Consider the following 144,179-nt stretch of genomic DNA (forward strand, 5'->3'; position numbering starts at 1 on the left):
CTTCTTTGTCTTCCTGAGTGTCTTGCCGTCTTCTTCTGGAATACCACTAATGAGAGTATGTAGCACATCTTACCTGGATACGTGGTAACTATTAAAGCCACATTAAAATTTCATGAAAAGGTCGCTACTCCGGCTGCCCTCAGAGTAAGAAGCGCCCAAAAGGAAACAAATGTTCTCAGAAAAAGCTACTAGATCCGAAATTGTGTGTGTGTGTGTGTGTGTGTGTGTGTGTGTGTGTGTGTGTGTGTGTGTGCGCGCGCGCGCGCGCGCGCGCGTAGATTAATCCCTTGAATTTATGGCACCTACCGCTGAGAGGTTTGCTGGTAATCAAAGGCAGGAGAGTTCCAACAGAACTCATGGCCACTTATTTTAAATGTACCTTTTTACGGATATTTAAGGTCTTAAGTTGAACCCAGCTACCTTTGCCCACTGTAATTCAAAAACCTCCCGTACTGTTTTCTCTATGTCCTTCAAACTACCCAGCCCTGTTTCTGCCTGTATACCTCGAGTGCAGGGCTCAGCCTTTTAAGTACGACTGCTTTCTGGGTATTTACGGTGGCGGAACATGAATGAAGTAGAAAATGACGATGATAAACCGTAACGTGATAGCTGCCTAGCAGATGCTGTGTGCCTTTCTCCTTAGCAATCACGGGATAAAATAAAACTGCTGTTTTAGGACAGCTTCTCTAACTGCTACAGCGGGAAACCAGCAGTCTGGACTTGAAGCCTGGGCTAGCTCTGCAGGAGGCCAAGAACCAGAGGAGATGCAGCCTGGAAAAAACTCAGAAGTAGCTTTTGTTTGCTGAAAATCGATTTTTCAATCTCTCTCTGTCTCTCTGTCTCTCTTTCTGTCTGCCTCTGTGTCTCTGCCTCTGTCTCTCTCTCTCTGTCTCTCTCTCTCTGTCTCTCTCTCTCTCTCTCTCTCTCTCTCTCTCTCTCTCTCTCTCTCTCTCTCTCTCTCTCTCTCTCTCTCTCTCTCATGCTATGAAAGTACATAGTTCAAGTTCCCAGCACAGGCCTTAAGAAAAGAAAATCAGCCAGCAAAAGGGAATAAAATCATACCTAGTCCTCATAGCTGCCACAGTCAAGCAGGCATCGTTCATAGAAACATATACACACACACTCACACACACACACACACACACACACACACACCTCAAAATGTGAATTAACTATCTGACAGAAGTTCTTTTCCAATTTTTATATTCCCATGTGGTGTGTATGTGGAGTGTGCGTGTCCATGTGGATGTAATGCACACACGTGTGCACATGCACATGAAAGCCCAGGGTTGACGGTTTCAGGTATCTTTGCCTACCACTTTCTACTTTAATGTTTGAGACAGGGTCTCTCAGTGACTACAGAGTCTCACTAGTTCAGCTAGAAAGGCTGGCAGTGGGCTCAGGGGATCATCCTGTCTCCACATTCCCAGTGCAGGGATTACAGGCACACACCACCTACAATACCCAGCTTGTATGTGGGTACTGGGGTCAAATTTCATGTCATCGTGTTTGCAGAGCAGGTACTTTACCTGCCGAGCCCTCCCTGCCCCCTGCCTGAGAATCATTCGATGTTATTGTTTGAGATCTGAGACTTTGCTCCCCTTGCCTTTGCTGACGGATAATTAGAAAACAAAAACCAAACCAAACCAACCAAACAGCGCCATCAATGTCAGCATGTACAATATGTACACTATGACTTGGTACAAATATACCTGGTGAAATCGTTACTGTAAACAAATAAATAAATGTGTCCCTCACTGTGCATAGCTATGGGTCTCCTCTTTCCTCAGGAGGAGCAGAAGTGGGAGGGGGCGGCGGGAGGCATGCTTAGAGGGCTGTGATCACGACAGAATGACAGACTTCCAGGACCAGCTGCAGGGAGGCAGATCAACTTTATTCCAGGCATAAGGGAAATGCATAGGAAAAAGCAAGCAGCCAGGAGGTGCTCTGATGGATGCTCACAGTGCACTTCATTTGCATTAAACAGCATGGTCCTATATAAACTATGCAAGAGCACATTCTACAAGAAGCTGTGTCAGAGGCAGGCATCTAGCTGAGGGACATCCTCCAAATAAGGACAGGCAGAGAGTAGGCAGCCCTGCGGGGGAAGGGAGCCCTCCATCTTGCACTGAGCTCAGAGAGTTGTCTGTTCATGGAGGCTGCCACCTTCAGCAGCAAGGGTCCTTCAACACATAGCTACCATTTTAATTGTAAATAGAATCTATATGCATCAGCTGTGCTGTTTCTTAGTAAGTGCCATATAAACAATGAGGAACTATCAGCTCTCTAGAACTGCATATCCTTCAACTAAAAACCTGAACCCAAAATACCAGGCCCTGGTACTCACCACTTTGATCTCTATCACTATGAGATCAGTGGTGTGTGTGTGTGTGTGTGTGTGTGTGTGTGACATATATATGTTTAGACACATTCATATCTCAGCTAGCAGGAGGCCTTCCCTGGTCAAATCTATTTTTTATAAGTTTTGATTTTTTTCATTCTTTCCCTTTAGAAATATAAACAAAGCCACATCCTCACTGCAAAACTATTGCAGGGTTATATTCTGATGTCAACACATCCTTTATACTATGCAGGTTGAGCTAATTCCACAGGTTTTTTCTATTGCCTGATGTCTTTCAGCTGTTGTTGTTGTTTTTGGTTTGTTTGGTTGTTTCACTAACATTAAGAAAATTTAAAGTTAACGAAGACTATTTAGTCTGCCCCTGGGAGTATATACTCTTCCTTTTTGCTCAGTAAGCATCTCTTAAAGCACAATTAGATCTTTCTACAACTGGTTGTCTTGTAGGGAAGTGTGGTATACCCACAATGTGCTTTATATTATAATATGCAAATAATTTCTTTACCTTATTGGATATATATGCAGGGGCATTGTCAGTCTTAATTTGTGCAGGTATCCCTATACATGAATTACATGTGTAATCACACAATCATCTTTTTTCAGAACTCAGAGCAGTTGCCCACTGAAACCCCAAATATGTATCAATGGCATGGGGTACATATTTACTTCTCCAAATTTTGCAAAATGAAACACACCTGTTGCCATACTTTTTTTTTTTTTTTTTTTTTTTTTTTTTTTTTTGGTACCCTTTGGGTTGCTTCAGGCAGGAAGTGGAGTTTGGTTATATAGAAAACAAGTAGGAGAGTTCCTTATCATATCCTTGTCTTGTTGTTAAGTCATAGAAAATGTTTTTTCTTTAAACCAGTAAAGGTTTAAAGATGATGGTGTTTTTCATGAAAATCTGAGGCTTATTTCCTATTAATAATTATTCAAGTTCCTCATTTCTTTGTATTAATGGACCTGGTAAAACTGGATCAGACTGAATATGAGTAATATAAAATGGATAGTTTCTACTTCTGATTGCCTGTTGCAATCGCATAAATAACAAATTCTGAATTGTCAGGAACAAAGTCAGCAGTTTTTCTACGCATAGCAACTCTTTCTGCATACTGAGAGTCAGGAAAATTGTACACAACTCTGAGTTTTGAACTGAGGTATATGGGCTTTGGATCACTTTGCTTATATTGTCTGATTTCTAGCCTGCAGTTCCCAACTTATTTTCATCAGCATAGAATATAGATGCTACAGGAATGTACAATACGTGAGAGAATCCAACTAGTTCTTTTTATTAACTGTAATTATTTGATTTTAAGGTATTTCTTATTAATTTCTCCTAATTAGTTACTGAAAGCTCTTTGCCAATCTTCATTGATTACCCATAATGACATATAATCTCAGCATTAGTAAAATGCACTAGAATTTCAGCTGCATCTATTCCTAACAATTGACATAGTTGTACTCTATCTTTTATGATTAATTCAGAAAACTTTTCTATGTAAATCTTTAAATTTTTATTTTGTTTATGTGCTAAGAAAATCCACCCCAAAATACTATCTTTACTTTGCATAATGAGCCCAGTTGGAGAATGAATTAAAGGCAAATAACCAAAATAAATAAAGTTTAGAATCAATTTGATCCACATATGCACTTTGCAGTCTCTGTTCAACCAGAGTTAACTCTCTTTCTGTTTCAGCTGTTAAATATTTTGGTCTAATGGTTACAAGTCTGAATCTCCTTGTAAGGTTTGAAACAAATAAGTTAACTTATGAGTAGTTAATACAATTGTAGGCTACAGTCAATTGATATCTCCCATTAAGTTTTGAAAATCATTAAGAATTTTCTACTCATCTATGGATCCATACCTTTTGCGATCAAAGTTTTTGTTTACTTACTTTACAACCCAAATAGTTTATAGAATCTCACGTCTGTGGTTTTCTTTTTATTTTTTCTGGAGTAATCTGTAACCCCCAGTGTGGTAGAATTCTTTGTGTTTCCTTAAACATCTTCTCTAAAGTATCTGAGTCAGAATCAGCCAACAAAATATCATCCATGTAGATAAATAATTGATTGAGGAAAATACTTACAAATTATTTCCAGTGGTTGTTGCACAAAATATTGGCATACTGTTGGACTATTTAACATTCCCTGTGGAAGCACTTTTCAATGCTATCTCTTTACTGGACTACTGATGTTACAAGTAGGTGATAAAGGGAAACAAAGCTTTCCTTACTGTGATTATGCAAAGGGATTTTGAAAAGGCAATATTTTAAATCAATTACTATTACAGTCCATGATTTTTGGTAACAAAGTAAAGGAATTCCAGGCTGTAAAGGACCCATTGGTTGAATTATTCTATTCACTGCCCTTAAATCTGTTGCCATTCTCCCCCACCTCCTGTGAACCTGGAGTTGGCAGACCCCTCAGTTCTTTTCCCTTTGGGCAGAGCTTACTTCCTGTGTTCCTCCTGGATCTGCACTCATTAGTCCAATGCCACCATTTACCACATTGCCTACAAACCCCAGGAAGCCTAGGCATCGGTTGCTACTAGAAATTGCTTGTATGTGTCTACAACTCTGTATTCCTCAGAGTTAACATAGTAGCCATTTTTATCTCTGAGGGCTTTAGCCTTACAATTTTTTTTTTTTTTTTTTTTTTTTTTTTTTTTTTGCAAATGGCCAAATTCACCACAATTAAAGCATCAGGTATTTGGATATCTGAGACCTCTAGCTATAGCTTATCCTGTGATATCGATATGATGCTCGTGAGGGCCAACATCAACTGTGTCTCTTATCCATTCATCAATTGGTGCTGCTTGTGCCTTTGTTGGTCTAATTGCTTTCTTACATTTCATATTTGTCTTCTCAAACATCAAGTTCTCTATCAACACCTGTCTGGCATCAGGGTCTGATATAGCTTTGTTTACAGGTAAAACCAATCTCTGCAAGAAGTTTGTGAAGGTTTCGCTTTCTCTTGTAACAGGATGGTTCTCTTCAACCCTGTCTCCCTGTATGGCCTTTTGCTCCTCCTGTCTGCCCTCCCCGCAAAGAGGCTGTGGGGACTTGAAACTGAAAGTAAGTGGCAAAGGGTAGAGCACCAATCTGCCTTCCAGACCATTTTGTTTCCCTCTTTCATCCTACAGGAAGCTCCTCTCAGTCACCAGGTTTGAACACTTTTGTACTTCTCTCTGGAGCTTTTTGATTTCCAAGTAGTTCAACCTCTACCTGTAAACTCTGAGGTTGCATGGTCAGTTCTGCAATACTTTCAAAAAGGAGAGAATAGAGTGAACCTTCTGGTATTCCTATTTCATCCAATTTTTACAATTTATTTCTAGACCCCCTCCATATCCACTTGCAACTTTTGCAATTGTTCAGCCATTCTCCCAACCTTTTTTGAAATAGAATATAGTAAGAAGATGATGAAGAGGAAGAAGTAATAGAAAATTCCCCTTTGGGAGCAAAGCAAGAGAGAACCTAGCAGCAGTAGTCACAATAAATCTTTTGCTGACATCCTTTCATACCCTGCTGTGTCCTCTATGGCATCAGAAGCCAAATTTCCAATTTTTCCTTGCCCTATGTCTGGGAGCCACCTGTAGGCATATTTCTAAATCCATTTTACTATTTTCTTATCCCTCTACCTCCATTCCAACCCTTACCCACCCTAAGTCATTCAAATCGCCCAACACTAGGTAGGAGAGAAAGAATGTTAGAGGGGGAAGGAGGTATAGACCATTATGGCTACTTCCTGCTGAATAGGGATGTAGTGCCTCAGGGGCAAACCCAATCTCCTTCACCAGGATACCGAGAAGTCCAACAAACCCAACAAGAGCAAGCACAACAGTAGGACAAACTAAAAGCTGTAGGGGCTGCAACAGGAGAAACAGCTGCCATAGGCCCTCTTGAGGCTCTCCCATTTATACCCTCTTCAGGGTCCCCAGCAGTAAGCTATCTGCAGCTGCCAAAGATCATGCCCCTGCTGGTACACCAGGAAAATCATAATCTGCTGTGAGACAGCCTCTTATTGTATACCTTGGTTTAAAACAAAAACATATTAACATAACATAACTGTGTTTTTTAAGGGAACACAAGCTCTCACTAAAGTGATGTATAAATGAACAGGTGAGCGTCTAAAGGGAAGATGACTCATTTCCAAAGAAAAATTCACATAACTGTAATCTATTAACAGAGCAAATGCTAGGATCAGAGCCCAAGTCTGTTGTTCTCACACATTAGAGCTATGTGGGCAGAAGGCTGCATTGCAGCTGTATTGCAACCTGTGGGTGGTGACCCCTTTGGAGGAGGGTTACATATCAAACACACACATCACGATTCATAACAGTATCCAAATTACAGTTATGAAGTAGGCAGCAAAATAATTTTATAGTTGGGGGGGGGGGGTCACCACAACATGGGGAACTGTATTAAAGGGTCACAGTATTAGGAAGGTTGAGAACCATGGGATCTATTGAATCATCAGATACCCTGTTCTCCAGAGAACCCGATCAAATCTTTAGAAAATGAATCATGCATGTAAAGGCATTATTTTGAGTTGTTCATCATGCAAACTATTTGTGATTTTATTAATAAAATCTAGCATTGGGACACAGTTAGCCTTAATTTATTTTTCATTTCCTTCATTGTTTTCTTCTCAAGATGTTTAAACCAGATTCCAGTTATGAGCAATCTCCATTTTACAGAAAGCATCTCCCTGCAAGGAAAGGACTTTTAATAGTGTAAAAGATGAAATAACACACCAAGACGTCAAGCAATTGGATGTGATGATGTGGTCCTTCAGTCTCAGTGCATGGAGGTAGAGGCAAGAGGACCGGGAACTTAGTGTTATCCTTGGCTACATGGCAAGTTCAAGGCCAGCCTAGACACATGAGACCCCATTCTGTGAGACCCTTATCCCACAGAAAAGTCAAATGGTAGTAGTGTGTCAATCAGATGCCAAAAAGTTTTGATTTACAGTCACTGGCAGGTGAGCTTTTCTAGTGTGTATACCTGGAGGGCAAACATATCCAAAACAAGAACAGACCTATGGAGGAAATGCTGGGGGATTTGTCATTACTCAAACCTAGAGCTCGGCCTGAGGCTGAGTTTCATATCAATCTTGATAGTGGCACGTTTGCAGTTGGACAGAGAATAAGAGAAATGCACCAAGGATTTATTGAACATGCGGTAAAAACCCCATCTTTCTAGAGCTATTTTTCTTCCCCAATAAATGATTAGGAAAGAGAGGAAGAAAAACTTCAAATTGGTGTCAGGCTCTTTATTCCAACCATTTGGGATTATCTGGAAGATAAATATGTCTGTTTATAACATATCATTTCTGATGAAGCTGAGAAGATGGAGTGGAGAAATGCAGTGAGCAGGCAGGATTGAGCCATAGTCTTTACAGTGGGGTTTGTCAAGCAATAACAAGCTGCCAATGCATTGTTACTGACTGAATTTGATACCCTAGCTGAGCACAGCCCTTAACCAATTATATGAGAAAATAAATGCACTAAAATGATAATCTATCTCTGCTTACTGCCTATGGGTTACAGATAAACACAATTTTCTCATCTGTTCACAGAATGCATGATGCTGTGAAATATGGATCATTGTCACATTTGGGGGCCTGAATTAAATTACCATTGTGCCAATTAGATTAACATGTTACACGCTCTTGTTACTACATTAGTTGGTGGAAGCTGTATGTGTTCACGGACCGGCAGACTTCACAGACTAGAGCTTCTGATGGTTTTTCAAAACTCATGCATTTTGTGTACTGAGTTGAATCGCCAAGCTTAAGACGTAACATATTCCTGGTCAACCTCACAGCTAATTCTTTCCAGCATAGTCGCAGACCCCAGTTTTGTTGTTTGAGCTGTTAAATCTCATTACTTTGCACACGTCACATGATGGCACACTTTAGACAAATCCATACGTTCAGTCTCAGTGAACATTTAAGAAGAATTAAAAATAAAAATAGTGGGAAGTATACGTGTATAAACCTGGGATGTCCTCTAGATTATATTTTGTTACTATTTAGCATCCATCTGAAGTATACCAGTCCTCGCTGCTCTGATAAGGCATTTGGCAGGTGACAGGTGCATATAGGTCAGCTTCATTTTGCAGCTTCCAATGCAGGCAAGGAGTGAAGTCTGTTATTTTCCATGATGATATTTTTTTTTTTCGCCACAGTTTTCCAAAAGAGTCTGCCTTTTGTCTCCTTTAGTATTTGCAGTGGATTTCTATCTTTATATGTCTGCCATATGCAATACTTATAGCAAAATCCTTCACATCTTTTTAAAAAATCTACCACTTAACATTCTATATATTTTCCTGATGCCTATCAATGTTCTCTTTATTCCATTTAGTTCTTTGTCATCTTTTCCAGACTCATCACAGGAATTTGATTAAGGGGAAAGATACTGTTTGTTCATTTTCATTCTCCATACCAAGTTCTTTGGAAGTTAAAAGGATTTTTGAAAAGTGTTTGCTGAAGTCTGCATTAGGTAAGCTCATGTCGATGACCAAATCTGTTAGACATGTATTTACCCTTATCCTCCATGCTTTGTCAGTGCTTATCGTAAACATCACTGACTTGAAACAGGCTTCACTACACAGCAGAGAGTCTCTCTCTCATATCTATCTAGGAGATTAACATGTTTAAGAACCACGGCTTATGGCATGTAGCATATGGCATTGTTTAGTGAACACCTCTATGGATATTAAACTATGTCACACGTGAAATGTAGTACATGCACATAAGGATCAAAAATATTGCCACACCCAGCTTTTTAGATTGAGGGAAACTTTTTAAAATTAATTTATTCAGATTACATCTCTATTGTTATCCCCTCACTTGCATCCTCCCTTTCCTCCGTCCCTCCCTGTTTCACCCTATTCCACTTCCCTAGGTCTGTGACAGAAGGGGACCTCCTCCCCTACCATATGATCACAGCCTATAAAGTCTCATCTTGGTAGTCTGCTTGTCCTTTTCTGAGTGGTCAAATATGGGGCACCAGAGTTCACGTCAGAGTCAGTCCCTGCTCTCCACACAACTTGGATAACTTCCTGTCCCTAGGCTAGATCTGAGTAGTGGTTCAATATTTATGGTATGGATTGTCTTTGGTTGGTGCGGTAGCTTGAGCAGACCCTCCTGGGTCCAGATCCACTCATCATGACGTTCTTCTTGTAGGTTTCTAGGACCCTCTGGATACTTCTATTTCCTTATTCTCTCATACCTCTCTCACCTAGAGTCCCAGTAAGAAGTCCTCACATCTATCCCAATCTCCTGTTAAGTGAAGAATTTCAGGAGACATTCCTGTTGGGGTAGTGTCCAATTATAAGTGAGTATACACCATGTTAGTCTTTCTGAGTCTAGGTTAACTCACTCAGTAGGATCATTTCTAGTTCCATTCATTTCTGCATAAATTTCAGGATTTCCTAATTTTTAATAGCTGAGTAGTATTCCACAGTGTAAATGTACCAGAGTTTCTTTATCCATTCTTCCACTGAGAAACATTTAGGATGTTTCCAGGTTCTGACTATTATGAATAAGGCTGCTATGAACATGATTGAGCATATGTCCTTGTTGTGTGGTGGAGCATCTTCTTGCTATATTCCAAGGAGTGGAATAGCTGGGTCTTGAGATAGCCCTATTCCCAGTTTTCTGAGAAAGTGCCAGATTGATTTCCAAAGTGGTTGTACAAGTTTGCACTCCCACCACATCCTTGCCAGCATGTGCTGTCACTTGAGTTTTTGATCTTGGCCATTCTGATGGATGTAAGATGGAATCCCAGAGTCATTTTAATTTGTATTTCTCTGATGACTAAGAACGTTGAACATTTCTTTAAATGTTTCTCAGCCATTTAATATTCATCTGTTGAGAATTCTCTGTTTAATTCTGAACCCCATTTCTTTTTTTCTAAATTAATTTTATTAATTTATTCATATTACATCTCGATTGTTAGCCCTTCCCGTTTCCTCCCATTCTTCCCTCCCTCCCACTTCTCCCTTTCACCCCTCCCCTATGTCTGTGATTGAGGGAGACCTCCTCCCCCTATATATGCTTTTAGAATATCAAGTCTCTTCTTGGTAACTTGCTATCCTTCCTCTGATTGCCACCAGGTCTCCCCATCCAGGGGACGTGGTCAGAAAAGGAGCACCAGAGTTCGTGTGAGAGTCAGATCTCACTCTCCACTCAACGGTGGAAAATATCCTGTTCGTCGGCTAGGTCTTGGTAGGGGTTCGAAGCTTACTGCCTATATTCTCCTTGGCTGGTGCCTTAGTTTGAGGAGGACCCCAGGATCCAGATCTGCCTGTCCTAAAGTTTTTCTTGTAGGTTTCCAGGACCCTGTGGGTCCTACTATTTCCCCATTCTTCCATGCTACTCTCGCCTAAAGTCTCAATAGGCTGTCCTCTCCTCTGACTCACTTTCTTGGTAAGTAAAGATTTTCATGGTACATATCCCTGGGACACATGGGCACAGGAGACAACTTCCTGAAAGGTACACCAACAGCCCAGGCCTTAATGTCAACAATTAATGAATGGGACCTCATGAGACTGAGAAGCTTCTGTAAGGCAGGAGACACTGTCAAGAGAACAAAGCGACAGCCTACAGAATGGGAAAAGATCTTCACCAACCCTTCATCTGACAAAGGTTTAATATCCAAAATATATAAAGAACTCAAGAAATTAAACACCACAAAACCAAACAACCCAATTGCAACATGGGGCTTGGAACTTAACAGAAAATTCTCAACAGAGAAATATCAAATGGCCAAGAAACACTTGAAGAAATGCTCAACCTCCTTAGTCATCAGGGAAATGCAAATCAAAATGACACTGAGATTACATCTTACACCCATCAGAATGGCTAAGATCAAAAACTCAAATGACACCACATGTTGGGGAGGATGTGGGGAGAGAGGAACACTCTCTCAAGACCCAGCTATCCCACTCCTTAGAATATACCCAGAAAACGCCCTACCACACAACAAGGACATATGCTCAACCATGTTCATAGCTGCTTTATACATAATAGCCAGAACATGGAAACAGCCTAAGTGTCCCTCAGTAGAAGAATGGACTAAGAAACTGTGGTACATTTACACTATGGAATACTACTCAACTATTAAAAATGAGGAATTCCCGAAATTTGTGGATAAATGGATTGATCTAGAAACTATCATAATGAGTGAGTTCACCCAGAAGCAAAAAGAGACAAATGGTATATACTCACTTATATCAAAACACTGAGCCCCATTTCTTAATTGGGTTATTTGGTTTGGTGGTGTTTAATTTCTTGAGATCTTTATATATTTTGGATATTAGATCTTTGTCAGATGTAGGGTTGGTGAAGATCTTTTCCCAGTCTGTAGGCTGTAGTTTTGTTCTGTTGACAGTGTCTTCTGTCTGACAGAAGCTTCTTAGCCTCATGAGGTACCATTTAGGACACAAGAAGTTGTGTCCTGTGTCAATGGATCCCAGGCTCTTGAGGGAAACTTTTTAGTGTCAAGTATTTAACATAATTAAAGGTGTTTTTTACTAAGAAGATACTCGTTAGTTTCCATGATAATATGCTTTTTCCTGGCTTTGAGATTAAAAATATTTTCAATAGGTTTTATCTGACAGGGAAGTTTCAGAAGCAATAGACTATGCAGGTGTGCAGCCACACACACACATATTTTTCCCCTAGATCCCAAGAATACAAGTCCAGGAAGGAAATTTAATGAGCTTCTTCCAATTTCTGTAAAAGACAGAACTAAGATTATGATAAATTGAGTTATAAGAAGATAGGAGTTTTACTTACAGTACATAAATTAGGGAGCAAGATGTACCACTGTTAGTGAAAGGAATATTCCTCATTTATAGATACTATGGTAACCTAAATTACTTCTTTTGTCATACTCCACATTTTCTGAACTATAGGTAGAGATCTGAAATCAATTTAGTATTATTAAGTTTATCATAAGCTAGGTAAAAATTCCATGCAAAGCTTCCCGTGTCTTCCACTAGTGTCTCAAAGACAAGGATCACAAAAATAAGACGGGAAAGACAAGAAGCACTTAGCTCACCTCTACAACCAGGCTTGCTCGCTGTCCCCACCTCTTCTGTTTCCTATGGTCGATATCCCTAGACGGCTAATCCAAGAGGTCTACACAAGCTCTATGGGTTGTCTGGGTACACTGAGTGTCCTTCCTCTCACATACATATTATCTCCGCAGATGCCACTTTAATTGTCCCCATGTTCCCCAGGCTGACAGGACAGACCTTTAGGCTGCCTTAGCAAATTTAGGACACAAACATTATTTTGTCACAGCTGATCTTCTATTTATAACTGTCAGACAACCTGGAAACTGCAAGATTTCAGTGATAGGTTTGTCCTTTTATGGAGGGATACATTATTATCCCAGATGACTATCTGAAACACAGAATATTACAGAGGTGAGGTGACGAAAAATGGGCAAAAAAAGGATTCCATGGGTGTGCAGTTTAGTAAGTAAGCTAAATCTATGCCTATGCACCCATATCAAGTATTTACTTTCTGCAAAGCCTTCACCATCCACTCATTTGGATTCAAGGAGCACATGGCAGAAAGGGGGCATACTGTAAAGACCCAGTGTCCCGATTGTCTACCTTCCTCTAAGCCAAATTCATATGCTGGAAATTAGAGCCAAATACCAACGTGTGTTGTTAGTCATGCACCTAAGCACAGGCAGTGAGACTTGCTTTGTAGCAGATTATCAGTTCTTGCAAAGTGCCAGTGTTTGGGTTGAAGACCTATTTGCTCATCCCTAAATCCTTTTCTAACCAATGTTTTATTAATAATTTTATATAAATTGTACTAAGTATGTAGTATAAGCCTAAGGAGTCAACACTAGAAAGATCCACTTATCTAGGTAATCAATATAAAGGAAAAATAAGAAAAACACAGAACAGTGATCACTGTAAACAGACATTGTTGACACTTGTTTTTAAACTCTATTTTATTGGAGTACTGAAGCCTCTACCTCCCTTGTGCCAACCCCGTAATTATGGGCATGAAAAAGAAGGTTAGTGGGGAGAGGAGGTGCAGAGCCATTTACTTTTCCCAGCTGTTTAGGGTTAATGGGCTATTTTTGGAACAATACAAAGCAAGCAGGCTATCTGCACTGAAATGTTTCTCTCTGTCTATCTCCAAGCTGCCACACTGTCCATCTCTGGTGGTCTCTCCAAAATGCCATAGGCCAACCTTCTCTCTCACGGTTTTTTTATTTATCTTCCTCATAGTCCTCTTTGTACTGCATAAGGCAGACCATTACCAGCTGGCAAAGACCACAGGGGGCAATTATCAGCTCTGGACACACAAAAGGTGAAACTAAAATCTCACACTTGTGATTAAAACAAAAACATATTTACATAACATAACTGAATTATTAAAGAACCCCAAACTTCTGCAACATTTTCCCCTTTTTGTTTAAAAAAAATGGCTTTTTTATGTGAATGAGATTTGCTGTTGCTTCCTCATAAGAAGATTATCAATGAACCAAACACTTTTTAGATCAAAAGGTTTTTTTTCTAACCTAGTAACTCTCAGCTGCTGTCGTCTGGAATGGCTTGTACTTTTTGCTGCTGAGCCTTGAGCTAGGACTACAAAGCTGCTTCCTAATGGCAAGAGGTTACCTTGTGCACCCCTTTTGGACCTGCATTCACTAGTCAAATCACCCCTTTTATCAGAGTGTGTACAAACTCTTAGAAACTTAGGAATTCTTGCCGAGAACTCAATATTAATCCAAGTTAACATGCCGGCCATTTTGAGTCCTGAGACTTTTAGTGGTTTGATAACAATTTCTTTTCAAACATCCGAATTTACTGCAATGGACACACCCAGCATTTTGATATCTAAGCCGTTAGTGGCTACTGGGAAAGCTAATGGTGATGATGATGATGATGGTCTCTTTACCTGAGGCTGCTCCTCTGTCAGCTCAGTTTGCTGAAGATTAACTGATTTTTTCTTGACATGGGTGGTTTCTCTTCAACCCTTTCACCCTGTATGGCCTTCTGCTCCTTCCGGCTCCCCAACCTACCCAGGGGCTCTGGGAACTTCACACTAAACTCCAGCTCTCAGTTACAAGGTGTTCTCCCTTTCCCAGTGGTGCTTTTTGCTTTCCAACCCCTTCAAACTCTACCTGTAAACTCTCTAGTTGCACAGCCAACTCTGCAATCCTTTCCAAAATGAGAGAATTGGGTGAACCTTCTGATTATCCTGTTTCACCCATTTTTTTGTTTCTCAAACCCTTGCATAGCCATTCACAACTTTTCCAATTGTTCAACCATTTTCCCAAGTTTTAAAATTTACTTTTATTGAATGTCTGTGGTTTGCACATCATGTACCAAAATCTCCCTCCTCCTCCTCCTCACAGTAAAATGAAACAGACAAACCAAAAATCTTGTCATAGAAGCTGTAGTGTATCACGCAGTTTAGCCTTTTGTCCACAGATGTTTACTTTCAAATGTTCGTTGTTAGGAGTCATGGGGTCTGGTTTGTGGCCTACGCTACTGTTACTGGATCTGCACTGGCACTGCTGTCCGATATCCCATTGTTGCTGTGTGTCAAGGAGATTCTAAGTCTTTGAATCTGCAGGTCTGGCCCCTTCATGTGTTCCAACAGGTCACACATGGGGTAGATGTTAGGGTGAGGTCCACTCAGAGCCCTGGATCAGGGTCCCCTTCCTTGTCCTTAGGACAAGGCCAGCTCACCCACTTCCATGTCCTTGGGGAAGCACCTCTTCTCCTGCTCCTATGTCATCGTGGCTGGGCCAGCTTTTATCATGGCAGGGCTGGCTCTCCTGCTCCCATGTCCTCAGGGCAGAGCCAGCTCACTAGCATCCATGTCCTCAGGGCAAGGCCCACTCTACAGCTCCCGTGTCCTCAAGACAGGGCCAGCTCCCAGTCTCCCATGTCCCCAGGGTTGACTCACCTGCTCCAGCATCCTCAGGGCCCGCTCTCCTGTTCTTGTGTCCTCAGAGTCAGCTCTCTTGCTTCTGTGTCCTCAGGGCCAGCTCTCCTGCTCCTGTTCAGTTCGCCAGATTGTCGCGGCCATCAAGGCCTGGATGACCACCTACTCCTGTGGGTACTGAATCTTGTGGGCCATCAAGTAGGTGGCAAGTAGAGGCCCCTCAAAGTCTTCCTTGAGTAGCTCACAGGAACCATTGATGTTGGCCCAGCTCAGCTTCTTGTCCTGGCCACCTTGTGGCTCTGTTGATTTGGAGTTTCTGGTTCCATCTCATGCTCCGTCCACCATGAGCCCTCGCCTCTGTGCTGCCCCTACTATGCACTTCTGCACAATACAGCTCTTGGCACTGAGCATGGCCCCAGCCCATGAGAGGAGGTCCATGAGACCTGTGGTGTGGGTGGTGCAGTCCTCTCTCTCAGGCTCAACCCAAACAGCATCCCCTCCTCTAACGCTATGTCCTTGGCCCGCACTGCATAGGGCCACAACCCGAAAAGCAGTGGCTGCTGCATCAGCGGCAGCCCAGGGTCCCTGGGAGCTCACTGGCACATGGTTCCATGGTCCTGCAGTGGGAGGGCATGGACAATCCATATGACAGGATTTCCTCCTTTCTGAGAAACACCAGCCCTGTGTTTAGGAGCTCTCAGTATGATGATAATTTGGACATGGTTCCACTGATATAAGAAAAGCTAGATTTCAGAGATTGCAGACTGTTAATTTTTATGACAATAAAGCTGTCTATTCATTATGGAAACACAATGGTCATAAATGTTTCTGTACCTAATAGAGCATAAAATATTGGAACTAAAATTGACAGAATTGAGAGGAAAAAAACCATCAAAAAAAGCTCCAACTATTCAAATCCTCTCCCCTCTCTCCTCCTCCCCCTCCCCTCCCCTGACCTTCACTCTACTGCTTTTTCCTCTTTCCCCCTCCCTCTACTCCTTTCCCCTCCTCTCTTCTGCTCTCTCCTCCTTTCACTCCCTCTCCCCCTTTCTGCTATACTCTCCTTGCCTTTCCCCTGGTCCCTTTCCCTCTCCTTTCCTTTCACACTCCATCAATCACTCTTCTTCACCTCTCAGTGGTGGGACAAGTGGACAGGAAATAAGTAAGCATTGTTCACATAGAAGATGAACAATTTTCTAAACCAGCATCATCTGACCCAATTTATAAAGTGTTCTATCAAAAAATGGCTGGCTCCTTATTTTATATTTTTACCAAGTGTATGTGGAACTTTCACAAAGACCTACTATATTCTGAGCCAGGAAACAAATCTCAATTTATATCAAAAGATCTCAGATCTACAAAGTCTATTATTTTGGCACAATGGAATTTAATCAGTAATCGACAGCAGAGCATATTTGAAAGGCTCCACATATTTGGAAATGAAGCTACACACTTGTATATAAGCTATAGCATAAAAGAAGAAAAATGAAAAGAAGTTTAGACAGCATTTTGAACTGAGTGAAAACAGAAATGCCATTTCTTTTCCAGCACTGAATACAAACAGCTCTGAACAGGACAAATGCACAACCAGTGGTTTCTCTTAGACTCTTAAGGGAACTCAAGAGTGTGATAAGTGATTTCCATTCTGAGGATACAGCAAATCTCACAGTTGAGGAACAGTCTTCCCACTTGTTTCTGGAGCACTGATTCTGAGACATGCACCCCTATGCCAAAATACAAGCCTATTCAATCCCCTTATAAAAGTCATGATGTACTTGTTTGTAACATACGTCGCCCCCCCATGTACTTTAAGTCATGTCTAGATTAGCACTAACAGCTCATAAAATGTCAATACTATGTAAATAGTTGTTACACATTGTATTTAGTAGAGACTAATGGCATGAAAAACATCTGTACATGTAGGCATGTAATTTTGTGTGTTAACATCTCCCACCCTTGATTAGTTGAATCTGCAGATGTGGATTCCGTAGATATGCCTGGAGTAAAAGACCCTGTATTAATAATAAATGGAAGGACACTTCTGAGGAATCGCTGCCAGCTAAGTATGGAAATAGCATTGTGGGAATGTTTCCTGGAGGACTCATTCTTACAGGCATACTGAAAGATTTAACGTTGGGAATCCAATGAGGGTCACACAGGGAAAAGCCAGTAAAGATTCCCATTACTCTTAATGGGAAGAAAAATCGAGAACAGCATAGTAGGCAAGAAGGCATGGATTGGAGATGGCCAACCCCTCACTGGCTATCCCCTCTGTGTTTTGCACTGAATAAGGACATCACAAATCTGATCAGAAATACTGAGTCTTTGTCCCCTAGGATACCCGCCCAAATTCTCAAAACCACTGCCACAAAACTGCCAGGGAGCATAGACAGTCTACTAAGGTTTTCTCGCAACTGGCTTCTATATGACCTTCCACTTGTGATACTTGACTGGTACAGGACATTGTAAGAGAAAATGTCCCAAAGAGCAAATCCAATTGCTCAGGAGTCCACACTTCATCCATCAGCTGTGCATGACCTGGGATGGTTTAACCTTAATGAAATTTCTAGACCTAATTTACACAAAAGCAGCTCCCCACAAGTCACAGCCCTCAGCTAATAGTCTCTAATCTTTCGGCGGGACAGTCCTTACTTGCAAAATCATGCACCCTGCCACTCAGAGTATGCATTCATTTTCTCAATAAATACTTGCCTTTTCTGGCCCATTGTGCATGTCCTGAAATTCTTTTATTAATGAGATTAGAGGAAGGACTCCTACTGGCCCTGTCAACATCTCCTACAATCTATGGCTATGAATACACTTTCAGAGTACCCCTTAGCAAAACCCTATATTCTGGGACTTATTCAGAGCTTTGCTTTATCTAAGCTTGAGAAAAGAAGTTTTCCCACCCTTCTCATTACTTTTTTCCTGTCTTGCCAATCTGTGCAAAACAGGAAGGAAGACCCAAACTTGTGACTTGGAGAAACACCTATGAATAGCACAACTTGGACATTTGATTCACTGAACGTTTGCGAAGTTGATAAACGTGTCCCTATCACCGGTGCTTAGCTAGAACCTACCAAGATCCTATGCAGCAATGGTGGGCGACAGTGGAAAGTCTGCAAAGCACTGACTCCCCTGGGGAGAAGGCTAAGGGATGCCCAAAGATAGGGCAGCTAGAAAGGAGGAGAGCAGAGGACTGTGCAGGTTAACTCTGTACCATAGCGCATAGAGTAGCTGCGCTCTTAGTTATGCAAAAGTTAAGTTTTTACACTAAAAACGACTGTTCTCAAACTCTATCACCTGGTTCAATGTGCTTATCTTTCAACAACAATAAGACTTGCCAAAAAGCTTGGGGAAGCAAAGTCTCTACAGGCAAAGCAATGGACTCAGACACTGAATTTCCAATGAGTGTTATATACCTTAAGAATTTCAGAGGAAAAATCAGGCAACATATGAGAACAGATGAATGTTCTCAGCAGAGATACAACATTCTAAGAATTAAAGGGAAATGTTACAAATAAAATTTTACAACTTTATTACATAAATGATGAAAGCTGTTTGGTGTCTCATTGGGAGACAGACTAAAGCTGAAGAGAGATTTAATAAGTAGGAATGTGGGTTAAAAAAAATAAGGTCTTCCAAAACTGAAATATGAGAAGAAGGAGGGAAGGATGGAGGGAGGAAGGGAGGGAGGGAGGGAGAAAAGGACGGAGAAGGGAGGGAGAACAAGGACTATGTGGCAATTTACAAATATTGGAGTGATAAAGGGCAAAAGAATGAACACAGAAGAATAAATATTTGAGAGGTGATCACCAAGAACTTTCCAAAATTAAGGACATATGAAATCAGAGATTCAGAAAACTTAAGGAATATCAACCAGGCTAAAGACTCAAATCACAGAGCTAGATACAGCAAATTCCTTTGAGAAAATATGGACACAAAGACATTTTTAAAGAAGTCAGTGAAATTTTTACTTTATCAATAGAGAATCATAGACATGTAATAGATAGATAGATAGATAGATAGATAGATAGACAGACAGACAGATAGATATCAGCCCTGAGGCAACTAGAAAAAGAATGGAGTAAGATATTTTTAAATGTTTAAAGAAAATTATAGTAACCCAGAAGTTTATAGCCTGAGACACTGACACTGCCTCTCAAAATTCAAGGAATAATACCAAGGGTAATATACCTGAATTTAATGGAGATACATTTGTTCTGCAAAAGACACTCAAATGAAAATATTTCAGACACAAATGTAGGTAAGCAGAGAAGTGTTCTTCAGTGACAAGAAAAATGAAATAGGCCAGAAGTTAAGATTTACTTAAAGAGAGAATATCAGAGAAATAAATACACATAAGATCATTTTTCCTTTTTTACACCTTTAAGATAGCAGTTAAAATAATGATTTCTAACATGTGAATAAATGAAATAAATGACACAAAAGTCGCATGGGATAGGAGAGAGGAATCAGATATTCTTTCATAAGGTACTGTATTCCAAACAAAATGATACAGTGCAGTTTGGAAGAGGCCTTAGGACGATGTAAATAAATAGTTCAAACCTAAGGTGACCATTATGTTTTTTTTCAAGTGCAGTATATTTAATAGACTGATGGAGAATAGAAAATCATATAAAAGACTCATAAAATCAGAGAAGTCAGAACAAGAGGAAAACAAAGCAAGAGTGCAGTGAAGAGAAAAACAGAAGCACAATAGTTAGCTGCTGTGCGTCGACTGTGAACTGTCTCCCCGAATGTCTGTATTAATTGTTGGCTACCAACTATGGGACTCTGGGGAAGTGCCTGTTCACACGGGTTTTTACTGTGTAATACAGTAGTCCACTGAGCTTGTAAGTTGATAGTTTTATTGGGAGGAGTTGAGAACTGGAGCTTAGAGCCTGCTTGGGGTTGTGGATTTAAGGGTGTATCTTATCTGGCCCTTCCTAGTCTTCTCTGCTTCCAGTATGCAGTGAGGTGAGGGTATTTCTTCTGCCTTGCCCTTTCGTCATGTTGCCTAAAAGCGATAGAGCTAGACAACTGTGACCTGAAATTTCTGAAATCATAAGACAAAATAAACCTTTCCTCTATTTAAATTACTCCTCGAAAACTCTGTCCCAGCAACGGAAATGTGAATGACACATTAGCAGAGCACCGTGTTATAATGATACCATACTACAATCACACAAATGATTATAGTAAACTTTGGGAGTTCTACATGAGAACATGTAAAGGACAGAAATTGTTAAAGCGAGTGAAAAGTAAAACCTGACTATGCTTTGCCTATAATAAACTATTAAGTATGATGACACATAGAGATTAAAGTAAGGGGATACATATATGGGAAACGTCAATCAGAAGAAAGCCAGAAGGGTTATATTAAGTACATATAAGTACATTTATAAGATCACAGTTCAATCAGCTGTCTTACAAGCTCTCTGGATAAACCCTAATATGTAAATTTCAGCAACATACTTGTATATAAAATGCACCAAAGAAAAAGGATTGAGTGAACACAGAAGGATGACAAGATACAAGGGAAATACACAAAAGTGGACTGCTTTCCAAATGGCAGCAATAAGCAACTGGAATGCGAAGCATAACAGAAAACAGACACTGACAAGAGGAGCCAAATGCAATGCTTATGTGTGAATCTAGACAGTATAAATGGTTTCCCCACACCCCCCCTAAAAAACTGAGTAAAAGTTACAGACAAAAGGAGCAGTTCTGTGCGCTCATGTGCTAGAAGACACGGGCTTGTTCGGTTATTTGAAGATAAATTGTGCGTGTTTGCAATTATGACATGTTCCTGACAGATGAACCCGTTGTTGGTGCGTGATATGTCTTGTCTTTTTTTTTTTTTGGTCCTGTTTTGAGAAAGCTGTCATGTCTAATACACATGGGTGTAGGCTTAGATTTTTTTTTCAAAAACCTACTTTATTTAGGGTTCTTAAACATTTTTACCTCTCTTCCAACCCACCAACCAGAGATAGGAGAGAGCACAGGTTACTAGGGCAGGAAAGGTGAACCTTTTTAGATGTAGTTCCTCAGGGCAATTCCACTTTGCATCCTGTTGTCAGGATAACAGCAGTCCAGTCAAATAGCAAACACGAACCAGTAGCAGCGGCACAATTCAGCAGAAACAGCAAAACTCCACAGAATCGAGTCGGTGGACTCAGCTGGAGTGCTGTAAGTTCTCTGGAGCGTTTCTCTCTGTAAAGTGAAATGCTGAAAAATGAAGACCAGGAAGCAATGTAAACCGTTGCAAGGTACAGCAATGCAAAAGCATCGCCTCACTGTCTGTGGGCTTCTGTGTGTCTCCTCTCAGAGTCCACATGAGGTGGTTCTTGCAGCTGGCAAAAACCACACCCCTTGAATGAGCAAATATCACAAGCCTTTCACAAGACAGCTTCCAAGCAAAACATCGCATGCCCTCTAATGGGTCTGTTTTCTGCTAACAAAGGTCATGAGGCTGTCTTCAGTGGTGGAAAAACACTCCCACATCCTATACTTGGGAGCCAAAACAAAAAACACATCTACATGACACAACTGAGTCTTCAAAGACACCAGAAACTTCCACCTCACATGGGATGTTCCTATTTGGTTTCACTATCCTTTTTCTTTTCATTTCCCTTCTGTGTGCATTTTCAATGTAACTGTATGTCATGATTAGTATTTATTTTAAGAAAAAAAAAATGTGTCCTTTACTTCTACTTTCCCTGATTTTGAGTTTTTGTTGAATATTATAAATTACGTTCTTCTCCCCCCCCTTTTTTATACATTTATTTTATTACACATGTGTAAAACAAACTACATACAGCTGGGAGAACCATGTGACAATAATGAGAGTAATGAGTTCTACACATGTTACATTTATAGTGAATTGGCCATCTGCATTTGCCCCATTTGCATTAAATGTCTTTCCTGTCTTGATGGGTCTAAATTTCCAAATGAAATTCAATGTCTATCCTATCTCAGCTCTAATAGCTTAACTTCTTCAGCTTGATCTAAAACGATCTTATTCCCTAACCAACGAAACTTGGTTGTAAAACTACATGGGCATGTCAAATACTTGATTAGTATTTTTAATTGATTACAATCTCACTTTAATTAATACCAAATTAACCTCATTTGACACATAAGAACTTTACCCACTACACCTTTCCTGCACCTATATATTGCAATATCCACAGACGACATCATTCCACATTGTGCAATAACTACTATGTGGTGGTTGTTTCACTCTTGTGACTTTTAAGTCACCTAAAAGTATGCAACTTTGACACCCAAAATAAAATTATACCTAGTTTTTTTCTATCCGTGTTAGCTTTGCTGATGTAGTATGCTTGCTTTTTTCTGCTCTCATTTTTTTGCCATTGGTTTTTCGTGAGAGCTTAACTTCCTACCTACAGTCCTTTCACCGTGCTGCAAACACTAGCAATTCTTGTAAGACAGATTCATAATCATGGTGGATTCCACTAGGTTTGATTTAGTGGGGGTATTTATTAATGTCTTCTTTTTAAAGTGTTTTTTAATAAAAGCTTTTTCATTACTTCTGAGTGGTGTTGAGTTTGGGGACCAAAAATATTCTCTAGAAACTGAACTTTCTTACTATGTCTTTTTTTTTTTTTTTAAACCTCTATAGCTTAATGTCATTGTCGAAAACTTTCAAAACAGTGATCTTGAAGGCTTTTCTAGATTTTTATCAGATTAGAAATCCCACTGACTAGACACCTTATGTATGCCCTTTCTGTAAGGCTCAACAGCACAATCATTTTTAGTAGAACATTCACATATGGAATTTTCATTCAGAGAGAGATGTATTAGGAGTCAGGTTTTCAATAAAGTGATTGACAGGTGCCGCTGGTGCTGAGCCTTCCAGAGCTGAGTGCTTCAAGAGCAGCTGTTTGGTCATTTCCTTCTTTTGATTTCTAGGTGCTTCGTTAACACTTGTTCCTCCTCCTCTTCATCCTGTCCCTCTTCATCTTCTTCCTTGGCCATGCTCTTGGACCTCACAACAATGACTTTTGCAGAAGCATTCTTTCCAGTGGCTGGTGTGGTCTCCGTGGTCTCTTCTTTGACATCTTCTTCCTCTTATCCCTCATCACCATCATCACTTCCTCACTCTTGTCTCCTGACACAGGAGCTACAGCCTCTTCTTTCACCTCTGCAGATTTAAACCCATCCTTGTCTCTGTTCTCCCGCTGTCCATCTTCGCTGTCAAATGCATACTCCTCTTCTTCCTCATCACTGTTTTCTTCTTGGCAGTCTTGCCATACTTGCCCTATTGACCAAAGTTTTCTCTGTCCCCTGGGCCTTCTCTCAATGTTTTTACCACTGTTCTTGCCAGTTTCACATTACAACTGTCTTCTTCGTTAGCATGGCTTCTACCCTTCTGCCTGTTGTAACAGATTCCTTCTTAACAAGTGGAGCAACTGCATTTTTGTTTGTTTGCTGGCGTTGTATTGATTTTCTTGTCTTGTTCTGAAGACACTCTCCTCTCCACTACCACCTCCTGATAGCTCTTCATCCTCACTGTACTTTTCTACCTCCTTTGTAAGAGACCCTACTACCTGGGAGTCCTTTGACATTTTCCTGGCCTTTGAGAACTTCACAATGATGGCAGGTTATGCTCATGGAGTATGTGGCAAGTGAGTGCTGTAGATGAAGCTAAAGAAACACAGACAACATTGACAGCAGCTGCTGGGCCGTCTTTGAACATTCTTTCTCTTTATCCTATTCAGGGATTCCAATTGTGTATATGCTGGTACTCTGCAGTGTGTGTCCACACTTTCCTTAGACTGCTATTATTTGGGTTTTTTTTGGGGGGGGAGGGTTGTTTTTTTCAACTCTCAGGCTTTATTGTTTGAACAGTTCTATTTACTATATTCATGGATTCTTTCCTATACCTACTTAAATATGCCGCTAAAGCATTGAATTTTCCTTTAGGTTTTGTACTTTTGAACTCCATACTTTCTATTTGATGTATTTTTATTAATTTCTAACTCTTACATGTCATCTTATTTAATGAGATATATTTCTCCTGCTTTCCTTTAGTTTTACCTATGCTTTCCTTATCACTTTGAGGTGTTTAGGATGGTAGAATTAAGGTCTTTACCCAAAAGGGAACTATCTCACCATGCTCAGGAAAAGTTACTATGAATGTTTTTCCATGTATATGAGCCACATTCCATTTCTTTGCCTGCCTTCCTGTGGAAATCTAAACATTTTTCTGTATTGTAACATGGGACTCTGAGAATCAGACCACCCTCATTCCCTGGGAGTTAATTCTTGCTGCATACTCTGGACTGTAACTATCTTTTGGGGTAACTGGGGAATATCTTTTCCTAACTGGAGCCTCGTAGTATACTAGTGGATTGTCAGAGATTGTCTTATAAACCCAGATTCCAAATTACAAACCAGTAATTAGCACTGTCTTGGTGATTGGATTAGCCTAGAGCTAGGCCATCTCTCCACAATGCTTCACAAGACCATTTACAAAACTTTGTAAGGGCTTTGTCCTGTGATTTCTCCCCCCAGGGAGATATAAAGAAGTGTCTATCTTTTCACTCCAAACACAGAACTAACCCACAGACCACAGAAAGGTTTTTGTCCCAGAGTTTATTGATGATACAGTCAAATGCAACTACAATCCCAAGAAAGTCTCCAGGTAACTCACGGGCAGGTGCATGATGGAACTGTCCCAACCACGACATGGACACATTGAGCATGGGCGTGAAACACTGAAATGTCCTCTCAGCAATGTATAGCGTCCCCACCTTGCCAGTCAATTGTGTGTCTCTGGAAATCTTATGACACTCGAGAGTCCCACAATTCCCATAATTCTCCTCTCCTTACGCCGTGGAATGTTAATGGGCCCTCTTGAGAGGGTCTCATCACAACTCCTCTCATCCAGGAAAGCAATGCCAACCCAGATCAAACAGTTACATATAGCAGTCCCCCACTTCCTCCGACACTGACATCCCTTGCACCCTGTGTCCAGTGGTAGTCTTTGAGCCTGGGAGAGGTGATGCAGGTTTACAATGTTTTAGTTCATTTTGTGTGGTGATAAGAAAATACCCTGACAAAAGCAACCGAAGGACGGCAGGGCTTATTTTAGCTCACAGTAAAAGGTACCGTCCACCAAAGTGGGAGAAGGCAATGCAGTCAAAGCAGGAGTCTCTAGCAGCTGATCACATCATCTCTGTAGTCAGAAGACAACAAGGAACCCAGGACCTACTACTGCCTGAGAAATGGTGCCATTTCTTCCCATCTCAATTCGTCTCCCACAGACAAGTCCAGAGGCCCGTCTCTCAGGCCACTAAAGTCTGTCAAAATGACAATTAATACAAACTGTCACAGAAGAGAACAAACTTAACAGCCACATCCTATCACTTTAACAACATGAGAGCTGTAGTTGCCTCTTTACTACAGTCTGTTTTCACAGTTCTTTGGCCTTCCAGTAGCAACTACGGATTCTCTCATGTGACCAGAGCCTTAAATACAGTTGGAAAATATTTGCTACACTTACAACAGTTGCATCACTATTGCACCATCAGGCGTGCAAACTACATCAGTAGCAATGGCCTACATGGTAGTAAGGGGTCTCAGAGGCCTCTTTAAGCACACAACTATACTCCATCCCTTGCACCTGGATTTTCCCATGTCTTCAGAGAGCATCCTTCCCATCTGTGCTCATTACAACTCGTTAACATCTGATCTTACTGTTCTTTTAAAGGCAAATCTGTGGGACAGCTAAGGGTGAGCATTACATAATAAAACCTTTTTACCAAGGCAGGACCTATTGAAGGTTTACTATTGTGAGCTCCAAACAAGCATAAATTTATCCTAGGACTTAGCAATTAAGGGTGTACAAAAACCAAAACAAACTCAAAAAAGTCATCAACAAGGCCCAATAAATAAAGAAAAGCTAATATCACTGGTCTCAATTGATGTAAAAAAACAAAACAAAACAAAACAAAAAACCAAACAAGTAAAACCTAATGTTGGTGACAGCACTGTGGATTTTGGACATTGTGCCACTTAGCCCTCTACAATCTACAGTCACTCTCCATAAGCAACTCCACCTCCTCAGCCAACACAGATTGCCATTAAAAGAGCCTTGGACTGGATGAATAATTGCTCAGCCTTACAGACTTCCACTTCATCTAATCATGACTAATTATTCCTAAAGTTCGCACTCTCAGGCAAAATCCTATAGAATTGATATGCCACAGCACTACATCTGTCCCTAGCATACTTTCTAGCAGAGGATAAATATATGTAGTCTATTCTTTCAGACCGGGAGGATAATTGCACGCATCCAAGACAAGCTTAATATTTTCAGATGAGCTTCCCTACGTCTAAATCCAGCCACTGATGCTCACTTATCCCAATAATCTTGGGAGGTTATGAATTAAAATACAATCAGCAATGACATCCGAATCAAGCACTCTACACATTAACGAAGCACCAAAATCTGCAATACAACACAGGGCCTCAAGCTACCCTAAGGTGTAGTCAACTTTAATCAACCATCTATGGTAGCAAGTGAGGTAATCTCCCAAAACAGAACCTTTCTCCATAGCAGATAGCCATCCAACCTGTCCTTCGAAGTTTCTGGCTTTTCAGCCTTCCAAAGCTCACAGGCACAGTAATTGGATTTCTGACATTTTCCCCATGAGTAACTCTGGTACAACAGAAGGGTTTTTTTTTTCTTCCTATACTTGCTTTTGAGAAACCCAGACAGGCTCCCTGATCAGCTTTCCATTTCTCTGCATTAAAGGCTGGAGCTGAGAGGCACCTCTACCCCTTTTGTCTCATTCTTCCCTTCCTTTCTGGGATCTATGTTTTGTGTCCTGGAATGGATTCTTTGACAAAGATCTAATCTGTACTCTCTTCCCCTTCTGGCCCCTAGCTCTAAGAACCAGCAAGCCAGTATGCTCTCCCTATTATCCAATCTATCTTCCAGGTCACATGCTAACGTGGAGGATACCATCTGCTTGTCCTTTTCCTGCTGTAATTGTTTCCTTAAGTGGACAAACTCTCTCTGGACGGAAAGCTGAGCTTCAGTTGCATATCTTATCATCTGCAGATGGGGCAGCAAGCAGCTGTCACTACAGCTAAGAGGCACAACATCCCGTACACGTGAGGGAGAGGGGCAACCTGAGAGTCACCCTGCAGCATTGCACCCCCATTCATTTTAATTCAGTTAGTTCCTGCTTGGGCTCTCAAGTGCCACATGACATTATCTGGGAAGATATAAAGTGATGCCTATTCACCTCAGCTAGAGAAGGCACTAACAGACAGAAGAACTGATTCTGTTCAGGTCCAGCTTGGGGAACCAGTCTGCTTACGTGAGTGACTGACAGGTCAGGGGAGACTCAGATGTAGCTATAACTCTAGAAGGTAGCCCTGGGGGTGGGGATGGGGTTGGGGGTGGTGCAAAGGCAGCTCCAAAACCAAGAGTTTGTTTGCCTCTTATATAACTCAAAGGAGGGGCCTCACAAGAATCCCAGAAATACTTAGAAGACTGGGGAGTCTCTTGAGACTTGTCCTGTGAGCCTCTGGCCCTCTCCACAGGTAAATGTTAAAGGGCTCAGCATTGTGAGGTAACCATTTGGGCAGTCGCATCTGCTTTGATTCAAAATGCAGCGAATAATGGTCTATGCAGAGGAGACACCCACGCTGTGGATTCACTTTATGCTCGCAGAGAGCCTGTAAGCCCACTGCAGTCCAAAGCTTACAGTCTCCTCGGATATTCTCTGAGCATGGATCTAGCCACGACATGAAAACAGCTTTCTACATATTTCTCTACACTTGGAACCACAGACCAGGTTGCAGATTTCCCAAAGGTTCAGCAATGGATTTTTTTTTTTTTTTAGAATTGTTACTGACTAATATAATTTCATGAACTCCAGGACACTACCGACTTAATAGTAAGCAAACATGAAAAGGCGAAAAATATCAAAGAGGAGTGACTTGAAGGGAATATTCATTTAAGACTTGTGAATAAAATGTCCACAGCATTATTATTTATGATTGCCCAACTATCCAAAATATCTTCTAGGGAGAAATGGATACCACAGTGCTGAATCTACACAACTGACTATAGCTGAGCAATTAAAATGAATAAACTGTTGACTCACATAACCATATAACTAAATGCACTGAGTCTGCCTAAGTCCGAGTTGCTGACTTTGGTGGGGAGATGAATGGAGGAGCCCCTGTGCGCTGTGGCCTCTTGGCACACACTTGAGTTCTCCCCACTAGATGGCAGGCATACCTTTCCCTCCAGAGTCAGACCTGCTGAAACCATCTCCATCTGGCCAAAGTTCCTGGTTAAGTACTATTGTGCTAAGTACAAGAGCCTGGTCTCAGAAAGGCTACAGATTGTGTGATTCCCTTATATGACATTCCGGAACTTAAAAAAAATATATTTTATTCATATTACATTTCAATTGTTATCCCTTCCCTTGTATCCTCCCATTCCTCCCTCCCTTCCTCCCATTTTCCCCTTACTCCCCTCCCCTATGACTGTGACTGAGGGGGACCTCCTCCCCCTGTATATGCTCATAAGGTATTAAGTCTCTTCTTGGTAGCCTGCTATCCTTCCTCTGAGTGCCACCAGGTCTCCCCATTCAGGGGACGTGGTCATATTCTGGAACTTTTTAATAGAACAGGAAATACACAGAGGCTGTCGAGGGCAAGAGAAGGAAGAGAATCTGAACACAAGAGTACAGAACAAAGAAATGGATTGGATTGTTGATATTGAGCTGTGTCATTGCTGTCATCAGTATAAACTGATATATGTGTGTATGTATGTATGTATGTATGTATGTATGTATATGCATATATAGAAGGCATGTATAGAAATATGTACAATCCCATGTAACTATAACACAAGTAGAAACAAAAGAAATGAAAGTTCACAAAACCAAGTAACCTCCAATTACCTGCAGTAGACTTGAGGGGGAACATATTAATAAATATAAAAGAATCATTTCACTTGTGACTCAGAAGATGAACTTGGCAGATGACAGTATGGCTAGGTTGAACCAGCTCTGTAGAATGTGTAATGAAATTGACTGGGTAATGTTGATCTGTTAGAAGTGCCTGCAGTTTGCTCTAGAGAGCCCGCACAGGATAAGCAGAGACGCAGTGCAGTGGTCTTAACAGCCCCGGATAGAATGGGGCAGGTACATGTCATGGAGTAGGTAAAATGTGGGTCTTAGTAAGTCAGTGGATACATTCCATGGCAGAAGTATCTAACAGAGTTCATTCTACATAGTACACTGTGTGAGCTAGCTCCACACCCCCCCCCCAGGTTATGGTGAACAGCCCCAGCGGAGAACTTTAAGACGAGATTACTATATCTTCAGAAGTACATCCTTACATGGTCCTGTTAGATCCCACAGCCTCCTTTCAGGGCTCTATCTACTGAACCATGTAGGGCATTTGGGAACCCTGTTCTCCAGACTTTGCAAAGTATGGAGTTGTTCATGATGACCTTCTCTTCTTCTTCTTCTTCTTCTTCTTCTTCTTTCTTCTTCTTCTTCTTCTTCTTTGTTCGTTTTTTTTTTTTTTTTCCTGGAAAATATTTCTCCGTCTTACAAGGATTTTCTAAAAGATTCTATACTGGGATAAGTTGTACCCAAGAAGTTGATCTGGGTCAACTTTCTTCAGCACCATGAAATGTGCATATATCTGCTTCCTTTGTTAAAGGGTGGTCTTGGAAATAATGGCTTCCCTAAGGTTTTTGTGTTCCATACGCTTCCTTTTCTGGCGACACACAGGAAAGATGACATACAGATAGGCATGCAGAGGAAGGAAATGGCAGATGGAGATTCTACCATGCACAGAAGGGAGAAACTACAGATCAACTAGATCTTCCATCAAAGGACTAGAAGAATAGATGTTAGGCAGAGGAATGAGCCAAGTCAGAGCAGGGAACAATGGAAGCGGGACTATGGCACTCTGATCCCATGGGTGTTGAAGATAAAATTTCAATGACAAGACTGCGCTTCCATATGGCTCCAACCTTTCATCAGACCAAGGAGATAAAATCATTCTGAAGTTCAGGAACTGGAGAGACAAAGCTCCTGAGGTGAAAATTGTGCACTGAATAACTTCAGTGCCTTATTTCCATTGTACTTTCATGAATGGCAGAAGAAGTGGAGAAGTATTTAGTACCTGGAGCCTCTCAGCAGCTAGATATCAAGGATGTAGGGGGTAAACAGAGCAGTGAGGATGGTGGCAATGACATATTGTTTATTATCAAACTTGATTACCTTTTAAAAGCAAAGGAGATGCAATCATGATTGTCCAGGAACACTTAAAACATGCCCTTGAAAAAATGGTAATTCCATATTCATTGGGGGAGGAGGAGGATATAGTTTTCCAGGATGCATTTGTCCCAAGAGATATTCTATTGGTAGTTACAGACAAATATAAATGCCAACCAATAACCGGTGCAATGGCTCAGTGGGCAATGATGCTAGCTAGTCCCACAAGCCTGACAGTCTGCCTTCATCCCTCTAACACATAAAGAAAGCAGGAGAGACCCAACTCCACAAAGTTCTCCTCTTACCTCAACACACATGCCATGGCCTGTGTGTCCACACACACACACAATGAGCCTATATATATGCTCACATGCACACACATGCACACACACACACACACACACACACACACATGCACAATACATAATAGTAAACCATAACATTTAAGTGACAATCAAAGGAACAGGAGAAATAATCTAAGAAGCATGTGGCAGCATGGGTAGTGTGGTGGTTTGAATAACAGTGGCTTCCATAGGCTCATATATTTGAATGTTTGGTTCCCAGTTGATGGACTCTTTCGGAAGAACTGGAAGGAGGAGGAGTGGCCTTGTTGGAGGAGGTGTGTCATGAAGGGTTGGGAGGTGGGGCTTTGAGGTATCAAAAGTCCATGCCAGGCCTTCTCAGTCTCTCTCTCTCTCTCTCTCTCTCTCTCTCTCTCTCTCTCTCTCTCTCTCTCTCTCTCTCTCTCTCTCTCCTCTCTCTCTCTCTCTCTCTCTCTCTCTCCAATTAAATGGTTTCTCTTATACATTTCTTGGCCATGATTTCTTCACATCAATATAACAGTAACTAAGACACTAGATTGTTTATTCCCTTCATTTCGCTGATACATGACTTACAAACCATCCCTTATCCTTGACTGGAGGAACTGTAAGTCCGAAAGGCGATTCAAAGTCCAGAGCTCGGTATGTGTGTTCCTAACTGCCCAGTTCTGACCCAACCACAAGCACCTCTCATCTCCACCCCTGAGAGGAGTAACTCATGAAGCTCCCTTGGTATTTTCCCTTCTCTTATATTCGCAGATTTTCAATTGGCAAATTAAGTTTGGTTTGGATAACTTAATCAATCATTCAAATTCTGTTTTGGTGAGACTAGTTCCCACTGTGTGATAACCAGAGCTACATTTATTTCCAGTACCAACTAAAATGTTTTTATTTTATAGCCTTTGCACACACAACATTTACATGTTGCCTGGCTACCATATTGTATGATTTCGTAGCTATAACTGCTTGTTACCACATGATGTGCTATTGGCCTTGGTCAGCTTGGGTTTTTAAGTTGCCACTTATCTGAATGTGTTATTGGAATCACGTGAAGTTCCCTAAGTAAAGTAGACCAGGGTAGGACAGTTGAACTACATATGGATGGACTCTGTCCTCAGAGATCTTAATTGGTAAGTCTGAGGAAGGGTTGATGATTTGACACTGTGAGTTCTAGTCTCATTTCTGTTGCTATGATAAAACATTCTGAGAAAGAAAGGCAAAAACAAATAACAAACAACAAAATCACAAAGAAGAAAGGTAATTTTTTTCTGGCTCATAATTCCTGGTTACCGTCAGTGCAGGGACATCACAGAAGGAGGAGGTTGGGGTAGTTGGTCATAGGCCTAGGATATAATCAGCTACTATTATGGTGCTCAATGGAATGATATTGAACTGACTGACTCCTAATGGCTAAACATTATACCCTAGATCAATGCATTTCCCATCCCTGACAGCTAATTGTGTTTAACACAACTGGTCAAGGTGTGGAAAACAAAAGAACGTAGAATGTTCAGACCTATAGAGACAGACATGGCAACAATCCCCCTCCCCCACCAAGGTTTGGGGTGGGGGGATCATTGAAAAAGAGGGTACAGAAAGAGCCTGACGGGATCAATGACTACAAAGAAACACTATCTGCTGGACATAGCAGGGAAGCTGCACTTACAAAGTCACAGTGGTAGCAAGAACATGTATAAGACTTGTACATGCCCAAGACAGACCAAATCCCAGTCCAGGAGAGAAAGTGGGCATGTGATCCCATCCCAAGCTCTGGGGCTATTGGCAGTTGTTAGCTGCTGGGAGAGGGAGAAACAGGCTCTTCTAAGAGTGTGGCTCCTGATAAATTGACACCGTTAGCAGCAAACCCCACATATAGGTACATAGGGGCGGCACAAAATTGGTCTTGAATGATTTTTATTTTTATGACACAAACTTGGGAGCTGAATTGAGAAAGAATTGAAACAGGGATGAATATGACCTAAATACAGTATGGAAAACTCGCAAAGACCTAAGACAAATAAGAAATGAAAATAAAGTTAAATGGACAAATACAAACTAACGGAAACACTTACTGAGAATTTGTACAGAGCCTGCGGGCATGGCGCACACCAGTCTGGAAGAAAGGCTCTGAGAGATTACTGAGAGACCACTCATGGGGGCTTCTTCTGCAAAGACCACACAATACACATGGGTCACCCCAGCTGTGGGAGAAAACTGGAAGATGAATGGTAATCATTGGAAAAGAATGTGAAGACATTTGATGATGTATGGACAGGCAGGATGTCAGATTCTGGTATAAAAAGTAATGCTGTAATCAGTTATATCCTATGCTCTGGGGAAGGAACACTGGCCCAGAGAGGATGGTTATCAAGGAGATCCGTTTTTTGCCTGGGTCGATAAAACTCGTTCTTCCATTCTTCCTTTATAAGGCTCTCCTCGGCTTCTAACCAATGAAACTCTACAGTGGAGGCTGACCTAGCCATTATTTTTGCTCACGTATCTCGACTCGTGCATATTTCTAATCATATAACTATATAATTATGCCAGAACATTACTTACTGTAAATTTACCCTATGCCATTTTCCTACTCCCCCTTTAAAACTCAGTGGAATTGGTTGGTAGGAGACAAACTCGTGGAAGGACTACAGGTTTTAGAAATGTAATTTGAGTCCCCGAGCCCATGAGACTGAGGACTAGGTTATAGACTGTGCTGAGGTAGCTGAGTGTGCAGGGCTTGGGAGGGCAAGCTGGAGGCAGCTTGGCAGCAGGCCTGCAGCCTGATGATGTCCCAACCCTGCCTTATGCTTCTGTGAAAATGAAACCCTGTCCATAAATAGAAAGAAGATACAGACACAAACAGTGATAAGCATCATAATTGATGTTTACAAGTAAGTGATACGGGGACTCAGACTAGAAGGCTCAGCTGTTTCTGAATGTCTGCAAAGACTTTGCACAGACATGCAGGCATTTGAGACATATCTGAAAGAATGGGAGCAGTGTCCTACTGGCAAAAACGGGGAAGCTCCTGACACAGCAAACTATGGGCTCTCCTAGCTCCACTTGCAGCACCTTACCTGTGAGATGCTTGTTTGAGTGGTGGCATCTATGTTTTTATGTAGGGTGTGAGAGACCTAAAGGAGCACGAAAGTGCAATCTACCAAGGAATTAAAGAGTATGCCAAAGTAAACTAGTTGATTTAGGGAGTTTTAGTCTCATCCCAAGATGTACAAATAGCAAAAGAGATTTTAGTGCCCAAAGTAGATGCAAGTTCCTTGATGCATTTCACCTTAGTGTTGCCCAAACCACAGGAATTCAAATATAATGATAAAGTCCAAGGAAGTCTCTGTCAACTTATGGAAAGGATCAATATATTTATCCAAATGCCCCGACTCAAAAATCAAGAGATTTGGGAACCTCAGTTTGGACAACTTTGAGAACAGAACTGGAAGTCTAGGATTTGGGGACCAAAACGCTACAGGTGGTGGAACTGTTAAATATCTTCTGAATAGTTCCACTGATGACTTCAATCATCTGAAGAAGGAAATAGCATGGACCATCTTCCATTTGTGACCCTCTTTCATCGGACGTATTTGTAAATGGTCCTGTTACATAGGTACATAAAGCTGGCACACAAGTGAAACATTTTCCGATAATACGTCATGAAGAAATTTAAAACAATTCCTTAGTATACATACAATTTGATCGTGTAGTAAAGATACAGAGATATTTGCATGCTAATCAGATGGATTTGTTCTCCTTTTTGCATGAATTAAACCTTGGCTGATTATTTAGTGCAGCATGGCCAAGAGCATCTTCTTCATCCTTTAAAGTTCACTGATAGTTTGTGTTTATAACCATCAATGCTGATAGCACCACTTTGTACAAACTGGCAGAGGTATGTTCAGAGCCACTTTCAGAAATTATTAGAAATTATGTCCTAATCCAGAACCCAAATTCCCAGAATGAATTCTGTATGCAATTCAAGTCAGCAACTCAAATTGTGATTTTTTAAATCAGCCATCTTAACACAGACAAACCCAAAGATACTATTCTAATGCCTGCTGAGAAATGGCGGTAGAGACATATTAACATTTTTGTTTAGTAGACCACTATGTTTCTGTATGAGCAGACAACCTTGAACATATTATTAAAACATCCAAATGCATACATTATATGCATTGCATGGAGTGCATATATGGAGTGTGTAAAAGTGTTTTAGGACAAGGAGTTTGTCAGTGTTGCAAGGCAGGACAGTGTGTGGCAAGACAAAGCATTCATGTATGCTCAGAACCAAGGATGCTTAGAAGTCCTGATGAAATAGGCTGATGCCACCCAAGACACCTACAGGAATTCAATTTAATTTTTTCTCTTCTCTACCTTCAGAAGCCTTTTACTGAGGGTATGGGGCCAGTCAGAAATGGATTAAAAAAAAGAAAAAAAGCAGGCAGCCAAAAACAGGATATGGAGAGGTAAAAAGGTCCTTTATCATTTCCTGACTCCATTCCCACATATATTTGTGGCAACTATACTTTAAGAAACTATGTGGTGCATGCCTTTAATCCCAGCACTTGGAAGGCAGAGAGAGATAGATCTCCATGAGTTCGAGGCCAGCCTGGACTACAGAGCGAGCTCCAGGACAGCCAGAGCTGTTACACAGATAAACCCTGTATCAAATCCTCCCTCCAAAAGAAACTGTGGTATAGAGTAACAGTTGGGCCCCTGTACTCTGAAGCCTGCAGCCTGCGTATCAGTCCTTGAAGCCTTGCTCTGTCACTTGCCGGTTGTGGACACTTAGGCAAGTTTCTTGACCCATGTAAACCTTACTTTCTTCATCCATGAAACAGAATCCCAACAGGACCTAACACAGAGTAATCAAATTCCTCAGGGTCATCTATATCCACTACAGACTTATTGCCATGTAGAAAAGGAAGGTTCTGACTACTGTGCGATATTTGAGCAGTTGATGTGGATTCTGTCACAGGACACTGAGATCACATTTGTTTCAGACCTTCACTTTAAACAAGATAAAATGAGGCTCAAGGTAAGACACTCTTAACCCCTGGATGCTGCACGTTTACCCAAAACTCACTCCTTTAACAGGCCAGCTCTGTTAGAAAAAATGCTTTCTGAACATTGCTTTGAAAACTATTACTGCCGAAATTAGTTGCTTAGAAATCTGTGTTCTTGGTATCTTCCCACAGGTAGGTACCTCCAGATTTTCTCTTTCCGTCCTCCCTCCGTTAGCACGCAATTGGAGTTCATGGAAAAGATCCTTCTCCTTATTCCTTTCTCATAAGCCATGTTGTACTGGCTGCCTTCTTTGTCCTTTCTCACTTTGCCTTCTAGGCTTTTCTCCGTTTCCCATTCCCTCAGCAGACAACAGGATCAAAAGCAGAGGTGAGGGACGAAGGCCTGTCTGTCTCTGTATTATAAAATAGAGATGCAAGGTACAATCTGCAGTTTTCTCCCCCTTGCTTATTCTGCTACTAACACCAAGTTTTCCTAAACCAATGGAATTCCTTTTGTGTCCTGACAAACCTTCCTCCTTTTAGTTCATGTGATTGTCACTATAACTGTCAACTTGATATACCGTAGAACCACCCGAGAAGAGAGTCCCGGTGAGAGATTGGGTACATTGGGCTTGTCTGTGGGGATTGTTTTAATTCATGTGGGAAGCTCCAGTCCACTGTGAGCAACACCATTCCCTAGGCAATATGATCACCAAATCATCAGAAGAGATCTTAAAAATACAGTTTCCAATGATCCTATAAATACACACTGAATTAAAGTTTCCAAGATAGAACAAACAAACAAACAAACAATAAACAAAAACCCCAAGATTTCTACCAAGATGTCATTTAGTTCTTATGTGGCCAGCAGGAAACATTTGGGAATCACCAACTCAAACCAATTGGGGACTTTCTTAGTCTCTGCTCCCTCCTTCTGAACTTCCGGATGTAAACATTTGTCTTAGTTCCCAGAACGAAGGTTCTGTGATGTCCTAGGCATTTCCTGGATGACACTGCAGCTATCCACAAATAATAAGCCACTGTTTGCATTCATATGCACAATTTGGTGGAAACTTCATTAAATATTTAGATATGGTCCTTTTGAATGTCTTCATAGCATGCCATGCAGTCCCAGAAGAGCCCAGAAGATGGCAACATGAGCTCATAGAATGATAATAAAGCCTCATTATGATCTGGCCACATGGTGGCAGCATTTTACAGTGTTTGCAGTTCGCTCACTTGGGCCTCCTGCTATTTTCACAGCTGGGGAACTTTTAGTCCTTGGTTAATTTTAAAGCAGACCTAATCATCCCTATTTTCCAATAGTGACTTCTGGAGAACCTTTATTCCCTATGTGGCCTTCAGTGTCTCAGGCAAAGCTGCACGTCCTGATGCCTGTGGACAGCAAGTGTGGGCTGGAATGATCTTGGCTTGCATTGTTCTCAGTTGCTTGTGACTTAGAGTGCTCTTGGAGGTTTGGAGGGGAGGTATTTGTGGGACACAAAGCCAAAGCCTTGCAATATCCATTCCCTGGGGCTGTGGCCGGTGCAAGAGAAAGGAGACAGCCTGGCAGCACTTCCTGAAAGCTCCCCTTGAGAGACCAGGGATTCAACCCTAAGAGAATCTGTTTTTAAGAAGACCAAAATGAGGGAGATTCTCAACTCTCCAGTATTGGCAAACATCTTAAATAGTTTACAGCAGGACAATCAAAGCACAACTATAAAAAGCAATTTAACATTTGCCTGCCAACTAGTAGTTCCTGTGTTTCCAGAAGAGGTCAGAAGGGATGCCTGGCCCAAGCAGCAACATAGAATATTGGGCTTTCTGTTGTGAAGAGTATGTTGGAACCGTCTCCACTGCAGCCTGTATCGGAGTACTCTTTAATCATGGCGGTCCTCACAAGAAGCAACACCTGTAGGAATTTTAAATTAAATTCCGAACAACTCTTCAGATTGATTGTCTTGGCTTCAGTACCAGGACAATCTTGCTTCTGTTCCTGCCACTGAAACATTTTCATAAATAACTGGCATAATATTTCTATGTGACTCACATAATTTTGTCTATATTGGAAACGTATCTTTTTTTTTCATAATTTTGAAAATGACACATGACCCTTTCGGGCGGAAGGAGGGTAACCTCAAACACCATATTAACACCTCATAAACTATAAAAGAAAAGTAAAGAGTGTCTTCCTGTAACGTCACCCTGCCACCCATCAGGGTCACAGTTTTGTGTCCTTCTATTGTGTGTCTTATAATGTATCAACTGGGTTAAGTGTACACAATCTCTTTCTAAAGGATTAGGGACCCACTTTCAACCTAAGACGTCATTTGGAGAGTTGATTTTGATCTTGATTGTACGCTTCTCAGAACTCACAATCCACAATAGAACAAAGGCGTGTTCAGATGATAGCCCTACCACTTTCCAGTATTGTTGCTTAGCATTCAAATTTTGGTCTTATCTCAAATGGAAATACATCTTTTTTCATAAATAGACTTAATGGTGGGTTCAGTAAACCATATATTAAGACTTATATTAGTTTTGAAAAGTGTGTGTGCATGTGTGTGTGTGTGTGTGTGTGTGTTTGTCTGTCTGTGTCTCTGTCTCTGTCTGTCTGTCTGTCTGTCTGCTGTCTCTCTCTCTCTCTCTCTCTCTCTCTCTCTCTCTCTCTCTCTCTCTCTCTCTCTGTGTGTGTGTGTGTGTGTGTGTGTGTGTTTGGGTATGTGCATGTGACCTCAGGAACTCCTTGGAGCTGACATTGCATGTGGCCATGAGCCACTTGATGTGGATGCCAGGAACTGAACTCAAGTCTTCTGGAAGAGCAGTAAGTACTCTTAACTGCTGAGCCATCTCTCCGGTACTATTGTGCTGTTGTTGGCTTTGTTTTGTTTGAGACAGTTTTCTACTCAGTAGTCATGACTATACTGGAATTCACTATATAGCCCAGGCTAGTTTTGAACTCATAGAGATCTTCTTGCCTTACCCTCCCAAAGGCTGGCATGACAGCGGTGAACTGCCATGTCTAACATAACCAGAAAGTTAGTAAATGAAAAATTCTCTGAAGCATTTTTCTCCTTAAAAATCTTTAGTTCATGTTCTTCAGATGTTTATTTTTGTTAGTTGGTTCGAGACTTTCTCAGTCTGTAGCCCTGGATACCTGGGGCTCACTATGTAGCACAGGAGGATCTTCTATTTTTTTTTAATTTTATTGATTTATTCATATTACATCTCAATGGTTATCCCATCCCTTGTATCCTCCCATTCTGCCCTCCCTCCCATTTTCCCCTTACTCCCTTCCCCTATGACTGTGACTGAGGGGGACCTCCTCCCCCTGTATATGCTCATAGGGTATCAAGTCTCTTCTTGGTAGCCTGCTATCCTTTCTGACAGGAGGATCTTGAACTCATGGTAGCTCTCAGCCTCAATCCCTTAAATGTTACAAAGTCTACACAGAGAAATCATGTCTTCAAACAAAAAGAGAAAGAAAACAAAAATACTTTTATTACATTTTAAATGAACATCAACAATCATAATGCCAGCAGGAAAGCTAATACGAAAATTGACTTTTTACAAGTCTAAATGTGATGAATTATTTTACTGCATTTTGGTGCAGCCTTCTCTCCAGCTCACCATGTTTCCTACAATGGTCTACTCAGCTCTGGTTTATAGGAGGGAGACTGACCTGAGCTTATGTTTTCTTCAGTCTTCGTTTGCAGACTTCTAAGATTTTATTCCATCAGCAAGCTGGTCTTACAGAATTCATTTCACGTGCTTTTCTGTTTTTCTCTGAAGTACTTAAAAAAAATCACCAGCACAGTTTTTCCTTTGGTCATGTAGAAGGATTCACATCATGGGATGCTTTTTAAGGATAGTACTTTGATGACTGTTTTGCTTTTCTAAGTCATCTCACTATGGAGACAAGGCTCCATTTGGGGACATACGGCAATCCCTTTGGATTTCTTTGACTATGCTCTTGCCCAAGCAGAATATTGTAATTAGGTCATAATGCCAAGAATATGTGCATACATTATTTTAGTTTGATTCTATTTTGTTTTAAATCAACACTTCTCACTCGCATATTTTAATATGTATCCAGGATTAAGAAAACCTACTCAGATCTCTATCTCTTCTTTCTTTAATTAAAATTTTGTTTTAGTGTCTGTGTGTGTGTGTGTCTATGTGTGTGTGTGTGTGTGTGTGTGTGTGTGTGTGTGTGTGTGTGTGGTGAGAGGTAATGTGCACTTGAGTGTACCTCCAGAACATTCCCATGGAGCTGGAAGTACAAGTAGTTTTAAGTGCCTTGACATGGATGTTAGGAACTGACCTTTGGTCCTCAACCATCTCTCCAGTCTCCTCTGTCTCTTTTTGAGTCAGTTGTAATAATTATACATTCAGGTTTAAAAATCTATCCGCATCATCTGCACTTAGTTTAGTTACACAGTTCTATTTCCTGCTTTTCTCTGTAAATGTTGCTGAATAGTACAGAGTTCATGTGTGCTATAGACAAGTTATGTTCATCAATGGCTGATCCGGTCCTAAAGACAGATCCTTCTCTGGAACTGATTTTAACACTTCCTGGAATAAATTGAATTTACTGTTGTATGCTGACCCTTCCTACAATTCCTTTTCTTTCTGCTTTACATCTATTTCGTTGTCATTTTCTTACCTAGTTGGCTGTTTTGTTCATTTATCTTTTCACTTTCTTATTTAGTAGTATAATGCATAGTACATATATATGTACACTTACATATAAATGTATATAATATGGAAGGTTACAGGTATAACTTTCTACACAGTGTAAGTCGCACTCTCCTGCCATATTTTACATTTTTGATATCTTGTAAATTAACCCTTACTACTTTACTTAGCGTTTTTTGATAATTTTTAAAAATCAGGTTTTAAAATGGGAAGTTGAAGACACTTAGTTGTTTTTAAGTTGTTTTATCGTACTGTGTCAGCTGTTCTATAACTCTTTCATTTTTTATCACCTAAGACAATGAATTTTTCTCCATTTGCCAAGGATACATCCACAAAGCATTCTTTGTTGGCTATGGGCTACATGACTATATTATTTAGACCTGCAGTGGCTTTTTTACTATTTAAACATTTTTCCTTTTATTCATCCTGTCAACTTTGTTCCAGACAGTAAAATACCACTTTATGACATTAAAATTAATGTTCAATATGTTCGTATTGCATATGTTCTTTGTCAGGATAAAATACATTTATTTTCCACTCTTAAGTAGTAATAAAATTAAAATGCTTTTGTTCTTCTATTTATTTGGATTTTAAACCTTTAATTCAATTGTTTGCTTATGGATATGTTTCAATGTTTCTTATTCTTTGTAATTCACCAGAGTCTCTTGTATGTCTTAAATATTTTAGTTTGAATTATAGAGGTATCAATCACAATTTTAGTTATTGATTTAATGGGTATTTTTGATCTAAATAAAAAGAAATATGGAGTTCAAACACCAATTAATTAATATAGCTGGAAGATGAAGTTGAAGGTTACACATTCAAGTTTAAACTGCTCCCTTGGCAAGATGCTGCACACTTACAAGCTTCACACTTGGGGTGAGGAGACGAAGGAACAGTCACAGAGTCAAAGCCGGCCTAGACTACAAAGCAAGATCCTATTTCAACTACCTGGTGCCTGGAGACTGCCAACTGTGGTAAAGCACTTGCTTAGCATATGCAAGGCTCTGATGTTAAAGCTGAGCTCTGAAAAAAAAAATGGTGTCAAGAGGGAATAAATCATAAATAAACAAAATTTAAAATGCTCCCCCTTGCAGCTTTGAGTTATTTCATATTGATTCTGTTAGACATCCATCTGACCATTTTCGCACTTTGCTCCTGGAAACAGAAGACAGAATGGATGGCTCTGTGTTCCTGGAACACTACTTCCGTAACTAAAGTGTGACAATGGCGACTATTGGCACAGCATAAAATATAGACCCGTTCCAACATCGTGAGAAGAATGTTTTATGTTTTATGTTTAGTGAAGTCTTTCCTATCCATTTTGACTCATAATACAGGGTTCTCCACATACAAAAAGCAATGCAAGTTACAGCAAGCAAATGGAAAGGCAAATGTACATTAATTTCAGCTCATCTGACGGCTGCCTTCACATTAAAATAATACATCTAAGCTTCTGTTTCTTGCTTCATTGCCTCAGGTTGAATTATTCAGTGTGTATGAAACAGGGAATCTGCTATATAATAAATAGTAAGACATCAGCCTGATTGCATTTCCTCTTGTTACTTTTTATTTCTTTCACCTTCCAGTGTCAATAAAGTTTACCATCTTTCCTCATCAACATTGAAGATATTGGTCTTTTGTTCCATGATTATAGTTCACTTAAATTGTTCAATAAGTGAGCAGGGCACTAATTCCATATTAGGTTATAATTGTGAGTCAGTGGTGCATGCTGTAACCACTAGTTTTGACAGTGCGATAATTAAAAGATACGCTAGCAACGGAGAGAATGCCATACTGAAAACAAGTGCAGCGCATGAAGGAGGGCTATAAAATCAGTGGGACCCATAGCTACATTATATAATAGATTGTGTTTCGAGATTTACTTGTTTTTAACGTGTGAGTATTTCACTTGCATGTATGCATGTGCACCATATGCATGCCTGGTACACACAGAGGCCAGAAAAGGATGTCAGAACCCCACGTAGCTGGACTTACAGGCTGTTGTGAGCTGCCATGCAGGTGGTGCAAACCGAACTCGGGCCCTCTGCAAAAGCAGCAAGTGTTCATAATCATGGAGGCACTTCTATGGCACCTTTTCAGATTAAAAAAAATATTTGAATATTTGTGTGTGTATGATTGTTCGTCTGCGTAGATGTATATGCACTAGATTCTCTGGAATAGAAATTATAGTGGACCACCAGGTGGATGCTGGGAACTGAACCCAGGTCCTCTGAAAGAGCATCAAGTACTGCTAACCACTGAGCCAACTCTCCATGCCCTGTAACATAGAAAACAGTAGAGGGAGCAAAAGGGGGGCAAAAGCTGCAAACACCTTGAGTAGGTGCTCCTCAAAAGCGAACACCCACATGTTGCAGGAACACACTGCCAGGCACTCCACCTCACATTCCAATAGACCTGTGAAAAAGAAAGCACTACTGCAGACTTAACCAAATGGTTACAATTAAAAAGACAATTGATGCCACATATTTGTAAAGATGTGGAACATAGAGGCTTCTTCTTCCCACTTGTGGGAACAGAAATTATCTACAAAAGGGAACATGCATACATCAGGTGACCCACATTTTCCCCTTGTGTCCAGTCCCTACAGAAATTCATATGTGAGTGTTTTTCAAAAGCGTACTCAAGGACTTTACAGTATCAGCATTTATATAATCCCTACCTGGAAACAATTCAAATATCCATCAACAGTATTATAATTAAATTTTGTTATATACCGTATCTGCTATACATTACTGAGAACAAATTAAATTCATCTGGCTGCAAAGCTTGGATGAATCCCACATTTCTGGGCATAAAAAGGTGTATTGTGGAATATTAAAATATAAAGTTGAAAAACTAGCAGGATGTGGTGGTGCATGCCTTTAATCCCAGCACTTCGGAGGCAGAGGCAGGCAGATCACTGTGAGTTTGAGGCCAACCTAGTCTACAAAGCGAGTCTAGGATAGCCAAGGCTACACAGAGAGAGCCTGTCTCGAACAAAAAAGGAAAAACAAAAATAACAAAAAATTGAAAATCTAACAAACTGATCTATGACTTTTGTATACTGAAAGCACCTTACAGGCTAATAAGCAGACATGCGCACTTGTGTTTCTCTGTATGTGTGCTGCCCTGGCTAGTTACTAACTTTAGATAGTTTCTGAGGAAAATGGAGGCTCAGTGGGGAAAATGCCTCTGTCAGATTGGTCTGTAGGCAAGTCTGTGGGGGCATTTATTGACTGATGATTGACTTGGGAGGCAGAGTTCACTGTGGGGAGTGTAATCACTGGGAGAGTGGTCCTGGAAGCCAGTAAGCAGCATTGCATGGTGGTTTCTACTTCAGTTCCTGCCTAGTGGTTCATGCCATGAGTTCCTCCTTTGACTTCCCTCAATAGTGGACCATGCCTTAGACATGGAGTCCAAATATAATCCCTTTCTTCTAAAGTTTTTTTTTTGGGGGGTCCTGGTATTTATCACAGCAATAGGGAACAAGCTAGAACATATGCCAATATTCAAGGAACAATCACTGGAAATTAGTGTTAATGTTATTTTAAAGATAACTACAAGGAGACACGATAGGATGATGAGGCACAGTGTTAAGTTTCTGCATTGCCATCGTGATGGAGTGACCACCTTGGCAACAACATTCTCACCAAGCACTCCCAAAAATCCACAGAGACGATGTAAGTAATACAGAGTGAAGTAAAGGCAATGGCAGAATGCGGAGCAGTAGGGGACAAGTGTGTGGTCTTTGACTTCAAGTGCATTTATTTCTGTGTGTCTTCCTTAGGGCAGAAGCCTCATTTCCCCCATGTCAAGAATGTACATAAGCATAGTTACTTACACATACAGGTCTTTTGAGGACAACCGAACTGTTCTTATTAGGCAGTCTGTAGGCTTTTAACAAATGCTGGGAAAATAAAAGGTCTCAACAAATGCACCAAGGTAGTATGGTGTGCAGAGAAGTGTAAAGATTAAGGTAACATAATGGCAATCTCAAATACTGAAAATGTTAAATTCATAATTCTTTAAAGTACAAACAATGTCAACATAGGAGATCATTGAGGGAAAAAACCCTTAAATAGACAAGCAAACCACAGAGAAAAGCTGCAAATGACGAAATTGGATCTGCAGTAAACTTTCATCTATCCTCTTCTTCTGTTGCCCTTTGATTTTCCCTGCAGAATACCTCCTTACCAGTAAACGTCTTTTGCCATCTTATCCTTCCTGTCTTCACAAATGCCCAGAGCCTGGTGAAAAGTGTATAGTCCAGTTTCTCAGGAACATGAAGACATTTGTTGGCTGTCACACAGCTAGAAAGTCCATATCTTAATAACATGGCCTTCATTAGGACAGTGCCAATGTAGACCCAGATTATTACTAGATATAAAATGTAGGCTCCAGACACTGCAAGGGAGGCAACATAATAAACACAATGTCATAGAAGAAATTGAGCAGGAAGGGCTTTGGGGATAGGCGCTCAGTAGGGTTAGTTGAGGCAATCTGGTTTGGGAAGCCTGCTCTTTTCCTCTTTTAGGAAGAAGTGCTGAGCAATCAAATTAAGCTGCCGATGCTTTACAAATTATTTTTTAGTTGACTTAAATGACACTAAGACTATAATTTACTAGGCCTATGGTTTCATGCTTATAGAGGGCATATTTTTTGGTTATTTTAGACCACTTAACAATGTTGTGTTCTTAACCTACAGTAGCAATTATCTCAGGTCTGGGTGAAAATCTGGGTCAAAGACGTTTGGAATTATTTTTCTCTTCTCATTTTGATCTAATGACATTGTTTATAAAAATCTTACCTATTTCTCATTTTGTTTCTCTCTTCTTCTTCTTCTTCTTCTTCTTCTTCTTCTTCTTCTTCTTCTTCTTCTTCTTCTTCTTTTTTTATTGCTTAAATCCAGCACACATATTTGCATGAACAGAACCAAGCAAGTCCCAGCCATGTTTACATTCTTTCCTGCATATTTCTTTGCCCAGCAGCGCCTCAGCCCTGAAGAGTGTTCAAGAGTAAACATCATTCTTTATATAGATGAATAAGAGGTAACCCGAGAAAGCATCACATGACTCCACACCTTTGAAAGTCAATATTTAGTAACCTCTTCTGCTCTTCACTTTCAAAATATTTGTCTCTGAAAAGAATGTGAGAACGCGTTTGTCAAGAGGAAGTCAAAGTGGACAAACCAGACACTCTGAAGTTCCCCTCCAGAGGTGTTTATGTAGAAGCCTGCTCAGGCCAGACCAAAGCAAACCACAGCATCACCTGTGGGCGCTGCAGCAGCATCTGTGGGCCCTGCAAGTGACAAAGCCTACAACTGAAGAGGAGGTTCTGGATTTTAAAGCTTAAGGGTTGAGAATAGTCAAATCATATGGCATCAGAATAGGAGTGAATACTGTCAAATTTATTCTCAAATTCAAGTATGTATGTATGTATGTATGTATGTATGTAGGTATTTAGAGACAGTCTTTAAAAGAAGTTATAGAACTCTAGAACTCAAGACTCTCCAAATTCCCTACCTTTACTTCTGGACCACTGGAATTAAAAGCATGTATTACCACAATTGTCCTTCAAGTTCAATATTTTTTTAAGTGAAATTAAACTGTGATAATAAAAGTAGTTCTTGCCACATGATTGATCTTTAAGAAAACAAAATATTGAATGCTGATGGTTTAGTTTTAGTACAGCGTAAACTTCACCTTTCTACCAAACTTTAAAAAATAAATTATTAGACAAGTTTGATAGAACACACTCTTTGAAACAAAAACCTACAAAAGGATCCTACCTTGCTTGAAGGGCTGACAAACTCAAACTTAAAACCAGTTACACAAGTGGCCGGTTCTTTGCTTGGCTTTGAAGTGCTCAAAACTCATTTCAATGAAGAAAGAAGAGTCAATTACATCCATGAAAAGACAGAGTTTTCTTTGTCAATTTTAATAGAAGCTTCACTTAAAAAAACACTTAGTACACAATTATTTATAGTAATACCAAGGAATATAGGACATAAACTAGTATTTGCAATATAATATCTTAGCTTGCCTTCTGTTTCTGCAGCAAAATGCCTGAGATTGGATACTAAATAAATTAAAGAGGTAAAGGGGATGACAGCACCTTCACCACTAAGTGTGGTAAATTTGTAAAGAAGTTTTCCTCTTAGCATCGTGACACTGATGCACTCTGGCCTTACTTTGAACAACACGCATTCACATCTAATCAATAAGAGATAGGAGAGGGAAGGCTGGTGTGGTTTGGCCATGGTGTCAGTATCTCCCAAGTGCGTGTCAAGGTGGTGTATAAGTAGAGATTTGCTCTCCATGGTGCCTGTATGTATTTGTAGGAAGAGAAACATTTGAACATCTAGAGCCTAGTTGGTGTGTGTGGTGGTGGTGGTGGTAGTGGTGGTGGTCCTATCTTCACAAGTTTATAGTGAAGTAGTTTCATGCTACCCTTGAGTGTTCATGAGGATTGTTAGAATAACAGCAGGCCTGCTTTGTGCTTCCCTGTGTCCTGCCTTACTACGTGACCCTTCTCATGCATGGACTTCCATCATTAGCCATGAAGCCTCCTCCAGAAGCGTTTAGATGTTTAGCCTCTAAAACTGTGAACTGAATTGATCTCTTTTTCTGCATGAACTTAGCTGCCTCTGGTATGATGCTTGTAGTACTGTAAACCTGACTAATGCAGAGGGATTTTAAATCTAGCTTCTTATCAAAGGCTAGAATGTAGGATGCATTGCAGATGCACATATCCAAGGATACCCAGACAACTCAGCGACCCTCAAGCTGACTGACACTGATGTGCTGCTGCAACGAAGCTCACTGATCTTGGCATCAGTGGAACTCAACAAATCAAATGAATTGAATGTGGTGCAGCCAGAAACTGGATGGGGGAGCATCTATGAAGAGGTGCTAGGAGACTGGAGATGGGAGGACTATATCAGAAGAAGTTAGCAAGAACCATTAAGGGGGCCATTGTGGAAGATAGCTTTGCTGGGCTTTGGTATATGTAGTTCTCAGTCTCATCCATGAGAGATGTGGCCACCAAATAGTGCTCAGAGGCCTTGGGGGATCTTTGGAGGGTATCCCAGGAGAGGACAAAGGAAGAGAAAAAAGGAAGGCGTGATAGACAAAGGGCTTGAGTTTGCTCTCTTTTGCTTGTGTGCCTACTTAAGTTCCACTGAACAAAAGTTTGTAGCTTCTAAAACCTGAAGTTCTGCAACCTAAGATTCATTGGCAAGGACCAAGTTCACTTATCTAGTAGCTATGACACTGGGGCACTCAGTCACACTGTGCTCACTGTTGTCTTTGGACAAATTAGATGTATTTACCAAGCGCCAGGAAGGTCATCTCGTATGGTCATGTAGCTCAGGAACTGCACAGCCCTGGGAAGAAACCCATCCAAAGGTCTTCTGCAGATTCTTGAAGGTCAAAGCACTATGCCCACATACATCAGTTCTAGCAGGCTTGATACCCAGCAGCCCCTGGGGTGATAAAACGACAGAAACACTGCTGTTAAGAATATACAAAGCAGAAAAGAAAGACAGCCAAGACCAGGGCAGGCATAAAAATGCTGAGCGCACATCATCTGTATGATGAAAACCAGGCTTGAACGACTAGCGGACCAATATATAAACTCCAACAAAGATTGCTAATGACCCAGAGCTGTGCTTCTCAACCTTCCTAGTGCTGCGACCCTTTAATATAGTTCCTTATGATGTCGTAACCCCAACCGTAAAATTAATTCATTGCTGCTTCATAAACGTAATTTTGATACTGTTATGTGTTGTAATATAAATAATCTGTGTTTCCCAATGGGCCTTGGTGAGCCTTGTGAAATGGTCATTTGATCCCCAAAGGGGTAAAGAACTACTGGGCTAGAAAGATACCTCAGTTGGGTAACATCTTCCCTGGAAGGGAGAATATTTTATTTCAGTCCCCGGCACCCATGTAAAGAAAGCTGGGTGCAGAGGGCAAGCTTGCTCCCTGCACTGATGGGCAGAAATAGGCACAGCCTTTGGTATTATTGGAGAGCTAGCCTGCTAGTCCATGAGTTTCTTTGGTCCAGTGAGATTCCCTGTACCTGAGGAAGGATACATGATGTTGACTTAGGCCTCTGCGTACATGTGAACTTGTACCCAGCCACCACCCAGTGACACACACACACAGACACATGCACACACACTCATTCACATCCAAGTACAATCAGTTAATACAGAGTTCTTCTGGCCCTAAGTACAAGAAGCCTCATTGCCTCCCATTAGGGGGACTTCCGCTCACCTTGACACAGGGGAGATATGCCAGGGGTAAAAGATGTGCACTAAGATGTGAATTTTCATCCCTAAAACTGCAGGAGATAAAGAAGCTGGAGCATGCTAGTTTTAACTTTATGAAGAGATTTCAGACTTACAAGGTGACCCTAGAGAGCCCTCTGTCAGCAGGTTCATGTGGCCACCCAGAGCAGGGGTATCTGAGAGTCACCACCATCAGAAGCACTTTGTGGTTAACATTGGCAGGTTCCCAAAGCAACTGCAGCAGATGCATGAGTTCTAATGACCTGCACGCTCTCTCTCTCTCTCTCTCTCTCTCTCTCTCTCTCTCATCAGCAGGACTGTTTTGTGGGGCTCTTTTGTTGTTGTTTTTTGTTCTTTGTAAAAGTTCTACTTTAGAAAACCATTTGACTCCCAAAACAAGTTCACAAGAGTGAGCAGAAAATATTGAAAGTAAAGAAATTTTCAAAGGAGATAAAATTGCAAGTTATTTCATGTGTCTTTTATTTTTTAATTAATTTATTCATATTACATCTCGATTGTTAGCCCTTCCCCTGTTTCCTCCTATTCTTCCCTCCCTCCCACTTATCCCCTTCTCCCCTCCCCTATGTCTGTGATTGAGGGAGACCTCCTTCCCTTATATATGCTCTTAGAATATCAAGTCTTTTCTTGGTAACTTGCTATCCTTCCTCTGAGTGCCACCAGGTCTCCCCATCCAGGGGACATGGTCAGAAAAGGGGCACCAGAGCTCATGTGAGAGTCAGATCTCACTCTCCACTCAACGGTGGAGAATATCCTGTTCGTTGGCTAGGTCTTGGTAGGGTTTCGAAGTTTAATGCCTATATTCTCCTTGGCTGGTGCCTTAGTTTGAGGAGGACCCCAGGATCCAGATCTGCCTGTCATAAAGTTCTTCTTGTAGGTTTCCAGGGCCCTGTGGGTCCTACTATTTCCCCATTCTTCCATGCTACTCTCGCCTAAAGTCTCAATAGGATGTCCTCTCCTCTGACCCACTTTCTCGGTAAGTAAAGATTTTCATGGTACGTATCCCTTGGACTAGTGTTTTGATATAAGTGAGTATATACCGTTTGTCTCTTTTTGCTTCTGGGTGAACTCACTCATTATGATAACTTCTAGATCAATCCATTTGTCCACAAATTTTGGGAATTCCTTCTTTTTAATAGCTGAGTAGTATTCCATAGTGTAAATGTACATTTTCACTATGGAATACTCAGCTATTTCATGTGTCTTTTAAAAAACACATTTTCAACTGAATTGGGGTGATAGGAAAAGAAATAAGATATTACTGCACAGAGAGAGAGAGAGAGAGAGAGAGAGAGAGAGAGAGAGAGAGAGAGAGAGAGAGAGAGAGAAACACAATCATCACTGAACTCCTGGATGCAAGCATGACCCTCTGAGATTATTATACCTTGAAAGACTAAATCTTTACAAAACTATTCTCAAAAATATTTAGCCCAATTTCATCGCTATAAAGTATCTTAGAACCAATCTAATTTAACATCTTAATTATTTAAAAATATGAAATCAAGAACAGGGACATGACTTATATAAAGTTAGGAAACAAGAATGGTTGAGAGGTGGCTACCTGTACATCTCCTGAGATGAGCCATTTGGCTGTCTTTATGTCATAGAACAATTTCGAGGATATTGGTTTAGCAAATACATTTGTGAGAAAGAGATAGTATAGCAAGAGGGATGTGATGGTACATCTTGTAATTTTTCCTCTTAAAAGATAGAGGCAGGAGGATCAAGAGTTCAAGGCCATCCTCAGCGATGTAGTGAGTTTTGAAGTTAACCTAGGACATATGTAACACCACAAGAAAAACAAAACAACCCTGCCGCATTCAGAACACAGAGATAATATCCCCTTCTAGATCAAAAGACAGGAATGCTAATTTCCAAGATGGAAGGGTTTTCTTTTTGTTGTTTGCTTGTTTGGTTGGTTGGTTTTTGGTTTTGTTTTTTGAAACAAGGTTTCACTGTTCTAATCTTGGCTGTCCTGGACTCACTTTGTAGACCAGGCTGGCCTCGAATTCACAGTAATCCGCTAGCCTCTGCCTCCCAAGTGCTGGAATTAAAGGCGTGTGCCACCACTCCCAGTTTATTCTCCAAGATGGAAGAGTTGGGCTTCTCTAGCTTAGGTTTCTTCCCTTGCAAGGCAGCTCATCTTATGTATAGGTAGCCATTACACCTCATCTGCACTGTTCAGTGGCAGCTCTGTTTTGGTCTTCTCCAAAGATGCAAGTGTTGAGGCTTTGCCTCTAGCTAATAACACTGTGATGAGGTAAAGGAATTGTTAAGTGGAGCATAATCAAAAGAGAATTTCAGACTAATTTCTCTTATGAACATTAATGCAAAACTACTCAATAAAATATTTGCAAAATGATTACAAGAGCATATCAAAGATATCATTCATCATGACCAGGTAGGCTTTATTCCAGGCATGCAGGGATGGTTTAATGTACAGAAATCCATCAATGTAATCCACCATATAAACAAACTGAAAGAAAAAAAATCCCACGATTATCTCCTTAGATGCAGAAAAAGCATTTGACAAAATCCAACACCCATTCATGTTTAAAGTTTTAGAGAGATCGAGAATACAAGGCACATACCTAAACATAATAAAGGCTATATACAGCAAGCCAATAGCCAACATCAAATTAAATGGAGAGATACTCAAGGAAATTCCTCTAAAATCAGGAACAGACAAGGCTGCCCACTTTCTCCATACTCTTCAATATAGTTTTTGAAGTTCTAGCCAGAGTAATAAGACATCAAAAGGAGATCAAGGGGATCTAAATGGGAAAGGAGGAAGTCAAATTATCCTTATTTTCAGATGATATGATAGTATACATAAGTGATCCCCAAAATTCCACCAGAGAACTTCTACAGCTGATAAACACCTTCAGCAGATTGGCTGGATACAAAATTAACTTTAAAAAAGTCAGTAGCCTACCTTTATAAATAACAAACATGCAGAGGAAGAAATTAGGAAAACTACACCCTTCACAATAGCCACAAGTAATATAAAATATCTAGGGGTGACTCTAACCATGCAGGTGAAGGACTTGTTTGAAAAAATTTTACATCTCTGAAGAAAGAGATTGAAGATGACATCAGAAGATGGAGGGATCTCCCTTGTCCGTGGATCGGGAGAATTAACATAGTAAAATGGCCATCTTACCAAAAGCAATTTACAGATTCAATGCAATCCCTATCAAAATACCTACACAATTTTTAAAGACATTGAAAGTTCAATTCTCAACTTCATATGGAAAAAAAACCCAGAATAGCTAAAACAATTCCATACAATAAAAGATCCTGAGGAGGAATCTCCATTCCTGATCTCAAACTGTGCTATAGAGCAATGGTAATTAAACCAGCATGGTACTGGCACAACAATAGCCTGGTTGATCAATGGAATAGAATCGAAGACCCAGAAATGAATCCACACACACATAGTTACTTGATATTTATACAAAGAAGCCAAATCCATTCAATGGAAAAAGGATAGCATCTTTAACAAATGGTGCTGGTCTAACTGGATGTCTACATGTAAAAAAAATGCAATGGGACCCATATTTGTCACCATGCACAAAACTCAAGTCCAAGTGGATTAAAGACCTCAACATAAAACCAGAGACACTAAATCGGTTAGAAGAAAAAGTGGGGAAGAGCCTGGAACACATTGGCACAGGAGACAACTTCCTGAACAGAACACCAACAGCCCAGGCCTGAGGTCAACAATTAATAAATGGGACCTCATGAGGCTAAGAAACTTCTGTAAGGCAGGAGACACTGTCAAGAGAAAAAAAGCGACAGCCTACAGACTGGGAAAAGATCTTCACCAACCCTACATCTGACAAAGGTCTAATGTCCAAAATATATTAAAAAACTCAAGAAATTAAACACCACCAAACCAAATAACCAAATTGAGAAATGGGGCTAGGAACTAAACAGAATTCTCAACAGAAGACTATCGAATGGCTGAGAAACACTTAAAGAAATGCTCAATGTCTTTAGTCATCAGAAAAATCCAAATCAAAACAACTCTGAGATTCCGTCCTGTGTCTTTAAATCCAGTTTCTGTAAGGTCATTCTCTGTTTATAAAGACACATTTCTCCCTGATTCTCGCAGCAGCCATTGCCACTCTATGTGTTCAGGTTTTATTGTTGACCCCAACTCTGCTGCGGTCACCATTGCTCCTCTGAATCAAACGTGTCCCTGCTCCCTACCCTCTGAGCACATCTGTCATCAATCCTGCTGCTGTCCTTCACTTGTGTCCTCTCCGACTAGCTACTTGGTATTCAGATTAGGTCTTTCTCTTCCACTGCCTTTGTCCCTTATGCTCCCACAGGGCCAGAGCCTTTTTATCAGCCTGACTCACTGCCTGCTCCCACTCCTACATTTCTCCCATGGTAGGGGTGGGGGTTAACTCAGGACATCTGATTCTTGGGCGAAATAGGAAATGAGAGCTGCCAGGCTGAGAAAAACAAGGGCTTATGAAGTTATTACAAGGAACTTTTAGGAATGGAGAGCGGAGACTGGATTGTGCTCAGGTGACCACACTCAGCGTCCTTACAGGAACACAGGCCTCTCAGACTCGTGAACACTGTAAGCCACTGCTGCAGGATCATGCAGCAATCAGGCCCTGAAAGCAAAATCATGTAAATGACCACTTGTTTTGGATTGTTTTCTAGCCCTTCAAGTCCATTTTTTATTTTCTTGTCTCTTATGACTCTCTTAGGAGCAATGGACATTTATGAAACCTAATGAAAACAGGACTGAAGATGATGTTCAGGCATGGCCTCAGGTGACAAAAAATAAGCCCTTAAAAAAACTAAGAATAAGGAAAGAAAAGATACATATTTTCTATATGTGATAGAAATTCTATTTGTTTTCTATATGTCTTTTCCCCAAGATCAATTTGGAATATATATATATATATATATATATATATATATATATATATATATATATATATATATATATATGCAATCTACTTATAAATATATATAGTAAATATATATATAATGAATATGTAGTATATAGTATTTAACATATATGAATTGCATATATCCACTCTGTTAGCTCCTTTTGTTAAAGGGAAGGTCAGCCCACATAGTTAGCCGATGAAATGCTTCAGAGCACACGACAGGATTGCCCAATGGTAACCCTAACCCACTCAAGAGCATTTTGCTTGCTCCTCAATGGAATCATTTTTATCTGAAAGGTGAAGTGCTCCCCGAGAAGTAGTATTAGTGGGACACCCTGGGGGATGGACAGAACACAACAGCAGATCTATAAGGGTCACTTCTGCTGAAATTAGACCCTCTGAGCCCCGCAGTGATGTCAGTTCCTTCAGCTGTCCATAGCCAGAAGCCGGCAGGTGGTTGAGCACATTCCATTGGACAAAAGCTCTGTGAGCACAAGCCCTGTGTTTCTTGGTATAATGCTGTCCTGTTCTAGTCATCACTCTTTGTGTGCGCTGAGACCTGCCTAGGTTCTGGCATTGCTCCCCTCCTCATTCCTGCACCCTCCACCAAACTAAGTGTCCATCTTGTTACGTGCCATCAATCATCAAGGCAGCACACAGAAACGCATGCACAGACACACATAAACACACATGTATGCACACACACACAAACAAATGCACACACAGACACACACGCATGTGTGAGTGTGAATTCTAGCTATCTCTGAAGTCTGCCAGATAGCCTGAGATTGTGGTGTGTGACCTGTTTTCTACACAATTCCCACTTTTGGTCTTGGATCTTGATTTTTATGGACTCATCTGACTGGGGTGAATAAGATGTATTCCGCTTTGCAGGGAAGGAAATGCTTGAGGAATAAACTTAGTCTCCTGTGACTTCAGAGGACAGGGCTTCATCTCTAGAAGTTTCTTGGAAGAAGGTGGAGTTTTAAGAGCTATGTACTTTATTAAAGGACTTTATCTGCTGTACTAGCCTGTCAAAACAATGCTGGTGGGGTCAGCAAGATGGCTCAGCAGGAAAAGACACTTGCCACCAAGCGTTATGACCTAAGTTCAATAACCAGGGCCCATAGGGTGGAAGGAAAGAACTAACTCTGGAAAATGTCACTTCAACTTCCACATGCAGACTGTGGGACATGCACACACACACACACACACACACACACACACACACACACACGAATAAGTGAGTGAGTGAGTGAATAAATGAATGGGTGAATGAAGATAAAAACAATTTAAAATGCCAGAGGAATGAGCAAACCTTGAGAAATTAATCCTGAGTTAGAAAATGGCATTTCAGCTTTTTAACCTAACGCTTGTATGTCTAAGGCATTAAGAAAACTGAGAGAACCTTCTACTCTAGAAGTTACTGGGATATACCCTGCTTCAAAAAGTGTATACAGAGATGAGTTGGTTAATTCCATCAGAAACAAGCTGGGTGCATTGCTTGAAAACACATTAAATGTAGTGCATATACTTCCATTCAGTAAAATGGGAGTTTGCAAAATCTCAATGGTCTTCACTGAGAGTCTGACATTTGAGAATACTCTGGTTTACTTAGCTTTACTTGTTAAAGAAAAAAGTTCATACAGCCTCCATCTTTGCTGAAGTTCACAAAGAGAGAAGCAGGTACAAGATCTCCCGCTGGTATCTGTAGTGCCTTTGCAAAAGGGCACATTCATTAGAAGTCCCCAGGAAGTGGCTTTAGGCTGGGATCACATGCCTGGGTTAAGCAAAGCCTTCTTTACATTTAAAGAATATATTTTTGTTATGTTTTGTTTTGTTTGTCAGATTAAATAGTTTCTGTATGTCTGTATATTCATATTCTATCTAGATGGCTACATGCTAGAAAGACAATATTCTACATAAAATATTTTATTATGTAAAAAAAAGGAAACTGAGAGAGTATTAAACATTTTTATAATAAAAATATTTGCCCTCAGCATTGCTGCAGCCTTTTCTACTGTCATCCACTTCCATTTTTTCCCTATTCTAGAAACCCTGGCAATGCAAATGGGTGCCCTGCCTTATCTTCCTAGGAGGCACCGAGCTTGGGAAATGGAGCCTTCCCTCTCTTTGTGTGGGTGAACTCCACACATGGTATTAAGCATCCGAGTGCTCATGCTGGATACCAACCGTGTGTCTGACATCAGGGGGTAGGCTTTACCACAAAAAGAAACTCTATGCTGTGACCTTTTGATTGCATTCACAGGGAAAGAACAGGAAGTTTCAGCAGAAAAGCCCAGAGTGGTTCCAGAAAATGATTTCTCGGATAAATTATTCACACCAAGTCCTCCGTGGTTTATGTATAGTGCATTCTCACAAGCTGCTGCTCTTCTGCTTCATGCCCTCCTGTAGGCATGTCTGATTTTCAAAATCAATAAAGCAACTGGCTTGAGTAAGGGTTTATTACATCCCACCTCCTCTGCAATCATGGTCCTTGTTTTGATTAGCTACTTTTCTTTTCTTTTTTTTATTGAAAATAGATTCTATCATACAATACATCCCAAGCACACATTTTCCCCCTCCCTCCACTTCTCCTAGCTCGCCTGCACACACACACGCACACACACACCTCCCCTCTCTCCAAGATCCACTCCTCATCTGTTTCTTCTTCAGAAAAGAGCAGATCTTCAAGAGATGACAGATAGACACGGCCAAATAAGATATAATAAGACAACATGAAAGCCCTAATATTGAGGATGGACAAGGCAACCCAATAGGAGGAAAAGAGTGTTAAGATCAGGCTAAAAGGGGCTGGAGAGATGGCTCAGCAGGTTAAAAGCACTGGCTGCTCTTCCAAAGGTCTTGAGTTCAATCCCCAGCAGCCATATGGTGGCTCATAACCATCTATAATAAGATCTGGTGCTCTCTGCTGATGGGCAGGCACACATGCAGGCAGAGCATTGTGTACACAATAATAAATAAAACTAAAAAAAAAATCAAGCTAAAAGAGTCAGAGATATACCTGCTCCCACTGTTAGGAGTCTCACAAGAACACCAAGCTAACAACCATAACATAATGCAGAGGACCTGATGAAGACCCATGCAAGCCCTGTGTTTGCCGTTTCAGTCTCTGTGAACCCATGTGAGCCTTCCTTAGCTGATTCAGTGGGTCATGTTTTCCTGGTATTATCCTCCATCCCTTCTGATTCCTACAGTCCTTCCCCCCCGCCCCATCTCCCATGGGGTTCTCCTATCTTCTAGGGACAGGATAGAGACCTACACCGGCTCCCATCTGCTGCTGAAGGAAGCCTCTCCAGTGACAACTGGGCAAGGCACCGAACTATGAGTATAGCAGAGTATCATTAGGGAATTAGAGAGGTGTGCTAAGCATCGCTGTGCAGCAGCCTATGGAGAGCTGGTTTCTGAGATAGAAGTGTCATCAAGGACAGACAAGCTCCCTTAGTTCACAAGGGGTTGAACTAAGAAGTTACTCAACTTAGCAGCCTAGCAGCTTAGCTCTAGGAGGCATCTGTTTGACTGTTTCTTGTGCCTCATTACCATAACCAAATCCTACCACTTCCTAGAATGTATTTTTAGAATGTTAATAAAAAATACCTATGAAAAAGGATATCAGAAAAAAAAAGTGTTGAAAAGGCTGGCACAGGCAGAGTTAAGCAGATTTTTTCCCCCATCGCTAGACTTCTTAAAGGATTTAGCAGAAAGCTTTGCCAAATCAGTTTCTTAAAACTGTAAGAAGTGTGTAAGTCTTCTTACATTTACCTCCAGAAAGTTTCCTTTTTCTGTTTTGGGTATGTGAGTGTACATTCTCCTTTGAGAAACACTAAACCAACCAGAGTGGGGTTGGATTACACAATGGAGAGGTAGCTCTTAAATGACCTGGGCAGTATCTACTCCATAGGACATACTATGATGTCATCACCAGCCACAAGCTAGTCCCATGCCTCATTCTAAACAGTGAAGGCATACTGGGATGCCAGGAAAAGCATCTCTGGGTTTCTCTATAAATCCATGCCACAACGTGCCCAGTGCAGCCAGATGGGTGCCAAAACTTGTCAGAACAAAAGAATCTAAAGACAAGTGAGGAGGCGTTGTCCTTTACTATCTGCATGAGGGAACAAATATTGGCGCCTCTGAGCAGAAAACCATGCAGTGGTTACTTAGGGAGACCCCCAGCTCCATGGGAAGAGCAAAGGTCTTCACTATGTCAAACACTAGGAATGGAAAAGCAAACTCTGCTATTCAATGCAGCCTTGCATATGGGCCACAAGGGAGATTTCCAATTACATGTGCATTTTGTAATGCAGATAAAAGTTGAACATTTATGCAATGCATCCTCTCTAAGTTTCCAGAAACATCAGTCAATACAATGACGGTAGAACTTGGAACATTTTTTTGTCATTTATATGATTTATTTATATTCAACAGATATTTGTAGAGTATACATTCTAAAAACCCATATATATTTGAAATTTTATGTTCCTATGCTGTACACGCCAGTAAAATGCTATTTTTTTACATTGACAATTATGGCTTTTATATCCATAATCTACACATATTGTTAATCTAACAAAAGCCGGAGTCTGAAACACTTCAGGATTTTAGTTAAATCTTTGCAGAAAAGCATGTTGTAATATTCAAAGTGATTGCAATTGAGAGAATTTAGTAAAGAGATTGCCACAATATTGTCAAGGGGGCAGGAAAACACAAAATAAGTTCAACATTCTGTTACTAGCTCCAAGCCATCAAGTGGTTAAGTAGTGCCTGTAGTCAAAGCATGTGGAAAGGGGCGTGCTGCATAGGCAACAGCTGCAGCAAGTTTGCTTGACATCTCGGACAGAGTGAGAGGAGTTATTGCTTAGTTTTCATTGCCCTTGGCCTCCTCCATTCTTTCTGAATGGTAAGTCCAATGGCTAGAGGTGATGCAGTCCATGGTGGGCAGCAACCCAACTCACATTATGGGCAGAACTGGGGCAGAAAGCTATCCAGAAACAAATATGAAGGCATCTGGAATGTCTTGTGCACAATCTACTCTTGTGTGCCTTGAACTTAGTTGTGGTAAATATTTATCTCAACATTGAGATTATTCAAAGCAATGATGGTCATTCCTCTATCTTGATCAGTGCTTATCTGTTTGTGCACAACATAAAGAAAACAAGATATCATGAGTCAAATCAGGGCTCTCTCTACTCCAGACCTATTTAATCAGAACCTCTGATTTGAATCCTAGGCTTATAGAGTTTGAATTTCTTAGTGTAATTCTGATATACATTTAAATTAAGACCATTGAAATGGGGTTTCTAAGATGTATTACTCTTGAATTGTGTCTCTTCACAGCAAATCCATTTTGGCAATTCTTCTAATTCATTTTGCAAACATTGCTTTTCCACTTTTCCTTTTCCATATTGCAGAGGGGAAGTCTGGCTATATTTGTGGTAGCATGGCTAAGGTGTTGGGCGGTAGGTCAGTTCCCCAGTGGGAAAGGAATGCCTCTCCATCTTAAGTCCAACAACAAGTCTTGTTGAATGTTTTTCCTTTATTCTGTCATAGAGATCCTAATGACTATAAATTCTAAAAAAAAAAAAAAAAAAAAAAAAAAACTGTTCTTGTTATTCAGTCAAATTCATAGAACCAAACTTTGGCCCACACTAGCTATCCTTATTTATTTAGAAAAATTTCATAACATTTACTCAATTGAAAGAGAACTGGTTTTGATCTCAAGTCTGCATGCTATGTATGTTTGAAATATACCTTGTTACCAACTACATGTAACAAATTTATTTAATCAATTAAAACACTATAAACGGCACTGATAAAAGAAGTCAGGTATCATCTGCCTTTCATTTTCTTTTAGTTGGATCGCTCACACAAATTCTGGAAGATCAATAATAGTTTAATCCTTAATATTCTACCTCATTCTGATCAACATAGTCTTGATATATACAGTGAAATAAATCAGTTTTTGTCACACCTCCTCATAATAATGTATTGAAGCAGACAGATGTGTTCATTGATTTTTATGGCACAGAAGAAAAATCATATAAATGTGTCTACCTGGAGTGAAGGTCAGCTTTTTTCTTTCTCATCTACAGCCATGAAATACACCTTCTTTCTGTTCTAAAAGCTGTCAGCCAGTCTTAATGGCATGGAATGGAAGTGGTCTATCTCCATGCCCCTGTACTTCCTTTCCAGTCACGTACAAAAGCTTTTGTTGGAACTATTATAACAATGAATTATTAAAGGAGGATATGGGAGGACCTTCTGTATATGCACAGATTCATCGTCAAACTCTTTTAAGGTAAGTAGACCATGTTATTACAGTCTGCAAACTGTCCAGCTGCTCAACCTGAGGGCTATTAAAAATAACTAATTTGATGCACAATAACGTTGGATAAATGTTTTGACTCAAAGCAAAACTATCTTCCCAGGTGAACTCTCTTAGCTTCAATTCTAGTATATGTATATATATATATATATATTTTTTTTTTAAGGGATATTTTTAGAATGTTTCATTATGTTTAATTTTTTAACTTCGTGTGTGTGGCATGGCTTGGGTGTTGAGCTCAGAGAACAATTTGTGGGGTTCTCCTTCTACAGTGTGGGTGATCAAACTCAGGTAATCAGTCTTGGCAAAGAGCACCTTTACCTGCTGAGCCATACTGCTAGACCCTAGAAATAAAACTTTGACCATAAGAAAACATACAAAGTATTTTGTAATTTATACAATGTAATCATCAATCTGGACTTTTGGGGGATTTATGCATTTTTCATTAGTAAAAGATCAGGTAACACTTCAGAGGAATTGAGTTGATTAATTTTCAGTTGTTTTTTATTTATATTTATATTTTTCAGCAAATTTCTGGTTATGTTCTTCATGCTCGGACGGCACTGAGCAGACTTCCTGAGCGGGATGCTGCCCACCAGGAAGATTCATTACAGTTGTGATAGCCTCTTGCCGAAAGTGCGTACTCACGTCTGTGCGCCTGCATTTTCATCCCTAGTGCCTCAATGAATATAATTAATTCACGATTCACTAGCATGAATCTGATTAGAAGCAGCTATTTAGCATTTATTGAAAAGCCAGGTTGAATTAATTAAGAGATCAAGAATAATTTGCTGTTATGGGAGAATAGAATTTGTCCCTTTACTAAAGGACGACACAGATAAGTACGTTTTAAGGAACTGATGAGGAAAATAGAATCAGTGTCATAAGTAAACTATACCCAGGTTCACTTAAAATATTCAAAAGTAGCTTGAACACATGTGGACTATATTGTTTAACATTTCACATTTTTTGTACTATTCATTTTCCTCTTGGCATGTTAGAATCGTTGAATCTTCATTGTTACACCAGATTGTCAAAGTTTTGCTTTCTTATTTATTTAATTGTTGGCTTGTTTACATTTCTACTCTCTCTTCTTCAGGATGGATATTCTTCAGGTTTGAACACTTGACACCTAGCTGGCAGTACTGTGCTGAAGGCTGAGGAACCTTTAGAAGGTGGACCCGCACCTGAGGAGGTTGGTCATAAGAAGTTTCCTTGCAATTTGATAGCTTGATGGTACTTCCTGTCCACTGTGCTTCCAGACAGCTGTGGGCACGGGCAGCCACCTCATACTCCTGCTGCCAAACCTTCTGCCATGATGGCCTGTATCCCCACAAACTATGAGCCAAAATAAGCTTTTCTTTGCTTAAGTTGCTTCTTGTCAGGGATTTGGTTCCATCAATGAATAAAGTAACAAACAGAGTCCTACTCAGAACAAGTTAGCGGATGTATAAAGCGTGTGAGGAAAACCCTACCTACCGTTCTACCTTCACGTTTCCTGATAAGTTCTTCCCTTTTAGAAGATTTTTGGATTCTGTTGTCACAATTATGGTGCGTCTTTTCATTTTCTATAGTGTGGATCTCTTTGTTGATTCATATTTCTTGCCAGCACACTCTCCCCTGATTCTTTAGGCACATTTTCCTGTTAGCATTGCACATATTTATAGTAACAACTTTAAAATGTTTGTCTAGCAAGTCCAACATCTAGGTGCCTGTGGTGACTAAGTTTCTTGATGGATCAGAGATTCCTATTTTTCAGTGTGTCATAATTTTGTTGGTAACTGAATATTATTGATAATTAAGTGCAACAGCTTCAGATTATTTGTCTCTGTCCCCCTGTGTTCTGTCCCACATAGTCTGCTTAAATTCTCTTGTTTGCTTATTTTATTGATTATTTGAACTAATTCCATATATATATATATATATATATATATATATATATATATATATATATATATATATGGAGAGAGTATGTCTGTGTGTTTATTTATAATGTGTAGCCTCTGAAGTTTCTCATAATATATTTTTATTATACTATTTTACTTTTAAGGCTAGGCTTTAGGAATTTTCCTTGGATTGTTATGGCTAGTTTAGCAACCAGTGACTAGTTGGAAGTTGTCCTTAAATACTTTCATCCGTTAAATCTACCTTTTTGCATTGATTTGTGCATTCCTGTCTATTGCTGTATTATATTGTCAATGCAAACATTTAGGTTCATAACACTTACTTCTTATCTTACTGGTCCTATGAGTCAGAATTTGGGCATAGCTTAGCTGTATTGCCTGCTTCAGGGATTCATAAAGATGAGATGGATGTTGACTTGAGCACTCAGAATCCTCTCAAATTTCACCTGCAGAAAAGTGCATTTCAAAGTTGACATTATTTTTGGCAGATCTGAGTTCTTTTGAGTTACTGGATTTGAGGATTCATGTTATTGCTGAATATAATAAACTGGAGGGTGGCCTTTCTTCTTTATTACATGGGCCTCGGTATAAAGCAGTGGATGACACAGAAGCTTGTGTTGCCAAAGCCAGAAGGCAAGGCAGACATTAAAATAGTATGCAACATAACCAAGAAAGCGGTATTCCATCACCTGTACAATGTTCCGTTAGTTACAAGTCATTCGTAGGTTCTGATTACAGCCAGGCATGCACGGACTCCTACAAGAATGTGAGGACCTGTGACAGAGAGAATTGGGGCCACACTGTGACATGCTTTCCAACTTCAGTAGGCTTGAATGTTTGCCATGCTTTCTATTCTCTCCCTCTTTAAGTCTTTATATTTAGCCAGGAGTGAGTAACTTTGCAGGGCCCTCCCTGGTTTCTCCTAAGCAGGTATAGCCTCCTGGATGCACGGAACCTTCCAAGAATTTAGAGTCAGATCTCAGCCTGCCTTTTTCATCTGCTTATCTCCTTTAATCTACCTCTTGTGTTTCGAGCCAGTGTCCTGTTGCCTCAACTGTCTCATCCATTATGGATGTCGGGCTTCTGTCATCTCTCCTTCATTATTTCCTGCTCATATCTTTATGGCTTTCAACAATAGGATTATAGACTATCAGCTCCAAATATCCCACATTCTGTTTAGGCAGGAAGTGGAGCTTCCAGTGTAGACTGTCTGTCCCATCTGTGTGGCTAGAGAGAGCCAGTAGAGACAGGAAATGCCCCGCTCCAGTCCCACAGACCCTCACCCCCTATCAGTACACAGCAGTTTCATAGAAGGTGCTCCCCCTTTCCTGTGTGTCACTTTTTAAGGCACACACATGGCACTGTTCACCAACTTTGTCCAGTTTTAATCACTGCACTTTTAACCACTGCTCTATGTTCCTACTCTAGCCAAGTCTTATCTCCCAAATCTACCAATCAAAATGGAGCTTAGTAGCAGCCCATGTGATCTGTCTGCAAAGGAACCTTGAAAATTAAAATCTAGGTCATCTTTAGAAATTCTAAATCAGAATGTTTCTAATATGAAGTCATATTCAAGACTTCTATTTAGGAAGTTTGGTATTATCTTGAGGTCAAGAAAAATTGAAAACACAGTTACTTGCTCCTAGAATGTTAAATCGAAGAGTAGCTATTTTGTTCATCTATTAGGAAAATGACTGTGGTTTCTTTAGATATGATGCATATTCAAAATTAATCATATATTATTACCATATATTTGGTAAGATATACGTATTTGGTTTATATATAATGGCAATAATATATATTTATTACTATTATTTAGTTCATATAACTGGACTAAATTATAGTATAGTGTTACCACCACAGGCTGAAGTTCAGGAATACATAGTTGGATATAAGATTTTATGTGTACATATGACTGCAATAAAAGCTAAATTTAACTACCAAATGCTTATGTAATCTTCTAGAACAGTCTACTGGCCTTGCCTAAAGAGTCCATATTGATTCTGAGCACTCCACACCTAAGGGGCAGAATAGTACAGCCAACCAAAAATCTTGAGACTGAATCTCTTTTGTTTCTTTTACCTTCAAGGCAGGTACTTCATTTCTCTGCATTTCGGTGTGCTCATTTACATAATAGATTTAAGTATTTATTTACAGGGATACTGAATGTGTCAAGTTAATAAGACTGAAAGCAGAGCTTGGTCCTTATAAACACTTCAAGCATTTTATCATTCTGGGATGTTACTATCCTGGTCTGAAGTACTTTTGTTCACGTGCTTTATGATTGCAACACACTGTTTGCTTGGCCTCTCTGCTTCGGTTTTTATTTTCTTAGAGTCTATGCTCCAATCTGTTCCATTACGATCCTTTAAAAAGGCTCTTAAGTCCCCGTTCTTTCTCATGGTCGTTGTGTGTATGACTTGAGAGCATAGACATGTGCCTTGCTAACACCACCTTTAAGGCTTTATGTCAGCATTAAGAAATCAGCCTTGGTGAGAATCTAGAACCATAAGAACTGAAAAGTGTCACACGTGTCATTTTTCTTTGCCTCTGAAAAGGCATGTTTTAAACATTTACCAGCACTTTCTAGGGCTTCTCACAGTACTTCCAATAAAAAACGTCAAAGCCCATCCCCTGTCCTCTACCTAAATAATGTAGAGCCTGGTTACTTCTCCAGTGTCATCTCTTGTTTTCTGAGCCTTGCTCACTGGACTTCTGACAAAGTGTCCATACTTTCCTTAACTACATCTGATGCTGGTTTGTGCCTGGGAGTGCCTGGAAGGCTTTTCCCACTGTTGGGGTTGTCTTGGGATTTTCCTTAGACTTATTATCAAATGTTTTATTTTTTGTAAGATGTTCTCATATCAATTTTAACTTAAAATCTTTTAATTAGCACATAAAATTTTATATGTACAAAGGTACTATATGTTTCCATATATGTGTACATTAGAGTTGACACACCTGTTTTCTCAAACATTTCCTTGTGTGTGGGGGAAGCATTTGAAAGTATTTCTTTGACTTCTGGCAACATACTGTACATTATCCTCATCTCCTGTGACCACAGTCTTCATTGGATACCTAACAGTCTAACTGCAACTTACTACCTTGTTTTGTCTCAAGTTGTGGCTGCTACCACCCTTTCTTATTCTCTGGAATGTTCTCAGCTCTCTGATGTTCTGTTACATATTACATTAGTTACTGCCCATTAGACCATCAGCACCATGGGATCGGGCATTTTGACGTGTTTCCTTCCCTAGTAACAGCTTGGTATCTATAGTAGCCCCTTCCATCGAAGTGGTACACAGCAAATAACGATTAAGTGAATAAGTGATTTAGTAACTCAGAATAAGTGCACAACTATTTTCAACACCTAATATATATATATATATATATATATATATATATATATATATATATATATATAATATTTTGACTTATACCAACAGTAGATATTAGTAAGTCCTCAGTGTTGGGGTGAGTAAAAAAATGTAAACACTATGTGAAGAACCAACCAAACTCATTCCATCCTTACAGCAAATCTTGCAGAGATGAGTGAACTCTGAGGTCAAAGACAAGATCAGGCAGCTCATAGTTTAGAGAATAAACAAAAACAGCATGGCCAGCAACACCACTACCTAAGTTTCTAATTCCATTTGATTGTGCCTGTATTACTACTTTCGTTATTATTGAACATATTTCCGTTTCATGTACTTGTTGAACATTTGTATGTTTTAATACAATATATAACTTCAAGTCCTTGGCTCCACTTTTTCATGAAAGCTAAGGTCTTAATCTTCCCCTGACAAAGTCAAAAGAGTCCTTTGACTTGATATTTCAGGGCCTTTTATCTTTCTCTACGGTGAGTTTTCTTTTACAATTACAACTTCAGTTTTATATAGTCAGGTCCAGCAATTTTTTTTTCATAATTTCTAGCTTTGTGGTGTGATTAGGAAGTGTTCGCTGATTACTAGACTGCCATGTGACAATTTTAATTTTAAACAATAAAAATTTTAATTATCTGCTTGAAAACAAATATAGTAACTGCTTTCAGCAAACCAAATGTCACAGGAGTCTCCGTTCTAGATCCCATGCCCCATGTCTGGATGAGATCCTAAACTTTATTACACCACGGTCTTTTCTTACCTGGTGACATATTTTAAGTTTTAGTATCAAAGCCATTCTGTTTGTATAACAACATTCCAGAGCTGAGAATGGTGGCACAACCTTTAATCCCAGCACTCAAGAGGCAAACAGTGGCAGATCTCTGTGAGTTTAGGGCCAGCCTGTTTTATATAGGTAGTACCAAAAGCATCTAGAGATACCCACATTGTGAGATCTTGTCTCAAAAAACCAAAAGCTAGAAATTCCTCTGTGTCTGTGTCTGTGTCTGTGTCTGTCCGTCTGTCTGTCTGTCTGTCTGTCTCTCTCTCTCTCTCCCCCCCCTCTCTCTCACACACACACACACACACACACACACACACACACACACACACACACACACACGCATGCATACACCCTTGCATTCACCCCTGTGTAACAATAATTGATGAACATGAAACAAGAGGCCATGAATTTGAAAGAGAGCAATGAGAGGGTTTGGAGGGGAGAAAGGGAAGGGAGAAGCGATATAATTATAATAAAATCTTAAGATTATTTTCAACAGCAAAATAAAATATAATGAGATAGTCAAAACCCATCAACATTGAGGCTGAACAAGACAACCCAAAAGAATGAAGAGTCCCAAGAAAAGGCACAAGTATCAGAGAACCACTACTTTGCACACTCAGGCATCTCATAAAAAAAAATAGTGAACTGAAGGCCATAATATATATGCAGAAGACCTAGGGCATACCCCTGTTGATCCTGTGTGTGACGCTTCAGTCACTGTGAGTTCATATAAGTATTGTTCAGTTGATTTAGAGGGCCTTGTTCCCCTGGTGTCCTCCATTCTGCCTTCCACCCTCCTTGACCTCTACTTCTGTGATGTTCCCTGGTGCTGAGGGCTGGGATTTGATGGAGACGTCCTCCTTAGAGCTGTGTGTTCCAAGATTTCTCAGTGGATCTCTGTATTTCTTCCCCTCTGCTCCGCGGGGGGAAGCCTCTCTGAGGATGGCTGGTTAAAGAACTGATATATGAATATAGCAGAAGGTCATTAGGAGTTATTTTTTGTTACTTATGTTAGTAACTAGAAGTATTTGGTTTTACCTTAGGACTCTGGACTATGTAGTCTCTGGTTCATGGTCACCCAAGCAGTGTCGGCTATGAGTTCCATCTTGTCTTAAGTCAAATCACTGTTACTCCCATAAGTTTTCTGCCACCATTGCTCTAACATATTTTGAGGGGAGGACAGATTGTTGCTCAGATTTCTCATGGCTGGGTTAGTGGTTATGTTTATCTTTTGGCAGCCTTCAGAGGACCCGCCCATACCAAAGACACTAGAAGATGGGGGGAGATGAAGGCTCAGTGGAGGCTCCAATTCTACTACTCCCTGTTCAATGAGTAGTGTAGGCGTTGTCTTCCGCAATAGAGGCCTAGCTGTCAGTTTGTGGAGAGCTGCTTACTGTCATGGAAATAGCCTAGGTTGTCTGGGGATTTTTCATGGAACCCTTTTGGCCAACAATTCAATTAGATATAAGCTAGTCCTGGTACTTGAAACCTAATTTAGTGAAAAGAGAAGATAAGCTGGGACTCTGTCTCCCTTAATGTTTGGAGACTTCACTAGTATTGCCTTCATATAATTTAAAGAGGTTGTCTTTTTATCCCCAGAGCGCATTTCTAGTTTCTTTATCAAAATACAGGTTTTTATATGTGTGTGGATTGATGTCAGGGTCTTCAATTCCATTCCATTAATCAACATATCTGTTTTTGTGCCAATACCATGCGATTTTTATTGCTATAGTTTTATAGTACAACTTAAAACCAGGAATGGTGAGAATTCTAGTAGTTTTGTTATTGCTAAGGATTGTTTTAACTACCCTGGGTTTTCTCTTTTTTCCATATGAAGTTGAGAATTAGTCCTTTTAAGAACTGTGAAGAAATGATGGGCCTTGCAACAGAATCTATAGATTGCCTTTGGGTAATCCCACCAACCCACAAATATGGAGATCTTTCTGTCCTCCTCCTCCTCCCCCTCCTCTCCCTCCTCCTCATGCTCTTTCTCCTCATCCTCCTCCTTCTCCTCCTCCTTTTTCCCCTCTTCTTCCTTTTTTTTTTTTAATTTTTGGGTTTTTCAAGATACAGTTTCTCTGTGTACCTTTGGCTGTCCTAGACTCCTTTTGTAGACCAGGCTGGCCTTGAACTCACAGAGCTCTGCCCGCCTCTGCCTCCCAGAGTGCTGTGATTACAGGCATGTGCCACCTCACTGGGCTGATCTTCCTGTTTTCTCATAAGTTCTTAAATTTCTTCCTCAAAGGCTTGAAGTTTTTATCACTCACATCTTTTACTTGATTGATTAGAGTCACCCCCAATATATTTATATTATTTAAGGCTACTGTGAAAGATAGTTTTCCTGATTTCCTTCTCAGTCCATTTGTCATTTGTAGAAAGCAGGGCTACTGATTTTTGTGAGTTAATTTTGTATCCATTGATTTTGCTGAAGGTGTTAATCAGCTGTAGGGGTTTTCTGGTAAAATTTTAAAAGTCACTTATATATATTATCACACCATCTGCAAATAAAGATACTTTGACTTCTTCCTTTCCAATTTGTGTCCTCTTCATCTCCTTCAGCTGTGTTATTGCTCTAGCTAAGACTTCAAGTACTATATTGAATCAATATGGAGAAAATAGACAACTTTGTCTTGTTTCTAATTTTAATGGAGTTGCTTTGAGTTTCTCTCCATTGAAGTTTATGTTGGCTATCAGCTTGCTGTAAACTGCCTTTATTATATTTAGGTATATCCTGTGCATCTGCAATCTCCCTAGAACTTTTATCATAAAGCAGTGATGGATTTTGTCAAAAGCCTTTTCTGCATCTAATGAAATGACCATGTGGTCTTTTTCTTTCTGTTTGTTTTTAGGGTGCATACAATTATTAATTTCCATAAAGTGAACCATCTAGAAATCTCTGAGATTAAGCTTATTTGATTATGGTTGTTCATCTTTTTCATGTGTTCTTAGATTTGGTTTGTAAGCATTTGGTTGAAATCTTTGCATCTATGATCATAAGGGAAATGGGTCTACAATTCTTTTTCTTTGTCAGGTCTTTATGTGATTTGGGTATCAGGGTAACTGTGGCCTCACAAAATGAATTGAGCAATGATCTGTTTTGATTTTGAGAATAATTTGAGGAGAATTGGTATTGATTCTTTGATTCTTCTTTAAGCCTAGTAGAATTCTATGTGAAAGCCATGTGACTCTGGGCTTTCTTTAAAAATATTTAAATACCTTTGAGTAGAGAGTGGGGACTGACTTTCACATGAACACTGATGCCCCATTTTTTACCACATCTCCTTGATGGCAAGGCCTCGTGGCACTCAGAGGAAGGATAGCAGGTTACCAAGAAGAGACTTGATACCCTATGAGCATATAGAGGGGGAAGAGGTACCCCTCAGTCACAGACATAGGGAAGGGGAGTAGGAGGAAAGTGATTGGGAGGGAGGAATGGGAGGATACAAGGCATGGGCTAACAATTGAGATGTAATATAAATAAATTAATAAAATATTAAAAAGGAAAAATAAATAAAAAAGAAAAATATTTAAATAGAAGAGGCTGGAGAGGTGGCTCTGTGATTAAAAGCATCGCTGATCTTGCAGAAGACCCAGGTTCAGTTCCCAGCACCCACGTGGTGGCTCACAGCTGTCTGTAACTTCAGCTCCTGGGAGATGAATGACACTTTCTTCTGGCCTCCCTAGACACCAGGCATATGAGTGGTGTTGAATGTAAAAATCTTACATTGTGTTGATGTTCTGTTTCATAATATTTGGTCAGAATTTGAGGAAATACTCAGACTTTTATGAGCTCAATCTCCCTTTGCAGGTACAGCTTCATCTGTAATTCCTAACAGAGATCTGAATAGGTGAATACCACTGTAGTCTTTTATAGGCATAAGAAAGACACTCCACAGTGAATGAGCCATGTAATGTCTCCAATTGTTTTAGCTCTCACAGATTATCCTGTGCACTCTAAATCAAAATCAATAGATTTTACTTATACACACTGTGCTATATACAACTTCATTCTGGATTAAAGATACAAGCACAGATTGGCTTCTTGTTATGCAAAACAATTTTTAAAGGCTCTTTCTTGATAAAGGGCACAATGTCTGACAGACTCCTTTCTACCATTGTTTACATGCAAATAAATAGCTACAATTTATCCCACAAGACAGAAGGTGGAGAATGTTAGAAATCACAGGGGCATAAATGTCAGGGTTCAATATACAGGGAACGAGGAGAATCCGATTGTGAGAGGTGTGCTGCAGAAATACTGAGTGATGCTTTTAAACTATTGTGATGTGCAACCCAATTTGTCCAAGATAGAATAGTATAGCCTGTGTCAGGTAAGGGTTTATATGCAAAGTATATGTGGACCTCAAAACCTCAGTAGCCAAATGCTAGAAAATTGAGTTGATGCCTCTCCAAGCAACACCTGTGAATTGACAGCAGGTGTGAACAAAGGTGCTCAGCATCCTGCATCCTCAGCAAAATGCAAATCAAACTGATTGTGTGGTACCATCTCAGCCTCAGCACAGTGATGGATGTCAAAGAGAAATAAAGAGAGGAAATGTTGGCGAAGGGGTGCAGGAGAAAAAGAACATCAAAACACTGTTGCCGGGCATGTGAATTAGCAATCACTATCGACAAGAGTGTGAAGGTCCCTTTGAAAATTAAAACAGAACTGCTGTATGACCAATCCATCCTGTATCTAAAAACACTAAGTCAAAATGTAAAATATTTCCTCACACATACATTGCCACTTCATTTACAGTATCTAAAACATACATTTAACCTGTGTCCATCATTGAATGGGTGGATACACACATTGTGGTACACATGTCTACACATTACCTCAGTCTCCAATGTTCAATGGCTACACGTGTCAGCAACCAAGACAAGCTCAAGGAAGTTCTTTTTACTTTAAATAATCCAAATTATTTTTTTTAAGACACAAACGTAAAAGTCCCATGAGTTGTGTAATATGTTCTGCACCTCAGCCTTAGGTTAAATAAAACTGGCTGTACTCCTTTTGATAAGGCTATAATTTATAGCTGCCCACAAATGCGAGTTCTTTCTCCTCTTCAGTTTTATGACCATGCAAATAAAAATGGCGTGTCCACTTTATTTTCCAGAGTCCAAGCTGATGTCTTAGAAATCTTCATAAATCACCCTTTCAGTCTATTTTAATTGTTCTGTAAAGCTGGGTCTGAACAATACAAAGATCTTGTTGTAAAAGCAAGGGATAAGGGTGCTGTGCACTCGATAGTTCTACATTAATACATCATACAGATGGTGAATGAAAGATGTTAATAAAACTGATAATTATTAGATCTGCTTTCTGGTTGATTTGGGGGAAAACCATGTAAAAAGCCATTCTTGAATCAGTGTTTGTTAAAATACCAGGCATGCCAATATTTTTACTTAAAAATACTATCTTGCTTCCAAAGTTGAGGCAAATCCAATTTATTTAATGCACACAACATTTTGTAACTATCTCAGAATAATTTTGGTGATGGTCGTAGTCTCATGAGAAAGAGGCTTTCATCTTGTAAACATCTGTGACATTTTCCTTAATTTTTATCTTTTTTTTTTTTTTTTTTTTTTTTTTTTGCTACTAGAAAAATATGAACTTGTGGGCTTACTGGAATCAGAAATGTGTTAGGTGGATCTCTTTATACAAGAAAATGATCATTTACCTTTACCGGGGTATCAGAGGATATACACAATTATCTGAACTGCTAGTAATCAAAATGTTACATTTGACAAAAGCCAAAAGAGTGTGCTTTGGAAATACCTACGTCCCTGCTTTTATGAGGGCCCTGTGTCCTCATGAACCTCTCGTAAGCTGCAAATCTCTCAAGAGAAAACACACTGAATCTGCTTCCCCTACCAAACACCTCAGTTTAACATCACTGTTAACTGTCAGCTTTTTTTTTTTCTTATGATGCCTTTGGCTGTCTGGAACTGAGGCTGTCGCCACTGTGTAACATCACATTATCCTGGGCAAAGACTTTCAATTTAAATCTGAAGTGTGGCTTGTACTGAACACATATAGTGTTCACACAATCATAAAGCAGAAAAATCCTAAATCGAAACACTGTTGAAGATGGTCTTAGAATGCCACAGAAACCATGACTGGTGATGAAGGGTAGTATGTTAGGGCCATGCATGGGTGTAAATATCACTGTACCACTAATGGCTATGTATTTTGGGGGGAAATCTATTAAATTCCTCAAGGTTTGTGTTTTTCATTGGGAAATGAAATTGTGTTAGTTTTCTTACTGCTCTGACAAAACGCCAAAATAATAACTCTAGGGTGGGAGGTTTATTTGGGCTCCCAGTCTGATCCATGCAGAAAAATCTTAGGGAAATTGGTCAAACTGCATTTTCAACCAGGAAGGTGAGAGAGATAAGATGCCCATCAGCTCAGTTTCTCCTTTTTATTCAGTCCAGAACCACAGCCTACAGGAGGGTGCCACCCACAGTTAGCATGGGTTTTCCCACCTTAGAAGCTCCCTCCAGGCATGCCCACTTGATGCTATATTCTTACTACTAATCCTCACAGGAGGCTGCAATATTGTCTTACTATTGTTGCAAATCTTATGTAAAAGGCAGAGTGAGCACATCCGGGAGACACATGGTCACCATTGCCAATGAAAGCCAACAGATACTATTGTATAAGCTCTGCATTGTGTCTTGTGCTGTCTCACCTCTGCCTATCACTAGTGTGTATTCTGGGAGTGAGTTATGTTATCTCATTGATCCTTGATATTGATGGAAACATGTAGATACCTAAAGCCTGACCAGCTGACCTCAGTACGGGTTTATGGCAAGCATCTGTCACATACATCTGCCTGAGAAGTGACAATATGGCAAGGAGAGCATTTATCAAGAGGATGGGGACTGAGATAACCATGGAGACATCCTTCCTTAATCCTACAAGCTGATCAGCTGAGAGAAAGATGACTATCCGACGGCTGAGGGCTTGCTGTTCTTAGAGTGACCCCCCTCAATTCCCCAGCCCAGTAGGGGGCACTAATGGCAGAGACTTTTCAGGTGACCCTTGGAGATAGTGTGGAAGCAAGTGGTGATATGAGGGGCTAGCACTTCCCACCACATGAAGAATCTCTCTGGTACTCTAGTGACGGTGTATGCTTGGAAATATCCTGGGCTGCTAATAAGGTCAGACCTGTGCGTCATGCTCAGACGACATTCCCTGTCTAGTCTGGCTTCAGCTCTTCCCATTTATAGATGTCATTTCTCAATAAACCTTCCATGTACCTCGCTCCAGCTCCCGTTTCTGTGTGCTGGAGAATCCCATTCCAGACAGGAGCCAAAAGATAAGAAAGGGACCAATAGCATCTCCTTCCCCATCATCACGATTGGGCAGGGTAGCCAGGCAGACAATGAGAGTCACACTAAAGAATAATAAAGCTGGACTGAAATAAAGCATCTCAGCTGCAAGGCTCAAACGGTACAGGATCCACTGTGTGAATGAGTGATGGCAAATATAGGAGGAGTTCCCCAGCAGAGGTCTCCAACATGGCCAGAGCTGCATCATCTTCCACCACACTGTTTACATGTATGCATCTTTAAAGAAAAAAAAAAACCTTTTTGGTCTGTGTGGATACCCATTCTTTGGTACCCTCGAGCATCAGAGCTCCTTCCTAGCCTGGCTTCTGCAGGGTTGCACCCTGACTGAAGTCCCTTTCCATTGATGAGATTGATATTATTTTAAAAGGGGGAAAAAATGTCTTAGAAAATCTGTTCCTGATACTCTCCAAACTCATGGGCAAGTTTTTGCCAAACGTACAGGCCCCAGCTTGGGCCACTGCCAACCTCGAAGCCCTGAGGGGAGGTTCTGACATCTGGCAAGATTGCTCACAGCCCCATAATCAGCGTCTCCTGCCAGAGCTGGGACAGACATGTGGAGGCAATATTCTAGAGGGGCAGGGTGGGTGGGACACAGGCCCACTACTATCACTTAATGTGGACGCCCAAGAGGTAATGCAGGCATGGTAAAAAAAAAATCATGTGAAGTTTAAGGGTGATTTCTAGGCTGCCCACTCCAGGCTCATTCACTAAGGAATAGCACACTTACTCCAGTGTTTCAGCGGCCTCTCTGTGTTTACACAGCCACAGACAAGAGTGTAAAACTATCAGGATCTGTCCCTATAATTCCACCTCTGTCTTTTCTTGATAAGAAAGAAGAATGGGCTGCAGAGATGGCCCAGTCGTTATGAGCATCCTCTTGCAGATGACTTGAACATGGGCCCCAGCATTCACATCAGGCAGGTTACTGTAACCCTAGGGGGATCTGACACTTCTGGTGTGCTACAGCATCTGCACTCACATGCACACACTTTCCCCCAGACACACATGCACACACAAAATTAAAAATAAGATGTCTTTTAAACAAGGAACTAGAGACCGGAAAATGTTTACTATAGACCAAGACTGGAACAGACCTACTGGGTTCTGAAGTGATGGTTCAGTGGATAAAGAACTTGCTGTGTAAACATGAGGATCAGAGCTCAGAGCAGCAGGATCTACATTAAAAACCCCTTGTATGGTGGCAGTGGAGGCAGGAGACTCTGTGGCACTTGCTGGCCAACAAAACTAGTTGAGTCGTTGAGTTTCAGGTTCAGCAAGAGATCCTGTCTCCAAAGAAAAGGTGGAAATAAATAGAGGAAGACACGGAAGTCAGCTCCCCCTGACATCTACATGAGAACCCACACACAATGACATACCTACGTATACCATACAGAGGAGGCACAGTATACTCAAACACACAGGAGGGAGGGGAAGAGAAGGAAGAGGAAGAGAAGAAAGGGAGGGAGAGAGAGAGAGAGATGAAAGATAAAGAAAGAAAATGAGGAAAGGCAAAAGGAGTAAGAGAAAGACAAAGAGAAAGAAAGAACAGCCCTGTGGCTTTCTCAGCCTGCACTCGAGCAGGCATTTGGTAAAGCTCAGCATAGCTACAGTCATCATTTCTGTACCCTTAGGGCAGAGGCTTTCTTTTCCTTGTCCTTTTCCTTTATTTAAGCCAGAACACCCTTGTGTGACCCACTTTTATAGAATCTTCCAGAATACATAGCAGGACAAATCAGCAATAAAGGTGTGTCTCCTGCATGGTGCAAGGTTTTCTGCTATAAAGATACACCTCAAAACTTGCCATTCTAGACTTATGCTATACAAAAATGTTTAAATCATATGGAAAGGGAAACCTGTATTTTCAATCGCTGGAAGTGTGAAAAATACTGCAAAATCAATGAACAATATTATGTTTTCCATATAAGATTGGACAACTTGTGAAATTTGGTTTTCTGACACTTGCACTAAATTTAGAAGTGTATTTCGCATATATATATATATATATTTGTCCATTGAAGTATAGGTTTTCCCAATGACTTTGTTTTTCAATAAATTTCACTCATTATAATGGGGTTTTGACCTTAACCCAGAAACCTGGGCTAAACTGCAAAGTACATGTTTAACACCATGGTTTAAGTAAAAGTAAACCACTCTAAACGATGATCCTTTCCATTTTAAACACTTTAATGGGCAGCAAGAGAAATTTTAAAATGGGAAAATAACTTCATCTGGCTTTGCCTAATCAACCTTATTATCCATCAAAATGCCATTGTCAACACCATCGGTAATTTTGATCAATTTCTTACATAGTTTTTTTTTTTTTTTTTTTTTGAGAGGTCTTTATCCAAAGGTAGTTGATTCTGTGGTTGTGGAGCCTGTGAGTATGAAGGGACAGCTATACCTCATTAATTTGATAGATGTAAGTTATAGAAACCTAGTAAATTGATACCAGTGGGTCCTGTGGCCTGGCCTCATCTCTGAATCAGTCACCTCATAGACCTGGTAGAATGTAGGCAGACTGAATAGTCTCTTGCTGCTCCTTAGTGATTCCCTACTTCCCTGCATGCTAGTTATGTGTTAATATTGAATGACCCACAGAGGTTAAAAACTTTAATTTGATGGGAGCAAATCAGAAGGACGCCATGACTGTGTTATCCAAAGTCCCCAAGACCATGAGCCACGTGAGTTCCTGAGCAGTCCCCTTAGAGGAGACTGACATTTGCAAACCCTTGAAAGTAACTGTCACTGCATCAAATCCTGAAAGGTCCCCTGTACTCCCCAATTCCCTAGAAACGGTAGAAACAGAGGCCCAGTGTCCTTGCTCTGTGCTGTGAATCCCAGAGATTTGCAAATTAGCCACAATGCAGCTGTTCTGCTATAGTTCCCCATCCTCTTCCTCCTTGCCCCTCCCCCTCCTCCTCTTTGCTTCTTTACTTTGTACTTCTAAGCAGGGGTGCACTTGGATTAGCCTGGTCATTTGGGAAAGAATGCCTTCCAGACACACAGTATATGACTCGGATACTGTTATTGCTAAAGATGTACATTTTTTCATGCTCAGTAAGTTTGACTGTTGACTCCAAACACAGTTTCATTAATTGCAGTGCTTTTTAAAAAAAAATTCCTAGATAGCTTGAAATAACTGTTTTATGAAGTTTCTTCTTTTTCTTTCCGTAAAGTCTCTGAAGACAACGCTATTCTTTCCTGAGAGTTTCTAGCTACAAAGCTCTGCTTTTGACCTTTCTTTGAGGCAAACATTATTGGCTACTAAATAGAAACCTACAGATCTGAATTTCTAGCTTAGAATTTTTGTGTTTTTTAAAAGAGAAATGTGCAAATTTCCCTATAGACTAAACTTTATTCTGCCTTTGATATCAAGAATTAAGTCTTTCTGTTTAGCATCTGCCTAGAGATTTTTATGGATTTGACACCATATGTAATATGATATTTGCATGGGATCAAGGTATGATTTATATACCTGGTATCCACATATGTTATAAAAACAACAAAGGCACCAACGCTGGATATTTCCCAACTATGGGACATTTGGGAAGGCACTGACCCCCTCAGGGCCTTCCTTCTCTCATCTGTGATCAAGGCTCTTCTGGCCCTACAACACGGCTGTGAGAGCCAAATGAGGGAATGGCCGTGAGTCATACACAGTGCAGCACAATGCCTGGCAGACGGTTCTCCTCACAAATCAAATGGTAATTTATAGGGCCTTGGAGAGGTGTCCATGCTTCCATTGTCTGAATCATACTAGCCACTTTAAACAGCATTTTCTAATCGAACTAAAAGCGAGAAAGAAAAGTTTGACAAAATATGTTGCTCTGGACATTTTCCTCTTTGTTCTGGGAAATTCATACAATTATGAAGTGAAGAAGTGCAGTTCACTCGAAATGCTCCGTTTCCCTTCTTGGACTGGGGGTTGTGGCTCAGTGATATAGCTCTGTAGGGAGTAGAGAGGCCCTTCCTTTGAGTACCTGCCAATGTCTATGGTAGAAATAATCCATCTTGCCTGACTTCAGGTTATCTTTGGGGTGTCCCTAAACACATGGCTGCTAGAGACACTAAAACATGGTTATTGAGAGCTTGTAGAGTTCTTTCAGCACTATTGACACTTGCTGTGGACGTTTTGGTTTATACGTAAACAGGTTTTTTGTTTTAATCCCAGGTGTGGGATACGGGGGCTGTTCCAGTTTGTCCACAGCTGATAGTTGCCTCCTGAGAGGGCACCTGATGTTTGACAGCTGTGAACTACCTCATGCGGGGGTGTGGTCTTTGTCAGTGGGGATAAAAGCCGGACCCACAGACAGACTGGGGGCTCCCAGGAAGGTTGCTGGTGCTTCCCCCCTGCCCTCCCCCCTCCCCTGCCACTGTTTCTGGTTGCTGTTGATGCCATTTGACAAGAAGTTGGAGAGATCCTGAAATGAGGTTTGGACTTTCCCTAAGGAACCCGACGACCCTGGCCATCAGGAAACAGCTAAGGAAAACTATGCCCCCTCCTCCCCACTAACGTTCTTTCTCCCCTACCTGGTGTTGGGGTGTTGGAAGGGATTGTGGCGGAGTATGGAGAAAGAAATGTAAGGAACTCAGGATAAAAACAATCTTTAAAAGTATGTTTCATTGTTTCTTTTCTAGTTTTGGTGACTGATTTTTTTTCTTTTTTTGCATTAACTCATGGTCTTGTTTTTACATGGTAACTGCATGTATTTAGGACCTATCAGGGGCTTAAAATAAATTTGATCATATTTATGTGTAAGCACATTTTACTGTAAATGTTTTGGGTTTCTCAATTTACAGCAGTTGTTTATTTCAGTGTGTAGTAAATAGTATCTTAAAGTGTCCTGTTCACTACTTGTTAATTTAAAAAGTTATGGTTAATATAAAAAAAAAAAGTATGCCAACAGACACTACCCTAAGTTTTACTTTCTTGCTGTCTTATCAAAATTAGAATGTCTTTCTGTATATTAGAAGAATTTCTCCTCCCAAATACAAGGCTAAACCTGATCTCAAAGTTGGGCATTGCTGAAGAAAAGCAGCTACCCCAAACCCAGACACCTAGTGGTTGCAAAGGGAGACACCAGACCCCCTAACTTTTAAAAACAACTTGTTTAAGGATAACAGCCAACTCCCCCCATTCTGCTCTTAAGGAGTCTTCTTTTCTCCCTTCCCTATCCTTAGCTACAAAAACCCCAGCTTGAAGAATGTGATATTTATACCCTTGAACTCTGGTCACCGAGTGACTGGGACCTGTACCCTGATGATGCTCTGGGCAGGACTTAAATGCTGCCTTTCTGGCGTGAAATAAACCCTGCTCTAGCCGTGTGAGATTGTCTAAATTCTCCTTTTTGTTTTTTCCTAAAAACTTAATTCTTACACATGCCTTACACTACAATGTTAATCTCTAAAGCTTTGTTTTATTGCAGGGACATTAGGGGAAAATTTGGTTCACACAGGAGGGAGAAACTAGTCTGTTTGAACCGTTTCTCCTGGAGGTGTGTAGCTGCCTTTACAGTTATATGTGATGGTCCTGCCACAGCTTTATCTGCATGTCTCCAGCACCAGACTCAGGTACAGCTCCCTTATAGAACTCTGTTGTAGGCTCTCTTCCAGTCTCTCCCGGTCCTTCAGTCTTAACTTGATCTGCTAGTGCTCTGATGTTCCTGGTTCTCTGCATGGGTCATGTAAGCGGGATTGGAAGGCACAGGCAGGAGCAGTAGACAGCCGAGTTCAAGAGCAGTGTGCAAAGATGTCATAGAATACAGTCTAGGAGGTGATAGTGAAGGAACGCTGGCAAACCTCCAGTCCTGTCATCAGCCTAAGTCACTCACTTAAAGAGTGTCCATCATCTGAAGGAGGAAAAGAAGAATAAATCAGAGTTGCTACATGAAGCTAAATTACCCTTGAAAGACCTGACCACTCTCTTGGCTTCCCCAGTTGAGTCATGGCTTCCTGAGCTGCCAGGAGGGCCAATGAAGACTGTGGGTGGTTCTGTACAGGGCAAAGCATAGTGCTAATCCCAGCTTCTTGGGCACGAGCTATTATTAAAGAACAAGCCCAGTTGATTGATGGTGTTATTTTGATCTTTCCTGGGTCCAGTTGACTTTGAGAAGATGGAGAAACAGATTCTTGGAATGGTGCTCAGCACTGGCAAACCCACAGAAGGTGTCAGAGGGCAGAGCGCCACGAATCCAGCCTCCTAGGGTACACCTCAGGTGAAAGTTCCCATGTTGTACCAGGACTTGAGTTCCTGGCATTAGGCTCAGACAGGCTCTGCACCGGACACCCATCTAAGTGTGGCCTATGCCTGTGAGGAAAAACCTGGCACACTCTCTCATTTCTTCTTTTCTCTCCTCTTCTCAGACATGCCTTCATCACCTCTTCCATGGATGCGAAACAAAATAAATAAAAACAGAGCTGTTAGCACAGAACAGCACGCCATCTTTGTTTTTTTGTTTGTTTGTTTGTTTTTCATTTTTGTTTTGATTTGTTTACTGTTGGAAATAACTGATAAAGTGGTCATTATAATTTTGCTAACAGAATATGCATACTTTTCAAACAATGTCAGGCAACGGAGGCCTGTGAAGCACAAACACAATATTATAATATTAACGAAGTTACTAGCTGCAAGTAACAGAACGACTCCAAACCAGCTGAAGGTACAGGGTGAAGGCAGAGGAATTCTGGGATCAAAGGAGGTTGGCAGAGGCCATTTTGTTGAACTCAAGAGCAGAGAAGCCACTGGGCCTGTCAACTGTGGCCTGGATTCATTGGGAGAAGCCCATCCATAGCAGCTTTGTGCTTGTTTCTACATGTCAGGCCACGTCTTGCTGACAGAGCATCTGTATAGAGGTCGAGAATACCAAAGAGGGCCTCGAGTTTACATCTAGGTGTAAAACTGTAGCTATAAAAGAGATCTTTTTCTACCTAAATCTAAAAAAATTAGCAATGAAGACGGACGGTTCAGTCTGTTATAGCCCTGATCAACAATTATGGGAGAGGTGCAGCATTCTGGAAAGAGTTATGAGTTACGTGGTTTATGCCTATTCAGCCTAGAGACTTAGAATCCTTGTTGTAATCTCTCTTCATTCATGAAAAAGTCAACAGATCAGGAAGCTCCAGGGTGGAAGGTCAGACAATTGTGAGTATTAGGACTCGTTTTTCCTATACTTCCTTAAGCAATGTTTGAACAAATAGACTACTGGAAGAAAATAAAGAAGAGCATCTCCACAGTCCAGATTGTTTGGGGTCCTAGGAGTAGGACCTCTCGAGCCTGACCCAAGTGCAAAGCAAGTGTTTAGAGCACCAAGTTAAAAATCAAGTCAAAACAAACAAAAATACACGTGGGCAGATGTTCGTAATAAATGTCAAGAGATGCAGCCCCACCCTAATGGAAGAGGTTCTGGAGAGGCTGGTCATCCCATTTAGAACTGCCAGACTGAAGAAAGGGGTGGGGGAAGGGGAGAGTGGAGAGAAACATCAGCCCACAGCTTTTCTCCACCAAAAGAGTTGCAAAGCAGAAACTACACAAGCAGGGACAGCCTTCCAAGCTGCAGTGGCACAGTTCCTTAGGCAGAAAGGGAAAGGAAAAGTCTACTGTGTTGCCCACAGGGCACTTCAGCAGTGCAAGGAGAGATGCGAAAAGGGGGTGGTGATTTATGCCTACACCACCAGTGCCCAGGAGGCACACGCATGGGAATCGTGAGTTGGAGGCCACAGGGAACTGCAGAATGAGACTATGCCTCAAAATACAAACTAAAAAGAATGCTTAAGAAGAGAGGAGTCGCAGGCAGTCACTGAAAAGCATGAAGGCTGTTTGAGTACCTTTTGGGAAATGCACACACACCACACACAGTGAAAGCTTAATAAATACCTATTACTTATCGGGTGCTTGCATGGACTAGACCATGAGTCACTTAAAAATTCAAAGAGGGGGTTAGCACATCGCATTTTTGTGGCAACCTTATGAGGAGGGTATTACGATCCATGTTACACTGAAGGAAACTTCAATGTAGAACTGCTGAGTTAAATTGCCAAAAGTCATATGGTGAGTCAGGCAACAGAGCCTGGGCTGTCAGGAGTCTCCCCACCACCACCACTGAGGCCACACTGTGACCTGAGAGTCTTCATAGCACCGCTTTAATAGACAGCAATCCCCAAGTCAGGGCGATTACTCATTTCCTGGTGGGAGGGCCTTTCTGAGCATTCCAACTACAGATCCAGAAGAAAGACTGTTTCTTCCTGCTTCCAATGGCCTACCCAACTCTCTGGCCACTGGTGTCATGGTGTTATTCAGGACCTCCCCATTTTAGAGTTGACAATACTTACAGGAAGCCTATTTGGCTCTGTATATTTCAAGGCAACGATAATGTCCAAGTGTTAACTTCTATCCTTCAAGCAAGCCTCTAGATAGCATGTGTAAGACGGACGTATAAGTATGAAAGGCCAGTTGCGTGTAGCTTCTGGATGGAGCATGCGGATGAACTCCAGACAGTCTCAAGAGAGAGCCTCTGGAGAGAGCTGTGAAGGGACACTCTAGTTGGAGCCTCCTCGTGAGGTCAGAAGGGAGCTCCAGATAGAGTTACAGGATGGAATGAGACTCTGGGTAAGACTCGAGACGAAGCTCTAGATGGAGAACTGGATAGAACCTCTGCTTGGAGCCTCTGGGTGAGCTCTGGATACATCCTTAAGATGGATGGACTTTGGATGGAGCTCGACCCCCATTCAACATGATTGACACCGTCCATTGGCTATGGAAAAGGCTGCTTCGCCCCCTGCACCCTCCAGCCTGCACCTAAAACCAAAGCCTGATGTATTCTGTGCGTGCACACCCATTTAGAAACATGAATCACAGATCCCCAAATAACAAGTGTGAAATACTTTTTAAAATCCCCAACACATAGCCCCGTGCCTTCCAGCCTCCTTTTCCAGCCGCCTATCAAACTGAATTCTACTACTCCAGGAGAAGAACAGGCACGGAGAGCTATTAAATCCGTCCCCAGGAGGTTCAACACTCTCAGCAATTTATGGTGAAAAGGCCAGCTGAACTTGGCTTCGAATTTGGCCCCAGGCCCCTCCCACACTCTGTCGAGTGTGGTATGGAGCTCAGTGGTTCAATGTGGGTGAAATCTTGGCTAGTGGCGACTGGGTTAAAGAACTGAGTGGTGGGAGCAGGTCACTGGCAAACATCTAGGAAGGCTGACAACTACAGGAGACAGTGCTCAAGTCACTATGGCTACTTCATCACCCACTAGAAATGCTGTTGTTAATTCCAATAAAAGTGGAATATATTCAGGCTAGCTTAAAAGAGTCCCAGCAGCCTCTTGTTTGAGATGGACATCGGTCTCCCAAGTCAAATCTGCACAAATGACTTACCTGTCTATTCTCCTTTCTTACGGACTGTCCTTTCTTGTTCAGAAAGGGAATGTCACCTCAGTGAACCACGTTTGGATGAGAAAGTTGTCTTGTTTTAATTCAGGAAAATTAAGAACGTGGACTGGGGATTGACTAGAGCTGGAGAATGACCCTTGTCTTTAAGTTGTTCATCAAACTATGAATTATTATTCATATTTCATAGCTATAATATATGTTACTGTAATGCAGCCTCATCTGTCAAAAGAGCTATAGGAAATATCCAAGTGTCTTGCCAGTACAGTGACCAAAGGCATAGAAAACAGTGTGGAAGGAAGGCCTTGCCCAGTGTGTGCTAATGCCCTGAGCATGTACTTCAAAATAGAGCTGTTAAAGATTTGTGCATATGAAAAAAGTGATAGAAAATGACTTTTCATTCTCAGTGTCCCCGTCTCTAACAATGAAGTAGTGATGAATTTTGTCATATGTCCCTATTTCCCTAAGCTGACAGGGACACCAGAGCAACAAGTAGTAAGTGAGTTTTGTATCTTCCTGGGCCTATCTGCTTAGCATATTTTTATTCGTTTTTTTTCTTATTATATCTTGCCATCTATATGCTTCAGACTAATAATTGTGGTTAGTTATTCATGAAAAAATACATTTCAAAAACAAACAAACAAACAAACAAAAATGTGGGTCAAGGAGCCAGCCCAGCAATATAGACTTTTTGATCAACAGAGCAGCATGTTCACAACCTTGAGCTGCCATCTTGTTTTCCTGGAGAATCCCTCGCAACTGACATAACTTGGTTACCAAAGGATAGGAGAGATGGTAGAGGAACTCGGACCAGGTGGTCCCTTTACTGTGCTCTCACCACTCTGTACAGCAGAGACCTCAGGCTTTATCAGAATGGAACACTCTGGAAGTTATGGGACATGCCTCACTATGAGTACTATGTGCAACCAAGCAGTCTTTCCCGAAGGGGAAATTTAATTATAAGAAATTTATAAACATGTTTGGAAACAAAGGTAGAGGAGTTGTTCGGTAATTAGATACAAGCTGGTTTTAATCCCTTACTGGAAACCAGTCCCCTTGGGAAGCTGGTACAAATAAAGACTTAATTAGGGAATTACAAAAGGCAATTTGAGTCTGGCCACCTCTCCCAGCTGGATTGACTATGAATGTGTACGGGCACGTGATTTTTTTGCCCATGAGTCTCCATGTGTGTTTAAGAGGAAAGGCAGATAGAGGCAATTCTTGGAGAACACAGCGCCTGCCCCAATTCCCTACAGGACTGGATGATAGCCAGCCATCAGGCTCCCCCTTGCTTCAGCAACTGACCCAGTTTTGCTGAACGTCTGGATGGGAGTCTGGAGCTGCTGTCTTTCTCTGTAGGAGACTGTAGAGAGTAATTAGGTCATGTTGACTGCTCAAGAGGTGGGTCAGGAGAGGAGGCTTTGCCAGCTCAGCCGCGGCAGTTGAGGATTTACCACGAGTCCTAAAGAGAACACGTAATAGAGAAGGCTTGAAAGAGAAGTAAAGCTGTTGGGTCTGTACAGGCCAAGACGGAGGCTCAACGGCAGCACAAAGAAATCTGCCCTTCTGCTTGACTGTGAAAGGCTTTGTGAAAATGCTGTGGTTGGGAGTAACTATGACATCTATGGTCTCTTTCGTACATCGTTATCACTGGGCTTGAACTTACCATTATTTTCCTTTTCATAACTTTGTATGTGTGCAGACTTGACAAAAAGATGATGTGGCTGTTGTGGCCTTTGCTTGATGTTATCAACTCAATGGGAACAAATGTTATTCATGCTTATTGTGTCTGTGTTGGCTCTGGTACCAGAAATGTCAAAAATGACTATCCTTGGAGGGACTCCTATGCCTTGCGTGGATGTTGCCCAGCCTTTGAGAGTTCACTGTGGAGCATCTTTTCACTGCACTTCTACAAAACTGATGTTCGGTCTCCTGACAGTAATATGTATCATAGCTGTCTGTGCCCTTACATACATAAGTGGACCTTATCAGAAAAGTTCTTCTACTGATGACTGATAATAATTTGTGCTCATTTTTACTAGTTATTAAACATATTTCTTTATTCTTCCATATACTTTCTGCAGTTCTCATTTTAATTTCAAAGTGTGTGGGTCAACTTGACCCAAACTACAGTTCTTTTGGAAAGAGGAATAAACCTCAATTAAGAAAATGTTCCCAGATTGGCAGGCCTGTAGTGCATTTTCTTGATTGGTGTGGGAGGACCCAGCTCACTGTGGGGAGTACTGCTCCTGGGCTGGTGTTCCTGGGCACTATAAGAAAGAAGGCTGAGCAAGCTGTGGGGATCAAGCCAGTAAACAGCACTCCTTTGCATCAGCTCCGGCTTCCAGGTTCTTGCCTCAAGTTCCTGCCTCGGATTCCTGGGACGATGGATTATAAGCTGTAAAATGAAATAAATTCTTTCCTCCCCGCCTCCAAAAGAGAGAGAGAGAGAGAGAGAGAGAGAGAGAGAGAGAGAGAGAGAGAGAGATGGGCAATGGATCATGGGAGGGGCGGGTGCCTTGCTTCACTCACTACTTAAAAATATAGCTCAAATCAAAAGCAGAGGTGGGCTAATCCCAGCACTCTTGGGATGTCCTTAGATGGTAATTCATCCAGGTTTCCTCAGAGATGCTTGGTCTTTCACTGTCTTCAAACTAATCCCTCCTTTCAGATGCCATTTAGCTCACAACCGGGCTGTGTTATGATTGGGTTCCTTTTCCGCCCTATCTATAAGTTAACTGCGCTTTAATCAATCTTAAGTTACATTGAGTATGTTATTCCTTTGTTTAGAGATGTTGCTCAGCTGACCATTAGCTATAAAAACAACAACAACCCAGGAGACCCAGTATCCAACCAACACCCATCAGAATGCAACCCATCATACTGACCTTATATCTCTGTCTATATACCTTTCCTAGGATCAAAACTCACCTACTAATTACATGTAAAAATATTTTATTCATTCAGACAATATATAATGAGTATTTTCTAAGCCTAAATCAGCACAGTAGATCATAAAAAATTTGTGATAGTCAAGTGGTCCTACCATTTGCCAGCTATGCTGTGTGTAACAATTAAACTGGTTAATGAACAGATTTTCTGAGTGGACCTATTCAGAGGCAACGTGTACCTTGATTACAACATAATGGTGTCTTTTGCATTTTGCAGCAAATCAGCACTACAGGGCTTTGTTACAAAAACACTGAAAGTGGAATGACACTGTTAAACCCAGTTAAACGCTTAAAAAATGAAATTACAATGTTATTTGGCAATATGCGCATTCTACAATTCCTACCTTTAGTGTAAACAGTGGAAAAACAATGGTCTGGATTTATTATCCCTATACCTAATTTCTGTTTCACCATTTCTGCTGGCTATTTGTCACTGTGACGCAAGCTAAAATCACCTGGGAAGAAAGTCTTAATTAGAAATTACCTAGGTTAGATTGACTGGTGGGCCTGTTTTAAGGGATTGTTTATTGATGTAGGAAGACCCAGCCTACTATGGGTGGCACCATTCCCTAGTACAGGCCCTGAACTGAACGAGAGTAAAATAACCTAGCAAGCAAGACATAACAATCATAGACTTCATTGTAGATTTCAAGGAGTTTAAAGAAGACATAAACAAATAGCTTAATGAACCTAAAAAAAAAAAAAAAAGCGAACTTAAAGAAGAAAAATGACCAAGTGGTGCCAAAGAAAATACAAACGTAAGGCTGATGAACATGAGAAATGGTGAAGGCAATCACGATGTGAAAACTGAAGTCAATAAAGAGAAACGCTGGAGAACACTCAAGGAAAAATGAAGATGAGATTGAAAAATTCAGTAATACAAATAGAAAATTAGGAAAGACCTTGCAAGTAAGTGAATCCAGCAGAGGATAGAATATCAGTACTGGCAGATACAGTAGAGGATCTAGATGAAATAAGCAAAGAATATGAAAGATTAAAAAAACAGGAAAGGCACATACAGGAAGCATGGAACACCATGAGAAAAAAAACAAAGTTTTGAATTTTAAAGATAGATAAGAGAAAAGACTCCTGGTCAATAATATAGGCAGTATCAAAGAGGAAAATTTTCTCAGGCAAGGGAAAAATACACAAACACAAGAAGTACCCAGAATACTAAATGAGACCAGGAAAGAAACTTCCCACAACATACCATAGTTAAAATACTAAGTTTACAGAGCAAAGAAAGATGATTGAAAGCAGCAAGAGAAAAAGCACAAGATGTATATACAGGAAAATGCATTAGACTAGCAGCTGATTTCTCAATGGCAGCACTGCAATTCAGAAGAGCCTGGAGCAAGGCATTCCCAGTCCTGAGACCACATCCGCCAACCCACAGTAGTGTTCTCAGCACAACTGTCTGTCACATTTGACAGAGAAAGTAATACACTTTTTAATGAAAAGGTGTCTGCTAATCCTTTAGTTCTCTGTACACAGTGAAGTGATTCAGAGTAAGCTTAAAATAAATATTTTTTAAAATCAAATTGGCCGTTATACAGAAAAAAAAAAAAAAACACCTACTTAGGCATTTACTTCCCTAAAAGGAAGTCTTATTAATAAAGCTGCACCACTAAATTTACTTCTGGGGTTATTTATTGAATATTTGCAGTAGCACAAGAAATCTAGTGTAATCTAGAAGAAACTGGGATTTCAAGTCAGACAAAAGAGATCAATTCCTGACTTGGTCACATCCAGTTGTTTTATTACTGATAAATACATATATCTTAAGGACTCATTTTTCTTTTTATATTATGTGTATGTGTGTACCTGTGTGTAGGCATGTGAACATGGGTGAAGGTGCCCACAGACGTCAAAAGAAGGCATCAGATCCTCTTAAGCCATAGTTACAAGCATAGTCGGTTTGCAGACATGGATACTGGGAATTGAACTCTGATTCTCTGCTAGAATCACAAGGATTCTTAACCACTGAGCCATCTCTAGCCCCTCCCCAAGAGATTTTTTTTAACCAATTTTTAACCATGTAATGATATAAAAATAATTTTAAAACTATATCCCTGACATTTTTGAGATTGTACTTTGTTTGTTATTATTATAATTTATCACATTACATCCAGGCTGTAATCCCCTCACTCTTGTCTTCCTGTTCCCACCTTCCCCACACCTCTGACCTATTCCATTCCCCTAGACCTCTGACAGGTAGGGTCCTCATCCCCCCACATCTGACTACAGCCTACCAGGTCTCATCTAGACAGTCAACATCCCCCTCTCTGTGTTCCCACAGCGCCTCTCTGCCAAGTTGGAGTGATCAAATTCTGGGCACCAGAGATCTTGTCAGAGGCAGTCCCTCACTCCCCCTGACCCCACCCCACCTCCCTGCTTTCCATGTGGAGAATGAGCCATCCATTGGCTACACCGGAACAGGGGCTCCAGGTCCTCTCTTTGGACTGTCCTTGGTTGGTGTATCAGTCCGTGAAGACCCCATTGGGTCCAGGTCTGTCAGCCTTGATAGTCTCCTTGTGGAGCTCCCGACAACCAACACACTCCCCACCCCACCTGACCCCTATTCTTCCATCCATCATCTCTTTCATACAACTCAAGCTCTTCCCTAAGAGTCTGGCTGCAAGTCCCAGTACGTGTCCACATTTGAGATTGTATTTTAATAGCATTTCCTCTTATCTTTCCTCCTTCAAACCCTCCTATATACCCCTCCCTGTTCTTCAAATTTACAACCTCTTTTCTCATTAATTGATATAATATAACATACACACACACACACACACATACACACACATACACATTACTATGTATAATCTGTTGAGGCCATATACTATTACTTGTATGTAAACTTTTAGGGCTCATCATCTGGTACTGTATAACCAATTTATGTTCTCTTCACTGAGGAGGTCCATCTCTCTCATTTCCAGATTTACTTAGTTACCTGTAGTTCTTTGTGTATGGTTGAGGCCTCGTGGGCTTTTCTCCATCCATTTTGGTATATTTGTCAGTGTCTCCCTTATTCAGCTGACATTTGGGTGGCCATGTTGCTGAGACTTTGCAGATACAGCTTCTGATGTTACTAGGGGACACAATCTCACAGCAAAGCCACTGCTCCTATGTCTTATTTTCTTCCCACCCCCTTTTCAGCAACATTCCCTGAGCCTCAGGTTCAAGAATGTTTTGCAGATGTAGCCACTGGAACTAGGCTCTGCCACACTATGTAATGACTGGTTGTGGTTTTCTAAAGTGATCTCTGCAAAGACAAATTCCCTTGACGAAGAGTGAAGACTATACTTACCTGTGGGCATAAAGCAAATGTTTGTAGACTTTTGTTAGAGATTATACTGTCTTAGTAAATTAGCAGTTATGATCTCACTAGCGCTGGTTAGTTAGCTAGATTTCCAGTGCCAGATATGGTATACTTTTTATTGAGCAGGTCTTAAGTCCTGGTAGAGAGATGTTGGTTACCAACAAGGTATTGTGGGTTATTGTGTCCTGTTAGATGTTAATGCAATTCGTAGGTATAATAACTGGGAAGGACTGTTGGTTGCCTCCCTCCTGTGGGAGCTTGCATGGTACCTTCTGGTACCTTAAAAAGCTAGCCTTCATTGAGGGATCATCCAGGTCTGTTCCTATTCAGGGGCCTTCAGCAATAGGGACTTAGCTTCCACGTCTGGGTTAAACACCCTGACACACTGTAGCCATTAGCAATGTTAAATTATCATATGAAATGTCGATTTATTATGTGTGCACCATGACTATTTGCTTTAATTTCAGGATTCAAATATTTCTCTTCCAATGGCCTTTTCTGGATGCACAAGTGTGCCTCGCTGCTTTTCATTGTTGCCTCCATGTCCCACCATTACAGCTTCCGTGGAGAAGGAGCCTCCAGCCTCCACTAAAGCACTTCCTGCATCTTCTACCTTCTTTGCAGCAGCATCAACTTGTCAGAACTCAAGACCGGAATCAATGTGCTTTGGGGGAATAAAGGAGAATTTAGGGCTCTGATTCATGTTGGTTTGAATTCTTTATTTGCTTATACGATGCTAGACACATTAATTCAAATCATGCATTTGTCATTCATTTTAAGGTATTAAGGTACACACACTGTGCAGTGACTTAAAACAAAAACAGAGCCTTTCATGCCTACTATCAGAGGTGGAGCTCATAAACATTAGCCAGGAGCTTACTCTCACTCTACATGGAGTAAAAGGCAAGTCACCGCTTCGGCTATAAGGATTTTCTCTGGAATGGACGATGCTTGGGACAATCACTATTAGGTAAATGAACAGCATAAAAGATTCATGTGTAAATGGGTCTGCTACGTAAATCTCTCAAACACAAGGTTCTTCCTACACTCAATCTGACGACCCATTTAAAAAAAAAAAAAATTCCCTCAACCTCTCCTTGTGAAGATTTCTGAACTATAACCCAGGTATCTAGAAAGAGTGTGTCCTTCAGTGTCTAAGCCATTCTTATCCTGGCTTGGTAATTTCACATACGAGGCAACAGTTTCACCATCCATGAAGTCAAGGTGGTGGTGGGACTATTGAGATAAGGAACTGACTACACAGGTAAATGCCATTCATGTGATGTGCGATTGAACCGGAAGTCAGGCTGCCTTGGATTTGAGTTCTCCCTCTTCTTATGCTTGTAGCTAATCTTGGATTATGAAATATCTGTTAAACAAAAATAACATAGGGTATAAAGTCTCTTCTTGGTAACCTGCTATCCTTCCTCTGAGTGCCACCAGGTCCCCCCTCCAGGGGACATGGTCAAATATGAGGCACCAGAGTTCGTGTGAAAGTCATACCCGACTCTCCACTCAACTGTGGAGAATGTTCTGTCCATTGGCTAGATCTGGGTAGGGGTTTGAGCATACACAGGGGGAAGTAATCCCCCTTAGGAACAGTCATAGGGGAGGGGAATAAGGGGAAAATGGGAGGGAGGGAAGAATGGGAGGAAACAAGGGATGGGATAAACATTGAGATGTAACAAGAATAAATTAATAAAAAAATTTTAAAAAACATGTGGAGAAAGCTGGGGAGTGAGAACAAATGTTAAGTATTCAGAAAATTCCACGAACACATTCTGGCACACAGCATGTGCTTCATAAAAGTTAGTCATCGTCTTTAAATCCAAATCCAAGGATGTGCAAGTTATAACTAATGCCTGAGGGGTTTCGCCCGAGGACAGGCTTCTGCGCAAGGACAATCTTCCGGTGTATGTTACAATACACGGAAAGAGTTATTTGCCAGTCATTTATTTAGTGCCCCACCCCAAGCCTAAAGCCATTGCTGCCCCTTGGCTGAGGGGTGGAGTAGGGAGTAGATGCTGATGGGCTCTTGAGGTGAACTGCACTGCTACGTCTACTTAGAATGGAGTCTGCAGTGAAGCCAGTGAGGTGAGGGGCTCACTGGGAGAGTCCCTAAAAGACGCTTAGAATCCCCTCCTAGGAAGGCTTTTCTTTGAAAATAAGAACAACACATAGTGCTTGGGGAAATGACCGGACTGTGTTCGTGCTGGTACCTGTGGGGCGTCTGTTGCTAGTACATACACCCCCCTCCTCCCGCCTGGGGCTGAGTCTATTGTCATCTCATAACATGACATGTGTGCTCACACCTGCTTGCCTGCAGATCCCAGGGCTGAGTTAAATTTCAGAGACACATTTGCCTATTTACTTTCTTCAAAAAAAAAAAAAAAAAAAAAAAAAAAAAGCAACTACGGGCTTGCTTCGGGTCTCTACCCTCATTTATTTTGCTGCCTGGATGTAATTTAAGGAGAAGCACTAAAAATGTCAAAAATGAGCACACTGGAAACAGTGTTGCAATCTTACAGGTGTGAGACAAGTTCTCCAGGAAACTAGTCTTCAGAGTGTCAGGAAATGACTACACTCTTTAACCCTCCCAAGGTTAGTGGTGGCTCTTAGGCCGGGAGAGATGGTTTAGCCATTAAAAGCACTGGCTGCTCCTCTATAGGCTTCAGGTTCGAGTCCCAGAATCTACATGATAATTCTTAACTGTCTATGGCTACAGTACCAGGGAATCTGACGCCTTCTTCTAACCTCAGAGGGTATGTGGTGAACAGATATACAGTAAACACCTATACATGTACATTTTAAGATAAATAAATCCTAAAAACAAACAAAACCTAAAAGCGATGGTCCTGGCTTTTCTGTGCTAGGGACAACACATAGTAGCCATGTGCTACACAAATCAACTCTCTTTTGTTTCTCCAATCAGAAGCAGGACACCCCAGCCCCCAAGGCACAGTAGAGACACCCTGCTTCTTGCTGATGCTACCTCAGAAACAACAAATCTTGACCCAGGGGGCTGCTGAGACTGATGAACCAAACAAGGACCATGAATGGAGAGGACCTAGGCACCCCACTCAGATGTAGCCCGTAAGCAGCTCAGTCCCCATATGGGTCTGCAATTAAGGAGAGCAGGGGTTGTCCCTGCCACGGACTCTGTTGCTTGAACTTTGATCACTTCCTCCCAGTGAGGTCCCTTACCTTGCCATAGAGGAAAAGGATGCATGCAGTCCTGATGAGACTTGATAGGCTGGGGTCAGTTGGTAGGAGAGAAAGGCTCCCCCACTCGGAGGACTAGGGAAGGGGAACGGGGTCCAGGGAGAGGGGAAGGGAAAGAGAGAGGGAGGGGGGGAGAGAGTGGGGACTGGGAGGAAACGGAGGAGGGGCTGAGATTGGGATGTAATGCGAATAAATAAGAAAACAAAAAGAAATTAAAGAAAAAAAGAAACTGATGCCTGCTGTCTTTAAGCCGTGATCCTTACTTTGGTTAGTTCTAGTTAGGAAGACTCAGTTCCCATAAGAGAAGATCCGAGGAGGCCCTTAAACAGAAAGTTTCCCCCTCTGCCCTTGACAAAGGAGTAAGACTGATAGCCTCCCCCAATGTCACAAGATTCCCTAGTGTCACCTCACGCTCCTGCTGCCTCTGGTTGCCCTTGCTGTCTTGGTCACCTCCTGTCGCTCTTGAAGTCTAGTCTGGACATTGATTGCTTTTCACTTCCTGTTGGGAGCCTCTGTCCTTTGCTCATTACCCTCCAGCTGTGGGCCAGCTGCTGCATTCCACACTGGAGGGGGCATGCTGCACCTGGTGGCTGAGCTCTTTCGCATCCTACAAGAAAGCAAGATGCATTAGACCTTCCAAGTCTTTGTTTTTGAAGGCAGCTCTAAAAATGTCAAATCTTATTAACTGTCCAAGGGAGACTGGGAAAACCAAAAGGCTTAGGGAGCTGGATGATGAAGTTAAAACGTTTCTTTCTTCAGCATTTGTTTCTTTCTCCCCAGTCTTTTCTTTTTCACCTGCTGCTTTAACTTGGGTTTCCAGACGAGAACTAAAGCACTGGTGACCATACCCATGAAAAGGATAGGAAAATTGAAATGGGCTATTTCTCGGGTGATTTTAAATCCAGTGAAGGTGACAGTAAATATTAACTATTACAACCCCACTTGAGAGATTGAGAAACAAAAGTCACTTACTTATTTACAGTTGTCTTAAAGGGCATACCCAGATAACAATGCACATCGTAAGGTAGAATTTCTTCAAATTATAATAACTCCTTGTTAAATATGAATTTTAACTTATAGACTTCTGTCAATGCACATACCTCCAAGATGTAATAGCCATTCATTCCTTTCTCGAATACTAAACTTAGAAGAATCTGTCCGCTTTCCTGGTGTTTGGGCTTCTTTAGAATGTACGCATATGTCAAGCCTGAGGTACTGTTAGTAAAAATTAGCAGAACGAAAATCATCACATAAGCACCAAATTACTCAAGTTACGTAGCCAGACACAACTGGTCAAAACGTTTTCCTTGGATAGTGGGAGGCTCTTATTGGATTCCAAGCTGGCTGGGACTATGTTAGCAAAGCCAGACTTCCTATTGAAAGGAACATGTGAGGGAACATGCTGGCCAAGCAGATGTAGTGATTTGAATGAACTAATTCTGAACATATTCCTAAAGTGATTTCAATACTTGCTATATTCTAAGGTGGTTTATTGGGGTGCGCAACATAAAATGATGCTCCTTGGAATACAAATTGAGCTTGCCTAGTTATTGCTCACAAAGGTACCTATCGTATAATTATATGCAATTATAGTTATAAGGCTGACTCACAGTTGAACGAAGGCTTATATTCCACAGGCTTACTACCTTATGTTGCTATAACAATATCACAAACAGTGTCTCCAACAGCATCGAGTTATTACGTTGCAGTTTTGGAGGACACTCACAGTGGGTCTCTCTAGGAAAAATGAAGGTTCTCACAGGGTCACGACGATCCTTCTAGAGACTGTAGGAGAGAATCCACTTCCTTTATCCAGTTTTCAAAAGCCACCCATATCCCTTGGCTTGTGGCCTCATTCTTCTATTTTCCAAACATGAAATATTGAACTAAGCAATGTTTTCTGTTTCTGTTTGGTTTTTCCCTTCCGATTCCCTGTTCTATGTTTCAGAGTCCTCATGAGTATATCGATATCGTGCTACCAAAATGACCCACTGTAAGTTGCCCTGTGTCCATATTAAATAGCAGCTATGTACAATCCTCACTCCATGGGAAACCACATGTGTCTCTGTGTGAGTATGAGTGTGCCTCTGTGCGTGCATGAACATGTGCAAGGCAAGCACTGTACCGACTGAGCTGCTTCTCCTGTCCCTCTATCTGCAGTCTTACATCCAGTCTTACATGGTGTGAGGGAACACGTCATTTCTGGGCAAAGTCCAAAACTTTCTTGGGAGGAGTAGTGTACTACTAGAAGTATTAGTAGACATTTGAGGATGAAGATCAGTCAGTCAGTAGGAAAAAAAAGTGTCAGGGCATTGGAAATATGGATCAGACACAAAGTGCTTGCCTTACCTAAATTCTAGCTCAGAACCCATGTAAAAAGCCAGCATGGTAGTGCACACTTGTAAGTCCACGTTTTGGAAGGCAGAGATAGGAAGCTCCCTGCGGATCACAAGCCTTGTTGGTGAGCTCTAGGACAATAAGACACCCTGTCTCAAAGGAGGTGGACAGCATTGCTGAAGATGGTATCTGACATTGTTCTCTGGCATTCATGCACACAAACCACAGACAGATGAATACACATGTACACAATCACTCATACTTTTTTTTTTAAACAAGTAAAAAGGTAATGGGTCAGTCTCTTAGTAAAATTCAGCAGACATGGAAGACGAAGACTTGGAGTGAATTAGCACAGGTCATGAAAGGACATCCTGGATATTCTCTGAAGAGTTGGATCCCACCATGGGCTCTGTACTACCAAATATTTAGAAGGCTCACCTGGTCAACAGCAGACCTAATTCAATCTATGTGTATTGAAAACAAATTTTTAAAAATGTCTATCTGCTTTTCGGAGCTCTTCAATAAGAGGGAAATGCAAACATGCTGACGCTATGTGTAAAAGACAGACACTGACTGCTGTAAAAAGAGGAAGATGACTTTGTATGGATGTGGCATTTGAAAAGACTTAAATATACAGGGACCACACCCAAGGCTTCCTGCCACCATACATTGTGTGGTAATCTTAATCTCCTGGAATTAAGTTAATGTAGGCAGCAGCACAAAGGAAGAAGACTGACAATGGCAGCCAACAGCCTGATTTTGGGTAGATGGAAGTCTCAAAAGCAAGTTTCAACTTGCCATCTACAGTATCACTGTGAACTCCAGATATGGTTTTGGACATTGTGGTATAGGATGTTAAAGTCCATCATTATCATTTGATCTTGTCTTCAGAATAGAAGCTCCTTCCCAAAACTACCTGGTAACCTTATTAGTACATTTAATTCTCTGGTGACCATGCTCTAGTTGACAGACTCCTTTGCAGCTAGGGGCATGGCCATCTCAGCAATGGAAAATTAAAAGAAATGTAAATAATGTTGGTGTTGTTCTCGTTAAAGATAGACATGGCTTAGATTGTACTTGCTCCCTTCTCCCTTGTCTGTCATGAAGAAACAGAAAGGCAGAATAGCCACCCTGGGTTCTGCCATTTGAGAGTAAGAGAGAAAAATGAACTTCCACTTAATTGAATCTGCTGACTTTTGATGTCTTTTGGGTACAGCTAGAGTAGCACTGAAGAAAGTATAATAAATTAAAGAATCAACTCCTTTAAGATGTTTTGTGTCCAATGTTGAATTAAGTCTCTGCCTAGACTCTAGCTCATAAATAGTCCTAAAGCTTACTTGAAATTATTTATGAATTCTTCTAAGTTTCTGTACCTTGGAGAGGCCATATTCATCTTCATTCATAGAAAGCAGTCTTCCTGTCTCGGCATACCTTTGATGAGATTACAAACACCATTACTTTCCTCTCACTGGCTCATTTCCCCAAAAACATAATTGGATGCTTTGTGGGTGGGATCCTCTTTTTTCTCCTTCTCAACAGATTTTTTTTTCCAATTTAGCTTATTTCAAACACTGTGGGGGGAGGAATCTGTCAGTGTGTGGGTGACAGGAGTGAGGTGAGACTGGAGGAAAGGCCTGAGGTTTCAGGAAGTGGTTATTTATATAGCCCCATTGGTAGGTGCTCAAGAGATTGCAAAATGAAGCATTAAATCCAGATTTTCTGACTCACTCGCTATTCCTTTGAGAAAAGGGCTTCAGAAAACACAGATGTGCAGTGTAGTGAGCTCGTGGTTTCCTTTATAGTTTATTTCTGTGGAAATAAACCTTGATATTTTAATCCCATGAGCTTTGCCTCCCAAAGAACCCCCTGGGGCAATGTAGGTTTTAAGAATCTCACATGTGAATTTGCTTTCAGGGATTCGCCTTCAGTGATATCATTCATTTCTGGTTTTCCTCCTTCCTCCAGGAAAGATATTTTCCAGACTTTTCTCTAGCTTCATCTTTTCCTCTCGCTCCTAAGTTCTGAGTATTCCTAGGTCACCCTGAGCTTTCTTCCCTTAACTATAAACTGGCCCAATGCTGGGCAGATAATGTAAATTCCAATAACGTGAAAACTTTTACCTCTGACCTCTCCCAGCTGCTTACATGGAATTCTATAGAGATCTAGATCTCAGTGTGAGAAAACAAAAGGAAGACAGGACTTGAGAGATGGCTCAGGCATTAAGAGCCTTCACTGTTCTTCCGGAGGACCCAAGTCTGTTCCCAGGACCCGTGTCAGGCAGCTTACAACAACCTATGACTCCAGGATCCGTTGCCTCTGGCCTCATGTACACATACTTGCCTTTTAAGTTAAAAATAAATCATGTAGTAAAACAAAAGAAAGACAAAGCTGAACACCTGTTTTTTCTTCAAACACATATGCCACTTAGGAAATTTTCAGTTATGATAATGATGTAATACCTCCTTCCCAACCCCACTCTCATTATATTATGTCTCAAATACAGTGCATTTCTTCCTGTGTAATGTAAAAGACCTTCCTGACCAACAAGGGGCCTTCTTCAGGGAGCTCTGTTTTCTAAGTTCTCTCTCTGTTGTGGTTGTTAATTTTGGTTTTCAACTTAACAGGAATTAGAATCATCCAAGAGACAAACTTATGGGCGTGACTATGATTGAGTTTCTAGACTGGATTAGCTGAAGTGAGAAGACCCATTCTAAATGTGGGCCCTGCCATCCTCTGTGCTGGAGTCTGTGACTGAACACAAAAGAGGAAACCAACTAATGATCAGCATTCGTATCTCCCCAGTTTCTGGATTCCAGTGCAAAGTGACCAGCTTCCCTATGTTCCTGCCTCCATGCCTTTGATGCCAGGATGGACAGTGTCCTCCAACTGTGAGTCAAAATTTTTCAATTAAAAATAATAATCTCATATATAAATAATATGGTAATTTGCAATATGTACATCTATTAATAAACACAATGACAGGAAATACATGTGTAAAACATAAGAAATGAAATTTTAAAATTGAAAATAGATTCATAAAATATATCCTAATTGTAATTTCCCCTTCCTCTTACTCCTCCCAGTTACTCCTTACCTCCCCTTCCTTCCAGATCAACTCCCTTTCTGCCTCTCATCAGAGAAGAACAGGTTTCTAAGAGATAGCAATCAAACAGGACAAAATAAAATATAATAAAGTCAATCAAAAGCTATAATATTGAAGTGAGATATGACAACCCAACAGGAGGAAAAGAGTCCCCAAAGCAGCACAAGAGTCAGAGACCCACTCCTTCTAAAAGTCAGAAGTTCCATAAAAACACTAAGCTAATAGCTATAATATATACACAGAGGATCTGGTGCAGACCCATGTAAGCCATGTCCTGGCTGCTTCAGTCTCTGTAAGATCATATGTGCCTTGCTTTGTTGATGTAGAGGGATTGCTCTCCTGGTCCTCCACCCAATCTGGCTGTAACAGCCTTTCTGTCTCCTCTTCCATGGGATGCCCTGAACTCTGAGGAGAGGGATTTGATGGAGACCTCCAATTTCAACTCTCTCTTTCCCCCTCTCTCCCTCTCCCTCTCCCCCCCCCTTCCCATATAATGTTTTGCTCTGGGTCTCTGCATCTGTACCCATCTGCTGCACTGATCTATGTGTACAGATATCATTAAGAATCTTTTTTTTTTTTTCCTTTAGTAGTGTTTAGTTTCATCCTAGGTCTCTTTGATATCTAGTTTCTGGTTCTTGTTTACCCAAGCAGTGGTGGATATGAGTTACTACCTATGAAATAGGCCTTACTTCAAATCAGACATCTGTTGGATATTCCCACAAGTTCTGTGCCACCATTGCTATAGCATATATTACAGACAGGACTGATTGAAATTCAGAGGTTTTGGCTGCATTGGTGTCCATGTTTCTCTTTCAGTAGCCTGCCCATCCCAAAAAGACCAGAACATTGGGGTGAAGCTTCCATGTAGGCATCAGCTCGACTTATCCGTGTTCAATGAGTTGTGTGAGTGTTGTCCTGAGTAATGGGGCCCCTCTAGCAGTTTGCAGAGAGCAAACCTTTTTCTTAGCAACGGCCTGAGTTGTTTGGTGAGTCCCAAAGGAACCCATTGTCCAACAACTCAGTTGAATACAATCCAGTCCGGCCACTGGAAGCCTTGCCTAGTGACAAGAGATGGCCAGTTGAGACTTCATATCCCTGTTACTAGGAGTCCACATTAGAATCACCTTCATAGACTCCAGAAAGTTTACACTGTACTGTTTCCACACCACCCCAAATACTTCCCAATTCCAGAGTCTCTCTCTAAACTCTCTTACTCCACCTCTTATCTCCCCAAAACTTGACACCTAATTACCACCTTACCCCACCCACTCCTGCTCCCATCCACTTCTCTTCATCCCCACCCCTCCCCAAGACCCCACCTCAAGTACACCTGAAAAATCTATTTTATTTCCTTTCCCCAGGAAAATCCATGTATCTCAACTAGACCTCTCTTCTTTACCTAATCTCTCTGTATTTACAAATTGTACCTTAGTTATTGTTTACTATGGCTAATATTCACGTATAAGTCAATACACACCATATTAGTCTTTTGGGGTTTGGGTTACCTCACTCAGAATGATTTTTTTCTAGTTCTACACAATTGCCTGCAATATTCATGATATAATTTGTTTTGTTTTGTTTTGTTTCCAGGCAGGGTTTCTCTGTGTCTTTGGGTATTCCTAACTGTCCTGGTTCTGTAGATCAGGCTGGTCTCTAACTCAAATATTCACCTGCCTCTTCCTACCAAGTGCTGAGATTAAAGGCATGTGCCACCACAGCCAGGCTAGATGTCATTTTTAACAGCTATTTTGTCCTTCATGTATATGCCCAAGAGGTATAGATGGGTCTTAAGGTGGATTAATTTCAAACTTCCTGAGGAACTGCCATATTGATTACCACAGTGGTTAATACAAGTTTGCACTCCCACCAGCAATTAAGGAGCATTCCCCTTGCTCCACATCCTAGCCACCATGAGCTGTCACTTGTGTCATTGATCCTAGCCATTCTGACAGGTGTAAGATGGATTCTCAAAGTGACTTTGATTTGAATTTCACAAATGGGTAAGGATGTTGAACATTTTTAAAGTGTTTCCCAGCCATTTAAGATTCTGTGTGTAGGTCTGTACTCCGTTTTTATATGGTTTACTTGGTTTGTTGATATCTAGTTTCTTGAGTTCTTTATATATTTTGGATATTACTCTTCTATTGGATATGGAGTTGGTAAAAAATATTTTCCCATTCTATAGGCTGCCACTCTGTCCTATTGATGGTGGCCTTTGCCTTACAGAAGGTTTTCAGTTCCATTTACTAACTGTTGATCTCAGTGTGTTCTGTTCAGAAGTCATTACCTATGCCAATGAGTTCAAGTCTATTTCTCACTGTCTCTACCAGGTTCATGAGTCTGGTTTTATGTCGAGGTTTCTGATGTACTTGGACTTGGGCAGAATGATAAATACAGATCTATTTACATTCTTTCACGTGCTAGCATACAGCTTGTCTAGTGCCATTTGTTGAAGATGCTTTCTTTTTTTCCACTGTCAATTTCAGGTATCCATATGTGTGTGAATTTATGTCTGGGTCTACAGTTTGATTCCATTTATCAACATGCCTGTTTTTATGCCAATAGGATGAAGTTATGACTACTATTGCGCTCTAAGGTACAGGTTGAAACCAGGGATGAAGATACCTCCGGAGATTATTTTATTGTCCAGGATTGTTTTAGCTATTCTGAGTTTTTTGTTTTTTGTTTTTTTGTTTTTTGTTTTTTTGTTTTTTTTCATATGAAGCTTAGTATTGCTCTTTCGAGATCTGGAAAGAATTCTGTTGAGATTTTTATGGGAATTGCATTGAATCTATTGATTACTTTTGGTAAAATGACCATTTTTCCTATGCTAATCCTACTAATCCATGAGCATGGAATATCTTTTTATCTTCTGATATCTTCTTTAACTTTTTCTTCTAATACTTGAAGTTTTTATCATCCAAGTCTTTCACTTGGTTGGTCAAAGTGACCCTAAGATATTTTATATTATTTGAAGCTATTATGAAAGGAATTGTTCCCTGATTTCTTTCTCAGTCTATTTGTCAATTGTATATAGGAGGACTACTGGTTTTTTTTTTTTTAGTTAATCTTGTATCCAGCCATTTTGCTGAAAAAATTTAATGAATACAAATTATTTTTTTAAGTTCTGAGAAAAAAAATCTTTTTTTGCATTATAATTTTTTTATTAATTCATTCATATTACATCTCAATTGTTATCACCTCCTGTGTATCTTCCCATTCCTCCCTCCCTCCTCCTGCTTTCATCCTATTTCTCTCCCCTATGACTGTGACTGAGGGGGACCTTCTCCTCCTGAATATGATTCTAAGGTATCAAGTCTCTTCTTGGTAGTCTGCTATCCTTCCTCTGAGTGCCATTGGGCCTCCCCGTCAAGGGGACATGGTCAAATATGGGGCACCAGAGTTCGTGTGAAAGTCAGTCCCAGCTCTCCACTTAACTGTGGAGAATGTCCTGTGCCTTGGCTAGATCTGGGTAGGGGTTTGATGCTCACTGCACACATTGTCTTTGGTTGGTGTCATAGCTTGAGCAGAACCCCTGGGCCCAGATTTGCCCATCATAGTGTTCTTCTTGTAGGTTTGAAAAAAATCTTTTATCCCCATGCTAGTTTGATCTCTGTTGCTGTGATAAAATACTGATCATAACTAACTTGGGGAAAGAAAAGATTGTTTCATTTTACAATTTATATTCCATCACAGACAAAAGCCAAGGCAGGAGATTGAAGCAGAAACCATAGAGGAACAAGTCTCTGGCTTGTTCAACTAGTCATCTTATATATAAGTAGTACTGATGCCTGCCTGAGGATGGCACTGCACAGTGAGCAGGGCTCTTCCATATCAACAAACAATTAAGAAAACACCCCATAGACATACCCATAGGCCAATCTGATGGAGGCAACTCCTCAAATGAGATTCTTTCTTCCAAATGTTATGTGTTAGTTTGTGTTGTGTTCACAAAACATCTTACCAGACTAATCCTTTAAGTTGCTTCTTGTTGGGAACTTAGTCCTAACAATGAGTAAGAAGCATATATTCCCACCTATAAAAAGTATGGAGATGAAAGAAGAACAAAAGAATCATCCATCGAAGGATTCTGTAGGTAGTCCTGGAGATGATACACATCACTGTTTCAGGACTAAATTCCACATTAAACTATAAGAGAATCTAGGAACACAATTACCTAGTCCATGATACATTGTACCATTGTGCGCAGCAAATATCTATTCTCCCTCCTTGCTCTCTGTTGCAAAATACAATTCAGAGTCAAGGATCTCTACTAAATTCCTCATGATTAGCTCTGGATGGTATCTAACAACTGCACATCAAGCCAGAAAGCATGTCCATCTTTTGAGAGCTCTGGTCTCCCAACTCTCTGTGTGTGGTTTGGTGTTTCCTTCCAAATAGCCAACTTTTGCATGAGCTGATCTATTTCTCTAGTACTCTGAATGGTGGTCAAGAGTATCCTCCTATAGGATTTAGAATGAACATTTCTACCATGACCATGGTTATGCGTAAGGAATGGTTATCAGCTTAGTCACATTTATTGTGAACCATTTTATGCCTTGAACATGCCAGCAATTGTGTAAACTGGTAATTTGCCTGTAGTGATTATCCTCCTTGTAACTACTTCAAGCACAAATGTGAATTGTGTTTGTAACTTACATGGGTAGATTTAAGTGTGTCCTATTCAAATACGGTGCTCTAATGTCACTCATCTGATTTTAATTCTCTGTATGGCAAATGCAAGACATTCCTATTTGACTTTCTGTTCCCTTCTCCCTCACTTACTTCCTTTCTTCTGTTTTCCACTGCAATGTAAGCCAAAAACATGTTTAGCTTTATTACAGACCTATTATGTCCATAGATAAGAATAATATATTTTTTATGAAGATTTTCCTCCAGTAAATTTTTTACAATAAATTGAAGAAGTCTAGAATTGGCAGGGATTTTATTGATAATTAATGCTCTCTGTTCGCCATTTATTCCTTAACTAAATTAGTAACAGAAGTTTCACAGTCTGGAGATATTTGAAACATTGCATTTGTAACTATATGTTCTATGATTATGTGAAGTGATCTATTCAAAATGTCCAAATGTCATTCTTGCATACCAAGAATTACAACACTGTGTTACTTTGAAGTCTCTGACCATCTTAGTTACTGTTCTATTGTTATGAAAAGGCACAATGACTAAGAAACTTATAATAGCAAGCATTTAATGGATGAGATCTTACAGTTTCCAGGGTGAGTCCATAAAGATCATGGCAAGGAGCATGTTGGCTGGCAGGCAGGAAGGCAGGCAGACAGGATGGCAGGCAGGGAGGCAGGCTGATAGGAAGGCAGGCAGACAGGAAGGCAGATAGGCAGACAAGAAGGCAGGCACACAGGAAGGAAGGCAGATAGGCAGGCAGACAGCATGCTGAAGCAGTAGATCAGCGCTCACTTCTGATTTATAAGTTGCAGGTAGGAAAAGACTGGGCCTGACATGGCCTTTTGAAACCCAAAGTCCACTCTCAGTTATAAACATCTTCCAACAAGGCCACACCTCCTAATCCTCCCTAAACAGCTCACCAGCTGGAAATCAAAGATTCAAATATATAAGCCTATAGGGTCATTTGTCTTTAGACCACCACAGTGACTAAGTTACCATAATCAACATGTTACAGACCACCTCTTTACTCAAACTAGAAATTTGGTGAGGTCAGAAATAAATTCATATATCTAAAAGGTAATTAAATCTTTCGGTAATCTGATTCTAACAATAGGTACATACCTTTTGGCTTTAAAATATCATCATTCTTTTAAGCTAATAAACCAGGGCTTCACAAACTATAGTCTATGAATGAGACCCTGCCTTGTGCCTTTTCTAATAAAATTTTATTGGAATACAATAACAAACATCCCATTATATGTTGTGACAGAGTCCACTATTAGCTCAGAAATGTGATGTCTGGGGTTGGGGAGACAACTCAGTTCTCAAAATGCTTCCTATATATTTATGAGAACTTGAGTTTGATCCTCAGAACCTATATAAAAAAGCCAAGTGTTGGAATAGTCTCAGCACTTGAAAACAAAGACAATTGGATCCCTGAAACTTGCTGTTTGGTCAGCTTGGCCTATTCAGTGACCCTTGGCCAGGGAGAGATCCTGTATCCCCCTAAACAAGGTGAACTATACTGGAAGTTGACTTCTGGCCTCCACACATATAGATTGACGTGAAACACACACACACACACACACACACACACACACACACACACACACACAGAGAGAGAGAGAGAGAGAGAGAGAGAGAGAGAGAGAGAGAGAGAGAGAGAGAGAGAGAGAGAGATGCAGGGGGAGAGAGAGGGGGCATGTAATATCCCTTGTAGCCTAAACTATCTACTGTCTAAACTGTTTAGCATTTGCTATAGTAGTACTAACCCTAAAACCTTCCCTCTGAATACTCACACTGAACAAACATCCACTTTAGCTTATTATAGTGCCTTTCTTCACTACAAACCTTTAAAAGAACAAGCTACACATAATCTAAGCCCAAAATCCTTATGCTGCTTTATAAAATTACAATAAAATTTTATAATTCAATTATATCTTTGAAAGTGGATTCTGACACAAACAAATATTTCTCGGCAAATCAATAAAATAATTTTCAACTAACTGAAGATCAAGTACAGATCAGGGTAGACAACCTATCGATTGTCACACAGATTACTCCTTAAATTTCCTTAAATAATTGAATGCTAATGAAGAAATAGCCATCTGCTGAAACATTTTCCCAGCCTCTTTGGAATCTTACTGCAGTCTACCTATCTGGATGGGACAACTGCATGGATATAGATGGGATACGAGCAATTTCTGGCTTCTGGCTTCACTTTTCCATCTCTACCGCCTACTGATATGACTGCAGATCTAGTGGGAGAATTGGGACCAAGCACTTTGGACAATGACATACAGTTTTGTGTTGAGTTGGCAAAACTGTAAGAAAGGGTGTAATGCCTCCTCTCATTGGTCTGTCTCCTTAGCCCAGGGCCTTTGATGCTTTGATTACTAGGTTGATAGAAAAATAAATGAAGAACACATATATGCTCTATTCCATTATCTGGTACAAACTTGGAATCTGCACGCTGACAAGGGAAAAACAATATTAATATTGTCACTCATTTTTTTGTAAACATAGGATGTGTTTACAATAACTCTGTACCACATTCAGGCACCTCCTTATACATTTCATGGTAAGACACCTGGACATAAGGGAAAAAGTACATAGAATGCCATAGGATCTCATCTTGGGACTGACTCTGAAGCAAAATTCAGAAACAATGGGCTGACTCCTGAACCAGAGAGAGCAAGAGAATGAAGATGAAGGTAATTTGGGTGTTCTTAAGGACTTCAGTGATTTTGTTTTAATTCACTAGCATTTTTGTAATACCAAATGCAAAAATATAATTTATTGTGTTTGTGCAGTGGCATAGGGTTCTGTGAGGAACACGTTGGAACTAACCATCATGGTTAGCTTTCTAACATCTCTTTGTTTTTTTTTTTTATTCATTTATTCACATTACATCTCAATTGTTATCCCCTCTCTTGTATCCTTCCATTCCTCCCTCCCTCCCATTTTCCCCTTACTTCCCTCCCCTATGACTGTGACTTGAAGGGGACTTCCTCATCCTGTATATGCTCATAGGGTGTCAAGTCTTTTCTTGGTAGCCTGCTGTCCTTCCTCTCAGTGCCACCAGGTCTCCCTATCCAGGGGAAGTGGTCAAAACTGGGGTACTGGAATTCGTGTGAAAGTCAGTCCCCACTCTCCACTCAATGGTGGATAGACCCTAATGTACTTACACATGTCAACCAGCAACTGCTTGTTATGTGTGGGAGCCATTTTTCTTTTTCTTTTCTTTTTTTTTTTTTTTTTAGTTGTATTTTTTAATACCTATATTGAATGTCTATGATTTACACATCATGCACCAAAATCCCTCTCCTCCCCCCAGTAAAATAAAACGAACAGACAAAAAATCTTGTCACAGAAGCTGTAGTGTATCACGCAGTATAACCTTTTGTCCACATGTTTACTTTCAAATGTTCATTGCTACGAGTCATAGGTCTGATTGGAGGCCTACACTATCAGTACTGGATCCTCACTGGGATGCTGTCGGATATCCCATTGTTTCTGTGTGTCAAGGAGATTCTTAGTCTTTGAATCTGCAGGTCCAGCCCCTTCATGTGTTCCAGCAGGTCATACATGGGATAGATGTTGGGGTGAGGTTCACTCGGAGCTCTTCATCAGGACCCATGCCCTTATCCTTAGGGCAGAGTCTGCTCTCTCACTCCCATGTCATCATGGCAAGGCCAGCTCCCCTTCTGCTCCCATGTCCTCGGGGCAGGGCCAGCTCAACCACCCCCTTGTACTCAAGGCAGGGCCCACACTCCTGCTCCTGCCATCATGGCAGGGCCGAAGAGCCAATTTTTAAGTGTATCTTCTAGTCACAGTCAAGCAATCCCATCCATGAACAGCCTTATCTGAATCCTTGAGTTGCAAGACAGTTAATGCTCTCTTCCTATGCTTAGGTCTATAAGTGTTGGATGCCTTCGTTTACAGTAATAGGTCACTGAATGTTTCTCTTTGTCCTTTTTCTATATTGGAATGCTCTGAGTAGAAATGGTCAAAATTTTTCATCCACAAATATTAATCTAGTCAGGATACCCCAGAAAGAACAAATAGAATATAGTAGATAGATAAATAGGTAGATAGATAGATGATATGTAGGTAGATAGATAGTTTCACAGAGGAATTGGCCCTTGTAAGGGAGAGAAATCTCATGATATGCTCTCAGCAAGCTGGGGACCAGTAGTGTGGCTCAGGCCAAGCTCAAAGGTATCAGAACCAAGGAAGCTGATGTTCTAGGAAGGAAGGCAAGGATTCTATCACCCAAATGGTTGGAAGAGGAGAACATGTTCTAGCTCTAGGGAAGAAAATAAATACTTTTCTTTAGTGTTTTGTTCTGTCTGGGCCACAAGCTAATTTAGTCATGCTTACTGTCTCAGTTGGAGTTTCCATTGCTGCAACAAAAACACCATGACCAAAAAGCAAGTTGAGGAGAAAAGTGTTTATTTGACTTACACCTCTGTATTGCTATTCATTATTGATGGGATTCATGACAGAAACTCAAACAGGGCAGGAACCTGGAGGCCGGAGCTGATGCAGAGGTCATGGAGGGGTGCTGCTTGCTGGCTTGCTCCCTTTGGCCCTCTCAGCCTGCTTTATTATAGAACCCAGAACCCAATCAACCTTGGCACAGACCTACCCACAATGGGCTGGGTCCTCCTGCATCAATCTCAAATTAAGAAAATGCCTTGAAGTCATATTTTATTGAGATATCTTCTCAATGAAGGTCCCCTTCTTTCAGATAACTCTAGCTAGGGTCAAGCTGACATAAGACCAGCCAGCACATTAACTCACAAGGAAGGCAAGTCCTCCTCACTCAGCCTACTGACTCACATGTCAGTCTTTTCTGGAAATATTCAAACAATATTCAGAATTAATGCTTCCCCATTCTGCACTATGTCCAACACCACACTGCAAGACTAGAGCTAGAAGATGAAAAGCTGGAGTTCCTCCCTCGTCCATCCTTGCCCGTTTCATTTCTATTCAGGCATAATTTGACTCTCATGCTATTCAATTTATTTCCTTGCTTTTCTCCCTACAGTGACATCGATTGATGGAAACTCTAGGCATGATATCCTTGAGAGGCCTGGGATCAGTGAAGAAGATGAGTCATTGCTAGAAAACAATATCTCATGTACGCAAGGGGACACTCAAGAGTATCAAAATGGAGGTTATCACTATGGTCCATGTTTGAAATTTCCTTCTTAAGTAGGCCTCATCTTTGGAAATTGTTTGTTTTTCCAGGCATCCTCTCTTTTTTACCAGGGGAGTGTAGGACACCTTTCAAGAGGAAATGCAAGCTAATGATTGACAGTATGTGACAAGTCACACGTCACTTACTCTCTGTGATATTACCTTGCACCCTGCCAAGGAGATCTCTTTAATATGCTCACAAGTCAGAGCACAGGGGAAAAAAAAAAGAAAAAGAAAACATGACACAAAACTGTGCATGATACTTTCTGTAAGGAGGGAATGTTAGTCCAATTTCTGTGACAGGCAAGAAGAAAGCAGGAAATGAAACGTTAAACATTGAAATGTTGATGACAGCCCGGGGTGGACCAAAAAATGTGCTACATCTGGAGAACTTATTTGGAGACCATTAGCTAGCCTGTCTGCTTCTTCCTCTTGTCTCTCTCACCACTTTGAGGCAGGTTTGAATCAAGAGGTCTCTAGCTTCATTAGATTACACCTGGGAACACCATGTCTGTTCAAAATAATGCTTACTGTTCTACTCTGGGTTCAGGGTAGACATCTTACTATACAGTCTGTGAAGATCTTTCCAGAGGTCATTAGAATCCTATATAGAGGAGGGTCCTGGTCCTCTCTCCCTTTGGAGGCCCTGGAGGACACTTCTGCTTCTTGTTCAAATGATCAAACAGCACCACTAACATACAGAGGCTATAAAGGGAGACCACTGTGGACTGCATTCCAGTAGGTTCAGACAAAATGAGTTTGCCATGGCATGAAACATCTTTGAAAAAAGAAGCAATGAGGCAGCATATGAACCACTGACTCTTTGAAGCCAAAGGAAAGCAGCTTACAAATCCTAATGTTTCCTAGACAGAATTCTTCAGCTTTACCAACTCATATTTGACGGATAGCTCATTGCAGTGTATTTGAAAACAACTGAAACTCAATTGACTGTATGTTTAGTGGATGTCTGAAACTGGCATGCGGCTGACAAATACAACAGCACTTCTGTTGCACCCTGAGATGGAAGGTGTGATCTGTAACTCGAATTTCTCCTGCCCTCATGTGCACGTCCAGAAGAGATATGCTAACATTCCGCTGGATTGTGATTCTCTTAGCTTTCTTTACCTTGTGTGTTGTGTGAATATTATTTCAGCCCTCTGTTGCTAGGAATGCAATGGGCTGGCTCATCTGGGTTTATGAACAGCCAGTGCCTAGGCTTTAAAGGTACATAATTGTTGTGCTCACTACCCCTACTGCTCTAACGGAAACTGGGACCCTTTCTGATGCTGTTGTTGCAGCACACATGAGCAATACCATCAACTCCCTGCAGTTCAAGATCTCATTGTATCCCAGATGCTGTGGTCATGAGGAAGAACACATTGGGAGAATGACTATCTGCGTTCATTCAGAGAGGGACTCTAAGTAGGAGAGTTTATGTGGGTTTTGTTGTTGTTGTTACTGTTTTTGAGACAGGGTTTTGATATGTAGGCCTGGCTGGCCTAGAACTCTCTATGTAGACAAGACTGGGTTCAAACTCAAAGAGATCTGCCTGCCGTTGCTTCCTAAGTGCTGGAATTAAAGGTGTGTCACCATGCCTATCAATGTCTCAATACTTTAAAGGGATAGAGGAAAAAAAAACATTATCAGATTTTAAATTTTGTATTGCTCTATCTTTATCACATAATCTCTCATTCCAGGACAAGAAATAGGTTCTCAAGGGTAGAGTGAAGGCATGAGAGCCATAAGAAACCAAGCTGTGTTCAGAGTCACCAAGTCACTAACTCCCTTCAGAAGCTTAGAATTACTGTTGTCTATGGTGGGTTTTTTCTTTCTTCTTTTTGTTGTTGTTGCTTTACCCTATTTTTGCCTAAATGTGTTCCTGAAAGATTAATCAACCAGGCTGTCTGTCTGTCTGTCTGTCTGTCTGTCTATCTATCTATCTATCTATCTATCTATCTATATCAAATCTAGGGTTGCACATACTTAAAGATTTGAGTTATGTACACTTTGTTTGAGATCTGCTCAGAGCCCTTTGTGGCAAGGATCTTTCTAACACCCACTTCTGTGTACCCAGTCTCTCATTGGACCTTATTTTTCTGTGCTTGTTCACAATAATCCTACCTTCCTTCCAACTTACATGCAGCTATGGTGTCTCCTGGCTATGCTATGCTCCGTGTTATCACAGTAACCTCCGACATTGACCTTTTAAAAAGCATGTGGCTTTTCTTCTCTCTCTCCAATAATCTCTGATTTCTCCTTCAAGAGTCTTTTGAAGTACTTCTTGTTATTCTATGCTTGCTCATCTGGAGATGGTTTCATTGTAGCTTCTAAGGTGTCCTGTACCTACGTTAAGTATCACTGAGCCCATTACAGTCTGGTGTTATTTTTACCTTTGATATCCCCTAAATCCAAGCTCTTCTGGGGCAAAAAAAACAAAACAAAACAGTGTTACTTTTTGTTCTCTATTCCTTGCATAGGGTTTGGTATAAGTAAATGCTCACAGCTATTGGATGGAATCCATGGCAGATGCCTAAGTTTACATCATACATAACCATGGCCAATATCCCGTTGGAGTCGCTGCGGTAGCTACTGGAAGAGACTGTCCTCTCTTGTCTCTGGGACTTGTGTGAAATGAACGTGAGTGTGGAGTTGGACTTGGACCTCTGACTGTGTTCGTTTTGTAAGCTGACTCCAGCATCCGGTGCTTTCTTCTACCATTAAGAATACAAGGTAAATGAAGGCCAAACATGAATAGATCCTCATCCTCATTCCTGGAGTGTGTGCTCCTTAGACACTCATTTAACACTGGGAAATTCCCTCTTAGCAACTTTGGATAAATTAACTCAGAGATGAAGTCGGCATGGTATGCTGAAATCATCACAAGAAACTCTGATGCAGCTCCTCAGAGGAATGACCACAAATGGTGGGGGGAAGAAATCAGATAAACAAATATTTGATATGTCAAAACAAAATAACTAGAAGAGACAAAACGAATAAGCAAGCTAGTGGAGCATCTGTATAGGAGCAGAAGCTCCTGTGAATTATGCCTCGGGAACCTTCAGAGATACTCACATCTATGGATGCACATGTCCCTTATGGCCAGACCTTCTTGCTTGTGAGGGTCCTCTGGTCTACAGATAGGGAGGGTTGGCTTCAGGAAACTGGAATAGCTCTTGAGAATCTTCTTCTTCCAATGGTGGCAAGCAGAGATCCTGGGAATCTTTCTTTAAGACAACCTAGAAAGGATGGTGTTATTTTCAGTTTGATTGGTGTGAGGAGTCAAATTCTGAAATGTGATGTTTCTAATATCGGCACCCAAGCCCTTAACAGATACATTCTCACATATTCCATCACAAATCCCCATCTTCAGGTGGTATCAATTATCGTCCTCAGTTTAGAGTGCTCAAGTAACAAGTGATCCAATTTTGCTCATTATTAAGAAGGTTGTTTATATCATATGCCCTTTGAAGAGGGAGGGGTGGTGAGACAAGGCAGATAGATGCTCATTTTATAGTTCAAATTCTTGTGTCGGGAAACAAACTGGTTCTTTTAATGCATGTAGGATTCTATAAGTTATTCATAAAATTACGTGGCTTCTCAGTTTATGCATCATGTGGCTTTTGTGTCTATCTAAAGAATAATTACATGTCAAGAACTTATTTTCAACTTTTTATGATGAAAATTTCAGATGCTAAAGAGAAAACAGAATAACAAAGTAAATTTACTTATAAGCATTATTAGTTCCCACAGTTACTTATGGCTAATGTAATTTCCCCTCCCCAACAACCTCTTAACACACACACACACACACACACACACACACCTATTTTCTGCTTCATATACATTCTTTTAAAACAAATCTCCTGTGTTACTTTTCCTAAGGACAAGTAAATGCATATCTATTCACTGAAGACAGAAAGAGAACCAATAAACCAAAGAAAGGATTTCATTAAATTAGATACTGTGTGGTTGCTATGACAACATATCTGACAAAAGCAACTTAAGGATGGAGGGTTTCTTTTCGCTCACAATTTAGTCTGTCATGGTGAGGAAGTCATGATGAGAGGAAATTGAATTAGCTGGTCACATCATATATGCAATCAAGAAGCAGACAGCCATGAATGTTCCTGTTTAACTAGACAATAGTTAACATTGTCTAGCAGATAGTACCTTCCAAACATGCCCAGTACACTCTAAACATGGGCAATCTAGATCCTGTCACATTGACAGTCATTGTTATCACCAGACTATCCAAATCTGCCTTGGTGAAACAAGGTCAGAGGAGTGATTGACAGTTTTTATATCTGCCTATTTGAGCAGTTACTTACAGTGCCTGAGGGATCCTTGGCAGCAACATCACCATCAAGTTCTACATCCTCCCCCACAAGGCACACTGACTTCTCACACTGGACCACTGGAGAATACTAACCTCCAGGCCACGTTTTACCTTCTATGTACATTAGTGTCCTCTCCCCATACACGTGCAAGGCCAGAAGCACCAGAGAGTAAGTGAAATCTTAGAAAAGAGCCTTTTTCCTGTTTGCCACACTGCTGCTTGCTACACCTCTGACTCTAACTCAAAAGCCATGGCTTTCTCTCTCTTCTCCATCTCTCTTCTCTGGGCAGCTGCCAAGATCTCCAGCTTCCTTGCCTTGCAGAATAGTCCCACAGTTTAGATTAAACTTGTTAGCTATGGTGGGCTAAGTATTTTACATTTTTCCCCTCCCATGGCATTTCCTGGAAGAATGTGAAATCTCTCACTGTGGTTGCTTATCTGTCACACACAAAAACTATTCTATTTTATTTTTTTTTTTTACTCAATACCACTGTATGGCACAACACAGGAAATTTCTGTTTTAGTAGAAGATTGCATGGTCTCACCCAGAAAATCCCTTTAAGAGAGAAGATGATTATCATAGGTAATTGTAGAATTGGTGGTGAGGTCATGTGAAAATGCATTGAATTTATTCAGTAAGTTGTCAAACATGAGAGAACATGGTCTGACTTGTGCTTCTCAAGGCTCGGTGTAGCTATGTCATGAATCCAAGATGGAGTGTGCAAGGAATGGAGGTAAGCTGATTCACTAAAAGACTCCTGTTGATGATCCATACACAATATTTGCCTGAGTGGGGAGTAAGTGGTAGAGATTTTGAGAAATGGTCAGATGGCCCTGTATTTTGAAGAGGAGCCCCATGTTTTCTAATGTATTCATATAAGCCTTTCTTTTGTATAGTATGCATATAATAACTTTTCACTATCTTATGTTCAATCTTTATTTTTTCCAATTTTATGTTTTCCAGTTTTAAAAATTTCCCTTGAGGATTTAATAGACTATATTTTTACCACACAGTTTCCCATCTCCCAACTTATCCCAGCTCTACCCCTTACACCCTCACATGAACAACTTCATGTTCTTTTTCTCTCTTAAAAAACAAAAACAGGAACAGAGGATAAAAGCTACTAGAAATCAAGAAGTCTGATTTGTACTGGCCTAGTACTCCTAAGCATGGACCCGCCCTTAAGTGTGGTTGATAAATTCCTGCCACTTCCCCCGCAGCACAGAAGTGTCTTGAATTCATAACTAGACAACACCCAGAGAGTAGGAGACTCTGGAGTATTCAACCCTTGGTTGTATAGTCTGTCATACTTCTCAGCTCAAGACTCAGGTATCCATGGGAAAGAGGGGGTGGGAAGATTGTAAGAGCTGGCGCTGGTGGAGGATTTTTCCAAACACAACAGGGTTGATAGGCACATGAACTCACAGAGACTATGGCAACACGCACGTGACCTGCACGTGCTCAAGCCAGACAAAAGGTCAGTAAGAAGAAGGGAAGTGAGCACAAAGTTCTGCCCCAAGCCAAGAACTATTCATAAAACATAGCTACTGGGAGAAGGAAATTTTTTTTCTTCAATCTTGTTTTAAATACTTGTTTTGAGTTATTTTTTAAAAGTATATAACTGAATTTTTTAAAGTCTATTTTCCATTGTTGGCTTTACTTGCTAAGAAACAGTAGTCATATTCCGAGAATTTTTATCTTCTCCTGTGCCTTGAAGCAGTCTCCATCCTTTTTTTTTTTTTTTTTAATCTAGCAGCATCAGAATTTAAGGACTTATGTTAAAGTTGCTGATCCACACTGAGGTGATATGTTTGTGCAAGGTGAGAAGTAGAGATAGAGCTTTAGTCTTCTGTGTGTGGCTATCCAGTTTTCCAAAAACCATTTGTGGAAAAGGTGATATTTTCTTGAATGTGTATTTTTTGGCATCTTTGTCAAAAATCAGGTAGCTACAGCTGTGTGGGTTTATGCCTAGTATTCTAACCTAGTTCATCATTATGTGTGTTTTTGTACCAGTATGTAATTTAAAACCTTCTGTGTGTCAAAAGAAAATATTAACCAAGTGAAGAGATAGCCCATAGACTTGAAAGAAATATTTGTTAGCTATATATCTGATAGAGGATTAATATCTATACTATACAAAACTAAACCAACCAACCAAGAAACAAACAAGTCATAAGAAGCTGAACAACTTAATCAACAAATGGGTTTATAAAATGGGCAGTTTTGAAAAAATTAACTACAAATTCAATAGACATTTTTTAAAAAGTTCAGCCTCAGTAGCAACCAATAAAATGCAAATTAAAATCAATGCTCAATAAGATTCTATTTTCACACTAGTCAGAATGGTAGTCCTTAAGAAAATAAATAACCTCAGTACCAGACAGATCTATCTCGTTGAACGGCCTTAAGTCTGATTAGAGAGCTGTTAGTTATCACCCAAGTATGTATGCCAATGCTACAAACTTAGTGTTAATGTGCCATGCTGGTCGTTGCTGCAGTTCATAAGCACCATAGGTAAGCAGGACAATCAACTGTTTTCCCTCCTTTGGAAGTTTGTATAGCACCTTTCTGAACCATGAAAGTGAGTCCTCAGAGAGAAAGCTTTCCAGCCAAATACAGCTGTAGTCCTCTGGGCACTGTGTTCCAAGTGCATGGTGCCTTCAGCAATACTTACTTTCCATCTCTGTGTTGGGGCAATCAAGACTAATATCAATAGCCTATGGTGTCTTGGGTGTCTCTCAGACAACTCTGAGCACCTATTCAAAAGAGGGTATCTCATGCCTGGTGTTGGGGGGTTTTTGTTTCTTGTTGTTTTGTTTGTTTGTTTATTCACTCTACATCCCAATCGTAGCCTCCTCCCTCCTTTCCTTCCATTCCCACCCTTGCTCCCTCTTCCCCTATCCCCCTCCTCCACTCCTCAGTAAAATGGACCCCTCCCCTCCTAACCCACCCCAGCACATCAAGTTGTATCAGGACTGAGTGCTTCCTCTGTATCAGGACTGTAGCTTGTTGATATAGCCCTGCCAGGGGGACATCACCAAATAGCAGGGAACAGAGTCCATGTCAGGGTCAGTTCCGACTCCCCTTACTACCCTATATGAAGCCCAAGCTGCCCATCAGCTGCATCTGTTTACGGGGCCTATGTCCAGTCCATGCATGGTCCTCGGCTAGTGCCTTGATTAGTTGGCTTTGCTGGTCTTCTTGTGGAGCTCCTGTCACCTCTGGGTCCTTCTATCTTTTCCACAAGACTCCGTATGCTTTGTCCAATGTTTGGCTGAGAATCTTAGCATCTGTTTCTATCCACAGCTGTGTGCAGCCTCTCAGAGGACAGATATGCTAGGCTCCTGTCTGCAAGCATAGCAGAGTATCATTAATAGTGCCAGGGGTTGGCTGTCTCCTATGGGGTTGGGTCTCATGTTGCTATTTTTTAAAAATAGTTTATGGTTCCATACAAATCCATGTTTTAAAAAAAAAGAGTGGCAAGTGCCAGCAATGATGAGAACAAATGGGAATAATTATAAACTGTTCATGGAAATACACTGCAAGGGTCACTGTAGACAATTCTAAAAAAAAAAAAAAGAAAGAAAGAAAGAAAAAGAAAGAAAGAGAAAAGAAAACTTGATATTTTATATCATAAGTACACCACTCCCAGGTGTTTACCTCAAGAATCCCAAGGCAACATGTCATATTTGTTTAAAGTGCTTATGTTTATTTAAAATATTTATATTTGTTTATTGCATGCTTATTTGAAGAGGTATAAATAATATTTATCATCTGGCTGATGTTTTGTTGAAGAAAATCTCAGTCTGATTGCCTGAAGAACCATCCCCTCTCATCGCTTTCAGGGGCCATGGGTATCAGTTCTTCTGCCTTCAGCATCCAGTGTCATGAATAGCTATGCTTCTATTTGAAAGTCCTTTTCAACACAAGGATGTTCAGCCATGGCCATTTTTTTTTATCTCTTTAGTTTGTTTTTTGCTAAAAGCGGAGATGGATTCTTGGCTATATTTACAATATTTAGCCAGAAATCAATTTGAAACATCCTCCAACCAGCATTTAATTTTCCCATCCAGCAACTGTCTGTATCTTCTTCACTGTGGCTCCCTTCCATGTCTCTGAGCAGCTTGAACAAGCCTGTTCTTAGTGACACATAAAAAGAAACCCCCGTGTCACTGTCTGTCCACGGCACCATTTGTTTCTGTGCTTTGCCTATGGTTTCCTTGATGACTGTGAGATCATCCAATGTGTGCATCACTTTTTATTAGTGTGATTGTGGATTACACAGACAAAGGAGAAAACTTTCCTTTCATCTGAAGGTTTATCGAAAGGAACCGATCACAGACTAAGCAGAGTAAAGAGATAGACATGAGCATGCATGTGGAAGAACCAACCAGCATAATAATTACCTAGTAACTCAATGAACCCCAGATGTTGGTGATTCTGGGGGGTGGGGGGGGGAGTCTATAGCAGAATAATTTTGAGGAGTAGCAATCGATTATTCAAAGTATGGATTTGGGGTAGAAAATGGCTTACAAATGTTTTCCTTTGGAATGTGAATGCCCATGAAGAACAGACCTTATCTTGTGACAAAGTACGCCTACCCAGGTGTGGTTTCATCTCTTGGTCTTTGTTGTTGTTGTTATAGTCACTTGACCTTATGTAAACTTTTACACTGTTTTATGGTCGTGAAGAATTACCATTTTAATTCTGAAGCTATGATATCACTCCACTGAACTCATGGCTATATTTACTAAAAATACTATTAAATATTTACTATATTCAACCAGAAATCAATTTGAAACATCTTCCAACTAGCATTTAATTTTACCAGAATATTTAACTAGAAGTCAATTAGAAACATCCTCCAACCAGCATGTATTTTTACCACCCCACAGCTGTTCATATCTTCTTCAACATGGCTCCTTTCTGTCTCTTATTCAGATACATAATTGCCATGTTTTCACACTCTAACATTTTCTGTGCATGTTCTGTCTCTGTCTCTGTCTCTCTGTCTCTATCTCTGCCTCTCTGTTTCTGTCTCTCTGTCTCTGTCTCTCTCCGTCTCTGTCTCTCTCTGTCTCTCTCTCTGTCTCTGTCTCTCTCTGTCTTTCTCTGTCTCTCTTCCCCTACACCTGTGTGTGTGTGTGTGTGTGTGTGTGTGTGTGTGTACATTTGTGCATGCATGCATGCTTATGTGTTTCTGTATGTGTGGCACATACACTATCTGCTTCATGTTTGGGGCATTCTACTCAGTAACTCTTGTTCTTAACAAGGTCTAAGATCCCCCTCATGTTCTGTAAGTAGAACAGAAATGTGCTCTTACTTTGGGCCAAAGGGTCACAGCTCCCTAGCACCAGCACAAGCCAAGCCAAGAGAAGGTAGCTCTGACTACCATACTTACAAAGGCTTCTAGAAAGTACCTTACAAGTAATCTTCCACAGGAATGCTGTGCCCCACACTCGGGCTGAATTTTCTTCTATTTTTAAAGGCAGCTGCTTTTAATCTGGTGTCTCTGACTGGATAGCTGTCATGGCTTTCTTGTAAACCCCGAAGTTTTATGTGAAGCTATGTAGATATAGAATTTGTTTTAGGTGAAATAACCCATAGTGTTTATCTTCTGCTAGTGGGCAAATAATCCTAGTGATGACATGTGCTTTGGCTTGTTTGTCATATGTAAGCTTTGGTTTTGCAAACATCTCAGGAGGATCAGCAGGTCCCCAGCAACAGGAACAAGGCCTGCCTTCCTCTGTCCCAATCTTACACGGCCTAGCACTGCCAAGTGGATTGCAAGTATGTACTGAACGAATACACATGAATAAATTTGGGAAAGGTCTACACAGAACAGTGAAGAGCATTCTGAAAGGAGAGGGGAGAGTTATAGGGAGTAGCCAAGAGAGGAAACCGGGTACTGGAATGGGTATTGGAATTCCAGAGACAAACCCAACCTTTTTTACTGGACTGAAGGAAAAAAAAAAAAAATGACAGCAACAACAAAATCAAACTAATCAGACACAAAAGAAAATTTTATCCCCTTCTCTCTTCCTCTCTCTCTCTCTCTCTCTCTCTCTCTCTCTATGCATATGTATGTGTATATGTGTATGTGTGTGCTCTTGCATGTGCAAGGCAGAGGTTAATGTCAGTTTTCTTTTTTTAATCTCAATCACTCTCCACTTTTTTATACTTTTAATGGTGTTTATTTACTTCTGTGCATGGGTGTGAGCATACACAAACAATGTGTGATCCCAGGACACCTTTCAGAAGTTGCTCCTCTTCTTCTTCACGGGGATCTACATCAGGTTTGCCTAGTAAGAGCTTTAACCTTCTGAGCTCACAGATTCCCACCTTATTTTGTTGAGCCAGCATCTTCTCCAAATCTTGAGCTCACTTGTTGGGCTGGATTGGCTGGCCACAAGCCCCAGAGATCTTCCTGTTCTCAGCTCAGCTCTGGGATTTAGGAAGACAAGTAGCTTTCTGAGCAGGTGCAAGCACTTGACACCGACCGAGCTATCTCTCCAGCACCAAAGTCTTTAAGCTTCCATCTGAAAAACTTAAAAATGAATATTACCAACACAAAAGCAATGAAACAGCCTCCATCCTCTTTTGAGTAGAGGTGGTGGATGCTAAGATGGGTCTAACCCAAGACCACATGATCAGCAAATGAGAAGGGAGCTACACACACTCCACGCATAGCCTTTTCTATTAACCCATTGAAACATGCTGGAGAAAATATTTGATCACAATTTTCAGATCAACTCTCCCCCCTGACCTCTTGGAAGCCTCCATTTTATCCCAACTCCTTTATGCCTGGTGAAAAGACACATGACTTCTTTGTCTCTCAAAATAGGAACCAGGTTCCTTGGCCCGATGAAGCAAGAAAGCAATTACGTGCACACCAATCGCTTCCACAGACTGGAAGCAAAGCCAGCGGTGCACAGACAAGCTGCCATCCCTTCCTTCAGGGTTTCTTAATCAGGGCGGTGTGTGGTTGTGCAATCTTTTTCACTGTCTCTTTAGGTTTTATAGGTAATAGGGAAGGGACAACTGACAACTGGGGCAAATTGACGGACATCTCACTTTCATTTTTTTAAAGGAGTTTCATGGTGACACATCTAGCAAAATTCCCTTCCTGCCAATCTAATGCTAGCTTTGTCAAAATGGGTGCACCGGCTAAGTGGATTCAGGCTCTGATGCCTTTCATATATTTCTACCAGGTTTCCAGAGCAGCATCTGCTGCCAATCACAGTAGGTCGCTGGGGAGGAACACTGAGAGGGGAAATAAATCATACTCTGATTCCCGAAGCTTAACGAATAAAGAGAAGAAGGCAGGGAGAACCAAGGAAATGCATAGACATTAATAAGTGAGTAAATATATCCATATACATTAATAAGTGAGTATTTCTAGCAAGTGTAATATGTCTGTTGAGAATAAACCGGTTTCTTTGCAGATTTCCAGGTTTTTCTCCCCTTGCCGAACGTTCTGCCAGACCACTCATATCTGTAAACCAGTAAAGTGGGGTTTTGTTTCTGAAATGAAGTCAGAATCCAGGGCAGAGAAACCCTAGTGTAGCTTGAGGCCATCTCAAGCTTTGGAAGCAATACCCGGAACAATTTGAAGGGGACAAACCATTGTTCCTACTGTCCTGGCTCATGAAACATGGCTGCCCTTCTAGTATCATAAATTTTTCCGGGGAGAGTGCTGGTGGAGTAGTGCAAGCCCAGGACAAAGTGCTGGCTGCAGGGTCATTTTGAGATGTGTTAAGCCCATCTCTGGAGCAGAGTCTAATCACTGTGCAGCCTCAGACCTGCTCTTGTTGCCGTCCCAGAGCCCGTACTTAGTGGCTGGCCTGGCTTCCTTCTCTCCAGCTCCACCCAGATTCCCAGGCCTGCGCTATCATGAGCCAGTACCAAATTCACTACATTAGGGGTATGAACTTCTAGGAACAGTATGAGGGACTCATATTCTTGTGATTAAAATGAAGAATTCTTTATGTATGTATGATTGTGTGCATGCGTGCATGCGTGTGTGCGTGTGTGTGTGTGTGTGTGTGTGTGTGTGTGTGTAGGATAGAGCTCAACCTCAGTTCCTTAGGTGCTGCCCACATTGTTTTGTTGAGACAGAGCTATCCACTGTTGTAGAAGTCACCAGGTAGGCTAGGCTGGCTGGGCAGCAAACTTTAGGTATTTACTTGTCTCCACCTTCTAAGAACTACAATTACAAGAACTACCACATTTGACATTCTTTTACATGGGGGTCACGAAATCAAACTCGGACCCTCATGCTTGCAAAGCAAGCACTTTGTTAAGCTGGAGTATCTGGCCACGTTTAACATCAAGACATTTATCTCGGTTCTAATCTCTCAGTTATTTACTGTATCTGTGATCCTGACAGCCATTAGGTTTCTACAAGGCTCATCTCTCCTCAGTAAAGCAAAAGGTTCAGTGATTGCGTCTTTACACACACTAATGCGTGAGGTGTGAAGGCTGTTCTACTGCGTGATCATGAGTGTTGTCACTCTTGTCGATAAAACACTGAAGGCAAACAAAGAGTTTCTTGAGAGTAAAACCTTCACTATCACTGAGGAGGGAAAGGGACAAGAGCAAGGCTGCTCTGGCTCAGGCTTAGTCTACTGTCTATCTCTCATTTCTTATTTATCTACCTATAACTGTACACACACACACACACACACAGAGGACACATGAGGATATCACAGGTGAGATTTTAGGATTTGAATCTGGAAATGTTTTACAATCCATGAAATATAATATGAGCAGCTATATATGAACTGTGGTCTGTTTATAACCTCTGCAATTTTAGTAATTCCGATCACCCTGTTCACTAACTCGTTGCCTTATTCATTTTATCCTTTTATCTTATTCATTTTATCATGTAATCAGTATTCATTGGGATTCATCAAGTGCCGGACACTGGGTTAGATGTTGAAGCGACACTGAAAAAAAACAAACAAACAAACAAAAAAAAAAACTTCACAGTCATTGCTATAGAAAAGTCTATGCTTCCTTCCTGAAGCTATTTGCAAACAGTTTCAATGTGCCTCAACATAGAATGAATTTAACACTCGTTGAACTTTTATATGGCTATGCAGGATGCTGACCCCCACCTCTCCACAGCCCCAAAACTGATTGTTAAGGAGATGATAAGTAACTCAGCTCCCCCAGAGGGATATCAGCCCAATAGTTCTCCTTACGTGCAGTAGTGACATACACATTTCTCAGAAATGCCACTCAAAATGTGCCATGGCATACTCAGGATTCAGTACCACGTCCTTGGAGACAATGTTTTGAAAGTGCAAAGCCTAAGGCTCCTTAACAGAATATTAGATGTTGTCTTAAAGATAATTTTTATCAGACACAAGGGAGGGGACAACCATTGAGATGTAATATGAATAAATTAATAAAATAAAAATTTTTAAAAAGATAATTTTTATCTTAGGAGTGTATATATGTGTGTGTGTGAGTGCTTGCATATATGTTTGTGCACCATGAGCCTGAGGAGAACAGGAGTGCTCATCAGATGCCTTGGATCAGGAGTTACAGGCAGCCATGTGTTGCCATGTGGCTGCTGGGGACTCAACTCCTTCAGCAAGAAGAGCAAATGCTCTTAGCTGATGAACAATCTCTTCAGACTCCAAAGCGTTCATGTTTATTGCCATTGCAGGTGTTAGCATTTTATTTGTTTTAGTTTGTTTTACAATGTAGCTCCAGACGGCTCAGAACTTGTGATTTTTTTTCAGCCTCAGCCACTAGGCGCTGACTACCACATCCTGTTGAAAGTCTATTCTTGATCTGAGCTTGGGCAATGGAAAATAAGGAACATAGACTACATTACTGTGCTATTTACTTGCCTATAGCCTTAAGTGTTTGCTCTTTATCTGAAATCTTTGGTCAACCCTGAGAGTTGTGATAACAAAACACAGAAAATACACTAAATGAAGTAGACTCACTGAGGCTCCTGCATGTACCAATCCCTTTTGTTAGAGCTTTATTACTTCTTCAAATTCCTCAGAATACAAGTGCATGTTTGATTAAAAAAATATGACTCCTGCCTGAGTCCCATGCCAACCCTCCAGTTACTTAACTATTCTTCTGTGTCTCTTCTGGGACAAGTCTTTTGACAGAGTTATCTTCACACAAGCTCGGCACTTGATTCTGGTCACACCCCTACATTTGGACTTTTAGTGGTATTGCTAATGGAAAGAAAAACTGTAAATTGCCAGCTAAATTACTAGTGCTAAGGTGAATAGCATCATCTCTGATGACACACCAATAGCCTCAGTTGTCTTCACTGACTTCTCCTCAGGGCTACACCTGCTTCCCACCTCTCAAAACTGTCTTTTCCTGCACTGCATATTCTTTTTGATGGTTTAGTTTCTTCCCTCATTTCAAACCCCCTTGTTCTCTGTGACACCATGTGACTCTGAGCACTGACTCCCAAGGGCTGGGTTCTCACCATCCTCTCTTGTTCTAGACTCAGGTAGATGATCTCATCTGTTCCCATGGATTTGAGATCCATATTCAATGGTCATCAATGATCCTCAATAGCACTTCCATACAACCTCGTGACTTCACTTCTAAGTGTGTGTGTGAAAATGAAGAACAGTATGTCAGGGAGACATCTGTACAGTCGTATCCTTGGCGGCACAATGTGTAACAGCCAAGGTGTGTAATCAACCTGGAGTCTATTGAAAGCTAGGCATGATGGCATACACCTGTGTTCCCAGTGCTTGGGAAGCTGAGGGGAGAAGATGCTGGGCTATAGACTAGTCTGGACCAGACAGGAGTTGAGACTCCAACTTAAAAGAAAAGAAATTGGACACCTTGGTAAGGCTGGAAGACACTATGTTCAGTGACACAAGCCAAGCACAGGAAGACAGACATTCTATCACACTCTCATGTGCAGGAAGGAGCCACAAAATTGACTTGACAGAAGTCAGAAGTATAATGGCTCACTACAGACTGGGGAGGATGCTGTGGGCTGGGGGAAATAACTGATAAGTTGGTTCCAGAGTACAGTTAATATAGTCCAACAGAAGGATCAGGTTCTAGTGTTCTAGAGCACAGTGAGATGACTATAGTCATCAATAATGTGGACTATAAAGAGGAGGATTAAATGTGTTATAGACACAAACGGTAGCTGTTTGCTTGGATAGAAATACTAGATTCTCTGATGTCATCATTCACCATTCGGATATCAGCCAAAGCATCATATTATACTGAGGTATAGAGTGTTTTATGACAATTAAAATAAAGATAAGAAAAATAAAACATGACCATAATTACTAGATAATTGGGGCTGAATTGGAATGGCTGTTGCATACTGGATTTGTAGCCTCTCCAGGGTGCAGGCAGCCATTTTTGGACTACCCAGTGCACACTGTGTGAGCCGGTGCAATAAGTCCCCTTTGCAATATATTTTACTGATTCTGTTCCTCTAGAGAAGCCTGGTTAGTGCAGGTATGTCAAACTGATACCATTCTCAGACTAGGTAGCACACCTGAATTTTCCTTAGAGTTTTAAATTTATATGCTTATTGATTTTTGGATGTATATAGTATGCTACACGTGCAATTTATGCATGCATGCACGTGTGTGGAAGTCACAGGAGAAACTGCAGGAGTGGAACTTCTCTTTCCACCGTGTGGGTCTCAGGCATCTGACTCAGATTGCTAGACTGTGTAGCAAGCGACTGTATGCACTGAGCCTTCTTACCATTAACACTGTTTTCTCCTTTTAGTTTCTTATGCCACTGGGACCGTGATCGGCTCCATCTCAAACTGGATTTCCACACTGCTTTCCCCACTTGATTCTCATAATTCAGATTCAGGGGCAAAGGAGGCACGGGGCTTTGTTTTTTTCAGTAAAGAGTCTGGGTAAATCTTTCCAAATGACACCATTTGAGGCGGGAGGGGGATGGTGACAGGTTGACTATAACACAGCATAATTAGGAGGTTGGGGCAGGAAAGCTGCAAGCTGGAGGTCAGCCTTGGCTATTTGGTATGGTCCCTGTCTCAGAAATAAAGCACACACCCAACCAATAGGACATATAATTTGAGCTTCTTCTTAAAGGGAAAGGCTGTTACAAAAGAGATAGCCCAATATAGAGGAATCAGAGGGCTGGGAGGTGCACAAGAGAGGGGCCATGTATAGTTCCATGTGTCCAGGAAGGAAGACATGTAGTGAATGGAAACCTGGTGCAAATCACTGTCCAGATTCACACAGGCTGTGTCTGCTGCATTAAGGAGGTGGGAATTTGCCCTGAGGAGGCCATGACTCCTTGAGGAGTTTGGAACTCAGGATAAGATGCAGTTAGCTCAGATAAACATCTACCCTCGGGTTCCAAGAAAAACAAAAACCAAAGACTGTTCCCGTGTGATTAAGTCTGACCTTACCCCAGATCTGCCTACGCAATTTGCTGATGTTCAAATGTTTGAAACAACCAATCGCGTGTGGCTGCGCCAAAACTTCCCGCTCCATATAAACCCCAAACCCCTGGGCTTCTGGGCCAACCCCTGGGCTTCTGGGCTGACCCCTCTGTCTCCTGCATGAGATACTGTCGACCTGGAGCTCCGCCAATAAACTGCCTCATGTGTTTACAGCAAAAAAAAAAAAAAAAAGAAGATGCAGAATGAGAGCTGACAGTCAGCAAGCTCTAAGGCTGTGCCAGACAGTGTCCTGAGTGCTTTGCGTGGGTTAAGTTTTTTCATCCTCATGACACTCCGAGGAGTGTATTTATTCATTTGTAACAACCCATTCAGGGATATCAGGCCCTCCAAGCTCTCTTTGCCCCCTTCAATCCCAAGATAGCAGTAACTTCCTTAAGTAGCTAAATCTCCAGTTTCCCCATCACTCCCTGAGCTCCTTTGTCCACCTGCATCCGATCGCCCTATGTGGAGTAGTATTGTTTTAGACTTCGATATCATTTTTTCGGTGCTATAATCAACATATTAAAAAATGGGTCAACTACTGTTGGAATCATCTTTTCAATCTGCCAAAGGGATAGTTTGATTCTCAAGTGAACCTCCCTTTTTTTAGGAGTGAGGTGGGCTTAAAGTGTGATCCATGGGTCATATCCTTCAGAAGGACCTGAAAACTTGTATTTTAAAGTACCTATGTCTAGACTCATCTTTACTGAGCTAAGTCAGAATCCCTAAGGATTATGTCAGTTAACTGCCTGAGAGTCTCACACAAGCAACATTGAAAGTCAAGGGGTTACCATCTTTATCTTCTTAGGACTGTTTGAAAGAGAGAGAGAGAGAGAGACAGAGACAGAGACAGAGACAGAGAGAGAGACAGAGACAGAGAGAGAGAGAGTGTGTGTGTGTGTTTTTAATTGTCATTCTGGTGATCATTTCATGTCTTTTTTTTTTTTTTTTTTTTTTCAAGAAATACCATCTGTCAAGTCAAGATGTTTAGACACTGGTCACTTCATGAACATCACAGACATAAACTAAGTCCACAATCCATGACTTCTCCTTAGATCAATGGTGAACAGACCTGATTTTATCATTCCCTAAGGAAAATTAACTTGTGTGAAGGGTAGCATGGATTTTCATTACATTTCCAGTAAAAGTAAATTTTAAGGCATTATTTCAAATACATATCACCTAACATTTCCCAAGAAACTAAGCAGACATAGTGGTCTGATGGTTAAATACAGTAACAATCTTCCCTTAGCCCAGCTTCTTCCAAGAAGCAAAGTTCGAGGCAAAGATTTGGCTGCGAGCACTTTGTTTTTAGAAGTGAAATGTAAAGAAAAAGAGGAGGAAACTAAAAAAAAAGAGAGAGAGAGAAAAGAGCAATCCACAAAAGAGTGTGCTTTGAAGTGCTTTGTAACTAAGGGGCTGAGGCTAGACCACCCCAGAGATAGTTCAGTGATGTAAAAAAGATAAATGCCCTTTAGACACATCTCCAAGTTAGACTGGAGATGGAACACGCAGCCTATAGTTGCCCAGTGGTGCCTTGACTTCCCCCACTCTGGGTGTATGCACAGGCAAGAATGGCTGGACAATAGCAGCCAACCCAGGCAGTGGTTGCATAATAAGGCTAGTCATGAAAATGAGACACACTGTTGAGCTGAGTTACACTGGCAACAGGTCCACAGGCACTCAGTGGGCTATTGTATTGATTCCTTCTATAATGGTGAGCTGAAGATGAGAAACAGCCCCAGGGAAGTCTGACATGTCATTTTGTAAGTTCTTTAATAATTAGCAGGATCAAATAAAAGCAAAGGGGTGTGGGCTTTTTCAAGCACATGGATTATAAATAATCTAACCTCATAGTTGTTTGTTTGTTTGTTTGTTTTTCTTTTAACCTTGACTCTGGTTATACCTGCCCCATCTCTTCTTCTCCTGGCCTGATGTGAAACATTTGTCCCTTTGTGGTTAACATCTAACACTTGGAAGGTACCCATGAAATATAAAAGCAGATTAAAATAAACTCTCGATGATGTAAAATGAACCAGTGCAACTATGCCCTGGGATTGTTTATTTGGTAGCTGAAGCGAGTCTTGTTGGACATTGAACAGATTGTGGTGTTGCCACCAAAAGGTCTTCAAAGCATGGTTGCTTTTATATCATTCTAGTGATGGCATAAGCTATGGCTGCTAGTACAGGATGTGCCCTCTGTGCTTTCTTAACATAAGCGCCATCAGTCATCTCTCCTGACTCTGGATGACCTCAAATGCTTCACTAGCCTTCTCTGTGGTGTTCTGTCTCCCTTCCTCAGCTTCCTCACAATGCCTCTGCCTTTCTTCCATTACTCAGCTTTTCCACAGGGAAAGATGGAAAGAACATTTCCTGGTTTCCGTATTTCTTCTAGTATCAATCTGTGAATCTTTTTTTATCTACTGCCTTTTTTTTTTTTCTTTCTTTTAAATTTTCAGGTTTCAGGTTGAACTCAGTCTTGCATATACTAGTCAAAAGCTCTGCCACTGAGCAGCTTTCTCAGCCCCTAATGAAAATACACTGTTTTTGTTTTTTTGTTTTTGAGACAAAGTTTCTCTCTGTAGCCTTGGCTGTCCTGGGTTCACTTTGTAAACCAGGCTGGCCTCGAACTCACAGAGGTCTGTCTGCCTCAGCCTCCCTCAGTGCTGGGATTAAAGGTGTGTGCCAGCACAGCCAGTATGTAGGTGGATTTTTACTCCCAAGCTCCAGCTGAGAATTCTGGTGGCAGCTACTTGTACTTTCAGCTCTGGGTTATAAGCTGGGTCTTGATCTTGGTGAGAACCTCAACCCTGAAGTTTGTCAGTCTGGGTTTCTGTCCTGCCCTTACCACTTAAACACACTATCGATTTTCCTTATCGTTACTGTGAAAACTAAAGGAAGTAACATATAGGAAAGGCTGGGCATTGTAAGAGAAACTGAAGGTCCGGTAAATGATAACCACTGCCCTGACTCCGTATTATTCTCAATTTGCATTTTAATCTCATTCTTAGATGTTATCTAAGAGTTTAACAATAAATGTCAAGATGAGATTACTGGGACCACAGGCGCTTTAAATCAGTCTTGTCAGCCAGTTGGAAACTGACGCTCTTTGACCCGTGCTGCAATAGCTGGGTGTGCAGAGACTTGCAAACAGCAACAAGTCTGAGCAAGTGTTGTTAACAACAGATGCAGGCAACAGAAGCAATCTTTAGAAGTCTTAAAGCAAAACCCCCAGACTTAGCATAGTCAGCAGCTGAAATCCAGAGCAGGACCTCCCTCCCCCCCAAGATAGGAATCGCTCTTTACTGAGTTCCTCAAAGCCAGAAACGGTAATGTGTGTGTGTGTGTGTGTGTGTGTGTGTGTGTGTATGTATGTGTGTGTGCGTGTGCATGTGTGCATATGTATCTGTGTGTAAAGAATATAGGCTTCTGAGATGTAATCTGAATAAATTACTTAAATAAAAAATAAAAATTAAATTATTAATTAATTTTAAAAGAATATAAGCTTCATAAGTGCTTCATAGGTGACTACCAGCCCTGTTTTCTGTTTTTCAGTCCCACCTAAAGTACTTCAAAGAGCAGGAAAACTATTGCACTGAAGGCAGCAGGTCACATAGACAACATGAAGGGTAAAAAGATAAGGAAACAGGCTGTTGCCAGGGTAGTGACCCTGTGGTGGAGTGCTTTCCTAGTTAGTACATTTGAGCACTTGGGTTTCCATTCCCAGCACCAGAGGGAAAAAAATGAAAAGGTTGGGGAGTGGAGAGTTGTCCTGTGGGGTCTAAATTGCTGACACCACTGGAGCCTGTGAAGGAGGCAGAATTGGACTTGGTAGAACAGAATGGGCAGGAATCGAATCAGTGACCTGAATTCTATGTGAGGAGAGACCAGAATAACCAAAGGGGTCCCCAGTTTGAAACTGGGGGACAGAAGTGCGTTTGGGAGCTAATATCACAGGATTTTTTCTAGAGACTTCTCAGTAAAAATGGCCACTGGATGGGACAAGCATCAAAGCTGACATTGTATTGTCTACCAAGGGCTAAAACCTGATTATCACGGGCACAGGATGGCCTCAGAGAATTCTCCCAAGACAGAAATGTTGACACTGACCTCCACAAATGGCTTGCTGGGTGGCAGTGTGGTTAAGTCTCAGGTCTGACTATCCCAAGGTTAAAAAAAAAAAAGGAAATCTTGATATTATTCTTAGTATTTTGTACAGCGGTCTTTTTCCAACATAATATTTTTATTGGTTATTTGAGAATTTCACGTTATGCACCCAGATCACACACACTCCCCAGTCCTCTCTCAGGCTCATCCGCCAACCTTTCTGACTCCTCCCCCATAAAAAGAAAGAAAAAAAGAAAGAAAGAAAGAAAAAGAAAAAAAGTAAGTCCAAGTTGTGTTGCTCATACACTCACTGAAGCTTGGTCAAACTCCCAGTGCCCAGCCCCTTTAAGAAAACCTAGTCCTTCCCCATCCACACCCCTGCCAGAAGCCATCAAATGTGGAGAGCTACACTTCAGCATCCCTATCACAATATTTTAATAATATACTTTGTAAGATTTCAAAGACATTAAGTGCTACAGACTGTATTTTTAAGATTTATCATTTATACAGTATTCTACCTGCATGTGAGCCACCAGGCCAGAAGAGGGCACTAGATCACATTATAGATGGTTGTGAGCCACCATGTGGTTGCTGGGAATTGAACTCAGGACCTTTAGGAGGGCAGCCAGTGCTCTTAACCTCCGAGCCATCTCTCCAGCCACCTTACCACAGTTTTTAAGAGTACTTGTCTAGGCTTCTTGTCTAGGCTGTTACTGTGAAAGAGGGACATACAGGAATCTGACCTGAATGTACACATTACAGTATGAAAATCCAAACATAAATACATGCACAAATAAATCTGATTGGAAAGCTCACACAGCTCTTCTCACAGCCAGGCCTATTTTATCTTCTTCATCAGCCCAGGAAGCATTTTCTCACCAGCTTCTCTGCTCCAAATTGAAATCACCCCTGCCCATAACCAGCCACACATCCACTGCCTGGCCTGGTCTGCCCCTCATCCGTGGCATTTTCTGTAGCCATGTCACAACCTGCCATAACTTCCTGTTTATTTAGTTGTTGCTATGCATATATTACATGTGTCTGCATGCAAATGTAAATTCTCTGAAAGCCAAGGCTCTGCCTTTCTTCTTAAAGCTGTACCACTGGCGCTCAGAGTAGTGACTCCGAAACGTAGATGAATGACTGAAAATGGCTTTGAATAAATGGATTGGTGAGCGAGTGAATAAATTATTGAACTAGACTTGAGCTTGCCTTTTCCTGTTCTATCAGCAAATTGGTTTCAGCAACACATCCTTTTCCACCTTCAGTTATTGTCATTGATTTACAAAATGTTTGTGTGCCTGAATATAAATCTAACTGGTTCCATAATTTTATTTTTCTCCATATCACTGTTTTCATAAAATAAGTGATGGCAGTTTTAAGAATTCATATCAGTGTTCTCTCTCCTGAAAAGGTATTTGCATATTATTAAACCGTACTTAACTCTCCTAAAAACAAGCTACTTGATACATTATGGCTGTAGCAAAAGGTGACATTTCAGGACCTAGATTTCTGAATCATGCAGTGCAATGTATCTGATGCACAGTAGAGACTGGAGGCTCTCGCTGTCCCACTTCTCTGGTTCACTACATTTCTGTTTTTCTCTTTTTGTAATGTGTGTGTGTGTGGGTGGGTGTGTGTGTGTGTGTGCGCACACGCGCGTGCGCGCAGTGTACTTGCCACAGCAGGTATGCAGAGGGCAGAAGACAGCATTTAGTGGTTGGTTCTCTCTTTAAGATGGAGTCCAGGCATAGAATGTAGATCACCAGGCTGATATTGCAAGAGTACCTATCCACTTACCCATCTCATTTGCCTCTAAGCTCCTTTTGTTTGTGTGTCTCTTTTCCTCTCTCACATTTGCCATCGTGAACAAGACCAACCCTTCCTTCCTGAGTCAGAGTGCCCCCTTGTGTTGAAAAGGCACAGCACAAGTTGTGACTGGTTGGGCTTCTCTGGTTCTTCCAGCAAACTGACCTGCCAATAGCAGCATACAACTCTCTCAATCAGAAAACATACATTAAGCATTTGCTGAATGACAAATAAATCTGAAACCAAATCAAACACCCCAAACAACAGCAAAACCAACAGCTAGAATTGTTCCCTCTCTTTGTGAATATATACCTTAGCTTTCAGTAGTTGTTGCTGTTGGTGGTGGTGGCGGCGGTGGTGTTACTGGTAAAGTTTGGTTCCTTGCCTGTAGTGTCACCTTTTGCCTTGCCTAACCTGTACCCTTGGCTTCCCAGTTTTCCATTATGCTTGCTGATCCAGGGACTGCAACTCCCTTTGTAATTCTTTGTTATCTGTTGATAGATAACTCGCTTTTTCCACATCAAGAATCTAAGTGATCCTTGGTCTTGTGCCCATCACTTTCCCACCGTTTTACCACTTCCCTATGCATTACCTCTTTGCTGAGCACTGTGAGAAATGCCCCTCATTATTGTGGCATATAACCCATTTGAATATTTAAATATATGAACCAAAAGCTACACGCTTTCCTGTGCCTGCACTATGTAAAGTGCTAGACATTAAGCACTGTGGCTTTTGAACACTGGACATGTTGCTGATGGGATGTGAGGTGTACTGCAAGTGTGAAAGGCACCCAGGGTCAGGAAAGTGTTGCACAGCACACAAAGGCGAACATCACTACGTTTTGGAGAGCATGTTGGAATGAAAGCATCGCATATCTACCTCTATCTTTTGTTAAATAAAATGCATTATTGAACTCCAACCACTTTTCTGAATGTGGTTACAAATGAGTTCTAAAGGACCTACATGGTTCCCTTATATTTCTGATAATTAGTCACCACTGGTCATTGTAATCATAGTGTATTAATTCCACCCATAATCTTCAAAGGGCAACTAAAGTGTACAGTGGACTATTCTAGAAGACTGGCAAGTGTCACCCACTTTTATTGCTAGAATTTATTCTTAGAATTGAGTCTTGACTGAATGCTGTTCATTGGGAATGGTATGAAGCACCGAAGGTCACCAAGCATTGAGGCTCACTTACAAAGGCAGATTGTCCAAGCCAGACTCAGCTTTGTATTTGTAGTGGCAGCGATTGTTTCCAGGGTCAGCCACTTTCAGGCAGTTAATAACCAGATTGACTAAAGGTTCGTCGGTGCCCTAGTCACTCATTAAATCCAAGGAAACCCGTTACCCGGAGGTCAATACTCCTTAGGTCAGTCATACTTAATGACTGAGAAAAAGAATGCTGTCCTTTTCATTGTCAATAGTATTGATTGGCAAGTCTTTGGGTGGTCTTGGTCATTTCCGTGTGCCCTCCTTTGTTTTTAACTGCCAAGGGAATGACATCATCTTTCCTCTCACAATATGAAATTATTGCAAGACTGAGTGGCGAGTACAAGGAAGTCCGCTGTGTGACATGGACCTCACCTCTTCGTTATTATTGTAGAGTGACTCACGGGGTAAAGAAAATTCAGAGGAGCAAGGACACACATGCCATGAACCCTCCAAGTCACCAGCCTGATAAACTACCATCTTTACTACCATTCACAGTGCGTCCATTAGACTCCAACAGAAGAAGACGTATGACTAATTCTTCCCTTTACCACCAGAAATAAATCACAGCAGTGAGCTGGAATGAGACACAGCCTTTCCAGGATGAAGGGTTGAGTTTGGAGAGTGAGACAGCGGAAACATGTTGAAAAGGCGCCAGGCGTCCCTGAGCACAGAACTGCTGAACAAGCTCTCGGGACTTTATTGCCATTGAAGCCAACACGAGAAGTAGGTGCTAGTCCTTGAAGAGTATCTTGGTGTACATGACCTCTTACTGGCCATTAAATACATGGTCTCTGTCAGATCTCACTCGTGAATCCATTCCATAAGCCTCTGTGACTCACAGACTTATTCCATAGTGTTCGTGCTTAGGGGATCGCTCCAGATCTTCTCCCCAAATCCATACATTTAAAATTCATAGCAGTTGGCGGTCACATATCTTGCTTGTATCTGATTCACTGAAGAGCAATCCCATGGCCCAAGGTAAGCAAGCATTGCTCAGGTCATAAGAGCAATGAAAGAACCTGGATGCTGGGGCCAGACTAAGCTCTAGTGCCGTGTTTGGTGGTGAGGGGGTGGTGGTGTTAAGATTGGCTGCCTGTTAAATGGAAGCGCTAAAATGTGTTGTAGGATTAAACGTATGAAGGACTTACATGCTGTAGTACTAGTGATAGATGGCTATTGTGAAGGACTGAGATCATAGGGGAGTAACTTGGTGGAAGCATTCGATTACCTGTGGTTAGAATCAGTGTATTTATGTGCCCAGGATAGTGACTTACAAATAGAAAGCATTAAAATTACCAGATTAAAAAAAAACATATTGTGCTTATGTAACTGACATATTTAGAGTAATATATATAGTATGCAAGTTCCAATCTGGAGAGTTTATTGCCAGTATGATGAGTATTTCATGGGGGAAGTATTAATACTTAGCTCATGTTTTATCTGGCCATATGCAGCCTATCCCCCAGGAACAGATGCCTGTTCTTCAGACAGGCTGGACAAGACAGAGCTGAGAAGTCAGGGCCCGTGACATCTGCATCCTGGTTCCAACACTTAGCTATCACATGACCCAAGGTAAGCTGCTAAATGTCTTTGCACCTCTGATTCCTCACATTGATAACAGACTAGCAGCCCGCAGGCTACACTTGCATGCTTATGTTTGTGACAACTTCACTCAAAATGCTAAAGATGGAAGCAAAGTAAAATAGAACATGGCATATAGTTATTCTGTTATCAAAGCTTAAAAAGAAAATTCTGACAAATGTGCCAGTACACATGGACCTTGGAGATATAACACTAAGTGAACTGAGGTAGTCACTGAGGATGAGAGCTACGTGACTCCACTTGCATGAAGTACCCAGAACAAAGAAGCTCATAAAAACAAAGAGTAAAGAGTCGTTTTCAATCTTGCAGGAAGGAAGAATGTGGGTTAATATACTATTACAATTAACTAATTAATTATTGTGTGGTTAATGGATACAGAGTTTAGTGCTGTAAGATGAAAGGGATTTAGATTAAACAGTGGCATCAATAGTGAGGAGTCACTGTGATGGCATCTTCTGCAATTTAGCCCAGTGCTGGAGATGGTAAGTATCGGGAAAAAAAAAAAAAGTTTTATTTAAAAAAAAAAAGAAAACACACACACACACACACACACACACACACACACACACACACACACCAGAATTAAAAAAAAAAAAAACTTATAACTGTTGCTTCTGACCTAAGATTGCTAGGGCTAAAAACAGATCTTGAGTTTGCACAGTGAAATAAAACTATAGTTAGGTCCTTCTCAAGAGAGGACACTCATCCGAGCCACGATAGATGATATGGCTCTCACAATCCATGACCAAATGCAAGAGCCAGCAGGAGGCTACAAAGTGAGGAGCCACATGGAGAGCCATGTGAGAGAAGTTGCTAATCTGTGTGTAGCCCTGTGGAAGTCCAGTCTTTGAAATTCAGCCCTGACATTGAACCAAGAGGCGACTTTCCCTCACTCTAAATGCTTCTCTCAGGTCGTCTCCCCCTGGAAGTGTCTTTTGCCTGAAGCCAACAAGCTTGGCAAATTTGCTCTACTTAATAAAATATGGTGCCACTAGGAAACTTTTAAAAGACTAACAATTTCTAAACCACTGAGATGGCTCAGCACCTGTCAGATTTCTAAAGATGATCAGGTACCAGGACATGCCCAAGCCTTAAGTAGTTGGGGCTACTTAAGGTCAGGCAGCATCTGAGTTTTCTCCTATGCATGGCCAGTCTGTTCTTTCTGCTCCCTCACACTATCCCTACAAATCTGGCCCCACTTCCTTCTACTGATCTAAAATATTCCAGTTTTTAATTAGTTCCAGGCCAGTCAATGTGGCTGCTCCATCTGCACAATGCATTTGTGCCAATTCAAAGTCTGAAGTCGATGAACTAACAGAGCCAACTGAAGACCTGTTGAAGGAGGCGAAGGAGCCACACGGCTGCTGGAAAATCAGCTAGGACTCCATGCCAGCACCAGGGCCCTTTTCAAGCCAGGCCCGAACCAATGGGCCTCTTGTGAAAGACCTGTTGAATTTCACAGTCTTCTTCAGCTCCCCTCTTGACCAGCGGAACCCTAGTGCTGTGGGAGGCAAACTCCCCTTCATCGGGGGTGCTGCCTTGCAGTCACTAACATCATTGGCCCAGTTCATGTGAGCAAGTGCTGTGGCCAAAATTGAGCCAGGACCAACAGCACGGAGAAAAATAATTAATGCAGGTACAGTTCTTTCTCAATAGGCAGCCTTGTTTGTCACTGAAACACAGAGCCAAGCCCTATTGAAATTATGGCTCAGTTTGGCCTTCTCCTTCTATACTTGATGGCCATAGGGGTTTTTGTGTTCAAAATTATCCCTTAGTAATATTCCTTTCCACTTCTTAACCATACAGAGAAAAACAGTGCGGAGTTTTATTAGACCTGTGGAACAAACTAAAGTTTTTCACTTTAAGTATTAATATAAAACATACATTTAATGAATAAATTCAGTATATATATTATATACATATACATAACACTACACTACACACACACACACACACACACACACACACACACACACACACACACACACACACATATACCGAGTGACTGGACTTTTGTATATCAGGCTAAATGAGAAATTTGAACCAAACACTCTTTAGCAATGAGATTCTGCTGTTGTGGTACTATATACAGCCTGCTAATTTTCATTAAAAGAATCTGGAAAGTTGTGGAGAGAAGATGGACTGGTGTGCATCCCAAACCCCTTGAGTGACTATCACTGGCTAACTGGGTGAATGGTTCTGACTTTGCTAAGCTTGTAAATTGAATTTATGTATTCTATGGGTGAGCTTCTCTCAGATGATTTTTGTAATGTCATTCTCTTCTCCCAGTGCATTTCTAAGGCCACAGCTACAACTTCCTATACCTCAGGACCCTTTCTGAGTTCAAACTGGTTGGGTCACACTTCTCATTTGGGAATTGTGCATCCTCCAGTCTGGCATGTTTGTAGAGCCTAGTTGAGAGATGAGGAAAAAGCATAGTCATTCTCACTGAGCTGAATAAAACAAGCAGTCAGAAGGTGACTCGTTGCTAATCCCTCTTAGAGGAAAAAAAAATTTAAACAAAAACTCCTTGTGTCCCAGTGAGTTCAGGGGCCAGGATCTAAGGTTCATGTCAGTCAGTTTTTCTACTCTCCTCTCCTGGGCTCTGCAGCACCAAATTGGATTGCTCCTGAACCTTGTCCAGGCCAGATTCTCAGAAGCACCATACTGTCTTCCACACTTAAGGGATCGTCCAGCCACTCCCTTCCCCCACACCATGCCATAGACTTTTATTTTTCAGGGCTAGACATCAGATGAAGTCACTCCTACAGGTCTGCTTGCAAATGAAGAGTCTTTTCCTACAGCCGGATATGTGGATCAGGGAAAATAAAGTAGGGAGACAGCAATCTTCTGCTAGGATCAACCTGTCCAAAAGAGGAAAGTGGAGAAAAAAAGAAAGAAAGAAAATCGGAAAGGGGGCGATTTCCTTCACCTTGCCTGAATTCCAGGCTTAACTATGACCAGTGGTACTGACCAGGCCTGTCAGTAAAAGTAAAACACATTTCTCCCTGGCAGCCAGCCAATACCATAAATTCTGCCAAAAATTAAACATTGCTGAAGGTCTGCCTAGTTTCAACACATCTTTGCCAGCTCTGGAGTACACATGGTGTTGAGGATGAGGTTCTGTGAAACCACTGTGGAAGCCATCTACAGAAAGGGACTGATGAGCCTGATGCATCCCTATACCTAAGGTAGCATTCCAGCTTCATCCTTTATCTCCTATGAAGTAGCAAAAGCTAGGTAGCCTCAAGGCATAAACTCTTTAACTTGGTCATATGCATATCTGAATACCTTTAAGGATGGGAGTTTTTAAGAGATGCCAGACACAGTGATGGGGGAAGAGATGGTGGAGAATTGTGGGAAGACTGCTGGGTACCACTCAAGATATTTGGCATTACAAGTGAGAGCAGAGGATCTGGTTTTCATGTCTGGCTTGAGGAACCATAAACAGTTGCTTTGTTTTACTGCCTTTTAAAGTTAGGTGAGGCCTAACAATATCTCATAATGACACCATATTTGTGGGTTATACATCCCAGGTCTGGCACAACACAATGACATTTGGGAGCCATGTGGATGCACCCAATGACTGGGGAATGTGAGAGCCATAAATAAAAGGGTGTCCATCATCTAAGAATAAATACACGTGCATATTTTACTGCTTTTGTTTAACAAATAGTTCTGAGGGATTTCTATGCACTACTTCTGAGAACAGAACAATGAACTGTCTCTCCATGCTGAAATCTTCTTGGGAAATTCAGATGAGAAAGTGGGTAGCTGCAAAAGCATTGAGTGCTATTGGAGGGACAAGGATAAGGCCACACTGGGGTTAGGGAAGGGTATCTTATTCCATTTAGGAGGCATCCTGGAAATCAAAGAATTTTTTTTCTAGAAGGAACTAGAGGATTATGGAAGTCAATGTAATGAAAGAAAAAGAAAAGTCTTCTGAGCTTACTATATAGCACTGACCGCCCCCCCCCTCCCCAAATGTCGGCAAGACAGTTGGATAAGAAACTTGAACATTACATGGAGGGAGAGAGGAATTTATGACTTTAGAAGAATTTTTCTGGTGAAAGGCCCTGAGAAAAGTATATGAGTGGTGTTAAGAGCAAGGAGAAAGGCAAAATGGTCAAATCCCCATGGCCATGCCTGTCACCCAGAGTCTATTCTGATTTCTCATTCCCATGAACTGTGTTGGTATGAAGAGCAATCTCTGAGATCTCTTCACCCATGTCTTTTTGTGGTCCAGTAACTGATTTGAACTGGATTCCTCTTCAATGTTTGATGAGAATTTGAGTTTTCTTACTAATACCACTGAGGATCCCCTAAATAATCACAGGTTTCTTGATAAGGAATTGTTACACAAGTCTTGTCTTTATTTTCTCCTAAGGAGAGTGGCGACTACCTGAATCACCAGCTTCAGTTTACAACTGTGTTCAGAGAGAGGAACTTCCCTACTGTGGTTTCTTCTATACCTGTGTGAACCAAGTCAGCCTGAAGAAGTCTGCTATGTTTCCACACCCATCTGGATAGGTGCTTCGGACAGAGTGTTCACTGGTAAAGGACATCCTGATCTCACAGCTGGAAATCATCAGTTGAATAAACTGTGCCATCTCAGTGACCTCAGACCACACTCCACACATGATTCAGGTTAACTGTTTACCAACTGGTTCCTGACATTGACGTCCCAAAAAGAAGCTGGTATTGAAAGTGTGTAATGATGGCGCTTTAATTCAGTGTTTAAGATGTGATCTGGGTCAGAAAAAAAAAAAAAACATAAAAGTTTGGCAGTTATGGGTAGTGATGATCACCAACTTCTACGAACTTGCCCTCTTGTGTTTCTTTATTACCATTTGCATGAGTGCTCAACAGAAGATGGAGAAGCAACCATAGGTCTGAGACCAATGACGATGCCTCCTCAAGCCATGGGGCATGTGACAGAGTGGTCTAGTTGGGTGCACTCTATGGGACATTTTCCATAAAACCTATCTAGTTGATGTGGCACTTGTCCAGCTGAACATCCCCTACTCAGGTTCTGATAACCTGATAACCAATCATTAAGTATTTTAAAAGTTCATATGTAAAAATACACATTCATTCATCTTTCCTCTTAATGGTTATAGTATTTATTATAAAAATTTGCAAATAAAAATCACATTTATCTTTCAAAATGCCAATTAATTTTTGATAGAGTGCATTCATTTCAATATGACTAGAACCAAAAGATGACCTAAAGACAATTTTGTCTATTAGTTGTAAAAATGAATAGGTTTTTTTTTGTTTTCCTTATATTATTTTTATTTATTTTTAATTTTTTAAATTTATTTATTATTATTATTATTATTATTATTATTTTTATTAATTTATTCTTGTTACATCTCAATGTTTATCCCATCCCTTGTATCCTCCCATTCCTCCCCCCCCCCCATTTTCCCATTATTCCCCTCCCCTATGACTGTTCCTGAGGGGGATTACTTCCCCCTGTATAAAAATGAATAGGTTTTGTTCTGACATTTCCATACCTGTATAGTGACCACAGCCACACCTCATCTTTTTCTTGCCACCTCGCATAGTCCCTGTATCTCTGTGCAGTTACCATGGGTTTCTCCACAGAGTGGCAGTCTCAGAGTCACTGCCCTTTTAAACATGGAGTTTGGCTTTCTATACCCAAGAGCCCAAGATCAGACCCAAGATGGAGGAACCAGTTCCATTGCTCGAGAGAGAGGCATAGCCAGTTTAAAATTGTAAGTGTCACTGGCAAAATTCTTGTAACCATGTATTCTTCTGAGCATGGTCTCTCCTACAGTGCCTTCCAAGTCCTAAAACTGTGCCCTCTCCTCATCATGATCACTGTCTTAATTTTCATCAGAGAGAACATATGGTTACTTAAATTTCTATGACCTAAAAGTAAGTGGAATTTAAAAAGTTAGTCATGCATAGTTCAAGTGCTCACTAACTGCCTGTGACTGGCTTCTAGTTGGACTTGTCAAATGTTTCCACTGTCTCAGAAACTTCTGCTACACAGAGAGGAGCCAGAGAATTCTTTCAGTTAAGTGTCCTGGGACTGGGTCCTTGCCCTTTGACTCACATCTTTGCCTTACTTTAGCTTTAGTGGAATTAAAGTGTGTTCTTGAGGAAGATGCCACCATTTTACATGTATTACGTCTGAATGTTTGCTTTATACATTTGACCTGTTGGAAGCTCTTTTCTCAATGAAAGATAGTGTTCATATCATCTTGTTTAGAGCAGATCCTGGTCTGCAGGATCCCAGGAGCAGAACAGAGATGCAATTGGATTCAGCAAACAGGTTTTCATGACCACCAACCACCACCACCCCCTTTTCTTCCATGAAGGTCTCAAATATTTTCTGTCTTGGCTCCAATGGCCACTTTCACTTGGTCCTGATGTTTCTAGGACCACTTTCTGGTTAAACTTCTTGTAATGTCGCAAAGTTCGGAGAGGTAGTAACCACCCAACCCCAGGGGCTATAGAGGAAAAAAAATTGCAACTGCACCTATGCATGTGCCCATCCTTTGTCTTGTACCAGGCCAATCCAACTCCTTCCTTCAGAAGCCCTTGACACTCGCCCTCTAGAGTGGCCCCTCCCATCTTGTATTTCTGTGACCTTACACATACACACAGAGACACACACACAGACACACACACAGACACACACACACACACACACACGTTGGCATTGTTCTTTGCATGCTCTGAGGTTTGACTCTCTTCTCTCTACTCTGCTAGTGAGCCAGAGCCCGCCTGGTAATATCTATTGGACTTTAAGGAGAAAACACAGCCTGTCCAATTTTCTGTGCTCTTCCTCTCATCTTACGCTTCCATCACACCCACCTCCGGCACAAGGAGAATAGGCTGAATTGTAAAACAAATAGATATATAAATGCATGAAGGAACCTGTAGTGATATGGGAGTTGCTGTTCTGTACACAGACAGAAAAGTATTGGGTAGATATTTACCAAAGATGGCACGGCAGAGAACATGTCCCAATATGGTCAGCCTAAGTGGAGAACACCTACACTAGCCACAGGGAGACATGAAGCATCTGTTTAAAGAGTGAGCCACGTAGGGTACCACACCCCCAAAGAGCCTCCGGAATCTGTGCTTGCAGCCACAGGCATACATGCTGATCCTAGTTTACACTACTGTTCAGGAAAACAGAAATAAAGAATTTTGACATTCATTGCAAAGACAAAGACAAGTTCCTTTTAAAAGGTAGCATAGAGGTTGATTTTTTTTTTTTTAACGGACACAAACATACATGTATTAAAATGCCAATCTACCAATTCTGCAATTACAAAGTAACCGAGGCTCAACCATGTCTTATTCCATGAAATTTGCATCTTTTAAAAGATGTTCATCTCTAGTTACACATCAGAATGAGATCCCAAATGAGAATAAATATCCGAACCAATTCACATCTGTTCTTGTTTTAGGATAAGCATATTTTAAAATACACAAAATAAGAGAGGATTGTTCTGACATGATAAAACATACATTATTTGGAATGCAAATAAAACATCAAGCACAGATCTCTGCAGAGCTGCTCTTGGGTAATAGCTCTTGAAGCAGCTTAAGTGACGGGTCACCAGGAAGCCAGGGCTTCTTATTTGCTGAGTTTCTTGGAGGCTTTATATGGAAATACACATGGGGATTTCTAAGGTGCTGTTTGTACTGCTTTAACATTAGTCCCAGTCTTTCCTCAACAGGATGCTTTGAAATCCAGTTATCTCACAAAAGAATGTCCACTGTTAACAAGCATGAATTACCTTTGTTCTGGAAATTTCAGCCAATGCCATGTAACCTTAGCATTCAGGAGTTTGTGAATACTATAAAGAATAACAATAATTTATTGATTGTTATAAATGACTTACTTGCTCTTTTCATTAGAGAGAAAGAAAATCAACTGATAACTGTATGCACTAGAAAAACAATCACTTTTCCTAACTGTTAAGAACAACAAAATGAGTCTACTATCAGAGGTAGGTAAGACAGACTGTGCCACTGCATAGGAATCATATGTTTGAGAGCTAATTTTAAATTAAATATAATGAATTTTTGATGCTATTAATGAGAGAGTAAGAATGGAAGAAAAAAACTGATAACATCACTCTAAGGTACATCTGGAAGAACAAAGACTTGAGACAGGCTGGTGAGATGCGTTAGAAGGTGAAGGGACCTGCCACCAAATCAGAGAAGCAGAATTTGATCCACTGGGGGCAACATGGTGGAGAGAAAGAGCTTACACCAGTACCAACAAGCTCTCCTCGTCCTCTTCTAGCACACTGTCCCATGGGTATAACCCAAGACAGCTCTCTCTCTCTCTCTTATCTCTCTCTCTCTCTCTCTCTCTCTCTCTCTCTCTCTCTCTCTCTCTCTCTCTCTCTCACACACACACACACACTCTCTCTCACACACACACTCTCTCTCTCTTTCTCTCTCTCTCTCTCTCTCTCTCTCTCTCACACACACACACACACACACACACACACACTCATGCACAGATATACAGTTAATTTAAAGTAAAATTAAATTTTTACTTATCACTAAAAATAATTAAAAATTATTCTTAGCAATGCTGGAAGATAAATAATCCAAGAATGAAGAACAATCACATGTTCACTTTGCATTTAAATCATGATATACAATACCAGCCATAAAATTAATTTATTTTTATTTTTGTATGTGTGTGTACATGTGTGTGCACATTGTGTGTGTGCATTGTGTGTGTGTGTGTGTGCATGTAACACATGTAGGTGGGTGCCAACATACGCCAGAAGAGGATTCTGATCTCCTGAAGCTGGAATTACCGATGGTTATGAACTACCTGACACAACAAGCACTGGGAATTGGACTCTGGTCCTCTGGAAAGGCAGTGAGCACTCTTAGTAATCAGGCAGAGATACAGTCACCCCTAAATGTTCCGATGATTGCCGGAAAACAGGCAGCACCCAAGCCACTACAGAAGCAGATTGGCAGAAACACGTCACCACCCTGCTCCCACCCAACCCCACCCACCCCCACCAGCAGGACTCAAGCCCCCAAGCCACATGTGCTCCTTCTGCGCATGCGTATGTCCTTCCCGTTCATGTGCTAGGTAGTTTATAAAGGGAACTCCTCCCATTCTTCTCTCTCCCCACTGTGTCTCCAGAGACGATCTCTGTGTGTCTCCAGAGACGTTCTCTGTATGTCTTAGAGACAGTCTCTGTATCTCCCTAATGAAACTCTTAAGTGGATCCGCTGCGTGGTGTGATTCCATCCCTCTGTACAGCTCCACCGTTCGTTTCTAATAAGCACTTCCAACTGCTGAGCTATCTTTCCAGTCCTGAGAATTCCCATTTTTGAAAGATATTAGTTAATAGCTTCAGAATGGATTATGCTACATTGTTATAACAATAATGAAGAAAACAACAACAACAACAACAACAACAACAACAGGAGTGGCTGCACGTGGGAGTGTAGGATGTTCCTGAATCATCTTCAAAGAAGGCGGAGTGGAAAACAGAGCTACACTCACACGATTACCAGTCAGTGACTGTAAACAACTTTTAAATACGCAGCTTAATCTTCGCCACTTAAAAGAACACCTGAAATAGAATTGCATACATGCTCATGTACAAACAACACGTGCTCTGGTAAGCGCTGGATTGGCTGAGTGGATAGCACATTCTCTTGGGTGTTATTCCAGCTCTAGAGCAGAAGTGGACATCCACCCAGAACTGACTTTCCTGAAATGCCCATCGCTGGGACAGATGCTAAGGAAATAACTATCGGTCTGCACATCTTCATTTTTGAGATGTGGGATGACTCTACAAAACTTTAGAGGGCAAATAAAAGTATATGAAAACAGCCTTGTAAATTATACAACCTACGCTTTTCAGAGACAGTGACAGAAACAGCAGCCATGTATTCTGGTGGAGCCAATGGGGACAGACCAGATTATAATAATGCTTACGTCTGCCAAGGTTTTATTCATTTGTTTGCTTGTGTGTTATTTATTTAATATATGTGAGTGAGTGCATCTGTGGAAGAGTATTGGATGTCCTATCTACTAACTGGCTAGTAAAAGCCTCATCTCGAATACATAGCTTCTCATCACTTCTGGAAGCATTCTCTTAACTTTCTTCCACAGACAAATATCTTATTGACTGGTGCTACTGCTTTCTGGCTTGTTGTATTTAAATTGTTTAAAAGACATTATTTGACATCACTGTGGAAGGAAGAGCACATGGAAAGAAATTTTAAGGGACTAACACAATGGTTATACAGGTGTCCTAGTTAGCTTCAAGTGTCACAACTTGACACAGACTAGAGTCACATGAGAAGATATTTCAGTTGAGGAGTGGCCCAAATAAGACTGGCCTGTGGGTATGTCTCTGTGGGATTGTCTTGATGGTCAGCTGACATAGGAAGGAATGGCCCACTGTGGGAGGCACCATTCCCTGGGCAGGTGGTGCTGGTTTACATAAGAAAGCCAGCTAAGTATGAGCCTGTGTGTGAGCCCCAGAGGAAAACAGTAAGCAGTGTTCCCCAGGGTTTCTGCTGGGATTCCTAGGGTGTAAGTGTCATCAGATTCCTGTCTTTGGTTCTCTCAATTAGCCACATTAACTAGAAAAAAGAATTGAGAGTCAGAACTTCTGATGGGTTGATGAGCCTGTATAACTGTTCTAACAGTCTCAGGCTGCATTCTTCTCCTGTAGTTCTCACAGCACAGAACATGCCAAAAAATAGGATAACTCATCAACATGTCCATCCTCCATTTGGTTCTATTTTCCTAGCAAGTTTCATCTGAGTAGGGCCATGACTAGATGTTCATTTTGGTTTGTTTCTATAACTATGTTTGTGTGTTTCCCTTTTTAGTGGCCA

General features: G+C 41.0%; 1 pseudogene; it reads left to right on the forward strand.

Moving 5' to 3' along the window:
• The first annotated feature begins 565 nt into the window (after nt 1-565).
• LOC127191924 (chemokine-like factor) lies at nt 566-92,753 on the forward strand (annotated as a pseudogene).
• The last annotated feature ends 51,426 nt before the right edge of the window (nt 92,754-144,179 follow it).

The sequence above is a fragment of the Acomys russatus genome, chromosome 7 (assembly GCF_903995435.1).
Source record: "Acomys russatus chromosome 7, mAcoRus1.1, whole genome shotgun sequence".
In the NCBI taxonomy this organism is placed as follows: Eukaryota; Metazoa; Chordata; class Mammalia; order Rodentia; family Muridae; genus Acomys; species Acomys russatus.